We start from the raw sequence: 126,096 nt of genomic DNA on the forward strand, positions 1-126,096 counted from the left end.
TCCCTGCTTTCATGTGTAAGTGCAAGATCCAACATTTTCCCCTTAGTTTCCCCGCAACCATTAATCACCCCACCCCACCCACACACACCAAACAACCCTCTCCCCCAACCAAAGAGCTGGTGCCACAAACCCCTCTCTGTAAGTGGACATAGTGGAGAGAGAGAATCTGCAATTTGCTATCTGCTTCCATTTGCTTGCAATGACCTAAGATGCACTGTGGTAAAAATATATGGATAGAAAGGTTATTAAAAGTAGGTGGCTTTAAATAACAAATGTAATTTTTTAAAAGCACTCATGTTTGAAAACTTGACTTCAGGGGCTGGCTGGTTGAGGGCATTTATAAGTGGTATGGAGTCTTTCACATATAGGTCAACACTATGAGTCAAACCCTAGCTGGTAGAAACTAAAAACTATTTCCATCTGCTGGTTCTTATAGTGACTTTGATCCAGTTCTCAAGGGATAGATGTCTACATTAGGAGATAAAAACAGCATCTCCGTTTACATTAATAATATTGTTGGCATTCACAGCAGAAAGGCTTTACTCTTACTGATGAAGTTACTTATAGTAGTAGTGCCATTAGCTTCAGTGTGATTATCACGTGGGTGACTGCTCACCAGTATGAATAAGGTCTCCACAATCTGGGACCAAGTTTTTAGTGGGTTGTGGAAACTGATTTTCACTGGCACTCTAAAACTGGTCTCTCCAGCACAGGGTTGAGAGCAGGGACACTAACGTTGCTGTTGTCAGTGTTGTAAATATTCTTTGGATAAATAGAGGGCTTCAGTCTGTCAATGTAGAACATTTCATCAGCACTGAAGGCATAAACAAACATGAAAAACAAACAAAAAACCCATTATGTTTTCATTAGTCCTTAGAACATGAGACTTAGTGTTTGGATGGAAAACATGTTATTTTTAATATTTTATTTATTTATTTTAATCCTTAAATAACAGGTGCACCTTAGAATCATAATAAGCAACACAGTAATAATCCAGAGTTATGAAAATTATGTAATAAAAGTAAATAGCCCTTTGCTTTCTAGAATGGTGTCAGGGGAGGAAATCTTTATCAAGGATGTTTTCTTTTTAAAAAAAAGCCCATTTGGAGGAAACAGTTTTTCTTTTGCTTGGGGAAGTACAGTATAATATTGTCCTGACATCAAGTAAGCTTGCCATAAATACCCAAAGAAGCATTTCATAATATTATCCCATACTGTAAGGCCTACGCCATCTTATGTAGGCCAAAATCAAATCAAACAGAAGGATATGTCTGAATTTTGTTTATAGTTGGACAACCATTCCAGTTACCAGATCTATAATGTGTGGTATGAGCAGCATCTGGAAGCAGCAAGAAATCTGTTCAAATTGTATATTGAAATTGATAATCATATAGCCTTACATGAGACTTGCTTGTACAAAGAGAGTTACTAGAGAGCTGCACTATCCATGGTATTCTTATATTATGTCTCTATGCAGTTAGGTTGGGATACCTTTTCCATTGCCAGAAGTCCTGTGGGGATCAGGACAGTGAAAACATCAGGGGACATCACTTGCCTTATGCTTTTGAGTAATCTCTAGTGAAATTAGATAAGGATACTTTTTTTTAAAGGACATTACATATGTTGGTGGTAGGGCTCGCTGAATGAGCCCAGGGAAAATCGAACTCAGCTGCACTGTTGTCTGCTGAACCTGGACTTCATGAGGTAAGGCTCAGTGGTACCAGGAAGCTGAAGGCAGTCAGAGTGGAAGGAAGACCCTGAAATAATGTAATGGAAGCACTGCCCAAGTTAGCACAGCAAGTATAGAAACAAACAACGTTCATTCTAATACTGGGAGTGAGGGGAGAGAGGTGAATTGAGTACAGGTCAGTGAGCCTGAGTTCTAATCCCAGCTCTGACACAATCGGTCTGTGGAACTGGACTAACTTGTGGCCAGAATTTCAAATCAGCTGAGCACCTCCAGTGAAGTCAGTTACTCAGCTTTCAGTTGCACTGAAGGCAGCTGGGGTTGCCCATCACCTCTAAAACTAAAACCATGAATCTCTCCTTTAGTTTTTCTGTTGGTAAAATGGTGATTAAAATACTCACCTACCTCTCAAGAGTCTTCTGTGGATTAATTAGTTAATAGTTGTAAAACAGCATGTGGGCCTGATCCAACTCCTATTAATGTTAATAGGAAGCCTTCCACAGACTTTAATGGGAGTTGAATCAGGCTTTATAACAATATTAAAAGCCGACCAACACATAAAATACTGCAATACAAAACAAAAAATAGACATGGAAATTAGTGTTTTACTGTCCCTCTGGCATCAGTAGTGTTTCCAGCATCAAAATATTGCCCTTTGTATAGAATATCATTTCTGTCCCTAGAGGTAGTCCAGGCTAAAATGACTGTCATATTTTCATTGTTACTGAAAATTCAACCTAGGTATTCAATGTAGGTATTTCTGGCTCCTGACATGTTATTTAGTGCCTGTTTATCAACATTTCTTTATTCTTTTAAAATAAATTAAGTATAAATCTTTATCATGACTGAAGATTTTTTTCCCGTCTCCCAGAATTAAGACTTTAAAAAAGCTCTCTGTCCCTAAATATTTCTGCCTTGAACTGTTTTTTTTTTTTTTTTTTTTTAAAGAAAACTACTCTTAAGATGGTTTAATTTCAAACTTCCCATGTATTGCTGAATTGTAACTATTATTTCTTTTTCCTGCAACAATTTATAAATTGATTCCTTGAATTTGTACTTTATATTCACACTTTCAGCCTCTCTTCCCAAGATAAAAAATACTTTCAGTTGGATCATTTATTTACATATAAATTAGCTGTTGCTGGTGTATTTAACATTTTCCTTTTCAATTCCAACAATACCATCTGACTCCCACCCAGTTCCGTACTTTAGACCCAAGACTGTTCTTCCCCATCAAATACCCTAACAAAATTGTGCACAGGATCCAATGTCTATGGTTCATCTAATGCACTATAGTACTACTTTCTTTTATGCAGTTCTTCATATACGAACTATATCCCAAAATGCTTTCTAGATTTAAATAAAAAATCATGGTGGAAAAGCCAGATTAAGAGGCAAGAAAAAAAGAGAGAGACCTTTCTAATTTGGAACTCTGCAAACAGATGGTGAATGGGTGAGGTGGATAGATATATTAAAGCTTTTCCAGATGGCAAGAGCTTCAGAGGCTCTGTCTCAACCATGGCAAGATTATAAAATTCACAGCCGTGAAAAACGTGTCACAGACTGTGAAATCTGGTGTCTCCCGTGAAATCTGGTTTTTTGTTTACTTTTACCCTATACTAGACAGATTTCAGAGGAGACCAGCGTTTCTCAAGCTGGGGGTCCTGACCCAAAAGGGAGAGTTGCACGGTTATTGTAGTATTGCCACCCTTAATTCTGCACTTTCTTCAGAACTGGGTGGCCAGAGAACAGCAGCTGCTGGCCAGGTGCCCAGCTCTGAAGGCAGCGCCTTGTCAGCAGAAGCACAGAGGTGGTTCTGTGCATAGGTGCCCATCCGAGCTGGATGGTGAGAGAGTGTCAGTTGCTGGCCGAGGGTCCAGCTCTGAAGGCAGCAGCGCAGAAGTAAGGGTAGCAATACCATACTTACTTCTGTGCTGCTGCTGGCGGTGGCGCTGTTTCCAGAGCTGGGCTCCCAGTCAGCAGCCACCACTGTCCGGCTGCCCAGCTCTGAAGGCAGCGCCGCTGCCAGCAGCAGTGCAGAAGTAAGGGGGGCAATACTGCGACCTCCCTACAATAATCTTGCGACCGCCCCCCCCAAACTCCCTTTTAGGTCAGGACCCCTAAAGTTACAACACCATAAAATTTCAGATTTAAATATCTGAAATAATGACATTTACAATGTTTAAAATCCCGAAATTGACCAAAATGGACCGTGAATTTGGTAGGGCCCTAATTATAAAGAGGGTCAGAGAGGTGGCTAGTGCTTTTGTGATGCAGTCTTCACTATGTGAAATCAGAAGGTATCACAATACACCTTCTACACAACTTGAAAAAGGAGAAATTGAGGCTGGGTTGGAAGAGAAACTGATTTCAGAGCTACTCAATAGATTCAGACCCCCATTTTTTTCTTTAGACTGGCCAGTGATGAATGTGCCTAACACAAAACACCTGGAACCTGATTTTCAGGAGCTGTGGATGCTCAGTGCTTTTTGAAAATGAGGCCCGGGGGGGCCAGCTCCTCAAAGGTATTTAGTTGCCTAACTCCCACTGATTTCAATGGGAGTTAAGTGTCTAATATCTTTGAGGAACTGGTCCAGGCAGTTCAAGTGGGGCTCCCAAAAACAGGCCCCGCAAATCAATGACCATTTTATTTTTGACACATTGGCTGTTAATGCTTATGACTGAAAACAGGTGCGAAGGAAAAGAGATCATCTCCTTAAGGGAGAAAGTTGAAAGGCAGGAAGATGATTTGGTTTAGACCATCAGTTGTTCTTTTGACAAGAAAGCAATGGTGAGTATACTTAAAGTAATCCCCAGTCGTGTAATAAGTAAATCAGAAGATCCTTTCACAGAGAGAAAAGTGAATGAAAAGCACCATTTTAAGGGAGATGCTAAGAAGGAGGCTGTTTTTTCCCCACTTTATCATTTACTCTGTTAAGACATCAGGGTTACAGATAGGACAGGGCAATTGGTTCCAGTATAGGTTTTTGTTGATGTATATAGTTCCCATGTTGCTGTCATTGACAATAAGGGTTTAGTAAGGGTTTTGTCAGCATGTCGATGCCCATAGCAGCTTACAGTCTCCCCCAGTAGTCTTATATAAGTTGTGCAAAAGAGGTGACACCAGTGAGCTCTGCATGACTTTATGGGTGGGGACCCTCTGGTTGAAGAGGAGCTGCCCATCACAATTCTTGAGGGTCTGAGTGGAAAGGCATGTTAGCACAACTCCCTCTACACCTGCTAGATGCCAGAGATGAAGCAATGGCACCTCATAACAGTATTGAAGGCCACTAGTATAGCTACCAATAGGTCAAATCTTGAGACGAGCTGAAAATAGCTATGTTTGTACAGCATCTGGCTTCTAGGTGCTACTGTAATGCAAATAATAAAAATAAATAATAGTCATAGGGCGTGAGGGTGCTTAGTGCTATGGCCAGGAGCATTGTCTACGATCAGCAACACTTTAAAGTCAAGTCCTTTCTCTTCGAGGTACCGCTTGACCTCCAGAATGAAACACTTGTGGAACCAATCCAGAAATAATACTGCCATCACCCAAGCCTTTCTATTTGATTGCCAGAATACAGGCAGGAGATTTTAGTTCTTGCCTTTTAGGGCACGGGGATTTGCAGCCCTGTAGAGCAAGCCCAGCTTTATTAAATGCCCAGCCGCATTGCCACAAAACAACACAGTCACACGGTCTTTAGCTGCTTTGAAGCCAGAGGCTTGTCTTTCTGATTTTGAAACGTAAGTGCAGTTGGGCATTTTTTTCCAGAAGAGTCCAGTCTCGCCAGCATTAAAAACTTGTTCGAGAAGATAGCCCTTTTCTTCTATGATTTTCTTTAATTGTTCGGGGTAGGCTTTTGCTGCCTCTTCATTGGCAGAAGCAGCTTCACCAGCAGTCTGCACGTTTTTGAGGTTGAAGCGGTTCCTAAAACTGTTAAGCCAACCTCGGCTGGCTTTGAATTCCTTCTCATCAGAAGGCTGTCTCTCTTTGGTGGGAGGTTTGAACAGCGCGTAGAGGCTAAGAGCCTTTTCTCGCAACGTGTTGCCATCGATAGGCACATGTTTACGGTTCATGTCTTCCAGCCATAAGTTTAATGCCTTTTCAGTCTTCACTAAAGTCTTATCACGCACCTGGCTCGTCACCTTAGCAGTTATTGGAGCACTTGATGCCACGGCTTGATGAATTTCTCTCTTTCGAATCTTGATGGCACAGATGCTAGATTCGTTGCGGCCATATTTACATGCCACGTTGGAGACCGACATACCGTCTCTCAATAAATCCAACACAGCCAGTTTTTCCTCCAGTTTTGGAACAGATCGCTGTTTCTTCGGTTGAGCATGAGATGAAGTAGTTGGCTTGTGTTTAGGGGCCATGTTGTATGAAAAATGCATATCTTTGTACACTAGAATCACACTCAGCATGGCGAGATGCTCACACTATGAGAGGCACGCAGGAACTGAGACCAACTGAGGGAACAGCAGATTCACGTCTCCCATCTCACGCTCGCTCCGGGGCATACGCTCATTGCGTGCGTATAATTGAATTCGCGTAAGTTAAATGCGCGTATGATGCGACTCTACTGTATGTGGAATTTTTACACCCACTTTGGGTTGGTGTAAGTGACCACACAAAGTGCAGGGCAATGGTGAATCTCATCACTCGGTCCCATCCATCGCTCTGTTCAGCCAAGACAAAATGTTTCTTCGTCGCAAGAAGACATCTCCAGGTGCCCTAGCCTTTCCATTTGAAGATGGCCTGCAAAGGAAAAACACAGGCTATTGCCCCTTTTGCTTCTTTATGATGTATAAAGACCTGACGTTATTTAAAAAGAATCAGCTTGTTTTTACTTTAGCACAGGGGTCGGCAACCTTTCAGAAGTGGTGTGCCGAGTCTTCATTTATTCACTCTAATTTAAGGTTTCGCGTGCCAGTAATACATTTTAACGTTTTTAGAAGGTCTCTTTCTATAAGTCTATAATATATAACTAAACTATTCTTGTATGTAAAATAAATAAGGTTTTTAAAATGTTTAAGAAGCTTCATTTAAGCTTAAAAATTTAAAATTTAAAATTAAATTAAAATGCAGAAGCCCCCGGACCAGTGGCCAGGACCCGGATAGTGTGAGTGCCACTGAAAATCAGCTCGCGTGTCGCCTTTGGCACACGTGCCATAGGTTGCCTACCCCTGCTTTAGCAGGTTCTGTTTAAGATGAAAGACTCTGATGATTGAGGAGTTAGTAATGGTGATGTCACAAGAGATTACAAAGTGAAAGTTGAGCTAAGAGGGGAATGGATTTTTATCAGACTGTTTAAAACTCCTTCATTTGTTGATAAAACCTATTTAGGTGACTAATATTTTCAGTAGAGAATGCCTTTTTTAAAGATCCTTACACACTTCTTCAAATAAAGTGATGAGTGCTCATAATTAGAGCTGGGAAAATAGATTTTTTTTTTTTTGTTCATGTGCAATTCTGAAAAATAAAAAAAATTCATTGGTGTCAAACTGAAACCATTTTTAAAAAATTTTCAGTAAAAAGTTGAAGAAAATGTGGGTCAAATAAAGCATTTCATTTTGATTCTGTGCACTTAACTTTAAAAAAAAATAAATGTAGAGGAAATTTCAAAACAAAAAATAATTTTGAACGAATAATTGAAACATTTCATCTTAAAAATGTCGAAACAAAACATTTAGATTTTGGGGGTTTTTCCAACCAGAAAAAAAAATCGCTATATGTTCTGGTGTCACCAAATTTGCATTTTTCTCCAAAAGAAGTTGGAGTTGAAAAGTTTCCCATAGCCCAACTGACACTAACTTATAATGATTTCCCTTTGAACCCTTATGACTCAGCAACCCAGGGAAGACTAGACTGGACATTCTTGATTAGGGCAAGTGCCTTTGTTGGCTGGAAATAAGGGAAAACCACATGAAAAAATGAGAGAATGCTTTATTTTAAGTGACATTTTAAGGAAACACCATTTCCATTAGAATATCATGTATTTGTCTCTCAAGCGTACATTTCTACTGCCCTCAATAGGGTGACCAGACAGCAAGTGTGAAAAATCGGGACAGGTGTGGGGGGTAATAGGAGCCCATATAAAAAAAAAGCCCCAAATATCAGGACTGTCCCTATAAAATTGGGACATCTGGTCACCCTAGCCCTCAAGTACACAACGTAATTATCAGAAGCTTCAATTTTAGGTTTTATATGGTCAAGGGATGTCCCTTAAAATAAGGGGCAGGTGGATCACTAGCTTGGCTAATTTTGGTTGGATGTATTCCTGGAGATTTCAATACATGACCATCTTTAATGAAAGCTTAAATTTTAATTCTTAGAGACGCCATGCCAATCCTGGAGGGCTGGCAACCCGAGGGTCACCCGGAAGGGACCAATCAATGAAATGAAGGACAGTCCCTTAAAATAAGGCCCAGGTGCTCACCCTATTCCTGATGGGGCGGTGGTTACCAGAGGCCAAAAGCCCCATCCCAAGCCTCCTTATAGGGTTACCGCAGAGAGCCAGCAGCAGCCTGGCAGTGCCGCACCCTTGGCGGTGGGTGACCACACATCCCGATATCAGGGGCTTTGTCTTATATGGGCAACTCCCCGCCCCCGGAAAAGTCCCGGTGTTTCACTGCTGCCAGCTGGTCACTCCAGGGCAGGGTCCCGCGCCAGGCGGGCGCTGCCCCAGCTGGCAGGGCTGGGCTGGGGGACGGCCCACGTGCTAGAGACGCCCCGCGCCAGGGCCCAGCCAGGCCGGGCAAGTCAAGGCCCGGCCTGGGGCCTCCCTTCCGGGGCCGATGCCGGATTGTACCGCCGGCCCGGGCTCCCATCGGCGCGGGGCTGAGGGCGCTCCGGGAGCAGCCGAGCGGGCCCGAGGGCGCTCGGGGCGGGCTCCGAAGGGTGCCGAGCGCGCTCTGGGCGGGCAGGCAGCGCGGCGGCGGCGGGACAGCGCCCCCTGGCGGCCGCGTGGCGGGGGTGGCGCGGCGGCGGGCGGGGCCGCGGCTGCTGGCGAGCTGGTGCCCGTTGTCTGCTGGCGGAAGGAGCGCGGCTCTCGGAGCGCAGGTACCTGGGACCCTCCCGCACGCCGCGGCCTCGGCCCGCCGCCCCCGGGGGGGCCCCTCTCCCCGGCGGCGGCTCTGCTTCCCTCGCATGAACCAGGAAGCGGCGGCGGCTCCCCCCTTTGTGTGGGCAGAGTCTGCCCCTCCCCCCGGCACCGGCTCGCGCCCCCCCACTCGGCCGGCCCGGGCCTCGCTGCTGCTTTGGGCAGCGGGGAGCAGCCAGAGCCGCCCCCCCGCCCCGGGCGGAAAGCGCCCCAGCCCCCCCCCCCCCAGCTTCCACCTACCCCAGCCCCCCACAGATCCCCCCCACCGCTCTTACCCGACCCCCGCGCCCGCCTAGATCCCACCCCCCAGCCTCACATGTCCCCCAGCCCCCCACCGATCCCCCCCCACCGCTCTTACCCGACCCCCGCGCCCGCCTAGATCCCACCCCCCAGCCTCACATGTCCCCCAGCCCCCCACAGATCCCCCCCACCGCTCTTACCCGACCCCCGCGCCCGCCTAGATCCCACCCCCCAGCCTCACATGTCCCCCAGTCCCCCACAGATCCCCCCCACCGCTCTTACCCAGCCCCCCACGTGCCTGCCCCTGCCCCCCACAGATCCCCCCGCACCGCTCTTACCCAGCCCCCCACGTCTGCCTCGATCTCCCTTCCCCCAGAGATCCCCCCTCACCGCTCTTACCCGCCCCCCGCCTCACATGTCCCCCCTGCCCCTCACAGATCCTCCTTCACCGCTCTTCCCAACCCCCCACGTGCCTGCCCTAACCCCCCACAGATCCCCCTCACTGCTCTTACCCACTCCCTGCGCCCGCCTAATCCCACCCCCCTGCCTCTTACAGATCCCCCTACCCCAGCCTCACATGTCTCCCAGCCCCCCACAGATTCCCCTTCACCACTCTCACCCGGCCCCCCACACCTGCCTAGATCCCTCCCCCCAGCCTCACATGTCCCCCAGGTCCCCACAGATCCCACCTCACCGCTCTTAACAATCTCCCACGTGCCTGCCCCAGCCCCCCAGATATCCCCCTTCACCGCTCTGACCTGGCCCCCCACATGCCTACCCCAGCCCCCCACAGATCCCCCTCACTGCTCTTCCCAACCTCCCACGTGCCTGTCCCAGCCCCCTACAGATCCCCCTCACCACTCTTCCCAACCTCCCACATGCCTGCCCCAGCCCCCCACAGATCCCCCTCACTGCTCTTACCCGGACCCCCATGCCCACCTCGATCCCATCCCCCCCAGCCTCACATGTCCCTCTGCCCCCCCGATCCTCCCCCACCGCTCTTCCCAACCCCCCATGTGCCTGCCCCAGCCCCCCCAGATCCCCCCTCACCGCTCTTACCTGGCCCCCCACTCCTGCCTAGATCCCACCCCCCCCTCACATGTCCCCCAGCACCCCACAGATCCCACTTAATTGCTCTTCCCAACCCCCCCCATGCCTGCCTCAACCCCCCACAGATCCTCCCTCACCCCTCTTACCCAGCCCCCCACACCTGCCTAGATCCCGCACCCCTGCCCCCTCAGACATCCCTCCTCACCCAGCCTCACACATCCCCCTGCATCCCACAGATCCCAGCCCCCCCACGCTTCCCTAGATCCCACCCCCGAGCCCCTCACAGATCCCACCTCATTGCTCTTACCCAGCTCCCCATGCCCTGCCTAGATCCCACCTCCCTGCCCTCCCCCAGTCTCCAGCCCCCCAGGCCCCATCTAGATCCCACCTCCCTGTCCTCCCTCTTCCCCCACTTAAAGCCCATCTGTCTGCCCTCTCCCATACCCTACCTTACTGTTCTTACCCAGCCTCACATGCCCCACCCCCAGCCCTCCACCTAGAACCCACCGCACCATTCCTATCAGTGCTCTGTGTCCCACCTAAATCCCACCTCACGCCCCTACCCAGCCCCTCAATATCCCCCCGTATGCCATTGTGTCCCCAGCTGCCCCTATATACTTCCTACCCAGCCCCCCAATAGCTCACCTCACTGTCCCTTCCCTGTCCAGCCCCATACATACCCCATGTCTAGTCCCTACTACCCAAACTTCCAGCCTCCAATACTCTCCTCACAATATTTCGCCTGGCTCCCAATATCTGGCCTCCAGCCTCACAGCCTTATATAAACACCCCATGTACAGCTACCTCAGTTACCAGCTCCCCCACATACTCCGTATACCTGTGATATCCAGCCTCCAATATCTAACCCCCAACCCTCTTACTTAAGGCTTAATATTGAAGTCAGAAATTGGGTTGCGTATTGGAACAGTGATTGTGGGGAATACATCCTCATATTGCCCCACTATCGAAGCCACAATCCCCTTGAATCATAGCAGCTCTCCTGTATCCACCCCTATACTTAGTCCGACAATATGGCACCCACAGTTCCCCAAGCTCAGCCTTCTAGTCTTCTGTAATTAAAGTGCACACACTTCCCCTTTGAAAAGTGACAACAGTGCAGCTCTCCTTATATGCTCTGCCTTATCTCCCCTCTACAGTTCCTGTATAAATACAAATCCCCCTTAATCCTCAACTAGTTAACACTATACACAGCATTCCCACCCTTCTTGCTATAAGGAACAAAAGTTCAACCCCCTGTTTAATCTTCTAGTTAATATTCACGGAGGTGTGTCTTCCCACCTCCCCTGCTAAAGCAGTTGTCTCCCTAATCTGCTAGTTTGAGGTGTCTTTTTATTTCCCCATGTTGCTTCCAGGCACAACAATCCCCACCCCATCCCATGCAGCTGCTCCCACCCCTTCATCTGCCACCATTACCATGCATTGTTGTCCTCGCCCTTTTCATGCTGCTGCCTGCAACCTCCGCACTCCCTCTTTGCTCACACACCTGCAGTACCCTAACATCTGAGAGTTTTACTACTTATCTCCTTCTGTGTCCTGTCCTCTCATGCTGCCACTCCTGGAAGGCACAACAATGCAATCAAACATGCACGCTCCTGCATGTGGAAGTCTAGCAAGCTGCTCCCCTACTAATCATCTGCTCCTTAACCTTGAAGTCTTTCCTTGCCTCCATGATACTTGCATCACCTGCATTTTAAGAATATTTTATATTATAAAGACTTATTGGCAAGGCATTGTTAATATTTCTTGATGGGACTATTGAAAAGGGGTTTTCAGTTAATACATAGTCTAATCCCCCATGTTTGTTTCCTACTGGGTTCCCCCCCCACTCCTCTTTCAAAATGGTTGTGTTGCAGCCCTTGGTTCTTCCCCAGGGCTGATTCTTGTTGCAGTAGCTATCTAGACAGACAAACCACAGTGTATTTGATTCTTTCTGTTTGTATTGCTTAAATTGCACTCTGAGCAGGCAGGAGGCAACTGAACCTTTCGCTCCATTGACATGTAGAGATTTTTATTTAAAACATAAGTGTTTGAATTCCCACAATTAAGAGGCTGAGGTTGTTGGCAGAGTGCTCAGAGTATACCCATTTTTAAGGGATAGTATCTTTTGTGTTATTTTGAAATTGCTTGACACCATAAAAGGAAATAATTGATATTTAATTAGTATTGTTTTTAAACCAAAAAGTTCCTATTTCTTTTTGCAATAAAAACAAGATGTCATAATGATAGTCCTGATAATGCTACAATATTACTTGCAAGCCAACTAATTTTTGGAAAGCCAAGTTATATTTAGTAGCTTTGAAGTAAAGTTGTTTGATATCTACATTTTCTTCTCCAAAGAAGTAGCATTCTAAAGTTACAGTACTTATTTTTGTGCTAATTCTTTTGAAAAAGAAATTACTATGTAATTGTCTGCAAAGTGACCTACAGTGAAGAAGGAACATGAAATTTGCTTAACATTGGGTCAGTAATTATCAATATTTTATAGTGATAAACAGTCAATCACCTCCCATTTTAAGTAGTTTGATGTTTGTAATTAATATCTAATATTTTATCTAAAATAAACCCACTTCTAAAATGACATTCTCTCTATGTAAAGGGACCTGACAGGGTAAAAATTGACATTACATTTGTTTCCTTGCCAACTGTGTTTTTAATTTATAAAATCATTTAAAATACCTTCTTTCCTTTTCACTGTACTAATGGTTTTGCATTGTACTGAAATATTGTATTGGGAGATGAAAATAGACCTGTTGATTTCACTTTCTGGCTCTCCTTCATTAGCATAATGCTGCAGTATCTGGGTTGCAAACATTGTAGCGTAGCCTTGCAAATTTCTGCTCACAAGGGGCAAGTAAGTTTTTTGTTTTTTGATTTTTTGGACAGGGAGTAAAATATCCATATCTTTTTCATTAGAATCAGTCACTGTGGTAAAGAGCACATGCATAATTTTGTTAGCTGGGCTTGTAATTAACTCAGGACAATTTTGCATGGTTGCTTATATTTACATGTGAAACATTTATAAAAAAAAAAAAAACTAATTTCTTTTTTTTTTTTAACTTTAGCTTTGCAGAGCCTAAATCTTGATTATGTTGATCTGACATTGACCTTAAGTTAATGGTGTCTCCAGCTAACACTTTGTTGGTTATTACTCAGTTGAGTCTCTCATTTTATTGAACACAGACCTTTGGATATACAGTATTTACAGCTATGGAGAACAAGTAGCAGAAATCATTAAACTTACAAGCAATACAGTATATGGACCGTTTATCAGTGGGAATCAGACTTTGTCTACACTGCTAAACCTATACTGGTATATAGCTATGAGTAGCCCTCTAGTGTAGTGGCAGCATACTCTGACAGAGTTTTTCTGTCACTGTAGGAACACCACCTCCCCAGATGACGTTAGCTGTGCCTACACTGGGGTTTTGTCAACATAGGTATGTTGGTCGGGGTGTGGTTTTTTTCACACCCTTGACTGACATAGCTATGCTGGTATAAATTTTAAGTGTAGACAATGCTTCAGAAATAAGACTTAGTTTGGACGGGGGGAAAACAAAAAATTCTGAATGTGAGGATTCTGTACTGCAGCTGAAAATGTTATAAATTCTGTAAACTAACATGGTTCTTTTTACTTTTCTTTCTGAAGGAATGGAGGGAAAAAAACTGATTTCTGCAACAGACACCCAGTACTCTGGTATGCTACTCCAGTCTTTGAATGAACAACGTGACCATGGACTTTTTTGTGACGTTACTGTCATCGTGGAGGACCGGAAATTTCGAGCCCACAGAAATGTTCTTTCTGCTTCTAGCACATATTTTCACCAGCTTTTCTCAGTTGCTGGGCAAGTGGTGGAACTGAGCTTTATAAGAGCAGAGATTTTTGCAGAAATACTCAACTATATATATAGCTCAAAAATAATCCGAGTTCGATCAGACTTACTTGATGAGTTGATTAAATCAGGGCAATTACTAGGAGTTAAATTTATAGCAGAACTGGGTGTACCTCTGTCACAAGTAAAAAGCCTATCTGGTGGCATCCAGGATGGTACTTCAGAAACTTTACCTTCTAGCTCAGATCAAGAGAGTCTTGAAACACAAATATCCCCAACAAAACATGTGAGTCAACATGTAATTGGTGGGATGCCTGTTATAACAGAATCATTTTCCTTACATGGTGAAGAATATGAAACTACAAAAATTACAGTGAGTGATTCAGACGATGATGATGATGTGATCTTTTGCTCTGAAATTGTGCCTGCGAAAGAGCGTTCTCCAGAGACCGGTGCAGTGGCACAGAGCCAGCCTTGCCCAAATCCTGCTGCGGTTTCTGACCAAACGTCCTGTAGCACTGGTGGATCTCTCCCTCTAACTAGTATTGCAGCAACTCAAAAACTCACTTCCTCTGCCAACCAACCAAGTCCAAACCAAACACAAACTAGTGCTGAATCACTTGACTCTTCAACTCCAAAGCATTTGACTCCCAACATCATTTTGCTAAATCAGTCTCAACTTAATTCATCACTAAGTGTCAGTTCCTCACATCAACAACACGTGTCTCCTACCGTTAATTTGCTTGGGGAGAACCAACAGCCATCTAATAATGAGTCTTTAGCTGAAATGGAAACAAATGCTGTTGATGAGGAAGAAGAAGAGGAGGAGGATGTGGAAGATGATGATATCATTAGCTCATCTAGTCCAGGTTCAGTCAGTAGCAGCTCTTTGGTTCAGCAATCTTCTCCCCCCAAAGTAGCGGCGTTTGAAGGATCAGGTGTACAGAAAAAACAGGTTGTTACTTTTCCACAGGAACCATCTTCCAAACCTGGGGAGTTTAAAATAAAAATCTCAGATGTTCTTACTGGAAGCAACAAGGATCCTTCTGCGGGTGTAGCATCAAAACATGTGATGGAAGGTCAAAAGATCATAACTTTAGATACAGCTACTGAAATAGAAGGCTTGTCAACAGGTTGTAAGGTTTATGCAAATATTGGTGAAGATACATATGACATAGTAATTCCTGTAAAAGATGATCCAGATGAAGGAGAAGTCAAACTTGACGAGATGCCTAGAACATCTGGTGATGATCCTGCAAACAGAAAACGCATGAAGCTAAAACATGATGATCACTATGAGCTCATAGTGGATGGAAGGGTCTACTACATTTGTATTGTATGCAAGAGATCCTATGTATGTCTGACAAGTTTGCGGAGACACTTTAACGTTCATTCCTGGGAGAAGAAGTATCCATGTCGATACTGTGAAAAAGTTTTCCCTCTTGCAGAATACCGTACAAAACATGAAATTCACCACACTGGTGAGCGAAGGTACCAATGCTTGACATGTGGGAAATCTTTCATCAATTATCAGGTTATGGCTTCACATATAAGATCAGTTCATAGTCAAGACCCTTCTGGAGATACCAAGCTTTATCGTTTGCATCCTTGCAGGTCTTTACAGATCAGACAATATGCATATATTACTGATCGTTCAAGCAGTATACCTGTAATAAATGAGGATGGACTTGTTTATCGTGTTGGTGCAGGAAAAGATGATGCTGAAGGAACAACTTCTAATCCTCCAACCAAGCCAATGACCTGGGATGATATTTTCATTCAGCAGGGAAGTGAATCAATTTTTAAACAAAATCTATCAGAGGGTAGTACTGAATTTGAGTTTGTAATACCAGAGTCTTACTGAAATGCTTTAAGTGCTGAAAAAGCTTCAGTATAGAAAAGCTGCAACTGTTTCAAATGAACTGCTAAAAATATTGTAAAACAAATTGTTAACGTGAAAACAAGTTTACTTGTTCTACCAAGTCATCAAAGGGTAGCATTTAGATGGATTATTTGTAGCTGCAAGTCATTTGTAGTAGCAATTCATCTGAAAGTTTACTTGAATACAGAATAAGATATTTCCAAGGAGCTGTCAGTGTTTTTTCTAGTTCATTAATTTTCATTTAAAAAAAAAAAAAAAAGGAAAGTTATAGCTTGACAAGGTACAGTTTCTTTAAATAATTTGAAACATTGTTTTTCTTCTAAAATTGGGGTATTTCCCCTACCTTGAAACATTTATTACATAAACTTTTTCTTTCATGTTAGCACTTTAATGCTGAATTCTCTTTAGATGTTAACACCAAGACCACAATAAGATGTTCAGCATAGCCTCTTGGATATGGCATAATTTTAAAAAATCCCACTGCTCATACATTAACTCTGAATAGTGTATAACTGCAAGGGTCCAAACTAACTGATCCATTAGTTTGGAGCAGTGTATTTTTGAACCAGCATCTTAGTTTTGTTTTTCTGGTCAAAATGAACCAATTCTTTGTGAAAATGTTCATACTGATAAGAAAAATTCAGTTTGGGTTAAACTGAACAAGATTTATTTATATGTGTCAATATGGTAAGCAGAGTATTCAGTGGCTGGACCATTATATTTTATTCTTTTTTGCAATGGGGAAAAATATCAAACTACGATATTGACGAAAAAGAACATTGAAGAGAAAGATCAAGTTTTGCAGCATGTTTTTAAAATCCTGAGGAATAAAGTCAGACCTTCTTATTATTAAAGAGTATGCTGATTATTTAGAATGAGTTGCTGCTTTCCTGTTTTGTTCATTATGGCAAAAGGCTTCGATCAGATATTTAAAACATTTTTATAATACTTTTCCTAGCAGAAGACTGCAGAATATGCTTCCTGAAACCGAGAAGTAATGTAAATGATGCCTCAGCTCTGTAGCTGAGACTACTACAGATTTTACAGGCCTGTTTAGCTAGATTTTTAATGAAGTACTGAAAACTTTTCCCAATGGGAAGGGTTGCTGTCAGGAGGACTAAATCAATAATCAAGTTTTTTTTTTTTAAAATGTGTTTATATAGGTTCCATGGCATAGGCATATCAATATTCATTTTCAGTTTTAATAATATCCCTCCTTTCCCATGCAATTGGCACATATTTAGGCACTTGGAAAATAGTTTAGTAAAAGTTCAACTAGAACAAGAAATGCTAGTTTACTTTCAGTACTATCAGCACAGTCACATAGTCTAGCATTTCTGATTTAGTAACTTGTTGAATTTTTGTAAATGGTAAGATGAAAATTAAACAGAGGTTTATAGATGACTGAAAAGAATTGTTGTGCATAGTGTTAGTTATCAGTAACCTTTCATTAAATCTCTTACCTAAATCACAGTTTAGGATTTTTCTTCTCATATTCATGTTTTAAGAAAAAACATTTATTTCATGTTCAGACCAACATTTCTTCACCTTATGACCGTCAATCTTAAATTTCCAGAAAGATAAGTTCTATTTCAAGGTAAATGGTTCAAATATAATTAAAGCTATAATTAACGGGTACCAGAAATCAGTATTTGTAATAATGGGAAGAGGAAAAGAGAATTTGTTTAGCTACTAGGTATAGTATGCAGCACTTCTGTTTTCTAGGCTAAGAACACAATATGTCTAAATGTTTTTATATTGTAAATTTACCCTTTTAAAATTAGGAACTAGGATTTAATTCAAAACTATGTGCATTGTCAAAATCATAAAATAGGTTGATTTTGTGTAGATGTTTATAAAAATTGCTCTTTGGGCATCAGGGGAATATTTTAAAATGTGATAGGTTGAATGTTGTTTGAGTTTCATTGATGGCATTTCAGCAGTTACACACAATCCTTTCAAAGAAATAAATATTGATTGCCTATAATAGCACAGGTTGTACTGACTTACCTAACTGTGTACTAGATAAAAATTTCATATCATGAAAAACATTGAGGGTATATTCTAAATTAACCTAGTGTGACACATCTGGAATTAAGCTTGCGTTGCAAAATATATATCCAATAAGAATGGCTATCAATATTTGCTGCTGATAAGGTTTAAACCTTAAGTTAAACTGTGCCTACTAAGGTGTCTCTTTAGAAAAAAAAACTGGAAAATTAGTGGTTCAAAAGGTGTCGTTTTGCCAGAAGACTCGGGCCTGCATGCGTCTGTCTTCTATTTTCCTTGGAAGTGAGCGTCGATATCCAGAGGTCATGTAAAATAAACTTTTTTTTAAACTTCACTTCCAGTATTTATTGGATTGGAAACATGTTAGACCCCTTCTTTTAAACTCTTTATGGGGCAATAGTTTTTTATATTTAGATTTCTGGCTATTATACTTAGGGTGGGTTTTGTTTTTGTTTTGTTTTTTTTTAAAATCTTTATCATTACCTTCCGGTTTGACTTAATCCAAAACATTTTGTAAATATTAAGCAATTGGCTCTGGAAAATAAATTGGATTTACACTAATTGAATCTGAACATGCATTTATATAAATATTATTATAACATTCAGCAGAGATCCCGTAGCAAACCTACACATCATTTTACAAATATAAAAGTTAACTTTGATCTGCTACAAAATGTAAGAATGATGGCTAAGAGTCCTCACTGTGTGGCTCCTATGGGAATTCATACCACAGCATTCCAATATATAAATAAAACAAATACGGAGATAACAAAATTGATAGGTTGCTTATTTATTTTGTACTGTTAAGGCATGCAGCTTATACAAAGATGCAAAAGCTGACAACTGTATACATTGAACATTGGGTTCTACAGCTGTTACCTATCAACTGTTCTGTGTGAAACATTGTTCATTTTTACCAATACTGTAATGTATATACTTGTACAGTCTTTTCCTTAACATAGTTTTTAAAGTTGTGTTCTACTTTTCATTAACCGATAATTGATACTAGTTCTTAGAGCTTTCTATGGCAAAAATAAAAAGTTTTAATTCTAGAGATGTGCAGAATGTTTCTTTTCAAGGGCAATCCACTTTTCTGAGACACTTGGTGTTTCTCGGCGACCGGTTTGTGGACCAGCGCCCACCCCTGAGGTCTCCCAGACAATTTAGGAAGGCAGCAAACCAATTCCTGGGATCAAGAAGGATGACAAACACAGCTTTAGATGAGTGAATGTTGATAATTGTCTCCTGCAGGACTTTTTAAGGTAGCAGTGAATTCTCAAAAAAATTTATGCAATTTAGAGGTTTCTTTTATTAAGCGAATTAGCTGAACAACGGTGCATATTGTAAACTGCACCATCTAAAAGTATTTTGAGCCAGTTTGTGTTCTGCTTGACTTCTAATTGGATTGCACTGGTCTAGAAACGTATACTTCTTGTTGTCTTATTCAGCTGATGTATTTCAGTTAACTCCTGGTGCAGCGACTTCATATTTAATGAAGCTGCAAATAAATTAATCTCTAATTGGTTATGGTTTGGGATTTTTCCATCTGCAGTTCTTGAGATAATTGATACTTTGGTTGACAAATTAGTATTGAAATGGGGTCTAATTCTGCAACCCTTAATAAGTCATACTTACTTACTGGAGTAGACCCAATAAACTCAATGGGACTATTTGCATGAGTAAGTGCTAATCAGCACAGTAAAACTGATGTGGGGAAAGGATTTGACAAGAAAAACATAGCTACTCAGAAACTTGTCAAAAACAGTTTGGGGAGAAAATATCAGGAACATTAGTAAAACATCTCATTCATGTAGGGATTGGACTTGCTCCTGCTGGGGTCAACAGCAAAACTCCCACTGACATGAGTGGTGCAGGATCAAGCCCAGCATAATTATTGAATTTAATATAAAAATAAGTGAATGGGATACTGTACTGATTACATTATTCACATCTGTTTTAAATAAAGTCTTCCATTTTAATGTTCTTCAGCAGAATTTCTCTGTGTGTAGCAGACTACAAAGGATACAGAGCCTTGCGCATACTGGGTAGCACTTATAAGTGTAACCCCCCTGAAATCAATGGAACTACTCAGGTGAATAAGGATTGCAGAACTGTAGTTACCACAACTATAAAATGCGTAGGATACATTTTGTTCTTTCAACACACAATTTACAAAACCAGGGCTCAGTGACTTCACTGGGACTACCAAGGGTAGTAAGCACCATGCCCAGTAAGGTTGGCAGTTCTGGGCCCTAAAATAGCAAATGCGGTCTTGGCTTTTTCTGTAATTCCTGGTTACATACAAGGAATTTCAGTGTAATGGTTGCAACACTAATACTCAGAAAAGCTGCTAAAATGTAAACTGCAACTTTGTAAACATTTTAAAAAAGTCACAGAGTTTTATTTTACTTTTGTGAAGTAATAAAAGATACATGTGTAGTAATTTTTACATTCTCATAAGACATTATGGATACAGTGCATAACATTGCATTTATGTTCAGTGTTTATACTGTTGTTGAAGCAGAAGGAAAACAGGTAGTTGAACAGAAAATCCCAATGATGCTTTTAATGTTAATGTTGAGTTGTCCTTTTATAATGAATTTAAAGCAGCAATGCAGCTTTTGCTTAAATATACCAGCATATAACAATTAATAAAAAGCTCAAAGGTTTGGAAAAAAGAGCGTTGACAATTTCTTAGGTTTTCTGCTTCTGTCAGGCCAAAGGTACTAACAATACACTTGCTTCCAAAGATCCTTTTTCTGGCACTGCGTTATTTTTCTCCCCTCATGACTGTGCAATGCGCCTTAGTTCTGACCTGCAAAACCCCTATGCCTTGTAGCCCTATTTAATAGAGATAGGCACAAATGGTATACTATTGTCCAGGTGAGGTTAGGACTGTAACTTTTATTTCAAAGCTCTAGAAGTAAAATACTATTTTTTTTAAAACATTTATGCAATATATTTCTCACAGGGAGTTGTACCATGGGTGCTGTCACTTTTTTTTTTTATATGCATGCAAAGTCTCTTTTAAAGATGTGATTGAGTTGAACAGCTGTGAGGTTAATTTAGAACAGAAGGGGTATTAGTGTGCTAATTTATTTCTGGTGCCCAAACTTACGGGAGCTGTATTTTAAACCATATATAATGGGGGGTTGGAGGGGGGGGTCTACTGGAACATGTTCTGCATACACTACTGCTTAAAATCCAGTGAGTATCTTGCATGTATTTCTCCTCCTCCCACCATTTTCTAAGAAGAAATATTTCGTTGTCAGAGAGAAGTTCTACATTTGCTTCTGGTTGAACAATTTATTCTCTTTAGTTTGAGACTAGACGGACTTGTATCTGACAGGGAAAGGATGAGTCTAAAAAACTGCCTAAATGCTTTGCAAATGTACAGGGTTAAAAGCAGCACATTAAAGTGTGGTTGTACTCTGGAAATGACATCGTGGGTCCCACGTATCTTCCTTTCTGACCCCATCTCACATTTGCTTAGGTTGCAAGTAGAAAGATGCTGCAATCTGAAGTCCAACTGTATTCGTTGTGGCTCACATAACAGCATAAAACTCTACAAGCTGAATTTTGCTCTCCGTTACATTTTGTCTGGATTGAGGTGACACAGCTGTAAATGGGTGCAGCCTTACAGTTTACACTTCTTTAGGTGCAGGAGCTGAAATAGAATCCAGCCTTTTCGGTATAACAAGCAAAAAGCAGATACCTTATTTTTATCCCCAAAGTAAACAGATGGAATGCTCAGAGTGAGTGGTTCTGAACTGAAAGTTGCCAAATATCCACACTTTAAAGGAGCATTGTGCCACTTAATAAGGATCTTTTTTGTTATGCAAGATGCATGCAAAACTTGCATGAAATCTAGATCAGCACAATTATCATTTGAAGATTAAAAGAAAGTCACAACAATAACAGCAAATTCTTATCAGCTTTGTCCTAGGCTATCATTTACGTGGTGTTGAATTTTATCCACAAGAGACTTACATCTTGAGAACAAATAGTGGAAATTCATTACATGCAGCTTGTAATACAGCCACTAAAAAGTTCTTATACAGGGTGCTGACTCAAAACAATCTATAAAAATTTCCCAACCAAAAGAAGGAAAACCCATGGTTTTGCTGAAATGACTTGTGGACAGTGTCGGATGCTTTTGCTTAGCAGAACACGGAAAACTGCATCTTTCTATTTAGGAGATATCTGCAATCCAATTGCTGATACACAACCACCCAAACGGTGTGACTTTTATATTATTTATACATACCAGAACTAACAATACTCTGTTCAATATTACACCTCCTACCTGATGATGCATCCTGAACCAAGCCAGCCTGGCTAGTGCAGTTCTCTCTTTCAGCAGGCGCTATTCCAGTTGTTGGACTATTACAGAACATCATATCCTATAGAATTATTTTTCCATCAGTTTGTATTATGTTTTAAGAAACTCATGCTCTTCTTTGGATTTTCCTTTGATAAGGATGTAGACTGTAAGCAATGAAAGATGTGAACTACATTCCACAGCCCAGCAATGTCCATCTAGTAGGAAGCGAAAGGCCAAACAAAATTAACATCAGAGCTGATTTGCAAGCACCCGCACCTTTAGAGCAAAAGAGTAGGCTGGGGCAACTCCTGGTTTTGGCTAACCCCACTCCATATTTATCCAGGTGACTGCTCAGCTCAAGATGAAGCATGGCAGACTGCGATCAATAGTCTGACCAGGTAGCACCTCTTAAAAATCAAGGACTACTGTGAATCATATTGTAAAACAGAGGCCTGAATTTAGGTCACCCGCTAGTCACTGACACTAGTAAGCATCAATGAAATAATCCTTGCTCTATACACAGTTGTTAAACCCCTACATAAGTCTTGCAAGAATGAACAGAATCCAGTATTTTATATTGTCTTCTGTAATGTTCTCTCCCACCCCAATAAAATATAAATACAAAATGTTCACAATTATTTCAACAGCACATTTTTTTCTTTATGGCGTATAAGGTGGTGGCTTTTCAAAAGGAGGAAAATATGGTGGAGAATAGCGAGGAGGAGCATTGGAGGACCACATGTAGCTTGGAGATGGTGACATTGACTGGGGGTCATCTGAAAGGCCAGAAGGCGTGGAGGTTGGAAACACACTGGAATGCTGCACAGAAGAGAGACAAATACTTTGGTCAATAGCAAGCTTGAAAAGAATACAAGGTAAATAAGCATTTCTTAATCTCCTACACTGAAAGGGAGAGTGGCCAGTTAAAAAAAAACCAAAACGTTTTTATCAAGCAGTATGATGTTCCTAATATTTTACACCTTGATCCTGCAAACACTTGTTATACACATGCTTAACTTTATTCAAATTAATAGCCCCACTGAAGTCAAGTTAAGCAGCTGAGTAACCATTTGCAAGATAAGAGCTTAAGATTGTTAAAACTTAGAATTAAATTTGATTTCCCTTTCATCATTTCTGCTCTTTACTTAATGCACTTAACTAAGCTTACACAATTAACACAGACTAGTCAATTTCATCCTTTGTTTTTCAAACATTAGACCACTGCTGTAATGTTTAGGTTGCAAACGAGAATCAAATCTTTCTGTATGTGTGTTTGGCTTTTACATGAATTAAGGGGGAGGGGAAACACGACTTCAATTTTGTAAAACCAAATTTGTCTCACAAAACTTACATATTTCTCCTAGGCTACTCAGTAGTGTCCCTTTAAATTGATGAAGGCAGCATGGCTTATTCCTATTTTAGTAAGCATTTTATTTGGAAAAACAAAACGGGCACATGGCCAAAATAAGTTCTACTCCTAAAACTGTCTTCATATAAATAGCAAACAATGGTTTTAAAGCATTCCACCATAAAATACTGACACTGTTAGAAAATTGTTAACATGTCATCTGTCTAGAAACAGGTCAAACAAACCAGTTAGGAAGAGGGGATGAGACACAATGAAGCAAGCCTCAACACTTCAGTCATTCATTTCTCCCACAAGATTCCCTACGCTTTCATCCATGAGCACCATTTCCTGGGCTGCTCTGGGTGCTCCCCTCTTTGCAGTCGGAGCCATTCCAAAGACCCACTTCTACTGCGATATCTGTAAGAAACTGGTCATGGCCGGTCGATAATGGCGAGGTTGTGAAGGATTGGGGATAATCTAGACGTTTTAGCATTTAACGAACAGAGCACCATACAATTGTATTATATGCCAAGATATAACAAATTACCACTTGGACCTCTCCCCTTTTTTTGGTTTGTCTTTTATACCGTGAATGTTTTGGGGCAGCCTGGAAAGCACCTCGTATACTGATGAAGTTACTTGGTACCTTGCAATAATCTGAGAGCCAAGAGTGACTTATGGTGAGGACAAAATCTTTGCATTGTGCTGCAAAGGCAGATACTATGAGCGCATGTGTCCTGATTGTGTGTCAGAGAAGAGCATTTATAGCTTTGTGGGACTCAAGTGTAAGCAGCAATAGGGTGTGAAGATAGGGGTTAGCCTTTTGGGGCAGATTGTCTGTGTGAAAATTGCTTTAATTAAAAAAAAATTATATTGGAGGTCATATATATATACACACATATACACACAGACTATCTCACTTCCCTATTACAGATCTGTTACAGCTTATTGTGTAAATATTGTGCCATGAATTAAAGGCAGGCTTGGAGCCCTGTGGTCCAGATTGTGGGAGTCCACAAAAAAGTCTCTGAAACCAAAGGCTTCTGTTTTTGATTACACTTTTAGATGGCAAAACGGCTTTCCCTCACCTCTTGATTAGGGCCAAGCCCCTCCTCCCTGCCAAGTTTCAGCCGTTTGAATCCCCCAAAACTCCGAGGTTTGAAAGATGGGGTGACTTAGCCGCGGCGGGTGCTGCTGTGGTATTGGCTAGAGAACACAACCTTGGGTTTTAAACATTACAAAGCACCCATGTGTTGCTGCCTAGCAACAGCCAGGAGCCTTTGAGGAGAGCCGGCTTTGTTGCAGCTGTAGAGTAGGCCTGGCTTATTTTGGCTCCAGCCAGCCGTGGGATTTTATTAATGAAGCAGGCCACTGACAGGGCTGCACTTTTGATTCCTCCCTGTCTAAAAGGAACAAAAGGCGGAATGGGCCGCTGCTGAGATGAAACAACCTCCTCGTTTGCATTTTCTTTTCAGCACCAAACGTGGCATGCTACCTGCAGAAGTCAAAGCGCTGTAGGAATGAGCCTTTCCCAGCTGATCGTTCCCTGCCCCCCACCCTTCCCAACATACAAGGTGAATGACTAGCATGGTGCTGTTTTCATGCGGAGGCTGACAGTTTCCTGCCTGCTACATTTGTGCTAGGACTGTTACAATGGGATGAGAGGCAACGGTCTGCTGCCACTGCCATTGCAAATGGCTCGTTTCAAGTGATTGGACTGTCATGGAGCACAAGAAGCCTGTCTAGGCTCACACCTGGCATGAAACAATCTCAACCCAACCCCTAGAAGTTTGTGTGCCTAAAAACTAACAAAGACTCAGCTCAGCCACGCTGATGAGTTGGAGAGAGTTTGCCAGTGGTTAGGGAAGGAGACGGAGTCAGGAGACCTGGGTTCTGTTCCAGGCTCTATTAGAAACGTTGGCTTCTTTGTTTTCTGGTCAAAGTGATAGAGTGACTGTGCAGAAGAGTTAATTGGCTAGCTCCTTGTAGCAGAAGACATGCAGTCCTTCGGGAGGGATTTAACGAGGAGCGGGGAGTGGCCGCACACTCCACGCAGAGGGAGCAGTGTGGAAGAAGGTGCAGAGACATTTCATGGAACATGCAGACAAATGGGGCACTGAGGCTGCCACCAGGGGAGAAGGGGACTGAGAGACAGAGATGGGTAAGTAGGGAGAGGCAAAGTTATGGAGGGTCTAGAAAGAGATAAGAAACTGGAACAGTCTGAGGGAACAATTTCCAAGGCCCTTAGTGACTTAGGAGCTCAAGTCTCATTGAAAATCAGTGGGACCGAGTCTCCTCGGTGTCCAAGTCACTTCTGAAAATGGGACTCCAGTGTTTGTGAAAACGTTCCCTTTGGTCTGCACACAGGTTTTGTACCCATTAAACTCTCCCAGTTTAGGAATAGCACATTCATCAGTACAGCGCCTTAGAAAGGTTCTTGTCAGTATAGTTTAGTTTGGTAAATGTATAGAAATAAGCTAGCCTGAGGTAGCCCTTTCATAGCAGTGTAAATCCACAGTCCGGGGGGTGGCACTGATCTAGTGAAATTGGTACAGAACATGCGTGTGACAAGCCTTAAAAATCCTGAGCCTAGGAATACTCAACACTTTAAAATCTTCCTGATGTTACCTGATAGCATCAGAGGGGCTACAGAACCTGGAGGGCTATTGCTAAATAGAGAAGACTGAGGACAAGGGAAGGTTTGAAACATACATTGCAGCTTCTTTCTTAAATTATCAAAAAAGCCACCAAAATACTAATCATAAATAAGGATCCACTTGTTAAACCCAACAGCACAAATGTTCCGAGTCCTGGCACAGCTCCAGAGGATACTCCGGCCATAGGGAAGGGACATAGAGGACCATGCAGGATCATATTATGAAGTTCTAATACAACCTATTCTGAGGGACCTCTCGGCTTGGCCCTTAACAGCACGTGGCACGTGTGACACTTCCCAGGGGTACCCAGCATTGGGAGGCACCTCACTACCACCTGGCCTTAGCATGAGGAAGTCTTCTCTGTGCCTGCTGCGGACCAGCTCTCTGAAACCACCAGTCTCGGGCAGCAATAGCCTTGCCTTCCAGGTCCCCCCAGGCCTCACTCTCTCTGTACAACTTAGCAATAGGCACACTCCAACCCCTGAATCCTCTGAGCATCCCTCTGGCGTGCTTCATCCCTGGTCTAATCGCAGAACTCTCAGGCTCACTACTCCCAAAGGAACAGTTCACGCCACCTTGCAAGAGCCAGCTCAGGATCACCGCTCCTCTTAACACACAGAAAGTAGATAGATAGGTAGTGAAAACAAGAATAAGTTTATCATCAAAGAACAGAGATTCAAGTGATGGCAAATAAGAATATTAGAAACAAATGGTTCCACATAAAACAAACTCAAAGGCTAGAGCCTAAACTTCACTTACTAGACATTTCCCTATCTCCTACAAAATAGTTTACCCCCAAGTCCTTTTCCAAGTGTTTTAAACTACTTTAGCTGAGATCCCTTCTCATATGATCAAGCCTGCTGGTGGCTTTTCCATACAGCCTGAAGGAATCACTAGAGATTCATCTGCCTCCACATACTAATGATTAGCCTGTTGCTCAGTCAATGGTCGCCCACTGCGAACTGTGCAATACTCAATTTAAACATGACCAGCCATGACACTGAGATAAGTGACTCTTCCCCCTTGCCTGACAGGAGTACATAGACCACTTCTGGTGACCCGCCTTAACTCACAGACGTAAAGAACATAATTTTTAGTATATATACACAAAAGTCTTCACATATTTTCCGTACATACATCTTGCAATGATTATGATTACTTGCATGGCAGGCTTTCACTAGAGACCTTCTTTGGCAGACTAGAGTGTAGATACCAGACCCAGGGGATCTCTGTACCTCGGGGTGCTCCTGTGCCCTCTGCCCATGGGCATCAAGAGGTCCTTGAGTCACAGTAGGGTTGAAAGAGGCACAATTTGTTACCTTTCCCTGCAGGCAGAGGCTCGGCTATACTGCCTGAAGGTACGGCTATACTGAAATCACTGGGTGTGGTGGCAGCTCACACAGACATACTGGAGCTAGCTTTAATCTAGTGAAGCTGTGGCAGCGTGCACTTGAGCATGGGCTGTACAAGCCCCCCTGGAACTCTGGGTAATTACTTGTGGAGCCAGATGAAAGCTAGCTTGGGTACGTCTACTCCACTCTGCGACTGCAGTCTGGACATGCCCTTAGTGAAACTTAAATACAGGGCTCAAGAACAAGGTTTAGGTTTGCTGGGAAGTTCTAGCACCCTCTGTAGCTAGCCTTCTGGGGAAGAGAGACCTTCATGGTTCCAAGGCTAGGGTATTCTTATCTATTTAATGCTACTGTCTGTTGTGCCGTACCTGGAAGTCATACGCTGAGTATGGTGGCAGATGAGGAGTGCTGTGGTAGTAAGTGTTGTAAGAAGTCACCTGTGGCCTTGAGTAATAGGACACTGAGGGATGTGCGTTTTCAACTGTACAGTTCAGTGTAGGAAGGGAGGGAGTCTGTTGAGACAAAGACACACACAGTCTGACACAAAGGTTAACCTGCACCTGCCCCACACTCACAGATAACTGACACCTGCATGCCTGCAGAAGTGATTTAAAGGAACAGTGACTGATTTCAGAGCCAAGTTCTGGTGAATTAACAACTTGCAATTCAGTCTGATTGCTCTGAAGTCAATTCATTCTTTAGCTATTCAGTGTGTTCCTTTAAGAATGAACAGAACAAACTGGCCAAAGCCTATCCCACACTAGTACTCAAATGAAGTGGATTTTCGGAATGGGGCTTCACAAATGGGAGAAGGAAACTGTTTTAAAAACTGGTTAGTCTAGTAGGCTGATCTCTTGTTTGCACCAGTGCATTAAAATGCATTGGACATTACAACTCTTCCTTCCAGCAAAATTCAGAGATGATTCTGTATTTCTCTCTTTGCATACTTTATAGTCCATATGGTTTGGACTGAGCTTAGGAAACAATACTACTTAGCTATGGATGACCAGGAGGCAAATCTTTACCAGTGACCTAAGCATGTCCCTCATATTTTGACAATATTTGTTCATATTTTGGTTGGGAAGATTTTCATGGATTTTGAAGAGAGGGTAGAACAATCTATTCTTCTGAAATCAGGCACATTGGATAAAGAGCATGTTATAAATTCTGCAAGAGGAATACATCATCTGGAGGAGCAAACTCTGTCCCATCCCTTTCACTTAGTATTATGCCAAATGAGCCACAGAGGACAGAAAAGACATGAATTTGCTTCTGCGACTTTTCAACTCTCCTTCTATTTAATGGAAATGGTGGTGGTTGTTCAAAGAGTAACCAGGCAGCATTGACTTAAGACCCTGTGTATGCCATAGCACAGTGGTTTTCAAACTTTTTTTCTGGCGACCCAGTTGAAGAAAATTGTTGATGCCTGTGACCCAATGGAGCTGGGGATGAGGGGTTTGGGGTGTGGGAGGGGCTCCGGGCTGGAGCAGAGGCTCTGGGTTGGGGCCGGGGATGAGGGGTTTGGAGTGCAGGAAGGGGCTGTTGGTTTGGGGGGGCTCAGGGCTGGGATGGGATTGGGGCACAGGGTTGGGGCATGGGCTTATCTCGGGTGGCTCCCAGTCAGCGGCACAGTGGGGGTGCTAAGGCAGGCTTCCTGCCTGTCCTGGCACCGTGGACCACACTGCACCCCGCAAGCGGCCAGCAGCAGGTCTGGCTCCTAGGCAGAGGCGGCAAGCGGCTCCGTGCGGCTCTCGGCCGCAGGCACAATCCCCCCACACACACACCCCAGCTTCCATTGGCTGGGAACCGGCCAATGGGAGTGTGGAGCTGGTGCTCGGAGCGGGAGCAGCGCGCCGAGCCCCGTGGCCCCCCATCTAGGAGCCGGACCTGCTGCTGGCCGCTTCCGGGGCGCAGCGCGGTGTCGGAACAGGTAGGGACTTGCCTGCCTTAGCTGGGCAGCACTGCTGATGGGACTTTTAACGGCCCGGGTCGGCGGTGCTGACCAGAGCCACTGCAACCCAGTGCCTCACATTCCACGACCCAGTACTGGGTTGCAACCCACAGTTTGAAAACCACTGCCATAGCACATGCCCTATTCAAGCCTGCTGAAGTCCCACTTATTGTCAGACCAGTATTTCCATCTTCTTCCAAGGCACAAATTATCTTACCTGGTTTCCCTCCAAAACCAGCTTCAGCTGTTTTACACAGTGAAGAAATCAGGTGGATATCCAAAACTGTTCAGCTGTTTGAGAGCAAGGTTAGAGTAAAATATAATTTTGTCCTTAGTTAAAAATTCTGGTGACCTTTACTTTGCTTTGGGGGCAACAACTGAAATTTGATAGAAGGGAAGCCTTTGGATGAACTGAACGGTAAGTATCCTGTAAAATTAATATAATGGTGATGGTAAAAATTCTGAAACAATTCATAAACCTAAGAGCCACCTAAACATGTTTCTTCTTAAAAGGGACATCAGGCAAAATATTCATTTAAAAAGGGAATTCCTCCATGGTGGAAGCGGAGATTGTTACTGCTGACTTAATCTTACATTTCTTCATGTGCTTATTCGTTAATCGTTTGCAATTCCCTATGCTTAGACAGTGTTGTCAGATCCGCCAATGTAGTCAGTTTCACTTTCTACTTATAGTTATTGCAGTTCCTTCTTCTCAGCACAAGCACAGTGGTGCATGATCTGGATTCAAACATAGTAAAGGATATTTAAACAACCACCACCTGTATGTACTGTAATATCACTGCCAGTGAGGTTTTTAAGGCTATTTTAAAAGAACACCCTCCATTTGAAGGTCTAAACTTGTCTGATCATATCCCTTTCATTTCTCTGGAAGTCTGCATCATCTTACCATGTCTTTAAAGCCTCCAAGGATTGCAGCTGTGACGATCCCTAGAAACAATCCAACTATGTTCAAAATTGTCGCTGACCAGAGCAAGTGGTAAAGGTGAATGATATCCTGGCAGCTGCTGACATCAATATATTCATAGTACCCACCAGAAATTTCCACTCTGCTGGATTAGAAAAGAATTAAACAACAGTATAATAAAATCCCCAAAAGCCCACCTGGACCACAGAATGCATTCCTGCAATGGACCAGGGGTCCCAACATCAGTGGGATGTTTCCACAGGTAAGGCCTGCTGGAGTAGGCTCATCATGTTGTGACCTGAATTTTGACATCTCCCCACATGATCATGGCAGTGAAGAATACTCAGCTTGAATACACCGTGACGCAAACATATCCCGCAAGCCCCCCTGAATGTCACTGAAGTCAGTGAGTTATGGGTGGGTGAAGCTGCAATCTCGGAGTTGCCTCTTACATTTCTACCACATGTCCTCCGGTTAGCACTGGGCTGCTTATTGCTAGAATAATAGATAATTAACCAAATGCTCTGTCCTAATACAGCACCACTGATCTCAAAGCACTGTCCACACTTTAAATTTCTCACCCCTCCCTGAGAGGTCGGTCAGCATTACCACAGCCATCTGATAGAGGGACAATTTATAGACAAAGAGGACACATAGCTTGACCAAGTCTACACAGTAGCCGAGTTGGGAATTGAACCCTGGAGTCACTTAAGTGAAGTTTGGTAAAAGGCTGATATTCTATATGTATGTCATCAGATGTTTACACAGAGCCTTTCAATCCAACCGTTCCCCAGTGCATTACAGACTGATAACCTCTGCACACGAGCCAGCCCATTCCCCTGCTGAAATGCGGCACAGCAGCTGCCATCGATGAAGTACCGACAGGGGGGAGGGATAGCTCAGTGGTTTGAGCATTGGCCTGCTAAACCCAGGGTTGTGAGCTCAATCCTTGAGGGGGCCACTTGGGGATCTGGGGCAAAATCAGTACTTGGTCCTGCTAGTGAAGGCAGGGGGCTGGACTCGATGACCTTTCAAGGTCCCTTCCAGTTCTAGGAGATGGGATATCTCCATTAATTTCAATTTCAATTTCTCTCTTACAGCACCCAGCAACGTTACATAACGATTACGCGGGACGTAAAGACCGTAAGCCCTCGGGACCCTGCGTTTAGATTTCATCTAAGACATCTCATCTTGCACATTAAGCTCCCCCTCCCCGTAAAATATCAAATAAAAAAAATCTGCATGATTTGGATATGGCAGGAGGAGGGCCATTGCCAACACAATGGCCCTGAATCCATAATCACTCCTCTCTGATTGCCACGCCAGGAAGTAAACCAGATGAATCTATAGTGGAGCCTAATGAATCCTGTTTAGGGCACTGTAAGCATCTGGAACATGCAGGTCTCAGTACTCACAAACTACTTGATTCTTATGGTCACACACAAATTCAAATAATGGGGCAAAGTCCAAACCCTGCAGGAGTTTGGGGGAATTGGTACATTTTTCTGCCAAATCAATTTTTTCACCTATATATATATATATATATATATATATATTTTGGTGCTCTGAAATTATTTGTGAATTCAGGTCAAATGTGGCCAAGATTTTTTTTTTTTTTTAAGTCAACATTCAGTTCCAAACTGAAATTTGGCCAATTTAAAAAAACAAACAAACCCAAAACAGCCACATTGAAACAACAATAATAAATTACCCAAAATCTTTTGATTGATTTGAAACAAACTCTTTTTGAGGTTTTTGATTTGATGAAAAAAAAAATTAAAAAAAGAGAATACATTTTGTTTTGGTTCTAATCTAAATGGATTTTTTTTGGTTCAGTCTCAAACCCCCAAAAATCCATTATTCACTCAGCTCTGAAATTGGTGAAAAAAATGTTGTAATAAAAGCTTAGATCTCCAATCTCCCAGTCCTGAGTTCTATGCCCAGATCTGCTGCAGACTCCCTTTATCATCTGAGGCAACTCAGTGTGGCCAACATTTGCAAAACTCTCTAATGTTAGGAGCCCAATTTGAGACACCTTGGGAGATTGATTTTTAGAGGCCCTAAGCAACCACAACTCCATCTTAGATCCATGGGGCCTGCAGGCGCTCAGCACTTCTGAAAATCAGCCCCCTAAGGTTGTCTTAAGTTGTGGGATCCAAAGCTAGAAACACCTAAAGCCAGAGACCACTGCTGAAAATTTTGGCTTTATAGGGACACAGTCAACTTACACATTGCAATTCTGTCTGAAAAATATTCCTTGACTATTTTTATTTGCGCCTAAGATTACGGTAGCTGGAAGAGATTAGAGACAAAACTGTTCTCTCTTTTCACTGCTGACTTTGTGCATTTGACAGCACTTTGAATTGAGTCAGTTTCACATTTCCTGCACCTCTCTCCCACTTCATAATCAGTTTGTGCTGGTTATGTGTTTCTGCTGTTTCATACAGCACCGGGGAGAGAACACATATTTTAAAAAACAGGTCAAGTCACAACATGTGGCAGGGCATATGGGTGTCAGGTGTAATACCTGAAATGATTTTTAAACTTGTAAACTATTCAGTTGGGGTTTTTAAGTTGACCACGTCCCTTAAACCTCTAAGCCTCAGTTTTCCCATTTGGTAAAGTGGGGATAATACTTGCCATCCTCATAGCGAAGGTGCCCAGCTCAACCCATTCACATTTATGTAGCACGTTGAGATCATCAGATAAAAGGTACCACAGGGGAGCAGATTGGTAATTAACCTTTTGAACATACTGAAAGACTAGACTGTCTTATAGCAGCATTACATGATCTAACTTCCATTATAATATGGTAGGATTGCTACCTGAAGTAATAATGCAATATCTATGTCTATAATAGCTATAATTAACCAGTACTATACATAGCTCCTACCATATCCTGTAGGAGTCCCTAACCTCTTTAAACGCTAGCAAACCAATGCATCCCATATTTGCTCTTAGCATGGATGTTGAATGCTATTTTTAGTTTACTCACTTTCCACAGTTGTATAGGTCACAGCAGAAGCAGGTGTTGGTTTTTATTTTAGGTGTGCAAGGTCCCCGGCGCTGTGGATTGCAGATCCCCTGCGTGAACACAAAGAGAAGGGGGATACAAGGAACCAAGGAAGAGATGAGCAATGGCCTTCGGTCCTGTTTCTCTGAGGCTTGGTCTATGCACAGATTTTGTACCAGTAAAACTATGTTGGTTGGGGGGGTGACTTTTTACTGATATATAGTTCTACTGGTACAATCCCCAGTGTGGACAAAGTATAAAGGTGCCTTATACTAGTGTAGGTTATTCCCCTTTCTGTACAGGAATAGTTCTGCTAGTATAAGCACATTCAAACTGGGATAGGTCCATCCACACTAGGGGGGTTCCATATAACTACAGTTGTGCAACTTGTGTGTGTAGATCAGCTCTGACAGAAGGAGCTATTCCCCTCCCCACCTCCTCCCAGTTAGTGACCTATGGGCATGGACTTGTCAAGGGAACAATGCAAACTGAGAAAAAGATTCCTGGGCCAAGACCATGACACGGTGGGAAATGCTGGATGGTTACTGGCAAGTAAAGACATACAGGTGTGTGTGTCCATCCGATCCCGGTTATTGCCAGGCTTCCTCTAGAGACGTGACCTCCCTGGGGCCAGCGAGATTCGATCTTCTCCCTGTCACTGCTCCAGGACTGCCCACTGCCCATCCTACACCCCAGACAAGTGCTGGGGGGACATTCCAGTTGAGGAGGGGAAGTCAGGGAAGAAAAACGGATTTTGCTGGCAGGCTGATTGTTTTTATCTGGCAGCTCCTGAAAGCGGCTCAGCTATTTGGAAGGAAAGTCCCAGAGGATGCAGAGGAGTGCACAGGGGAGGCAATCAAAGGTGTCCAATACACATGATTTATCACACGGGTTTCACCCACTCCATGTGATTGTAGATGTTCCCCCCTTTTCAGGGAATGCATTTCTCTGTCAGAAGGTGTCCCAGTTTGGGAGGGGGAGCTGCTTATCTTACAGCTGGCCAGAGCTGTCCTTCACTTTTCCCCGGTCAGTGTTCGCCATGGAAACACTGGCACAGTTGCCTCTGCCTCAAATGTTGACCTGCTGAGGGCTGAAAAGGCTACACAAATGGACACGTGTGTCCTTCACCTCCTCTCTGCTGGTCTCCTCTGTCAGGCTGGCAGTCCCAGACAGGGCTCCAGGCTCGTTCGCTCTGGTCTGCACTCCTATTTCCAGCATGCCCCACTCCCAAATGCCCTCTCTAGTCCGCACCCCTAGTGTTCCAGCATACCCTTCTCCTCTGCTGTGCTCCCCCCCTCCATCACTGGAGCCTCACGCTCCTCCCTCCTCAAGACCCCAATGCTGAGCCCCTCCCGAAGTCCTGCTTTCCTGTGCATGCAGGGAACTATTGAATCCATCCTAGGGGGGCTCTGTCCCCGACTGGTCTGCAGTGCATACACCTCCACACCACTGCCAGCCCTGTTAGAAAGCGATGCCACCAAATCCGCGCTCACCTCGGGTGGAGTCGTACTTTTGGAATAATACTGACATCGGCCTGCGTACAGTGGCCTAAGATCCTGCAGAAGAAAACAAGGGGTTTAGCATATCATTCAAAGCCAAGCCGAGGTTCAAAACTAGCACATTGTCACATATCTAAGCAGGGAGGAAGGGCCAGACTGGGCTGGATTTTCAAAAGGGCAGCGTGCCCACACAGACACCGGAGTGAAGGGGCCAGGTTTGCAGAAGCACTCAGCACCCAGCAGCTCCCTCGGAAAACTGTTTGAAAATCTGGCCACGCAGGCGGGTATGTCTTCACTGCAGAGTTAACCCAAGTGAGCAGCACACAGGCCTAGGCCCCCAGGTTAGCCTAGCCCAGGTGTGAGCAGCCACCCCGGAAAGCCATACCTGAGTTACTGTGTCCTCACTCGGGACGGCACTCAGCCCTGTGCATCATGTGACATCATACTGACACCCACACGGATCATCGGCAGGGTTAGAACCTTTAAATCCCACTGCACGCACTTCTGCCTCTTGAGCTAAGGGAGTCGACAGCAGCAGTAGGTTCTTCGAGCGATTGCTCATATCGATTCCAAGTAGGTGTGTGCGTGCCGCGTGCACAGTCGTCGGAAAGTTTTTCCCCTAGCAGCTCCCGTCGGGTCGGCTGTGGAACCCCCTGGAGTGGCGCCTTCATGGCGCTCAATGTATGACCCTGCCGACCCGGTGCCTCCACAGTTCCTTCTTACCGCCAGTGACGGTCATTGGAACAGCAGTGACTTGCTTAGCAAGCTCTCCTAGTTTTCCCTAGCTTTCAGTTTAGTTTAGTTCACAGTTATTCCTAGCCTCGTTCAGTTTAGCTTTAGTGGTTTTGGTTGTTACAGCAGATAGCTGTTGGGAGTGGGGGGTTTTCCCCTTCACCCCGACCGCGTTCCCCGTGGTGACTTGGGGTATGCCTAAGTCCCAAAGGTTCAAACCCTGCAAGTCCTGCAACAAGCCCATGCCAAAGGGCGACCCCCACGACGCTTGCTTAAAGTGTCTGGGGGAAGCACATCAAGCGGACAAGTGCAGGATTTGTAAAGAGTTTCGCCCCAGAACGAAAAAGGAGCCTCAAACAGCTCCTTATGGAGGTGGCACTTAGACCGCAACCTACATCAGTGCGGCAAGACTCGGCACCGAGCTGATTGGTGGTAGAAATGCCACCGCAGAAGGACTTTGGAGAGACCCGCGGGCATCACCACTCCCCAGCGCCGAAACCGGCGTGATCGACCCAGCACTGCTCCCATTCCCTGATGCAGAAGCGGCACCAGAAGCAGGGGAGGAGTGGATCTCCGACTCTGAGACCTACCCCTTTGAAGTTGGCCAACAGGGCGCGTCCCAGAGAGGAGCACCCAGGGCCAAAGACTTTGGAGCCAGCACCATCCACTTTGGCCCCGCAAGGGGGACCATCGAGTCTGGTGCCGTTGGACTCCCCGAGCCAGGTCATTGCGGAGGTGGAACTGCCATCCACCCCGGGCACCTTTGAGGCCGCAGGGGATCTCATCGCCATGACGGCACCACGATCCCTGGTCCTTCGAGCCAAGCCTCTGGTACCACAACGTGCAGCAACGTCTTGAGGCAAACCAACGATGCTTCGTCCGTCAGCACTGCCAGTGGAATCACGGCACTGCTCGGAGTCCCAGCACCGCTCGCAATCGCGGCACCGGTCAGACTCACGGCACCGGTCCAGGTCGTGCCAGCACTCCTGATCGCGACACCGAGCCTCATGCCGATCCCCATCGTGGAGCAGGTCTCGCTCCCAACACTGGTCATCTCGGCACTGGTCAGCATCTCCGCACAGACCCCGATCTCGGTACAGCTCCAGATTGCAGCACCACTCCCCAGTCCAGCTCTGCTTGGCACCGCCCTGGCCATCGCGGTCCCGGTCCCCATCTTCGGACGTGGAGACGGGGTCTAGATACTCAGAGCGGGGCCGGCACCGGTCAGGGCGTGGAAGGCCTGAGGTGGGGGCAGGGCCATGGCCTGCGCAGTGGCAGCAGTGGCCATTTTGGACCCTGTGGGCATACCACCAGGCCCAGGGCACCCAATCCAAAGATTCCTGTTCAGCGACCTCTGAACCGCGGGTGCCGGAGGCATCAGCCAGTCGCCCCACCCCTAGGGGTGCCAAGGAGGTACTGGTCACATTACCTCCCCTGGAACCATCCCCAGTTCCTGAGCCTGATCCAGCTGTGATTGGCCCTGACAGAGAGGTGGGACAGGAGGCCCGTGGAGACCAAGAGGGTCAGGAGGACCCTGTTCCCCCATTAGCCTCCTCATCATCCTCCATCTCTGGACCACCCCCATAGACAGCCGTGCCCACCAGGACCTCCTTCATAGGGTGGCGCGAACAATGGGCCTGCAGGCTGAGGAAGTGGTAGAGTTGGAGGACCCAATGGTCAACATCCTGGCCCCAGAAGACCCGTCGAGGGTGGCTCTATCCCTCATCAAGACTATACAGGTCAATGCTAAGACCATTTGGCAGACCCAGGCCTCCATCCCTCCCACCGCGAAGGGTGTGGAGAGGAAGTATTTCGTCCCATCTAAGGGGTACAAATACCTCTTCACATACCTGTAGCCTTGCTCACTGGTGGTGGCTGCAGTAAATGAAAAGGAGAGGCAGGGACAACAAGCCCCAGCGCCTAAGTCCAAGGACACCAAGCACCTAGATTTATTTGGACCCAAAGTGTACTCTACGGGGGGGTGGCAACTCGGGATTGCCAACCAGCAGGCAATTCTGAGTAGATACAGCTTTAACTTCTGAAACTCGATGCTCAAGTTTAAGGAGCAGGTGCCAACAGAGTCCAGGGAGCAGTTTGGAGCAATAGTGGAGGAGAGGAAGGCGGTGGCATGGACCTCTTTATAGGCCTCACCGGATGCTGTGGACTCAGCGGCGTGCACCTTGTCCTCAGGTATCGCCGTGAGGCGTGGCTCATACCCGCAGGCCTTGGGCCTCCTGCCCGAGGATCAACAGACCATGCAGGACCTGCCTTTTGATGGGGCAGGTCTGTTTGCGGAGCAGACTGACTCTAGGCTGCATAGCCTAAAAGACTCCAGGGCTACCAGGAAATCCTTGGGTATGCACACCCCAGCAACCCAACGCAAACATTTCAAGCCTCAGCAGCAGCAGCAGCGCTTCTATCCTCCTCGGCCGAGGCAGGACTTTTATGGGACAAGGGGCAGGAATGGCAGACACAAGCCTTCCCACCCCCCGCCCGGGCAGAGCCAGGGCCCGACTAAACCATTGTCGGGTTCAAAGCAGGCCTTTTGAAGGTTCGCCTGAAGACAGCGCACTAGCCACAATTCCGGATCCTTCCCCATCTTTCTTGAATCGTCTGTCCCACGTCTACCCTGCTTGGTCCCAAATAACTGCAGACCGCTGGGTTCTCCGTATGGTAGAAGTGGGATATTTTCTCCAATTCTGCTCCTACTCTCCCTCCCACCCCCCTTCCCTGTCTCTCTTCAGGGACCCTTCTCACGAGCAACTCCTTATCCAGGAGGTGCGGGCGCTCCTCACCATAGGAGCAATGGAGGAGGTTCCTCAGGAGCTCAGGGGCAAGGGGTTCTATTCCTGATACTTCCTAATCCCCAAAGCCAAGGGGGGTCTCAGACCCATTCTAGATCTGCAAGAACTCAACAATTTCATGGTAAAGTTGAAGTTCTGCATGGTCTCCCTGAGTACAATTATCCCTTCTCTGGATCTGGGAGACTAGTACGCTGCCCTCGACATGAAAGACGCGTACTTTCACATAGCCATTCGGCCTGCACACAGATGATTCCTACTGTTCGTGGTCGACCACAAACATTATCCTTTTACAGTCCTTCCATTCGGCCTTTCTACAGCCCCCCGAGTGTTTACCAAGTGCATGTTGGTCGTGGCCGCTTTCCTCCATCAGAGGCAGGTACAGGTATACCCCTCTCTCGACAACTGGCTGCTCAGGGGCTGCGCCAGGGGGCAGGTGGAGTCTCAAGTCTGATTGGTCGGATCCACAGTTGAGAGACTGGGTCTCCTCCTCAACATGAACAAGTCAACTTTGGCACCGACCCAAAGAACAGAATTCATCGGAGCGGTGTTGGACTTGGTTCAGGCAAGAGCACTTTTGCCAGAGTCCCGTTTCCAGGCCATGACGGACGTCATTCAAGGCCTCCGGCAATTCCCGAACACTACAGCAAGGGGGTGCCTGAGTCTTCTTGGTCACATGGCAGCCTGCACTTACGTGACCCGGCATGCCAGACTGAGGCTCCGGCCTCTACAGGTGTGGCTCGCTTCAGCCTGTCTCCCGGGACGCACCAGCTTGAATTCAGTGGTCAGGGTGCCGGGTCAGGTGCTCGAGTCCTTTCATTGGTGGCTCGACCCTCAGTCAGTATGCAAAGGAGTCCCCTTCAACAGCCCTCAGCCCTCCTTGTCCCTAGTAACCGACGTGTCAGCTCTGGGACGGAGTGTGCATCTCGGAGACCTCCAAACGTAGGGCCTGTGGTCGCAGGACGAGCTGGCCCTCCACATCAATATCAAGGAGCTGAGGGGAGTGCGACTAGCATGCCAGACCTTTCAGGCCTGACTACAAGGTCAGTGCGTAGCGGTTCTGATGGACAACACCACTGCCATGTTTTACATCAACAAGCAGAGTGGAGCTGGGTCCTCTCTCCTATGTCGGGAAGCCTCCGGCTGCATATCCCACTCCATTCACCTGGAAGCATCCTATCTACCAGGAGTTCAGGATGCACTGGCGGACCACCTCAGCAGGTCCTTCCGCAATCACGAGTGGTCCATCCGGCTGGATGTCATACACCTCATCTTCCAAAGGTGGGGGTTTTCCCAGGTCGATCTGTTCACCACCCAGAGCAAAAGAAAGTGCCCAATATTCTGCTCCTTCCAGAGACACAGCCCAGGCTCAATCATGGACGCATTCCTGTTACCTTGGGGAGGCCGCCTGCTATACGCCTTTCCCCTGTTTCCTCTCGTGCACAAGGTCCTACTCACGGTCTGCAGGGATGGGGCAGAGATAATTCTGATAGCTCCAGCGTGGCCTCGACAACACTGGTACACCACACTCCTGGAACTGTCAGTGGATACTCCTGGAACTTTCAGTGGACACCCCGGTCACGTTGCTTCTCCTCACCGACCTGATCACTCAGGACCTGCGGTCCCTCCACCTCATGGCTTGGAAGCTTCCTGGCTGAACCCCATGGAGCGTCTATGCTCAGAACAGGTAAGGGAGGTCCTCTTCAGCAGCAGGAAGCCCTCCACTAGAGCCATGTACCTGGCAAAGTGGAAAAGATGTACTTGTTGTTGCGACCAGCGTCATACACCTCCTCTCCAGGCACCTGTAGCTCTCATCCTAGAGTACCTTCTGCACCTGAAACAGCAAGGCCTGGCAGCATCCTCCATAAGGGTACACCTTGCTGCTATATCGGCTTTCCACCCGGGAGCGTCTGGACACTCCGTCTTCGCCAACCCTATGGTTGGTTGGTTCCTCAAGGGTCTGGAATGGCTACATCCCCAGTTCAGACAGCCTGTCCCCGCGTGGGACCTTAACCTGGTCCTTTCCAGGCTAATGGGGCCCCCATTCGAACCACTGGCAACTTGCTCCCTTCTCTACCTGTCATGGAAGGTAGCCTTTCTGGTCACCAATACATCAGCAAGGAGGGTGTCTGAGCTAAAGACCCTTATCTCAGACCCACCTTATACAGTTTTCCACAGGGATAAGGTGCAACTCAGACCTCACCCGGCCTTTCTTCCCAGGGTTGTGTCACACTTCCACACACTGTTTTTTATCCTAAGCCTCATGCCAGTAGCCGTGAGCAGAGCCTGCACTCCCTGGATGTTCGGCGGGCGCTAGCCTTCTACATCGAGCGCACTAAGCCATTCAGGAAGTCGAACCAGTTTTTCATAGCGGTGGCAGACCGGATGAAAGGACTCCCGGTCTCATCTCAAAGAATATTCTCCTGGATCACGTCCTGCATCCGCACATGCTACGAACTGGCCAAGGTCCCAGCCCTGGCTCTTACAGCACACTCCACGAGGGCTCAGGCCTCATCATCAGCATTCCTGGCCCAGGTCCCGATACAAGAAATCTGCAGGGCAGCAACTTGGTCCTCGGTGCATACGTTCACCTCTCATTACACCATCACCCGGCATGCCAGAGATGATGCAGCTTTCGAAAGAGCGGTGCTCCAGTCAGCAATTCCATAACTCCAATCCCACCGCCTAGGTAAGGCTTGGGAGTCACCTAATTGGAATCGATATGAGCAGTCACTCGAAGAAGAAAGAACGGTTATTCACCTTCTTGTAAGTGTTGTTCTTCGAGATGTGCTGCTTATGTCCATTCCAATACCCACCCTCCTTCCCCTCTGTCAGAGTAACCAGCAAGGAGGAACTGTGGAGGCACCGGGTCGGCAGGGTATATATTGAGTGCCATGAAGGCGCCACTCCAGGGGGCTCCACAGCCGACCCAATGGATGCTGCTAGGGGAAAAACTTTCCGACGACTGTGCACCCCAGATGACCCATCTTGTCTGGGCCGAAAGCACCACTGCACTGACTCACATCATTGTGCAGCAGGTAAAACCAGCAGATCCCTAAACAGCAGTGCTGAGATCAGGTACAGAGCACCCCACATGGCCAGGATCAGCCAGGAATTAAAAACAGCTTGATATTTTTACTTGATATTTTTATGTTGCACAGAAACATGGAAGTCAGAGATGGAAAAGAAACCTACTCATCAGAGCCAGACAGACAAGCAGAGAAATGCCAGGCAACATTTATATTGTTGAGGATTGGACTGCTTTGTTGTGGTCTGAGGCATTCTAGGGGTTCACTCTCTAAAATATGGCCCAGGAGCAACTAAGGGTGTATGGCCTTAACCTAATATACGCCAATATAGCTAATAAATCCAAGATCTCAGCTGGTGCGCTGAGCCCACTGCCTACCGTACAGACCAATACTGCCACACTGTTTCCTGATGCTCCCCCATCTGTCTGTCTGTATCCATTTGTTGTCTCTTGTCTTATACTTAAATTGTAAGCTCCTTGGGGCAGGAACAGGGAAATCACCAGCATCTATTTGATGGTATGTCTCCTTACACAAATTTCCAGGTCACTAAACTCTTCCCACTATATCTCACTGCTACCCATCCAGCTGCGACACCAGAACAGTAACACGTATACAGAGCCTTTCACACTGATGTGCTTTACCAGCGAAACCTATCACTTCATCCACCACTGAAATGCAACTACTGCTCAAGTTAGGTGGCTGTGAAACTCTGCAGAGAAAATGAAGATCACACATTGGATGGTAACTGAAGAGGAATATTGTATCTGAGACCATGGCCAGAGAAACACAGTACAGAGAAGACAGAAAAGCTTTGCTGAGTTGTCTTTTAGAAGGTATTTTCCCTTCAGTTCAGACATGGGATTGATGCACTACGGTGTGGAATGCAGAGAGTGTAGGTATAGCAGCATGCACATTCCTTTGGAAATACTTACTATGTGTCTGGCAGCAAAGACACCATCAACTATGGCACAGCAGAACGCAGCAATGACTCCAAAACTGATGAAGACAATGGATGCGACTAGCTGTGGAAGGAAAACAAAGCAAAGTATCATCTGCGTCTACAAAACGTTTACTACTTCACACTTACATAAGGAGATTTATAAAACCTATCTGTCCCAATCAATAAACGGCCAGATAATCAATGGTCCAAACACTGCCCTAGGCTGCACACACGCAGTTCTCACTCAAATCAATCAATCGGATGCACATCAAAGGCAAGAGTTTGTCACCAAAGAAAGTGTTTATGAATGCATCACAACCCATGTGACAACTATACAGCAAAACAGCACATGATTCTCTGCTGGAGAAGTGTATTGGGGATTTTCTGTTGTAACGTAAGGGTAATCAAGACTTACAAGTGCTACACTAAGTGTTGTAGCAATTGATTTGCTGAACTAGTCAGATGTGTTGCTATTTTTAAATTTGCTGTCACACAGTAACACATATTCCAGTTGTTAAATGAACAAAAATACTTGGGCTGTTTCCAAAGAGTTTGTTATTGACTGAACATGCTCATCAGCAAATGACAGATTTATCACTCTTCTTGATTTCTAGATCAAGGTCATCATGTGCTGAGATTATATAATTTTTATGGGAATCCCTACAATGGGCTAGATATTCAAGAAAGGATGCTTCATATATAAAACCCTGAAACCAGAAGACACATGCCTAGCCTAGGCCGTCTGTATTACAAGACCATGTCACGTCTCTCTTTGACCCATCTGTATATGGTCTAACAGAGCCTGACCCTGGAAGTTCTCTGCATGCAGGGTTCCGTTTGTCTCCAGTGGCAGTTCCGGGTATGGAGGATTTGCAGGAATGGATCTTTATGCTGTAAAGTCATCAGGGAAGGGACCATGTGCCTGATTCTCCTCGCAAACCAGCTCTACACCCGTGTGACTCCATTGCCTTCAGTAGAGGTCTCACTTAGGTCCGATCCTGCCACCAATTCCACATAAAGATCCTTACAACCATGGCGAGTCCCTCTGAAGTCAGCAGAGCTCTACGCAGGCACAAGTCTGCCTGCAAAGATCCAATTGCAAGATCAGTGCCTTGCTCCTGACTGCGAGTATAAGACAAGAACGAGGCACGTTGAGAAACAACTAATTGTTTTACTGCCTGATATTCAGTAGAGCTGAGTGAAGGACTAACGACAGGACTCCAGGCCACCCAGCTTTAGACTTTGCTACACCACAAGCCAGACTCAGTGAAAGATTCATTGAGAGTCGCCAATCTTTTGAGCAAGCTCAGAGCTGATTTCTGGGCAAGTGCTGAATCCCAGACAAATTCTTGGTTTCCCTTGATTTTGAGCTGAAACTCTGAATTTCACTTTGATTTTCTGGTTGCATTTGGAGCCCAAATATCACAGTTAAACTCAGGAGGTCTGGATCCACAGAGCTGGATCTCCATGAAGCCAGACCACGGTGTTTTGCAAGGCTCCAACTTTCAGGAACAAGAAAACAGGGAGATGTGCAGTCAGTGCGAGTCCCTCTCTAGACAGGATCTGGCCAACTGTAGTATTGCACCCTGCCCACATGGGGACGAAGCCCGGAGGCCACAGGGTTGATACTTCATCCCAGTGGCCATCCAGGTTGGATGGCAGAACCGTAGCACTGGGTGTCACCACTACAACCTGTCCATGTATCAGGAGATTGATTCACTGAGCTGCATCATCAAGTACTGATGCACTTTAGGACTGAACATCTCCCTCCGCTTGAGAGAGAAGGGCTCAGGTTACGTAGGCCTCCCGTCCAACTTGCTGTGGGGAGGAGTTTCTTGCCTCCCTCTTCTGGCAGCTGTTCTTTCGCCCACTCTCTTTCTTCCTCCATTGGGGTGTGAGGGAGCTAATCTCACTTGCGGCTTGCGGCTTTTCTTCCCCACATTCCAATTGATTTCAACATCAGGCAAATAATCCCATCTCCAATGTGGAGAAGAACTGCACCGTGGCAGATGCAGCTGTCCACACACACAAAGTGGGAGAACTGGCTGGCTACCATCCCAGTCCCAGCAAGAGCTGCGGTGCCTCAAGGTTGGTCCCCTGGCCCCCTGAAAGCAGTGACTCGGCTGCAGCAGCTCAGCATGAGACTTCTAAATTATATTATGTAACGATGACAAACACAAAAATTCCAGGAAATTCGCTGTCGAAAGTGATCGGCCAGGGAAAAAAATAATGGGTTTGTGCCCTTTTTTTGCACTTCTTCCCAATGTCTAAATAAAAGACCTTGTTCTGCCTGTCTTCTCCATGAGAAACTCAGGGCTCCTCTACCATGTTTCTCCTGGAAGACTCCATGGCCAACTGGAGAATGGGTGGAATTATGACACCGCTAGTGACAGTGAAAGCGGAGCCCAGCAGAAAGGATATTCAGTCAGGCTGTGTTTTTTTCCTTTTTGCTACCACCCATTTCACTCAAACACCTGACAAACTTTTAGAAGAAAAGCTCTCCTGGCTAACGAGTCATCCCCCCTCCACACTTTCAATGAGGGGCTGAGGAGCACATTCCAGCTCTCTGGTCCTCCATGGAAACCTGCACCCCTAAAGAGGGCGGTCAAGACTGGCTAATCTGCATATTGCGAAGGGTTTATTTATTAAATAGCCAAATTTAAAATGTTAAAAATACAACAAAGGAATGGGGAGAGGCAGAGCAGACACCCAATCTACCCTGCTTTAAAGATCATCTTTAAGGGTATGCCTTCTCTGGGGAAAAAAGCAAGGTTAACTCACATTAGCAAACTCAGGTTAAAAGAGCAGCAAAGACACAGCAACTCAGCTCAAGTTCAACCCCACGCTCTCCTACAGGCTTCAACCAGTGCTGCTCGCCCAAGTTAAAAGCCAAGCTGCTGTGTCTTACTTACTGCTATTTTAACCAGGTTAGCTAACCTGAATTAAGAACACTCCTCCCCCCCAGCGAAGACATGCCCTAAGGAAGGGTTGGCCTTCTGTTGAACGTGCTAGGAACAAATGCCGAGCCTGCCCTTCCTAATGAACTGTCTTGGTTGGATATTGCGGCCCGAACCTGCCTGCCAAAGTGCCTATAGAAAACAACTGTTTGATCATCCCCTTGCCAAAAATCCACTTGACTTGGTAAATAAGCATGGGGAGGGGAGAGAGCTCCTTGCTATAATATGAATCCCTCCAAGCCTTCTCTGACCTCGTTTCCACTTGGTTTCACTTTCCTGCATTCCAGGAGAATGAGACGTCCCTTTGGAAAGGTTGCTGTTGTATTCCACACACATCTGCCACAGGCTTGAAATACTGTGATTTTCTTTCTCTCTAAATTATCCTTGTCTCTTCAGAAGCCAGTTCAGTGTGTGTTGAGGGATGGGGAGGGGAGGCATGTATATATGTGAAGGACTAAAAGTTGTTCATTTTGTCAAGGTTTTGTTTTCACCCTTAAGAAAAGGCAGCCCTATAGCCGGATTGATGGGCTACTTCACAAGACACCGCTTGGAGGGAACTGGCATATTTCCCCTGCAGAACAGAGAAATGCTCTAACGGTTGTTTCCTATGCTTTTTCCACTCTCTGATGTTGAGGAAATCGGTCATTCGTTTACTGGCAGGAATGGAAAGTTGCTGTTGCCTGTATGAATGGGCTGCTTTGGTAGAAGGTAGTATAGGGGTTGCATGGCATTGCCAACACTTGCAAATTTACTGCAAGTCTTTTGGTATTGGGTGTTTGTCTTGAAGTCCCAGCTGCTGGAGTCATGTGACTACTTAAGACTCTCAAAATGTAAGTTTCTAACCTGCCTCGTTATGGAGGGAAGCTTAAAAATGTGAACCCTGGTCCTCAAAAACCAGAAGCCAAACACAATCCCAAATTATCATCTTTAAAATCTCATGATTTTTAAACCAGCCTCACTATTTTCAGCCAGAAATCCCTCCCCTGTGAGAGAAAAAGTCATTTTACAGAGCTGGGATCATGTATCCACCTCATTACTGACTATAATATTCAGTTTGCTGCTAGGGAGTAACTGAGGGGCTTAGCAGGAAGCTTAAGGAAGTCCTGAGCTCAGGTTACTGCCTGCCAAAGTTACCTGGAAAGGGCTGGCTTATTTCTTTATTTGAAACACTTTCTGCTGTGTCTGTCACAGCTCCACAAAACCACCTTAGCCACTGAGGTGCCTCTCGGGGAGAGCAGAAAAATGCTAAGGCCCCGACACAAGAGACACATCACCGGAGGGGGTGTTTTTTAGCCTTCTGTGATCAAGAGACAAATCAGCATCAGCCCCTGAGGTCTCCTGACCACGTGAGGCAGGGATCAGCACAGAGAGCAGGAAAATCCAGGTTGGGGACTGGATGTGTTTGAGCCTGTCAGAGTGAATGAGGACAAAGAACCTAAAATTTGCCCTGTCTTGATCAAGCCACAGAATAGCACTTGTCAGTGAGGGTATTCACTGGGATCCAGTTACTTTAAATAACTTAAAAAGAAGAGGGCAAATGCAACTGGCTCCTGGAAGCAAGCAAAACAATCACCTCTACTGCCAGGCTAGTGATGCAAGTACACAAATGTTCTGCTAAGCAGGCTGCATTATCAAAGTGATGATGGGAGGCTGGACAAATAAATATACACATTCACATGGAGGATGTTTACAAGCAAGGAGTGGCACACAGCCCATCTGCTTGCAGGGACACAAGTTCTCCAGACTAAGGGGAAATTGACTGGGATAGCTATAGTGGAGTAATTACTACAGAATAAAGTCACTTTTATTCCAGAATAGATTGTCTACACAGGGGAGTTGTACCAGCATAGCTATAGCAGAATAATTATTCTGCCATAGCTATGTTGGTCAATATGCAATTGAGGCAGCTTAATGCAAGCCTGAAATCTCCATTAGAGGAACATTAGCAGGGCTTGGAGCTGCTACTGGCTCAGGCTGTTAACTCACATTGAAATGACACAAGCACATCTGAAAGGAAAGTGGTAAGAGAAGGCAGGAGATGAGGAGCGTAATGGGGAGTAGAGACAGTGTGGGATGGAAAAGACAGGAAGGAGAGGAAAAAAGGAAGAGGAGAATGAGAGAGAATAGAAAGGGAGTGAGGGGAAGAAGTGGAGGGAGAGGAGAAGAGAGGCTGGGGCTGGAAGAGGGAATGACATTGAGACAACATACGCTTACGTTTCTTCTACAGGGAGCGTGTCAGAGAGACGCTCTCCCCAGGAAATGCTCTCCACACTTTCCCAGTGAAAGCCAGAAGGTGAATTCTCTCACAGTGACTCTCGGGATGAATCATGGCTAGGTCCTCAGTGACAGGCCCCGAAGTGCCACGCAAGTCATCTCACTGTGCACACACTACACTGGTGTGCTGCAATCTGCACTGGCTGCGCAGTTGGAGTCTGAGATGTAGCTGTTGGCCTACACAAAGCCATGTGTAGCTGCAGGTTGACTTTAGCAATTATCCAGGACAGTGAGATACTGCAGAGCCTCTCAGCAGATTTAGGGCAGCGGAAGGGAGAGAGGGAAGATGGCACCTGCACAATTAGGTCAGTCAATTGTTTATGTTCTCCCTTCTTTAAAAGAACTTTCTAAATGGAGGATAATGCCTGAGACTTTCTCTTGTCCCACAGCTAATAAACATTTCTGTTGGCTGCGTGCTAGCAGCATACTGTGGTGTTACTCTGAATAAACCACTGTGATTACTGAAGGGTTCCTTCTGCAAACATGTACTGAGTGTCTCTCTGACTTCCTGTGTAATAGATGTTTGCAGGATCAGGTCCTAAGTTAGTAAACCGTTGTATTTTATTAGCCTCTCATGTAAACATTACAGAGTTTCATCTCTTCTGGTAGGAATTCCACGTCCACTGCACAATCACAGTTAAAATAGGTATCCGGATCCAAATACCATTTTTTATTTGGCAAGCATAACTGACTATAGTTCCTCTGTATCTTCATGGCAATTTAATTTCTATTCTGCTACTGGAGAGGCTGCCCAGGACATGATTATGGAAGCATCATTAGCAACTCTACAATGAAGGTTGTGCTGAGTTCTAGTCTATGCAGGGAAGAAAGCCCTTCTGTTTGCTGTGACAAATATGTACTCTACACTGTAATATGTGGAACCAAGGGTAAGAGAGGCAATGGGTCAAATGCTTTTCCTCAGTGCTGAACAATTCTGCTGGAGGCTTTTACCAAGCTAATGCACCGAAGCAGTTCATGGAGAAAACAGTATTTTTAAAGCTTCACCCAGGCCCTAAACAATTCAGTGAATATTATGTAAACATGCAACATACAAACCATCCTTGTAAAACCAGGAGTGTCTGACAGGAATAAAGGGCCAACAGCGGACACTCTCAAAACACAGACAGGAACAGCGTTCCAAGCACTAGCTGCTGCCACAGCAAAGGTGCAATCACCAGCCAATGTAAGGTCATGGTGTGGTCCTTGCTGGGGTCACAGATACCTTTTTTGACAGGGCCCAAGGGTGATGTCCTGATCAGGTAACAAACCAGGCCTGGTCTACAGGTGAACATGAGATTGACCTCGCTACATTGCTTAGGGTTGTGAAAAATGTTGCACCTATCTTGCCATAGTTAGGTCAAACTAACCCCCAGCGTAGATGTGACCAGGTCGATGGAAGGATTCTTTTCCTCCGTCAACATAGCTACCGCCACTCGGAGAGATGGATTGACTACATCGACGGGAAAAGCCCCTTCCATCGATGTAGGAAGCGTCGAGGCTGCTGCTGTAGCATAGACGTGCCCTGAGTCTAGGCTGCTCAGGGCTTTGAAAAAAGGCAACAGACCAACTTCAAGTCACTCTGTTATTTTATAGGCAGCCCCATAAAGAATGCAGGGCAGAGGGCAGGTGTAATATGATCGTGGTTACTCAGCCAGCGCCTGGCTATGCTGGTGCTGCAGCACCGTGAGCCTGCTGCAAGCAGCAGCCAACCCTGCTGGAAACCCTGCTGGGGGAACGACCACATCACAAGGGAACGTGTTGCTGTTGCAACAAATGTGGGTTGCAACAAACATGGGTGGGGCTAAGTGAAACAAACACCTTCATACCACATCAGACACATGGGATCGGATTCTCTGCTATAAGCTAGCTCTGCAACATTTGTCATGCACCTCCTGCAGCAAGACATCTTGTTAAGGTGTGTGAGTCACTTTCATGTATGGGACTATACATGTACTCCACAGTGAACAGAGCACTCATGAAATGGAGGGCTGGACAGCACTGGCTAGCACTAGGATCAGCAAGGGCAGGTGCTTCTCCAGCTTTGCCAACTCACTTTGGCCCTGGCCAGCAGCAACCCCTATTCCTGGACTTCTCCTGCAGGGGCGGCCAACCGTGCCAAACTGTATTACTGGTTGTGATGAATGTGGAGGCGCTCGACAATGAACATTCATCTGTACCCCCAAAATGTGCAGGATTTCTGAGTGTAGGATGGTCACTCATGCATTCCTGGAATATGAGACATTCCGGTACTTCCAGGAATGCCGTGACCCCCACCCCGCCGGTGTGACCTCACATAGTGCGTGCAAGATCACGCCAACGGGGATGGAGCGGCGCGCTCTTCAAAATGGTATCCAATCCTGGACAAAACCATGTTTGGTTTTGTCTCAGTACTGGACGGGGGACAAATCACCCGAAGAGAGGGCTGTCTGGTTTAAAACTGGATGAGTGGCCTCCGGTTTGTTGGAATGTCAGAGAGAGCAGACAGTTTCATCGCACAGACGTAAGACCTGTGATTGCAAGCCATTACGGCTGAAGGCGTCTAGCTGCCAAACAATGGAGCAACCATCACTGGAGCAGTATCTTAGGCCTGGTCTACACTGCAGGGTTAGGCTGACGTCAGCTGCCTGGCATCGGCCTCGCTGTGGAAGTGTCTTCACTTAAATTTGGCTCCTGTCGACGTAAGTGCCTCCCTCTGCCAATACAGTAACACCACCTCCTCATGCGGCGTAGAGTCACAGTTGATGTAATTAGGTCAATGTGGTGTCAGTTTAGACACTGCATCGACTGTTACTGGCTTTCAGGAGCCACCTCACTATGCTCCATGCTGACAACACAATCAATACAAGCCCTTGTGGTTAGGACGCGCACTGTCAACACAAGGAGCCAAGTGTGCGCACACGCAAGCGATATAATAACGGCGGTGGTTGTATGCCGGTGTAAGTTAGATCGACATAATTTTGTTGTGTAGACATGGCCTTAGACGCTCTGGCTGGGCCACTGGGAAAACCAGTCTGAGGCTAAGGGAAGTCTTCACATCTGGGCCCTGTAACAAAAGCCATTGAGCAATATAATAATTGGATTCACCCACAGCCAGGGCAGGTGGGGCTTTGAGAAAAGGGTGTTCCTTGAGGGGGGAAACCGTAGTCAAGGAGACAGTGGAACACACTGACACTCTGGAATCAAAACAGAGACCTGTCTGGAGCCCACAGCTCCTGGGCTTCCTAAAATAATGAGAGTTACAGGATCAGAGCAAGCCCAATTTAAGAAGGAACCATCTAACGTAGCTAGTAGTGAAGTGTAAGACTGGGTGAGTAAACAATCATGCAGCAGTTTGCTGTTTTGAAATCCTTTTCTCTAATGCTTTGTTCCATTCTCTAATAAAGCTGCTTGTTTTATGAAGGCTGTCAATCACATGTTTCCCAAGGGAAGAAATGCAGGTGCCTAGTCAGGCCTGCATGGTAATAAGTGGGTGGCACCAGCAGGGTGTTGTATCCAGATCCCAGTCTAACAGTAGGAAATTCTCCTCCCCGAGACAGATAAGTGCATGAGGCCAAACACCTGGGTACACTCAGAGAGCCCAGCAAGGGGAGCAGCAGCCCCGTAACTCTGACACAAATTTTGCAGCACAGACAGAGAGATCCACATTATCGTTCTGACTAAACCAGTCTCTACAAGCCCCATTCAGGAGTGGCGGCAGTAACTTCCTATATACTCTTGAGTGGGGAAATGGGCCAAACCATCCAGCATCCTTTGGAGAGGGCCACCTCCTAGAGGCTGGGCTCAGCTTTGCATTTAGTTTGAAAGAAGACTTCTAAGCAAGGAGTGGGATTCACAAACCCCTATAGTTCCCTGTAGCGGGGTGGCTACCCCGCTCCTGCCTGAGGGGTTTAAAACAGCCCTGGCAGAGGGCTGGGGCAAAGGGAAAAGCTACTGGGCTGATTGGGGAAGTAGCCACAGCTGGGCCATGCCCCAATCAGGCTACAGCTGGCCTGTATAAAAAGGCTGGGAGCCAAGAGCTCAGCAGTCTCTCTCTGAGTGCAGAGAGAGAAGGACCTGGCTGCAGGGAAGTAGAGCAGAGTACCTGGGTGGAGCAGGGCTGAGGAGCTGGGGAGCTCCAGCCTGGAAACCCCCAGGCTGTGGCCTAGTGTTAGGCCAGGAGGTACTAGGGGTTGCAGAGGGTAGCCCAGGGCTAGGCCAAGGCAGCAGGTCCAAACCCTCCTTGCTAGTGATGAGTGGCCTATACTGCAGTCTGCCCCAGGGAGCGGGGGCTAGTTGGTGACTGGCAGTGGCCTTATTCTGAGGTGAGGTAGGGATAGTGGGTGGGGGTTCCCCAGGGAGGGGAAACCCTAGTACTGAGGGGTGTACTGCCAGTGGGCAGCACCCCAGATACAAGGGCACCGGGGTCTGGGAGGGACATGGGGCCAGAGGACAGGTGGATCACCAGCCTGCAGGGGGTGCTCCAGGATGCTGGAAGAGCTAATTCCCGAGATGACCAGCAGGAGGCGCCGCAGGGGTGAGTCCAGACCGTCTACATTCCTACAGAGCAGTGGCTTCCAAATTGCTCTAAGGACCAATTTTTGGTGGTCTGCAAAGAGCTGACTGTTCCCACAAAGCTAACCCTCTCTGTTTCCCCCACTCAATCACGTTAAAAAGAGAGCACAGGATACTTTAAGTGCTTTCCCCCACGTTAGTTTTCAGTGTAAGCAATTATTGTAATTGCCACAGGGCTGCGGCACAATTGTGGATGGAAGAGGAGTTGTGCATGAGACAGTCCTCCTGTTCAGAGATGGTCTACAGTACGCTACGAAAAAGTTTGAGAACCTGCTAGCCAGCCCCAGCAGGATGACAGCATCCTGGGAAAGGCTTAAAGTAAATGTTCTACAAGGTCCATGTTAGCCAAGGCACCAACATCTATATCACAGCTGGGATCCTGAAGCAATAGTTTCTCTTCTCATTTTAGCTGATATTAGGGCAGTGATTCCCAAACTTGTTCCGCCGCTTGTGCAGGGAAAGCCCCTGGCAGGCTGGGCCGGTTTGTTTAACTGCCGCGTCCGCAGGTTCGGCAGATCGCGGCTCCCAGTGGCCGTGGTTCGCTGCTCCAGGCCAATGGGAGCTGCTGGAAGCGGCGTGGGCCGAGGGACGTACTGGCCGCTGTTTCCAGCAGCTCCCATTGGCCTGGAGCAGCGAACCACGGCCACTGGGAGCCGCGATCTGCCGAACCTGCGGACGCGGCAGGTAAACAAACCGGCCCGGCCTGCCAGGGGCTTTCCCTGCACAAGCTGCGGAACAAGTTTGGGAACCACTGTATTAGGGGAATGTTGATGAATCTTGTTTCCCTGTTATTTACGGCTTCTCATATCTATGGTTTGGATCCTTTTGTTACTGGATGAAAAATAAATCTCTTGTTTTATGCTACCCCGTTGGAGAGGTGCTTGAAAATAAAGCCATAAGGAATAAAGAGGGTGATCGACCCCCCCCCCCACCACCCTCAGATACACTGCATTAAAATACTTTTGCGTATGAAGCCTGAGAAGTTGATCATGTTTCAGTTACAATCTGCCGCCCCACTTCCATCACCTAGATTACTCAGTGACACTGCTCTATAAATACCTGATGGACATTTCACCTATTTTTTTTTTCTTTCTAAAACACACGATTGTTTCCAGAAGGTTTTTTGGTTTTAATCACTCTTGGGCTGTCTGTGGGATTGGCACCTCCGCTAGCCCTCCATATAAATCATGCCACATCATTTGGCTTTAAAATAAATATTGGATCTGATTTTAGATTGATTGCTTAAATGCAGGAAGGCCAAAACCAAATTGTGCATCACCCCTCAGAAAAGTGACTTATTCAAAATTATTTCAAATACAGTATGATAGGAGCACAGGGAAGACACGGGGCTTGATCGTATAGCGTGCTGAGTACCCTGGCCCAGTCCAGCTAAGTACTCAAGCACACACTTAACTTTAAGCACTTGAGTAGTTCCACTGAGTTTAAGGGACAATGCACATGCTTAAAGTTAATCTGGTGCTTAAATATTTTCCTGGATTGGGCTAGAGTGCTCCCATGTGCTAATTTTTGCTTCTTAAAGACAGCCCAAAAGGGTTGTTTAAATTTTTCTTGCTTGTTTTTTTTAACCTTAAAAATATCCGGGCTGACAGCACTGGTTTCCCTTGGTTTTGCTGGAGGACTTGCTGGGGTTCTCCAAGGATGTACATTGTTATCTCTCAAACCTCAGCTGACGGGATGGGAGAGGGAAGATGTTCATTCTTTAACAAAGGCTTCCTTTCTCCAAAGAATTAGTCAGGCATTGGAGTTAAATGGATATAAGCAAAAGGGAAACATAATTTTGAAAAGCCTGACTAAAAATCCCTTCCCTGCCCAACTTTTCCCTCTCATTGCTCTTGATACCATTTCACTATCTCCAAATACCACAGCCTTGCAGGCTACATAGGACCTGAATTTACAAGCAAGAAGTAACTTTTTGTGAAAATAATTTGTTCAGGCCTTTCCTACATGACAAACAAGAAGGAAGAGAGAAAAAAGTGGGGCACAAGCCCATTTTCCTGCCTTTTTGCAGGTGTCACCTGAGGTGCATAAAGTGCTTTGAGATGCTGGTATGTGAGGGGCTACAGGGAAATCTTATGGCCATTACCCTGGTACCCTGCTTTCCTGAACATTAAGGGGTGAGGAGGAGGAAGACGGCAGGGAATTAATGTGTAGGTTTTCTGTTGTGAATAGGTACAGTTGTGGGTTCAGGTAGTTCCCACATAAATACAGTTCTGTTCCAAGTTCCATCCTGACCTTCCACTCCGACACCTTTTCAGTTGCTCAAAACTTAAACTTTCTCAAAATAACTCCTGTGGGGCTCATGTTTTCCATGCTTCATCTCAGCTTATTTATTTATTTATTTTTTAAATTTCAAGAAGTTCAGTACTGCAGATTGGAGTTATTCAGTGAAAGGAGTAGTCATTTCCCATACATTCCTCAGATAAGCTGCATTCACACTGCTAACAACAGACGAAACAACAGTGTTTCAAGCTATGAGCATTTCGAATTGCAAGTGTGGAACATTCATGGCAAATTTCTCTAAATTTTCTCATGCATAGTCACTTCTCATGCAAATCTAAATGGCTAAGGCACAAAATGAGTTACAGCTAGACATAAAAGGGAATAAGACGACATTCTATAAATACATTAAGATAAAAAGGAAGACAAGGAAAGTGTAGGTCCTCTAATTAGCAAGGAAAGAGAGCTAATAACTGATGACATCACAGACGCTGAGGTGTTTAATGCTTATTTTGCTTCAGTCTTCACTACAAAGGTAAATTGTGACCAAATGCATAACACAATTAATATTAACAGAGGGGAAGAATACAAGCCAAAATAGGGAAAGAACAGGTAAAAAATATTTAGATAAGTTAGATGTATTCAAGTTGGCAGGGCCTGATGGAATTGACCCTTGGGTACATAAGGAACTAGCTGAAGCAATCTCCAAACCATTAGTGAGTATCTTTGAGAACTCATGGAGGATGGGTGAGGGCCCAGAGAAGGGCAAGCCATACCTATCTTTAAAAAGGGGAACAAACAGGACACAGGAAATCACAGACCAGTCAACCTGGAAAGATACTGGAACAAATGATTACAAAAACAATGTGTAAGCACCTAGAGGATAATAGGGTTATTAGTAATAACCAACATGGATTTGTCAAGAACTAATCATTACAAACCAACCTAATTTTCTTCTTTGACTGGGTTACTGGCCTAGTGGATAGGGGGATAACTGCAGACATCATATAGCTTGATTTTACTAAGGCTTTTGACAGTTCCACTTGACATTCTCATAGGCAAACTAGGGAAATGGGTACCAGACGAAGTTACTATAAGGTGGGTGCACAAGCGTTTGAAAGATCATACTCAAAGAGTAGTTATCAATGGTTTACTGTCAAACTGGGAGGGTGTATCAAGTGTAGGGTGACCAGATGTCTCTATTTTATAGGGACGGTCCTGATATTTGGGGCTTTTTCTTATATAGGCGCCTATTACCCCCCACCCCCGTCCCGATTTTTCACACTTGCTTTCTGTGGGCTCCAGCAGCAGTCAAGTCCTGGGTCTGGTACTAGTCAATATTTTCATTAATGACTTGGGTAATGGAGTGGAGAGTACACTTATAAAATCTGCAGATGATACCAAGCTGGGAGGGGTTGCAATCACTTTGGAGACCAGGATGAGAATTCAAAATGACCTTGACAAATTAAAGAATTGATCTGAAATCAACAAGATGAAATTCAATAAGGTCAAGTGTGAAGTATTCCATTTGGGAAGGAAAAACAAACAAACGTACAACCACAAAATGGGGAATAACTGGCTAGGCAGTAATAGTGCTGAAAAGGATTGGTGGGGCGGGTTATAGTGGATCACAAATTGAATACGAGTCAACAATGTGATGCAGTTGGAAAAAAAGGCTAATATTCTGGCATCCTATAACAGGGTTGGCTGCCTCCTGAGCTGCCCCTTGTGGCCAGAGGTCACTCTGCAGGGCCGTGCCCTGCCCTTTCTTCAGTCCCCAGGTAATTCAAAGAATCCCCTCAAGGGGTCCCATTTATTTAGTCTCTAGGTGCACACTGGCCCTCCAGCCCACCCCTAGTTCAGTCTCTTTCTCCCGGTTGTCCAAAATAACACAAAGCCTTTGAAAACAGAACTCAAACTCTCACAGGCTTCATCCCAGTTCCAGCTGGGCACAGCCCTTCCTCCCTGAGGGTCTGTCTGTCTGCTTCCCAGTGTCATGGAAAGAATCACCCACGCACTGATTTTAGTTCACAGACTCCGAGCCTGAGGCCTTTATTGCAATACGTACCAAACGCGTTTGGGGTGCAGTTCGAAAACTGACATCCCGAGGGCCGCTCGCAGGTGAGTTTTTATTTCATTAAACCGCAAGCAAAGTACAAACAATACATCATGAGTTAAGAAACTGGGGTTGGGGTCAGTCGTCCCCCCCCCCGGTACCTTCCTCATTATTTTCCGAGAAGTGGGTGTTTATTTGGGTAGAGGGGCGCTTGGCGGTTTTCCCCAGGGGTGGTACTTGGCACCAGTTTGGGTACATTTCTCGGCAAGGCACATCATAGAATATCAGGGTTGGAAGGGACCTCAGGAGGTCATCTAGTCCAACCCCCTGCTCAAAGCAGGGCCAATCCCCAGACAGATTTTTACCCCAGTTCTCTAAATGGCCCCCTCAAGGATTGAACTCACAACCCTGGGTTTAGCAGGCCAATGCTCAAACCATTGAGCTATCCCTCCCCCCCGGGGTTTTTCTGGGGTTTTTCGGTTAAGGGGGGGGTTATCATGGGACGCTAAAAGAAGATCTATGATTGGTTAATTTGCAGATAGCTGTAACTGCAAGAATGATTAGCTCTTTGCAAAAACAATTTCTTAATGTAAGCGGATATTCTATTTTTCGAGCGGTTTCATAAACTTGCGGTTATTATGTTGCTAAAGCAGTTTCTTGTTGTAGCCTTTAGCATTGTTCTGTGTTTTTCTCCCCCCCCCCCTTCCTCTGGTCATTACCCTTGACCGAGTTTGGCAGAGAACCGTGTTGTTCAGTCTTGCTCAGGCTTAGGCCTGTACTACTCTGTGTAAGGGCAGTCAGCATAACAGATCTCTGTTGGAGGGTTTATTTCGGGGCCTTCAGATTCAAAGCTCTGGCTATTAAAAAGAAGGCCCCCCTGTTCTATTTCCCCACACCAGTACCTCCTGCCTGGAGTTTGTCCTTCTCCACAGGCTTTCGCAGCTGATATCTTCCACTTGGTGACTCTGGGCCCTGCAGGAGCCTTCTACTACTCCCTGAAGTGTCTAAAGGCATAACTGCAGTTTCCTAAGCTTGTCCCCCTTCGCTGCAACTTCCTGCTCCTTTTACACTTGAATCATCTGATTCCTCTCACCTGGATCATTCTGTAAAGACTTAGGTCCATGAACAAGCCACCCTGTTAATACCTGTAACAGGCATAGGCGCCGACTCCATGGGTGCTCCGGGGCTGGAGCACCCATGGGGAAAAATTGGTGGGTGCTCTACACCCACCGGCAGCTCCCCGCCCCACCTCACCTCCGCCTCCTCCCCTGACCGTGCCACGTGCCCGCTTTTTTCCCCCCTAGCTCCCAGCGCTTGCGCCGCAAAACAGCTGTTTCGCGTGGCTGGAAGGGACGGGGGAGGAGAGGGAACGCGGCATGCTTGGGGAAGAGGCGGAGGCGAGCTGGGCGGTGGGGATTTGGGGAAGGGGTCCAATGGGGCAGGGAGGGGGTGGAGTTGGGGTGGGGACTTTGGGGAAGGGGTTGGAATGGGGGCAGGGTGGGGAAAGGGTGGAGTTGGGGCGGGGCCGAGAGTGGCGCAAGCACCCATCAGTGCCAGGGAAAGTTGGCGCCTATGGTAACAGGAGCGTCATATGTAAGGCACCAGCAAAGCAGAAGTTTTACCTAAGGAAGGACTGCGGGTTCCAGTCTTAAAGAGTATTTTCGGTTTATCAGTAATGCTATTGTGCTGGCTCTCTTTATACTGGGTTTTTGGGCCAGATCCTCAGCTGGTAACGTCAGGGCAACTCTACTGACCTCAATGGAGCTACAGTGAATTACAGCAGCTGAATAACTGGCCCTTTAAACTTAACTACAAATGAGACAAAGACATGGAAGTTCATTCATTACTGTTCAGCAAGTCTACAAAAATGTAAGGCTGACAAACGCGCTACTCTAGTGCTAGGCAAACACATTCTAGCACTTTAAAAACAAGGTATATTACTATTCTTTAGGTAATTTTTTAAATAAATTAGCTACACACAGATACTGAACTTACCATTTGTCTTTTGTTTTCTATCAAGTTTGATCCAATTATTCCAAGAAATGACCCAAAACCAAGCTGAAAAGCAACATATTGCAAATGTTTATATAGGGAAGATACCCAACATAGTTAGCATACACACAGAGTAGGGTTAGACCCAGAAGCAACAAAAAAATGCATTTCAAACACATTCCTCTTTGTACAAGAGGCCCAAACTTAAAATCTCATGCAGCTGAAGAAAATAAATGCAGGAATCACGTTAGTGGTGTAATGCTTCTAATTCTTCCTACCTGAAATTGCTGAGTACACAATTTACATGGCAATAAAAATTACTTCAAGCATATAAAAATGTGTGTGTGTATCCCTATAGATAACATTTAGAAATGGGAAAATGGATGCAAGATGAGGATTTGTATTGCTGGTCTTCTTGGAAAAAGGTTGGCGCACTCAGGCCCCCTCCAGCAAACATTTATGCACACAAGTAACTTTCCGTATGTGGAGTAGACCCCATGGAAATCAATGGGACAACGCAATAAATGTTTGCAAGTTCTGGGTCTAAGTGACTGTACCAATGAGACTGTTAGTCATTAGAAGTAAATTTTTGTATATATTAGCACTCATTTAACTTCTTCCATTCCTGCCTCATTTAAAGGGGTGTCACAAGATGCTTTTGAGGACAATTAACAATAATCCTAAAGCAAACTATTAGAAAATAATTTCACTGCACTTTGTCAGCATAATATCTCAGTACAACAGATCCTACTGTGCCTGTTTTATATAGTCTGTTTATTAACCTACTGCTTGAATGCTATTGATCCTCTTATTAAATCTGAAAACCCAACTGATCAGCTGTTGTAGGTTTTGAGGATTTTGGTCTAGATGCTGGTAGCAGCTACCCAAGAAATAAAACAGGGAAGAGTGTCCCTGAATGACCACGTTAGAATGATTCAAGGAACAGAGTCAAGTAGCTTGTGATCAACATTTAGGTTCTGGAAAAGGAAAATTTGTTTTATACAATCTATATTAATAGAAATGTCCATGAAATTTAGCCAACACAAAGTGAATGAAAACAGATGTTTGCATTTAAATCCTTCCCTGCTTTGTTTGCAACCCAAATACTTCAGTATTATTGTGTAATGCAAAAGAACCAGAAAATGAAACTGACTGGTCTATTTTCATTATCCAAACTGAGCAAAAAGGACTCAAACAGCAAAACTCACAAAAATCAAATTACAGTTTTAAAATTATTTCAACACAGGAATCTATGGCATGATTAGCAACAAAGCTGTAGATATCACTTTTCACCTGACAGCATTTAAGCAGCAGGGCAAGGTGGTTTGGTAGGTATCTAGAGCAGATATTTAAGGAAACTCTTGAATGTGTCTGTACAAAACTGACATGACCTACATTTAAAGAGAAATGTGCACTTGGCTGTAGAGAATAGCCACAAACCAAAAGGTGAAATGCAATAATAATTAAACCTGAAACGTATGAATGAAATCTGCAGGTGGAGCCAGGGCCGGCTCCAGGGTTTTTGCCGCCCCAAACAGCAAAAAAAAAAAAAAAAGCCGCGATCGCGATCTGCGGCAGCTCTACCACCACCGCTTCAGTCTTCAGTGGCAATTCGGCGGCTGGTCCTTCGCTCCCAGAGGGAGTGAGGGACCTGCCGCCGAAGAGCCGGAGGTGCCGCCCCTCTCCGTTGGCCACCCCAAGCACCTGCTTACTGGGCTGGTGCCTGGAGCCAGCCCTGGGTGGAGAAGTAACAGTGTTCATGGGTCTGTCCACCCGTATAGCAGGGGTGGACAGAAGAATACTTTACTGGCATTTACTACACTTCATTCATCACCAAAGGGAAAGACAACTCAGTGAACCTGAGTTATACATTGGTGGCTACATTCAGTGAGGGAAAGAACAAAACAACCAAAGCTGTGTTAGCACTGTAAGAAAGAGACGGCATTTAGGGTGGCATTGGAATCTGCTTTCACATCAAAAGAGTACATAGCTTCCCTGAATGGCCTTTTACGCATACATTTGGATGTAATATGAAGACATCTCAGTAAGCATTTTTCTATGTGTGGCCTCCACAAAAACAGTAACATTTCCAAACCGAGCTGTCCTATAGATCAAGTCTCATGATATTTGGTGGTGCTTTTTCTTTTTAAACTCCCAGCTCCTGGACTCATGTGATCACACGATAATTTCAGCTTTCCTTAAACCAAACAAAAAGGTTTCTAGCCCTCAGTTGTGGAGAAAAGCTTGAAATTATGAAATCTGAAGTCTCTAAAACCCAAAGACAAATAGAAAGAACTCAAATTTATAACTTTAAAAAAAAATCATGGTTTTTAAGCCAAGCTTGTAATTTTTTGGGCCTGGCTCATGATTTTTGAATACATGGGGATGGCAATCTTGACTACACCCACCAAATACTCCCTTAAATATCTTTCACTCCAATTCTCTGCTCACACGTTAACTTGAATTTAAGGTACAAGAGGAAAAACACACCAACAAAAAGTCTTATCCCCAAAACATCATCATAAGAATCTGCTATCCAGAGCAATGTCATGCACAAAGCACACTGGCAAAAATAGGCAGGGTCCCTAGGAGACATAATGTAAAAAGGCAAGAACTTAGCTAGTTTTGCTAAACACTAAAATTAACCCCAGATATCTTGATGTTGATTTATGCATTTTATGAATGCATAACTACTAGCAAGAAAAGAGTAAAGTGTCAAGTAATAATTTCTGTGATTACCCATTTTGATGGTGTTCTTCTGGAGTGGGGGTATCTGAAATGTAACCACCTGAACAGTGGGAGGATGGTTTTGAAAGGGAGATACGGAAGCCTGTTCACTAAAATGCATTACAGGAAGGATAGTCCAGGACTTAAGGCACTCGCCTGGGACATAGGAGATCTGGATTCCATTCCTTGCTCCGCCACAGACTTCCCATGTGACCTTGGGCATGTCACTTAGCCTCTCTGTGCCTCAGTTCTCCATCTGTAAAACAGTTCCCTGCCTCAGAGGGGTGTTGTGAGGATAAATACATTAAAAGATTGTAAGGTGCTCAGACACTGTAGTGATGGGGGTCAGATAAGGTGCTATAGTAGTAATAATGAGTGTGATAGATAAGAGATTTGCTCTCAGTTTGTGCTCTTATCTTATTCCCCTGTCATGATTTCTCTTCTCTTAGCACAAATAATTAATATTTTATTAGAGTAGCAAGAAACAACTGCACGCACCAGGTTTTTTTTTTATTGTTTGTTTTTGTTTTTCAGAACTGGTCATGCAACTTTTTACAGACATGCAAATTTTTTGGGGGGGTGGTGCAGGGGTGTGAGGGCTCCAGCTGGGGGTGCAGACTCTGGGGTGGGTCCAGGGATGAGGGGCTCAGGGCTGGGGCAGAGGATTGGGGTGCAGGGTGTGAGGGTTCTGGGGTGGGGCTGGGGATGAGGGGTTTGGGATGCAGGAGGGTGCTCAGGGGCTATGGCGGGGAGAGAGGACTCCCCCCAGCTCTCTCCCCACCACGGCAGCTCTGGGGTTGGGGCTGCAGGATAGGTGCCCCTCCCCCAGCCCAGGCCGTGCCGCCCCGGCTGCAGCTGGGGCCGTGCCACTCCGGCCATGCCTGGGGCCACACTGCCCCAGCAGGTCTGGATGACCCATCCATGGCTGGGTCTGGGCCACCTCGGCCGTGCTTGGGGCCAGCCCGGGCCGCACCGCAGCAGAGTTGGGGCCAGGGGAGGGGCGCCCCACGCTCCAGCAGGTTGGGGGCCAGGCTAGGTAGGGGCCAGGGGGAGCGGCACCCCTCCCCTGTCTGTGGCAGGTCCCTGGGTGGGTTCCTTGAGCTCCTGCGCAGTGCTAAATAGACTACTGTGTGGCCACGCAGCTTACAGGGTGACTGCAGTTAGTTTTAAATATGACAGAAGGAATCTGTCTTAAAAGGAGCCAATATGGACCTTCTTGCTACACATGCCAATGTTATCTCAAAAATTCGGGCCTACATGAACCCAGAAGCAATGGAAGAACTGTTGGTCAGCAAGACGCAATCTGGAGAAAAGGCCTCGGGGAAAAGGAGGTTGTGAATTGTATCTAGATTAAGGCTGAACATAAGGGTGAACTGTCTCAAAGTGTTTTTTTTAGCTGAAGTCACTAATTGGCCATGACATCATATGCTTGTTAAAGGGTGCAAAAAGAGTTAAGAATTTGAAGGTTCTTTGTCAGACCCTACCTGAACATGCTGGAGCACGCCAGAATGAGACAGGTTTTCCCTAGGTGTGGCCAATTTGTAAGCAGACTGATCACATGCTTATGAATACTTTGTTACTGTGTTGGGTGTAGAGCAATTGTATAAAATAACCATTTGGCCTTTGGACTTAAGAAAGGAATTTATGACTAAATTAGTGTCTGGCAATCTCCCATATTAATATTTCCATTATTAAAAATTCCAACAAAGGGTCCCCCCTCCAGACCCTTGGAACACCTGACCATGATAAGGAGAAGAAAGAAGAGGACACGGGAGGATATGTTCAGTGAGAGCCTGCAAGCCAGTGCTGCATCAGACTGTGAGCAGAGGGCCTGGAGGATGAATATTGCAGACACTATGGACAGGGAAAGAGCAGACAGGAGAAAGCCCCAGGAGAGACAGAGGGAGATGCACCAGGACATAATGGGGCTTCTCCGGAAGCAAACACAGATGCTGCAGAGTCTTGATGACCTACAGGTCCAACAATCACAGGCTTGCCTCCCTTTGCAGTCATTGGAGAACTCCATTTGAGCATCTCCCTATCCATCCAGCCCCCAACATTCCACATGGCATCATGGGCTGCAACCCTACCCTTACTCCTCCACACTGCGGGCCAGTAAGGACAACCACTGCTTCACATACACTGACCTGTAAGAGCCACGGTTGCTGTATGTGTAGCCAATATGAACTGAACTGGACAGAAGTGTTCTTTCCTCTTGTTAAGTTCTGTTAATTTATTGCACAAGTTTTTATTGTATTTGTTTTTTAATTGCACGTTGGAATTTTGCACTGGTTTTGCAAAAAGAACAGGAGTACTTGTGGCACCTTAGAGACTAACAAGTTGTTAGAGACTAACAACTTGTTAGTCTCTAAGGTGCCACAAGTACTCCTGTTCTTTTTGCGGATACAGACTAACACGGCTGCTACTCTGGGCACTGGTTTTGATATGCAATAAAATCTATTTTTTGGTAAATAATTAATCTTTATTACTTCACAGCATATGCTGCAAAATGCCAAGCGCTACTGAAAGCGCCCACAACTTGTTATTGTATAGGGTGCCAGAACTCTCAGAATCAGTGACAAACACAGAGTAATAATTATGAATATACAACAAGCACTGCAAAATTAATAAGTGCATTACCAGACAGATTATATTCATAAATGTACACCAAGCACCACACAATTCCTAACAGCCCCCAGAACTGCAGGGCTAGGCAGAGCACAGTTCACCACACCACATTACTGCAGCTGACTGTCAAAAAGCTCTTTCAAGATCTCCTCAGCTGCATAGCTCCATGTTGAGCTCGTCTAATAGCCCTGGTGTCTGGCTGTGCAAACTCAGCAGGTAGCTGCTCCACCTCAGCCCTCCACCCTGGCAGTAACTTTTACCCCTTTGCCTCACAGATACTGAGCAGGATACAACATGAAGCTATAACCATTTGGATATTTTTCTCACTGAGATCCAGTCTGGTGAGTAAACAACACCAGCGTCCCTTCAATCTACCAAACACACATTCAACTGTCATTCTGCACCTGCTGAGCTGGTAGGCGAATCTTTCCTTGGTGCTGTTGAGGTGGCTGGTGTACGGCTTCATGTGCCAGGGGAGCAAGGGGTAGGCAGGGCTCCTCAGGATCACTATTGGCATTTCAACATCCCCAATGGTAATCTGCTGGTCGGGAAAGAATGTCCCTGCTCACAGCTTTCTGAACAGTCCTGTGCTCTTAAAGATGTGAGTGTCTTCCCTGACCAGCCCACACTGATGTTGGTGAAGCATCCCCGATGACTAAGGCTAAGATTTTGTCATGGATATTTTTAGTAAAAGTCACAGACAGGTCACAGGCAAAAAAGAAAAATTCACGGAAGCCGTGACCTGTCTGTGACTTTTACTAAAAATATACCTGACAAAATGGGGATCTGCGGGTCCCCACACCACCTGAAGCGGGGCAGCTGGGCAGGGGCTAGGAGCCGCTTGCAGCTGCTGGGGTACCACTGCTACCGGGAACTGCAGGGGTTCCCCCCGCTGCCCGGGGCGGCTGGAATCTGCGGCGGTTCCCCCCGCCACGGTCAGGAGCTGCAGTGTTCCTCTGCCGCCTGGGTGCTCAGGGGTTCCGTGACTTCCGCAACCTCCGTGACTAAATCGTAGCCTTACCGATGACCCACCAACCCTTGCATAACCACAGAAAAGTAGCCCTTCCTGTTGATGTATTCTGTGGCAAGGTGGGCTGGTGCCAAAACAGATGACAGACATATCCCTATTGCCTCGCCGCAGTTCGGGAACCCCGTTGCTGCAAATCCATCCACTATGTCCTGCACTTTAATGGCCCCCCACACTTGCATGGCAACAGCCCCCATTGTGGATTTCCCACTGACTAGTAGCAATCCAGCACTGCCAGCTTTCGCCGAGTTACCATCACTCTTCTTAACTGTCAGTGCAGCTGTCATTCTGGTGTCCCTGCGCTGGAGGGCTGGGGTGAGCTCGGCACACAGATCCAGGAATGTGGCCTTTCGCATCTGAAAGTTTTGCAGCCACAGCTTGTCATCCCAAACTTGCCTTACAATGCGATCCCACAAGTCAGTGCTTGTTTCTTGGACCCAGATGCAATGCTCAACTGTCTGCAACTTCTCCGTGAATGCCACCAATAACCTTGAATTGGTTTTCACTGTGTCCCACAGCAAACTGTCCTCCACTGCTCTGCTTCTTCTTGTGGCTCTGCAAATACCAGGGGATCATTCGTTCTGTGTTTGCAACGTGGCTGACAGTAGTGCAGAGCTGTGCAGGCTCCATGCGTCTGTCAGGATGGCAGACAGTGAGAAGTGCCACACAAAAATGATGGGATAGAGATGGCATTAGGGTGACCAGATGAGAGGAAGAAAATATCAGGACACATGGGGGGGGCGGTGTCCGCCGGTGGAGCAAAAAAAAAAAAAAAAGCCGGCAGAGCGAAATATCGGGACAAATTGCGTCCCGACCAAAGATCAATCGGGATGCGGGACAAATACCTAAATATCGGGACAAATTGCGTCCTGACCAAAGATCAGTCGGGATGCAGGACAAACACCTAAATATCGGGACAAATTGCGTCCTGACCAAAGATCAGTCGGGATGCGGGACAAATACTTAAATATCGGGACAGTCCCGATTTTATCGGGACGTCTGGTCACCCTAGAAGGCATTATGGGATGGAGAAGTTGCATGATGGGAACGTGACCTCTTGTTCCCAGTCTCCTCTGTGTGAGTTGTTTCTGTCCCACAATGCATTGCCAACATTTCCCAAAACACAGTGCCCTGGATCATAGCAAGTTGCACACTGGGATGCCTACCCACGGTGCACTGCACTGTGCATTGACACAAGCACTCCTGGTGAGCATGCGCAGTGTCCACTCAAGGAGCCAAGTGTGCGCATGCATGAGCGATATCCTTACTGCAGCAATCAGAGTTTGTAGTGTAGACATGGCCTCAGATTCTCTTCCCAAATTCGAATCCATTTTCAATCACTAACTGGTATGTAACGTAACGGTGCAGACCCACCGCCACGGTGCCTCCTGCTGGTCGTGCTGGGAATTAGCTCTCTTGGACCAGCAGGGTGCCTTTTACTAGCGGTGTCTCACCCGCCGTTACCTCCACTTTCTCCACCGTCTCCACCATCTGGACCCACATGTTCCCGGACCGCGGTGTCCTCTTCGGGACACGCTCCTCTGGCTGTGCCCCAGCCCACTGTCTTCCCCGCTTTCGGGAGACAGGCAGTCCTCAGTCCCTCTACTTGCCTCAGTGGCCAACTGCAGTCTCTAGTCTAGCCCTTGGCTTCCGGAACAAACTGCAGTCTGGATTTAGGCCACTCTCCTCACTGGCAAGTGGGTGGGGAGGAGACCCAGGCCTGCCCACTACTCTGGGTCCCAGCCCAGGGACCCTATAGCTGGCAGACACTTACTGCCCCTCCTCCTATTCCCGCTTCCCACTTTCCCTGGGCCACTTCCCCCGTAGCCCTAGCACGTTCCCTGTCCTTGCTTCAGGGCCTCAGTCTGGCCATGGTCAGCCAAGAGCTTCCCTATTTCTCCGCTACCCTACCCAGCACTGCAGTATCTCCAGTGCTCCTTGGCAGACAGTTCTTCCCCCTTGCCCTCCAGGGAGACACTGCCTTTGCTCTGCTGAGCAGCTCTTTATATATTGGCTGCTCCAGCAAGCCTTCTCTTGATTGGCTCTCCCAATGAGCCCTTTCCTGACAGGCTGGGTTCTCCAAGGCTGCCTTAACCCTTCTCCTGCCTGTGTGGGGCAGCCATCCCACCAGAGTAATCTATCATTTAAATCAGCTTCTGTACCAGATGACTGGAGGATAGCTAATGTGACGCCAATTTTTTACAAAGGTTCCAGAGGCAGTCCCAGCAATTACAGGCCAGTAAGCCTAACTTCAGTGCCCGGGAAAATTGGTTGAAACTATAGTAAAGAACAGAATTATCAGACACAGAGATGAACATGATTTGTTGGGAAAGAGTCAATATGGTTTTTGTAAAGGGAAATCATGCCTCACCAATTCACTAGAATTCTTTGGGAGGGTCAACTAGCATGTGGACAAGGGGGATCCAGTGGATATTGTGTACTTAGATTTTCAGAGAGCCTTTGATAAGGTCCCTCACCAAAGGCTCTTAAGCAAAGTAAGATGTCATGGAATAAGAGGGGAGGTTCTCTCATGGATCAGTAACTAGTTAAAATATAGGAAACAAAGAATAGGAATAAATGGTCATTTTTCAGAGTGGAGAGAAGCAAATAGTGGCATCCCCCAGGGGTCTGTACTGGGACCAGTGCTGTTCAACATATTCATAAATGATCTGGAAAAAGGGGTAAACAGTGAGGTGGCAAAATTTGCAAATAATATAAAACTACTCAGGATAATTAAGTCCAAAGCAGACTGCAAAGAGTTACAAAGGGATCTCACAAAACTGGGTGACTGGATAACGAAATGGCAGCTAAAATTCAATGTTGATAAATGCAAAGTAATGCACATTGGAAACCATAATCCCAACTATACATATAAAATGATGGGGTCTAAATTAGCTTTTACCACTCAAGAAAGAGATCTTGGAATCACTGTGAATAGTTCTCTGAAAACATCCACTCAATGTGCAGCGGCAATCAAAAAAGCTAACAGAATGTTAGGAATCATTAGGAAAGGGATAGATAATAAAACAGAAAATATCATATTGCCTCTATATAAATCTATGGTATGCCCTCATCTTGAATATTGTGTACAGATCTAGTTGCCCCATTTCAAAAAAGATATATTGGAATTGGAGAAGGTACAAAAAAGGGCAACAAAAATTATTAAGGGTATGGAACAGCTTCCATATAAGGAGAGATTAAGAAGACTGGGACTTTTCAGCTTGGAAAAGAGATGACTAAGGGGAGATATGATAGAGGTCTATAAAATCATGACTGGTGTGGAGAAGGTAAATAAGGAAGTGTTATTTACTCCTTCTCATAACACAATAAGTAGGGGGTCACCAAATGAAATTAATAAGCAGCAGGTTTAAAACAAACAAAAGGAAGTATTTCTTCCCACAATGCACAGTCAGTCTGTGGAACTCTTTGCCAGCGGATGTTGTGAAGACCAAGACTATAACAGCATTCAAAAAAGAACAAGATATAATTCATGGAGGATAGGTCCATCCGTGGCTTAGCCAGGATGGGCAGGGATGCAAAACCATGCTCTGAAGTATCCCTAGCCTCTGTTTGCCAGAAGCTGGGACTGACAACAGGGGATGGATCACTTGATGATTACCTATTCTGTTCATTCTCTCTGAAGCACCTGGCATTGGCCACTGTCGGAAGACAGGATACTGGGCTAGATGGACCATTAGTCTGACCCAGTATGGCCATTCTTATGTTCTTAATTTCAGACACATACTGAAGTCTCACTGAAGTCAATGAGGCTTAAGCACATGCATAAATGCTGTGTTGAACCAGGGCCTATAAACATAAAAGCAATTATAATGGGTGGCTGTGCTTTATTTTTCATATCTGAAGTTATGTCAATAATAACACTTTTACCAGTAGATCTCCAAGTGCTGTACAAAGGAATAGCATTATCCTCATGTTACACAAGGGGAAACTGAGGCACAGAGAGCAGGAGTGTCTTGCCCAAGGTCACCAAGCAGGCCAGTGGCAGAACTGGGAACAGAACCCAGGTTTGCTGAGTCCCAGTCCAGTGCTCTATCCAATAGGCCACACTGCCTCCTGTGAATGCACAAATTAGGCATTCCCAGCAAATAACCCACACAGCCCTCAGTGTCACAAAGGTTAGGCATCCCGCACTACAGCATGACTGTGTGTTGCATTACCTATATCTCCAAGGCCGGATCCTCAGCTTGCGTCAACGGGCAGGGAAGTCAGTGGAGCTATGCAGATTTACGCCGGCTGAGGATCTGGCCCCAGTTCCTTCTGTTTCCCACGTTAACAGTAAAAAGCAACACAGGGTACATTTTTATTAAAATTCCCACTAAAAGAACAAAATCCCAAGAAAGTAATAATTTGATTCAGAAAAACATCAATTTACACAGTTCTTCATCAGCCACCTTGGTAAACTCTGTTTGCACAGAACAGACAAAATAAAGGAAAGAAAGAAACGAGTACTAAGCAAATCAGTCACTAGAAATACTGTCGACACTGTAGAATAGTGTAAAATCGATTATTACTAACTTCAAACAAAATGTAGGACTCCACACAAATTAAAGTAGGTGAGAGATGGCATATAAAGAGCAGTTTTCTTTTAAACAAGACATTGCATTCAGGACACCTGGGTTCCATCTCAGAACTGTTACAGTTCTGCTGCATGACCTAAGACAAATCACTTAACCTCTTTATGCTTCAGTTGCTAATCTATAAAATGGGTATTACTTACTCATAGTCTATAGAGCACTTTGAGATTATTGGATTAAAAGTGCTAAATATTATTAATATGTCTCTGTTTAACAACGACTTCCAACAGAAACAATTCTACCTTTGATCTTTGCACAGATCTCCCAGGGACATCAATGGGACTAAGAGTAGAATGTGACCGAATGAGTCCCTTATGGAAAAAAAGCCCAGACAGAGCCAAAAACTCGCCTGTTTTCAGAAAAAAACTAATTGTTAACTCAATGGTTTGGGGTTTTCCTCTTCTGCCATGACAGGGGCATTGAATGATCTGCACTTCTGCATGTTCTATTGTAATTCAAATGTGTGAACAAGACTTTCCCAGGCTGCTACAATCAGAATGAAGCCATTCCTCTGGAACTAGAGAAGCTAGCTTCTTCGGGAAGTCTCATAGCATGTGCATTCCTTCCAGCAGTCTCTTTGAAGGAGTCAAGAGAAACTCCAGAGTGTTGTGAAACCCTGGCTATTTTAAGTATGTACTGGATAACCCAGCAACAGATTACAATGTTCTCATGTGCAGAAAGGTACGTGAGGTCACTGCACATTTCCATCCAGCTGATTAACAAACTAACAGGCAGGGATGCAATCTGAAACGTCAGGTGGCCCTGCCTGCTATGCTGAGTATGTTAATTAAATCAGTGCCCTCAAGAATCTGAGTGCCAATGGGAACAGTGAAGGGTTTTTTTTGCTGATGGAGACATTTTTTCATTGGAGGTACAAACTCTGTTGAGATTAACAACACTCCTCGTATAGGCCAGACAGCTGTAAAAAGGTAACAACTTTCAATCGCTAGCAATCAGGTCTGGTTTCCAACCAGTGAACTTCAAGGTGTTTAGGTGCCAAAATCATATTCCCATCACTAAATAAATGTTTACACTCTATGAATGACTTTCAAGAGGTTAAACATCCCTCTGTGATGGAATCTTATTTTCCCATTTTCATTTTAAAATAGAAATTGGCACGCTAACTGTTTTGACATGGATCAATCCCTTGTCAGCTTGTAAAATAAGGAAATCTAGCACTAATTTCTTTCCTTTCTTCAGCTGTTCCAAGTTTTTTCCAGTCTGGGGCTGTGATCCTGTAAACTACTTTGAATGTAACTTTATGCACGATTAGTCCCACTGAGCTCATGTGTGTAATGTTTTGGGCCTTGATTTCCCAACTGTTTTTGGCATCTCTCTCTTATCCCACACTGGATGAATCAGACTTATGCAAACTAAAAATGTTTTACAACAAACCATATGTCAGCCAAAAATCACATTTATCTAGAGAATTTGGAGCTGTATCATTATTGCCCAAGTCTAATTGGAGAAGACCGCAACTTGACTGGATGGGATTTTCACATGGACATGAGGTGGCATATGCAAAATAATAATACATAATAAATGGCAATAAAGTAGCTGAGCAGATGTTAGTATTTAGGAGAGGGTCACCCTTTTATAACATTTGCAGCATTACAAACGACTTTGTAGGCAATAAGTTTTCTAGACCTACCTACGAGTTCTATACTTACAATAACCCCAGGGTAATAACCTCCAACAGTCACATTTTGGGTTCTTGTTGTAGCAGCTAGGCCCACCGTAAGAATTAATACTGACACAATGAGGAGAGTCACAGTTACGTAGAGGGAATTTCTTTTTCTTCTATTGAATGACCCTAAAAACACACATACACAATAGAATTCGCTAATTCCATCTGGGGACAGCAACCATTTCCCAAAGTCCCCCTCCCACCACCACATGCTGCCAAAGCTTGATTTTCTCTCTGACAATGTAATATTCAGCTCTTTTTTATTTCGGTCAGCCATTTCTTGCTTTAGCTGAATATATAAATCACTGTCTGGAATTAAGTTATATCTATCACTGTTTGGATATATAGGGACGGATCTCAGCTGGTGGAAATCTGCATAGCTCATTTGCCTTCAGTGGATTTATGCTGATTTACACCAGATCTAGCCCTTAATGTCTGTGACAATTCAACTAACAAGGAATATTACTTTATTACTAGTACATGTATTAAATACATTCTTATTTAGTCTATTTGCTTTTGTCAAATTAAACAGCCACCATCCACTTTAAAAGGTGATCTCATCACATGATAATAAATACAGGCATCCACAATCTTTTATGTAAATGGGCATTAGTAACAACCATTTTTCCTCATCCCATGGCATGAATATTAAACTATAACTAAGTTGCAGGTATTTTTAGATGCTGTTTGTAAAATGAATTTGTGGATTATTAAAATGTCTATAAACTGCCTATAAATACTTAAGATTATGGACTAGATTTTTAAAAAATAAGTTTAAATATGTATAGGTTGCCTGAAAGAGTGTAAATATAAAGTAATGATTCCATTAGCCAGCGGGAAAACCAGTTGTGATGTTCAAACACTATTTTAACCCTGTTTATTCAATGTATATTTTGCAAAGTTTAAATCACTTTGCTGATCAATCCTTCTAATTGCATTTTATAAATTATGTAAACATAGCTGAGTACAAGTCAAGTCCTGCTGGCAGGATAATATATTTCCAAAGGCTCCCTTGCCTGGCTTTCTGGATCACGAGTGCTCTTGGGAGCTATCGGGGTGATTCTAAATCCGAGTTATGCGAAGTCTATGGTTCTTAGATTCACCCAAACAGCAACTTCTAAACATTCTAAGGCCTTCCCCAATAGTCTCCATCTGGTATTATAAAGAACCAGCCCAGAGGAACTGCTAAGTCTGCAGGGAGAAAAAAGGACCAGCCTAACAGAGGAGAATCCCACACTCAAAGCTCGCTAGACAGAGACAAAGGAGAGAAGTGCTGGTCCAAATTCCCCCCCACCTTAAATACAGTGAAACCTATACAGCAATCAGCCTTATGAGACAGCCTTCTGTTCTGAGGCCATATTCCCCAGGCACACCAGCTGTAATCCCAATTCGCCTTTCTTTCTGGTTTACACACAGATTTTGTATCGATATAACTATGTAGGTTAGGGGTATGATTTGTTAGCTAGTTATATTGGTACAACCCTGACTGTGGATGCAGTTTTATCAATATAAAGGTGCCTTTTAACAGTACAGCTTATTCCCCTTCCCATACAGGAATACCAGTAAAAAACTCCTTTATACTAGGAAAACTGCATGCACACAAGAGGGATTGTACTGCTTGAACTCTACCAATACAGTGAAAGTGGAACACCTTGTGTTTGTAGACAAGCCCTTAAGAAGGCCACCTCCATTAAGCAACCAGTTTTCTGTAGGTCTCTTGAATGGTCACTGACCAGTACATTGCATTTCACTGTGTATTAAGAAACTCTTTAAGGTGTATTATAGAAACTCTCCCTCCCTACACACACTGACATCAGGGCAGCCTGATCAACGTCCCATTGCATCAGATGACATCGCTGTACCACACACTTCAACCTCTTGTTGAACAGCCACTGGGATCACAATCTTGTAACCTCTACTTGTGCAAGTATTTCTGACTCCCATTGATTTCGTTGGGACTGCATATGTAAATAAGGTTTACTCATGTGAGGAAGAGTTGTAGGAGCAAGGAATAATACCAGCAATATTCCGGTTCCAGGCTGATTGAATTAATTTTAGCTGCAGACGTCATGGTCAGTTATCATGAGGAGCGACAGCCAGCCAGCTACAAATATTTGGCCCTTAGCTCTGCATACCCCTCGCCAGTTACTTTTCCTGTAGTTTCACCATTCCTCCCGCTGACATCGCCCGCCCCATCCTGAGCCATCAACTTCAGCAAACTCCTTTAACTTTTTTAAAGCACAGTCTGAAAGTGCAGCCCACTAGGGAAAAGTTCCATTTCAGAACTAACACAATTTGTTACTGTGGTAGAGGGACGAATTCCGCTCCAGGATGGATGCTCAATCTTCCTTTGTTAATGTTATTGATTTGTTTTCTATTTCTGATACCCTGTGAAAAAATGCCTTGAAAGCTTGGCAAAAACTCAGGGAAATAATGCCTCATGAGATAACAGCATGAGACTGGGGAGACCATCTCTAGTACACGTGCTTACCCAGGCTAACGCTAACTAACAAAGAACAGGTACAAAACTGCTTATAAAAGAAAAAAAAAAAAGATTTCAAACAGCTTCCCCTAAAGCCACTTCCTTCAAAGATTGTCAAAGTGGCTCCTAATATCCAGGCCAGATCTTATCACCAGGCCCTGGCTTTTACTGGCTACAGGATGAAATTAGTGTGCGTGTGTATAGATGGCTAAGTATTTTTCTGTTTTGTATTTTGCTAAATGTGCCAAATAAGTTAACAATGCAAAAAATGCCCTCCTAAAGCATTTAAAATCTGTTGACTCTTAAGGAGAACATTTTCTTTGTATTTACTGCCTGACAAATACTAAAATGTAGCTTTCCCTAATGCTCCATTGTTTGTATTTTATTTATTAAATCCCAATTTAATTATTTTTATAAATTTACATTCCAGATGGATACCTTAATTCTCAAAGACTTACAGGTTTAACTTAGCCAAATGGGCAGAGCTTGTGGAAAGAAAAGTAAAAAAAAATGTCATCAACTCTTTTATAAAGAATAACGTAAATTAGTCCTGCATTTTGTCTCATACAGAGTTGCTGTATTAACCAACTTTAATCAATGGTTAATATGCAAGCTAGTTTGAATGTACACTTGAAGTGGTTTATCTATAAATAGCATACAAGTGGGGTTTGAATGCATGCTTAATTGTTTTGGGAAGGAGAACGGAGGAGTTAGAGATCAGTGCTGTTTGTGTTTGTGTTGTATGTTTTGCTAACATATTTAAAATGTGTCTGTCCTTCAAAAAGATCATCCATTTTAAACCTTAGGAGCGTCCTGTTATTCACAACTCTTTAGTATATAACACATATCCCCACTGGAAGAAACAAGCCAACACCAGTTTCTTAGGTTACTTTTAAAAGTTTAGGGTAGTTTATCTTTATTTGTATTGTCATGTGTATATCCTTAGACCATTGACTAAAAAATAAAATGATTATCAGAAGCAGAGAAGATGGCACACAATGAGCACATATTTAACACTGATTCCTTGGTCATTAAGCCTTTTTACCATTCATTTCCTGTATTTAGAATTGTACTAGTGGTTTTGTGCAATTATTTAATTGAACGTACTTGGATTTGTAATCACCGCATTAAAGCATATCTTCCTCTAAAACAAGGAAGAGGCATGAAATATGTATTTATTTGTCATGATTCTCGTAAGGATAAATTCAATACATTGAAAAAATATCTTTCAAAATAGCCAAACGGCCCCATGAATGCATATGGCCAAAAGTGATACCTAGGGGAGGCGGGACGTCTAGTGTGGGCCAGCTTATTGGACGAAAAGGGGACGGAAAAAGATAAGAGTTGTTATCTGGCTGAGGTTCACAATATCTCTAGCGCAAGCTACTTTTACCGCCGTAAGACACTGTCGACTACCTTGTATCCTGAGCTGTGACTCTGGCACAAACACCCTTTCAAACAAACCTCACACAAAACAGTGTTGATACATTCAGTGGCTCCCAAGAACAAGTCTACAGCATTCCCCAACACTGCAGCACCTGACCCAGAATTAGTGCTTTATTAAAGCATAAAGCAAGAGCAGGTAGTTCATGATACATAAAAAGGCTGAAAAACACATTAGCTTCGTGCTCCCCCACCGAATTAGGGAGATAAGGGGGAAAGTTCTTGGAGAGAGGCTATGAATTCTGCAACATTTCCTGAAATGCTGCTCCAATTGCAAACGGGAAGCTACTTAATCATACAGTGTTTGTTGTAAACCTGCATTGTCGTGTGTTAGACACCATATTTAGCTGAAAATGGATTTCAGAGTCATGCTTGAGACTCAAATGATTAAACTTGCTCTTACAAAAGAGCAGATTTAAAAACAATCCTATGTAGGCGCTACCAATGGGCAGGAGGGATGGAAGGTAAGCACCAGCGTAAACAGAAGCCATTGCTTGCAAAAGCTTTGCAAAATGTGGCCCGGAACAAGAAGTTTAGAGGCATCACCGAGGCAGGCCAGCCTTTTCACTGCCTGCTCGTGCTGTCACTTGTGTGTCTGTGCAAGGGGCAGGAGGCTTGGGCCCCGCTGCATGGGTGTGTGCACAGAAGTGTCAATGAAATGCCAGCCACAAACGGAACGGCCCCCATCCGGATCGCACCGCAAGGCGAGGTAACTCCGCTGACGGCCAGCGATTTGCACCGCGGAGCAGGAGCAGCAGGCCCCGCGCCTCTCTCTCGGCATCAATTCAAGCCGATTCCCTTGCAGGAGCGGGGCCTTGCAGGTGGAAACGGGGGGCCGCTGCGGGGAGCTGAGCGAGCCGCCTTTCCCCCGGCTGCCATCAGACCTGCCAGCTTCCCCCAAGGCGCCCGGGGAGGGGGCAGAGCAAGAGGGCGCCGCCTGCCTGGCCAGGGGACCCGCCAGCCGGCCCTGGGGCAGGGGGAGCGGGGCTGGACGTGCCCGCCCCGGGACAGGCAGCTGCCTGCAATCCCGCCTCACCCGAGCCGCCCGGCACTGCCCGCGGCAGCCCCGGCCCCGGCCCGGCTGCACTTACCCGCGGAGTCAGGCAGGGGGACGGCGCTGGAGCGCTGCTGAGTCAGGGACTGGCGCATGGTGCCGGCTGCCAGCCGGGCCCCGGGGGCGAGCAAGCGCCTAGAAAGCAGGAGCGCGGCGGCGCCTCCTCCCCGGCCGTCTGCGCCCAGCAGCGGCCGCGTCCCCCAGCGCAGCCCGCCTGGCCATGCCCGGGGCAGCTGCTAGAGGCGGCCGCCGGCGCCTGCGCAAGGCTTCCCCTGCCCAGCTCGGCGGGGATCCCGCTCCCCACCACAGGAAGAGGCCCGGGGGGTGCCAGCCCCGCGGGCAGCCAGTGTCTCCCCCCCCTGGGCCAGCAGCAGCCGCGGGCTTCAGACCGGGTGGGCGAGTGCAGGAGAAGGGGGCAGCCGGAGAACCATTAACAAGCCCAATAACAGCAGTGGCTAGTTCACGCTAATTCAGTGCAGTGCCACCTTGCAGCGATGCCCAGTGGCCTCTGCACGGACTCGGAGCCCGGCTGTCGGTCCGTCACGGATCCCATCCCGTTAGCTGGGACAGGTTGTTTCCAAAGAGTTCTTCTATTTGCAGGTCATCCCTGCACGGTTCAGTCCTGCTGATCCCCAAAGCTCTGGGGTGTTCAGTGCTGGGTCCAGCCAGCGCTGCAGATGGGCCAGTGGCAAAGTTAGCCTCCAGGGCTGGGTTCCGATGCTGCAGCTCACACCCATGTGGTTTAGGGGTATTGCAGAGAGCTGAGGGTTTTTTTAACTAATTGCAGAGATGAGCAAAAAATTGTGGCATTCAACTCCCACTACTTTCTTCCCCAAAGTTCAGGGTACTTGCCCTGTTTCCAACTGTTAGTGTTTTTCTAGATGTCTGAGCTCCTGGAGTCATGTGGTTAGGTGAGACGCTGAGATTTTATTAAAAAATTAATTGAGTTTCTAACCCCCAAGGCTGCAGAGAAAAGCTTGAAAGTGGGGGCCCCAAAGGCTCAAAATCCAGAAGGCAAATAAAGAGAACTTTAACTTTATTGTTAAAAATCTTGGGGGGGAGGAGCTGACTCATGATTTTTGCATCCTTGGGGTTGGTAACACTGTTTGGATCCAGAGTTTTTCATTTGGATCCCATCCTGAACCTCTAGAATTTAAACTGGACTAGGACAGCTTTAAAGAGAAGAGGAAACATTCAGATTTAGCATATTAAACTGGTTCTATGTAAAACTTGGCTGTTTCCTTTAGCGAGGGCTGGTGCAAAGTCTACCCAGGTTCCATCCATTTGTGATTACACCCACCAAATTCCACTCTGAGTTTCATTTTCAAACAAATCCCAAATCTCAAAGCAAATCTTTCTCTAAATCCAAGGCTTCTGCTGGTTTTGTGTCAAAACCACGCAAGGAATCACTGGTGTCAATGTAAAACCATACATTGTCCCAGTCTGGCTTGAAAGGTTTGGGAGCTTCAGCAAAGCTGCTAGCAAACCTGGTCTGAGCTTCATATTCATACGTAAGACACAAAACCAATCATGTTTTATGGGATTTGTGTTTTATCCTGATCGTTTCTCACAGCTGTGTAGTAAAATAATGATATCTGAACTGCTGAGTGTTCGCTAGGTTTCTCAGTTGTCCCCCCTATCAATTTATTTCACACCAATGGCCCATATGCCCACCTTGCAAATGTTATCTTCATTTTTTTTCTGCTGGTTGTAGAGGCCAATCCTGTAAATCCTCTCACTAATGCATGCTTACAGGATCGGGCCCTTAGGTCCTAACCCTGTAAATGAACTATATGCAGGCAGACTCCATTGAAAGTCAAAGCAAACACTCTCTTTGAGTCCAATGGGATAGATCAGGCCTGGAGACACAAGGAATAATATCCCTACGTCTCTGAGAACTTGCCCCTGTAGATTGGGCAGTTGGGGACGTGGCTCATTATCTGCTAAAATACAAAGTTTATTTACTTTTAAAAAAAAACATGGATTGCACCTTTGTTTGACTAGCTGTCTAAAATGGCAGATTATTATTGATATTATAGTAGCATCTAAAGGTCAGGATCTCAGTGTGCTAGGCACTGTGCAAACATATAACAAAGACAGTACCTTCCCCAAGAGCTTACAAACTAAGTGGGAGACCATAGACAATGCAGGGATACAACAAACGGAGCATGAGGAGACAACGGAACACTGGTCAGCTGGAAAAACAGTGCTAAGCAAACCAGCTGCCTACCCATTGTCCAGCTTTTTGTAGGCATCAAGGCAGAAAGGAGTTTAAGGACTTGAAAGAGGACAATGTGGCTATGAGGATATTTAGGGGGAGCTCCTCCCCTGCATAAGGAGCGGCAGGAGAGAAGGGTGAAGATGTTTGTTGGAAAATTTAATAATTGGGCAATCAAGACTTTGCAGAACAAAGGTGGGAGGCCAATGACTCAATGGTGTAGCAAAGGGGCCAAGTCTGATTGAGTTGTATGTGTGTAAGGTAGGCTGGCTCATGGATCTGGTGTGGGAAAATCCTGATATTCAGACAAAATACATTGCCCCTTTTAACAAACATTCTTCCCAACTACTCACAGCAAAGACCCATACATGCTGAACTTCATACCTCAGACGGCTTGTCTAGTCCATGAGGCCCTGCCCCTGCCCCACCTCTTCCCACTCCTTCCTCGCACCCATTCCAACCCCTTCCCCAAAATCCCTGCCCCAGCTCCGCCCCCTCTCTGCCCCTATTCCAACCCCTTCCCCAAATCCCGGCCCCGCCTCTTCTCCGTCTCCTCCCCTGAGTGCGCCGTGTCCCCGCTCCTCCCCCCTCCCTCCTGGAAAGTCCTAAGCGCTGCCAAACAGCTGTTTGGCAGGGGGGAGCGCTGGGAGGTAGGCGGAGGAGCAGGGATGCGGCGCGCTCGGGGGGAGACGGGGAGGGGAGCTTAGCTGCCAGTGGAGGCGGCGCCTATGGTGGGCCCTAGCAAATAACTTGGCCCGTGGGCCTCGTGTTTGAGACCCCTGCATTAGACCATCCTCCCATAGATTTAGCACAGGAGAAAGCTGCACTTAGCCTCCAAAGCATCATTTCTTGTTTTATCCTTTTTCAGTCAGCCATATCCAAACAGTGATTGTCTTGTCATGGTTCCAAAGCCTCATGAAATGGGAGACCTGTTTAAAGTTTTGGCTGCACAAACAGCATGCTGTTAGGATGTAGCTAAAAGTTCAGCTGAATGAGCCTGTGCTGTTTTTTGGTGGCTGCTATTCTGTGCTACAAATTCTGAGCAAATCAAGTACCTCACCCTCATGATAGCAAAGAAAATTGGCAAGAAGCAAACCAAGCAGGGATATCTGCCTGAGTTTGCTACCAGCCTGAAACAGTAGCTCTTGGACGTGTGAACAGCCCCATTCAAATCAATGGGGTGTTGACTCTGACGCTTGATGGTAATTTTAATGGCAACATCTATGTTACTGCTGATCAAAACATACAAGAAAGGAGAGAGAGAATGATCAGCTAGTGACACTCAGAGCTGCAAGGAAGGAGATGGATGCTCATCATATGAAGATCTGTACAATCTACCATGAGTGGCATCTCAGTTGGGTGGGGCTTGGTTTGTGGGCGGGGCTTGGAAGAGACCCACTGCTTTTCCCCCCAGTTCTGCCCCTGCCAGTCTGCATGTATGAATTAGGGATTTGAATGTGCTGATGCACCCAGTTTTCACATACAAGCATGGAGCTGTTAGCTATGGACGGATGGGATCTGTGCATGCAGTGGAGTTGTATGCACTTTGACCTGAAAGGGCCACCTTTTAGAGTGCGCGAGCTGGTCAGTCTGCATGCCAATTCCATCCCAGCCTTCTCTGCTTAGACAGCCAACAAAGGGGCAATTGGGCTAATGGTTTCTGATCCAGGCGTCTGCCCCGTAACACCTGAACTGAGTTTCTTAAAATAATTTTCAGAGGGTAACAACTTTCAGTCATTACTGACCTGGGCTGGGCTCAAACCATTAACTTTAAGGCTCTGATCCTGACTGTACTGAGAACTGCATGCTCCTGAGCCTAAGTGGATTCTCATTTGCTGCAGTAAGACTCCACGGAGGCACAGGGGTCTGCTCACACAGTGCTCCATGCAGGATCGGGGCCGTTGCCTTAAAGACGAATGGCTCACTCCCATTGCCAGTTCACACACAGAGGACAAGCAAAGCTTTGTGCATCCAGTCTCACTTGTGAAGCTCTAAAATGGCTTTCCTTGCCAAACTGTGCTGTAAGTTCACTTCTAAAGCCCGTGGAGCTTTGTGCGAGCACAGACAGGGCTGTTCTCTTGGCTGGCGAGGGAGCTGGAAGACTGCATCTCGAACAGCGGAATTCCTAGGATTGGACATTGTGGGTACATCAGGGATTGTTTAGAGAAGTAATAAAAACAAACATCTCAACAAAAGGCAATCAGAATGTGAGGAACCTGCCAAAACACCCCTAGCCATACTGCTGAGATCTTGGCTAAACTTCTAACATGTACCCCCAAGCCTAAAAAATCTGATTTACATCACCCTACCACCTCCCTTGTGGCAATGTGGCAAGCAATCTCATTGAAATTGACAAATTTGCTAACCCCACTCAGTTCCTTCCCTCTCCCCCCCATGTTTCTAATGAGCTGCAGCACCCATAAAAACCTCTGTCATGATCTGTGATTCTAGTCTGTGATGAGGATTGCTAGTGTGAGATGTAACATGCTGGGTAAATCACATCCGGCCTGGGATGATTTTGAAATCTTGTCTTGTTTGGTTCCGTGCCAATTGTTACTTGGGGCAAACTTCATGTTTCATCTTTTAGGATTCCAGTTTCACGTCTCTTTAAACTCTTCTGCAGGTTTATGGGTTTGCCTGAGCCTAGGGCATGCAGGGCAAAGGAAGAGGAGGAGAGAGGCTGAGAATTTGGGAGGGGGTGTTTGGGGAGAGGAGAGACACAGGAGACTTGGAGGGAGGAAAGAGAGAAGGGAGGCATTTGGGGAAGGAAAGCTGAAGATTTGGAGGAAGGAAGACGAGGGTGTGGTGAGAAGTGGGTGACAGTGCAGCAGTATGGGGCGGGAGAAAGGAGAGATGGAGGGATTGGGCAGAAAAAAACAGGAGAAGGAGGAGGAGGTTTGGGAGACAAGGAGGAGAGCTTGCAAGAGAAAGAGGAGAGTGAAGGAATTGTGGTGAGCTCAGGGTGAGGGAAGGAAGTGATCTGGGAGAAAAGAAAGAGGGGGCTTTGGAGAGGGAGTGGGAGGGGCTTTGGGGGCAGGAGAGAGGGGTATGGGTGGGAAGGGAGGAGAAGGAATGATAGGGGATAGGCTGGGGGATGAATAGGGAGAGGGGTGAGTGCCAGGGCTGGAGGATGGGTAGGGCAGATGGGGAAGAAGGGCAGTGAGAGGATTTGGGGAGAAAGGGAAAGTGAGCAGATTTTTGGGGTGAGGAAGAGGACAGAATGAGGGGAACAATGGAGGGGTTTGTGGGGAAGGAGGAAAGAGAGCCTTGGAGACTAAAAGGACCTGCCAAATCTGCTTCTAGCAAAGCCTAGGGGTGCACAGGAGTGGATCTGCTTACAGACTTCCCTGGAGCCTGGAGGAGACCACAGTAAGGGTGTGATCTAAAGCCCACTGGAGTTAGTAGGAGTCTTTCCTTGGGCCTCAGCGGGTTTTGGATTAGGTCCTAAGTGTGTGTTGGATGAGAAGGGACCGATACTGCTGGGAGCCTGATGGGGGTGGGGCCCCATGGTACTGGGAGAGATATTTATTCCTCCCCAAACTTTGTGGGCAAAATTACTCCACTGGTTGCAGGCCTGACAGTACCACTTTCAGTTGCTACCACTGAAGGTTATTTGATGTGAACTGGAGGATCTGATTAACTGGATTTTAATCAGGAGGGAATTTATGTAAGAATTGCCTATTCTTCTCTAGATGATAAACAATGCAAAGGCAGAAACCCCTCCGTCACTGCAGTGTGGGGAATGCACAGGAGAAAAATAGAATTGCAAAAAAGTGATGGTTGTTTTGTGTGACTCTATTACAAATGTCAGGCAAATAATTGCAGAGTGCAGTGTAATATTCTTCTGCAAATCCCACCGGAGATGGAGCCTATTCAAGTAAAATACCATCTATCACATGTGCATCGTCTAGTTCTTTGCAATTAGATTTCTTGACCCTGGGAAGGTTTTTAATGGATCTACAAAGTGTACTTTAGCACACTGAGCTGCAAGCCCTACCCTGTTAGAGCTGCAATCCACTGCACTGCATTTTGAATTGCACTGTGGTTAGAATCATAGGATATCAGGGTTGGAAGGGACCTCAGGAGGTCATCTAGTCCAACCCCCTGCTCAAAGCAGGACCAATTCCCAACTAAATCATCCCAGCCAGGGCTTTGTCAAGCCTGACCTTAAAAACCTCGAAGGAAGGAGATTCCACCACCTCCCTAGGTAACCCATTCCAGTGCTTCACCACCCTCCCAGTGAAATTTTTTTTCCTAATATCCAACCTAAACTTCCCCCACTGCAACTTGAGACCATTACTCCTTGTTCTGTCATCTGGTACCACTGAGAACAGTCTAGATCCATCCTCTTTGGAACCCCCTTTCAGGTAGTTGAAAGCAGTTATCAAATCCCCCCTCATTCTTCTCTTCTGCAGACTAAACAATCCCAGTTCCCTCAGCCTCTTCTCATAAGTCATGTGCTCCAGCCCCCTAATCATTTTTGTTGCCCTCCGCTGGACTCTTTCCAATTTTTCCACATCCTTCTTGTAGTGTGGGGCCCAAAACTGGACACAGTACTCCAGATGAGGCCTCACCAATGTCGAATAGAGGGGAATGATCACGTCCCTCGATCTGCTGGCAATGCCCCTACTTATACAGCCCAAAATGCCATTAACCTTCTTGGCAACAAGGGCACATTGTCGACTCATATCCAGCTTCTCGTCCACTGTAACCCCTAGGTCCTTTTCTGCAGAACTGCTGCCTAGCCATTTGGTCCCTAGTCTGTAGCAGTGCATGGGATTCTTCCGTCCTAAGTGCAGGACTCTGCACTTGTCCTTGTTGAACCTCATCAGATTTCTTTTGGCCCAATCCTCTAATTTGTCTAGGTCCCTCTGTATGCTATCCCTACCCTCCAGCCTATCTACCACTCCTCCCAGTTTAGAGTCATCTGCAAAGTTGCTGAGGGTGCAGTCCACGCCATCCTCCAAAACCGGCCCCAGGACCGATCCTTGGGGCACTTCGCTTGATACTGGCTGCCAACTAGACATGGAGCCATTGATCACTACCCGTTGAGCCTGACAATCTAGCCAGCTTTCTATCCACCTTATAGTCCATTCATCCAGCCCATACTTCTTTAACTTGCTGGCAAGAATACTGTGGGAGACTGTATCAAAAGCTTTGCTAAAGTCAAGGAATAACATATCCACTGCTTTCCCCTCATCTACAGAGCCAGTTATCTCCTCATAGAAGGCAATTAGGTTAGTCAGGCATGACTTGCCCTTGGTGAATCCATGCTGACTGTTCCTGATCATTCCTCTCCTCTAAGTGCTTCAGAATTGATTCCTTGAGGACCTGCTCTATGATTTTTCCAGGGACTGAGGTGAGGCTGACTGGCCTGTAGTTCTCCGGATCCTCCTTCTTCCCTTTTTAAAAGATGGGCACTACATTAGCCTTTTTCCAGTCAGGGCCGGCTCCAGGCACCAGCCGACCAAGCACATGCTTGGGCGGCACCTTGGGGCGGGGTGGCACTCAGGTGTTTTTTGTTTTTTTTTGGTTCGGCGGGGCAGCGCTAGAGGGTTTTTTTTGTTTGTTTTTGTTTCCGCCGGGTAGCGCTCGGAGGGGGGGCTTGGGCAGCGCGGCGCTCAGGGGGGCAGGGGCTTGGGCGGCACGGCGCTCGGAGGGGGCGGGGGCTTCGGGCGGCGCAGTGCTCACGGGGGGGGTGTTACGGTGGGGCGGCGTTCTTTTTTTTTGCTTGGGGCGGCAAAAAAGTTAGAGCCGGCCCTGTTTCCAGTCATCCGGGACCTCCCCGGATCGCCATGAGTTTTCAAAGATAATGGCCAATGGCTCTGCAATCACATCCACCAACTCCTTTAGCACCCTTGGATGCAGCACATCCAGCCCCATAAACTTAAAGTACAGTGCACGGGATGACATTATTGAATAGTATTCATCTTACTCTCATATTAGGGATGTCTTACCTACACATCCCACAATTAGCTGTGTGAGTGTTTGGCTTTAGAAGTCAGGATGGACAGAGCATTGGTTTCCTGCGAGGTAACCTTGATCCAGCCAGGTGCAGAGTGCCCTCAACTCCCATTAAAGTCCATGTGAATCAAGGATGTTCAGCACCTGGCAGGATTGGGCCGTAACAACTTTGGCAGGCAGTGAGGTGCAATTTTTAAACATTCTACAGGAGTGTGCTGTGTTTTAAAACATGTGTTTTCCCCTTTAAATGAAACATTGAGGCACTCGCATTACTAGGTTACATTATGGGCTGGTCTACACTGGAAACTCTCAGCCGCATCAAATCCACACCCCTGAGAGACGTAGCTATGCCAACCTAACACCCAGCAGCGCTAGGTCAACAGAAGAATTCTTCCATCATCCTAGCTGCCGCCTCTCAGGGAGGTGGATTAACTACAGTCATGATAGAACCCCTCCCATCGCTGTAGTGAGTATCTACACTGACGTATCTATGCTGCTGTCGCATTTTAAATGTAGACATAGCCTATAAAATTGCTTATGAAAACACAGTATATTCTTGGACTACTCTAAAGATACATTGATTTTTAAAACTTTTTTATAAGCAACCTGTACAATTCCTAATACACTACATGTAGGCTGAACCTATTTTGATGTGTTTATCAGGCATTGACTAAAATAAAACAAGTATAGCATTCCACAGTGCGATAAAAAGTTCTCAATACCCAGCTAAGCCCTGTACTTGTTGACTTAGATCATACACATGCATGAGAATGTCATAAAATAAGGAAGCAGCTGGTTCATCCCACCTTTGCCCCCTGCCATGTCATTTTCATAATCAAAGCATGATCCTGCAAAAATTTACTCATGAACTGAAATTTACGCACTGTGCAGAACCGCAGCGAAATAAATGGACTTCTCCCAGGTGGTGCTCAGCTGGTGGGAATCATCATAGTTCTATGCACATCAATGGATCTCTGACAATTTACATTAGCTCTGTCCCCTACCCCCGGAGTGTAAAGGGCGCTCAGGGGAGGGGGTGGAGAAGAGGCGGGGCTGGGGCGGGGATTTGGGGAAGGGGTTGGAAGAGGGGCAGGGAGGGGGCAGAGTTGGGGCGGGGACTTTGGGGAAGGAGTTGGAATGGGGGCGGGGAAGGAGTGGGAAGAGGCGGGGCAGGGGCGGGGCCTCATGGACTAGACGAGCAGTCTGAGGTATGAAGTTCAGCATGTATGGTTCTTTGCTGTGAGTAGTTGGGAAGAATGTTTGTTAAAAGTGGCAACGTATTTTGTATGAATAGTTACTTTAAAAAGTTCCTGCCATTACAGCTATGTTGATAGACTGTTAGTGTAGAGCATCATCAGTGTTACTGACTACATAAGGAATAGTTACAGGTGTTTATATTTTATTAAAACCCCTCTTCGCATTACAGTTTTTAAAAAGTGAATACATTGACTTAATAGCATACTATATTACTCTTAATTTTTGACTATACTTTTGTATCGTTGTATGAAAAGGTTTCAGTGATGCAGCCCTTGGGCCAATGTACTACTCCTCATGTGGCCCTCGTGGTGATTTGAGTTTGAGATCCCTGGTCTAATGGCTAAGTCAGGAGATCCATTCATATATGTTAAGGCCAGAAAGGAGCACTATGATGCTCTAATCTGGCCTCCTGCATAACACTAGACACAGAACCTCACCCAGTAATTGCTGCATCAAGTCTGTATCTTCTGGTTGAGGTAGACTAGGGGTAAAGTTTTCAAAAGTCCTTAGGGTACATTGCAGAAAAAGACCCATGGCTGTGAGTCCAAGAGCCTGGGTCAACTAATTTGGGCTCACACTACAAGGCTAAAAAGAGCAGTGCAGACATTCCCACTCAGGCTGGAGCGTGGGCTCTGAAACCTGGGGGTGGGTCTCGGAGCCTGTGCTTCAGACCAAGCCCGAATGGCTACACTGCTAGTCCAGAAGTGTGAGCCCCGCGAGCCCTATTCAGTTGACCCAGGCTCTGAGACTTGCTGTCACAGGTCATTTTTTAACAAGTAGACATACCCTTTGTGACTTCAGAGCCTAAGGGCTAGTCTACATTACAGAGGCTTTGCAGGTAGAGCTATACTGGTAGAGCTATACACCTGTTCAGGTATAGTGGCAAAGACCCTAGTGGAGACGCAGCTTATACTGGCAAAAGGAGTATAGTTCAACCACCTCCCTGATACAAGCCACGTCTACTGGGGAGGTGTTGCCAGCATAGCTGTGTCCGCTGGGGGTGATTTTTCCACAGTCCTAACCGACATAGCTACAGCAGCAAAACTTTGTAGTGTAAACCTGGCCAAGACCCATTTTCAAAAGCTATTTAAGCCCTTAGGAGCCTAAGGCCAGGTCTACACTACAGACTTCTGCCAGCCGAGCTATGTTGGTTGGGGTCTGAGGAGGTGTGATGCCTGACTGAGGCTAGGTCTACACTACCCGCCTGAATTGGCGGGTAGAAATCGATCTCTTGGGGATCGACTTATCGCGTCTCGTCAGGACGCGATAATCGATCCCCGAATCGACGCGCTTACTCCACCAGCTGAGGTGGGAGTAAGCGCCGTCGACTGGGAGCCGCGGCAGTCGATTTTGCCGCCGTCCTCACAACAGGGTAAGTCGGATCTGATACGTCGAATTCAGCTACGCTATTCGCGTAGCTGAATTTGCGTATCTTAAATTGACCCCCCCCCTGTAGTGTAGATGTAGCCTAACACAGCTGCTCTGGCAGAGACCCCTAGTGTCAATGCAGTTCTATCGGCAAAACTGTGCTTTGGCGCAGGGCGCCTGGAAGATGCTGGCAAAAGCAGTTTTGCCAGCATAAACTGCACCCACACGAGGAGCGCTTTGGCAGTACAGTATTTGGTCTACCTACACTGGGAAAGCACTCCTAGTGTAGACCTGACCAACGTCCCCTTGACTTTCAATAAGACATAGGCTCCTAAGTGACTTGAAAATATTATTTGGGCTCCTAAGTCACTTAGTCACTTTTGGAACTTTTATCCCCTAATTGCTCGAAAGAGATCCAGCCTTGATTTAAAAACTGCAAGTAACGGACCATGCACCACATCCCTATTTGAGTTGTGCCAATGGCTTATTACACTCACTATTAAAAAGCTTATTTCTAATGGATCTTGTTCTATCTCTGCTAGATTATAAAGAACCCCGTACTAGCAAAAATCTTCTCTCCAGGTAGGAACTGTGAACAAGTCCCCTCTTTCCCCTCTCCTGGATAAGCTAATTAAATTCAATTTAAGTATCTCATTCTGAATTTTACCACTGACTCATTGTGCCATCAAGTCCTTTAACCACTCTGTATCTCAGATGGCATCTGTAAAACAGGGATAACAACGCCTCCCCAAGAGGTTTAATAATTGCTTGTAAAACACTTTGACATCTCAGATGAAAGTGCAAAGCATGTACTTATTTTGGAGACAAAGTGTATTTCAGCCAGTGAAAAGAAATAAATCCCATTGCTGTTTCGGAAAACACATTAACTGGGTCTGTTCCTAACGCTCAGCTTCTCCTGAGTGAAGAGAGAAAGCTGGTGCTCGAAAAGTTACGAAATGGAAAGGTCAGAGTCTTCCAATGAACATTAACACATGCCAACCTTCTGGTGAGGGGAACCGGACCGCGGGGAGAATGGCTCGGCCCCACCTACACGGATACTAGCGAAAGGCCAGGCTGGGTGTAACAGAATGACACACGGGGACAACAGGGAGTGCAGGGTCAGCAATGGGTAAAATAAGGGCCCCTTGTGCCTCGAACATGGTGAGTTTTTGTGCTTCTCCCGAACAGCCAATGTAAGAGCAGGGCTGGCCCCAGGGGTTGTGGGTCCCAGGGCAAAGTAACACATGGGAGGGAGGCCCCATCCTGCCCCTCATCCTGGCCCTTTCTCCCGCTGACTTCTCCGACACTGCCCCCCCAGCTCCATTACCCGCCCCCTCCCACACACACACATTTAGACTGGGAAGCCAGGAGGGGGAGCCAAAGGGCAACTTTCCAAGCACAGAATGGAGGAGACAGTTGGGAAATTCACTCTCTGTCGGGCAGCTGGGGCCAGAGATGGAGGATTGGGGAGGGTGCTTTAGTAGGCAGGCTGGATGTCCTGGGAAGTAGAAGGACACATAGGGCTACAGCCACCACCTGGGGCCTGATTCAGCAATATTCACTGGGGCAAATCCCTCCCTGAGGGCCATTGGAGTTCAGACTCTCGGCTCCTGGCGGCTAGCAGAAGCCTTGCTTGGGTTGGGCACAGCAGAGGGGAACTCAGCATTTCAGAAGCACTGAGGATTTTGCAGGACCCTTCCCAAGGGTCACTGAATTCACTGAGAATGCACACTGAACCGGAAAGCCTTGCACTGCAGTGCTCGGCTCTTGGGACCCGTTTCCAGAGGTGCTGAGCACCCCCAGCTGCTATTGACTTCACTGGGCGCTCACTGCCGCTGGAAACCGGCCCCCGGGAGCTTGAGCCGCAGGTTGCTCAGCAATCGCCGGTGTTATCTATAACTTTATTTCTTGCCCGAGAAGGATGCCCAGAAAGTATTTAAGGGAAGCCAGAGGCACTTGTTCAAGTGGAGGGCCTGGACCTGCCACTGCCATAGTGTTTTGGCCCTGAAAGACCCTGCCTTCCTTTCTCAGAACAGCCACTCGTCTCCTGCAGCCCCAGAAGGATGTTGCGTCCCTCCTCGCTGTCTGTCTGCACCCAGGAGATGTTTATTTAACCCTGAGCTGGGCTCTCTTCTCTCAGATGCGTTGAAAATATGTAATGCTTCAGCTGCGAGTATCGGGCTGGGTTTTGTTGAAACAGCAACCCAGGAATGGAAAATGAACAGGAGCAACTGTCATGGGAAAATCACCCAGCGTCACCAGGGAGGGGCTGTGTGTGTCTCTGTGCGGAGATCAGACAAAATATTCTCTTCCTCTTTCTTCTTCTGTCCATCCCGCAGTGGAGCGGGATTATTCAATGCACAATGATAAAGGAAAGTATCCAGATGCATGCGCACATGTCATTGGCAAAACACCTCCCCAGAGACAATTACAGAAGCAGATCAGAACAAAAGGATTTGTCACATCGGATTATCAGAGCTTTGAAACAATACTCTGCTTCCCGGCCTCTGATGGGGTCAGAACCTGAGACCTCAGAGCATCCCTCCTCTCCTACATACCACCCAGACATTTATGCAGGCCAGTATAATGGCCTGCAGGGGATCGGTTGGTGCCCCAAGAATGAGATAAAATTATTATTATTTATACTATGATAGCAGCTGGAAACCCCAATCATGGACCATGGCTCCATTGTACAAACACAGAACAGACAGTCCCAGCCCCAGAAAGCTTCCACTCTAAGTAGTGACCCTTATCTGAGCTTGCACAGCTACAGGCCAGAACGATACACCTCTACCCCGATATAACGCTGTCCTTGGGAGACAAAAAATCTTACCGCGTTATAGGTGAAACCGCATTATATCGAACTTGCTTTGATCCGCTGGAGCACGCAGCCCCGCCCCCCCGGAGCACTGCTTTACCGCGTTATATCCGAATTCGTGTTATATCGGGTCGCGTTATATGGGGTAGAGGTGTAATTACATTTTTCAGACACAAGGTTTGCTTCTTCTCCCACTTACACCAGTGTAAGTCTGGATCAACTCCACTGATGGCAAAGGGCCAGATCCTCAACTGGTGTCAATCAAGGTGGCACCACTGAAGTCAGTGTAGCCACAGCCCTTGACACCAGCTGTGGCCCTGGGCCACCCCAGGGTACAACAAGCATGAGAGATTGTGAGCCAGGCCCCCAGACATGTTGAAAATTCAGCCACAGCCAGAGCAGGCCATATTCAGCTGCATGTAAGCAAATGCAACTCTCTCGAAGTCGATGATTACACCAGGGCAGAACATGGCCCAGAGGCTTCCTGTGGCAGCGAGCTTCAGAGGCTATCAGCTGGGCAACATCATTTTCCCCTTCAGCAATTCTTATATGTACCAGCCCCTTGTTCTCAGATCAAGGGATGGGCTGTTAAGAGCAGACTGATAGGTGTTTGCTGCGCCTGTCGAACGGCTGAAAACCAAGCCATGCAAAGCCTGACTCTGAAGCACAGAGAAGCCCCATCGCTGCCTGTGAGGAGTCAGGCTGGGCTGGAGAGCGCTGGAGGTTCCAGCTGCGATGAAAAGCCAAAGAATGTATCCAGAAGAGGGGAAAGTGTCTCATTAATAAGAGATGGAGATGAACTGGTCCCCCACATGCCCACACCCCCAAATTCCTGTGTGTCCAAAACCCCCACGCTGGATATGAATTCTGTAGATGGCCTCTCCTTATCTAAGGGACCGAACCAAAACCCCAGATCCAAACAGCTCCAACCACTTGAGCATTCTAAAGCCAGGTCCCCTTCCAAACACTGTGCTGTGAGCCCATGTGCTCCGCTAGCAGGTGGAGCCTGGCGTCCGTGTTCCTTCACCGCTGGAGGCTCATTGCCAAGGCCTTGGGCAATACTTGTGGTTTCTTCATGCCCACAGAAAGTGCTAGAAATAAGTCAGAATGTTTTCCCCTTCCGCAGTGTCCCGGGATCCCATTGGCTCGAGTGGGGCTGCGTGGCCCATAAAGTCTAGACACAGATAACATTCTAGAGAGCAGTGACAGGCTGGATCGGTCAGTGGATTTGCCTCAAAGGCTTCACCTAAAGCCCTGGGTAAGAAATAGTTCCCCCGACATGAAACGAGTTGGGGCTTTCTCCCCCAGAGACATGCACCGGCACAGGAAGAAACCTGCCAATATTGCTAAAAGTAGACCTGGATAGAGATCGTCGAGAATGCACAGGCCTGGCTCAGCTGCTCAGGGTCAGCACACAACAGCAGTCCTGGGGCCCATTTGCTCTGGGGGCCGATCACTGTCCCAAACCCTGGGAAATGAGGAAGCGTGGCCATGGCTCTCCTCATCTACACCAGCCTGCGGAGCAGGGCCAGCACACTGCAGGGAGCATTAGACACCAACTTTATGGGTGGTGCAAAATGGGCAGCCCGGTGCATAGGAAGCCTGTTGGGGCAAAATCTTCCCAGTGCTGCCCCTTTAGGGCAAATTTTGATCTCTTATACCAGTGTAAACCCACCTGACAATGGAGTCACTCCACTTTTACATCAGTGTGTACCCAAGAGCGGAATCCGTCCCCAAGTGTGCCAGTTCACACACCCACAGAACACCAAATAGTGCAAATCACAATCCTCTACCACTGACACACACTCCCACCCCATTTTCCATCTCATGTATCACCAGGGATAATATACAGCACTGAAAGTAACATGCTCATCTATCTAGCCTAGTGGGATCACATGACATAATTAGAAACCCAGTAGGGCTGCCTGGCATTCTTGGCTGTTTCTTCCGATTTTCTCTAGCTGGTCAGGACTGACTCTTGGAGTTATATATGTCCAGGAAACTGACACTGCAGAGTCCTAGCTGCAGTCCCTCTTGATTCAAAGTGATAAATATAGAACCCCCAGCCACAGAAGAGACTTTGCAAGCATTCACCCAGGGCTCACCATGACTGACAAGCACACATTGACATATATGTTCAGCCTCTAAGTCACAGCCTGCTAATTTGTTAATCAAGCGATTCCTAGTCTCTAAAGACCAAGGGGACGGCAACTTGCTTCCTAAGTGGTTATCTTATTGGGGATTCTCGTGCGGTTGACTGTATTGTAAGTGCAAATGACCCTAGGTGGAAGAGAACCTTAAGTGTTGTCCAGGATCCTGTTGCATGAGCTCAGCCTTCTGATGAAAGAGAGTTATTTTTTGATCCCCTCTCGAACATCCAACTCTTCCTTGCGAGGTCAAAAAAGCCGCAGGTGCCACGGAGAATAAGCAGAGGTCTCTCATCGTTTGCATTTAATTTAAGGGCTGAGCCAGCTTTCTGTGCGCCTTCTCTTTGTTGGTTAGTTGGAATAAGTGATGGGAGCGCGCTCACTGTACTGGGGCGGCACGTACTGTACGGAGAGCAGTTTGTACCGTTAACCCCAGACGTGGCTTTTGCCGATACTAATTGTTCCATTTCTCTGCATTTTACACAAAGCCATGGAAATGAATGCCACCTCCGGAGGTGCGGAAGGCCAGCGTGAGATCTACCACCAGAAGCCGGTGAGTCTTTTGGGGGCTGCAAATGGCCACTTATAGAAATGAGGAAGGGGGGGGTTACAGAAGGGGGATCCCATTTCACGTCTGAGGGTGATAAATATAGTGATCGCTCTCACTCCTGTGCCCTGGTGCAGAGTGCGGGCACTCACCATTGATCTATAGTGACCTCCTGCTGGAAGGGGAGTCGGGGAGGCGAGCCACATGGGCAAACAGGACTGCAAAATGCAAACAAGCCAAGCTTTTCCTGCTGCAACCAGGATGGGGTTAGCCCTTTTCAATGGAGAACCAATGGGCCGGGGTGGGGAGGAGAGAGAACAGACCAGGGAAACAAGTCAAGTGCTCCCAGGGTTTGGGGCACAAGACATTCTCAGCCTGAGTGAGCCAAAGTGATTTCATTTAGGACAATGAGCTTGGGTCCACTTCTGTTTGACCATCACTTCTTCCAGCGCTGCTTAAAAAATGGGGTTTCAAGGAGACACAGAAAGGCAGATTCTGAGCTGAGCTGACCAGAGTCAATCCGGAGTAAGGGCCACTGAAATGAATGGGAAAACTCTTCTTAATGTCGATAGGACCAGAATATCGCTGCAGCTCCACTGCGGTCCAGATGTACATTGGTGTCACTGAGATGAGAATCTAACCCTGAATGTCCCAGTTTTAATGCACCACAGATGTTTGTCTTCTACAATTGCTCCCTGGCAGGAGCAATTAACAGGGAGAGGGGAGACCAAATGCCCCAGCAGCTGGGAGTTGGATACATAAATGGGGACACCTGGGCTGAGCCCCATAAGCCATATTCCATGCTGAGTCTCTGTGGGGTCACACAGCAAAGTACTGGTCTAAACAGGATGGACTCATCTGAGATTCTCTTACATAAGGTAACCCAGACACACATGATACATCAAAGTACAAACTGTCCTAAGAGAGACCAAAGGGATGATGTAAGTGACTGGCAGCCTTTCCCAGGGCAACACGGTTCGGATGGATCAGTTGTCCCGGCAGAGCTCCCAGGGCAAGTCTCTCTCTCTCTGCTGGGGTGTGCGGGGTGCTGTCAATTTAACCTACGCACGTGCCTAGTTCTCTGAGGAAATGCGTTATGCCACTTCCGAGGGAAAACAGGCCTGCAGCACTGCGGTGAGATGGGAACCTGCATTCTGGGCTTCGGCCAAGTGGATCCTATCATAGCATGCAGGAAGAGAGCATGATGTCTTCTGGCCACCATTCACCTCCAGGTTCTGGGGATGCCATGGGCAAGTTTGGCCCCCAGCATACATGAAAGCAGCCCCAGGGAATGCCCTACTATCTGCTCTGGATGAAACAACCCCTAAAGGATCCACTGGCCTCCCAGAATATCCAGAGCACCTTCCTCCCTAGCCCAACACAGCCCTGGCATGCCCCTGCACCATATACTATCCCAGGGGCATGCCCTATGCTACTCCACACGCTTGAGGTGTTTCCTGGTGGGAAGATCTGGCCGGTTTACAGCCCTTATATGCTGTCAGTGGGGTGAAAGGGGCCAGGACACAGCCCAGAATTAGGGCATTTGTGCTTAGACCATTAATACACTTGATTGTTCTAATTCTCTGCTGCTCCGAGCAAAGCGGGTGGGCGTTCTGATCCCTTGGCTTTCTAGTTGGAACTGTGCCAGGCCTGGCTCTGGGGGAATTTAGAGCAGCCTGGGGACTGTTCTAAACTCCACCAACTGGTAATCATCCCCAAGGGACCATCTGCCAGCTGGGGCTTGGCAGCATGCAGTATGCTTTGGCCAGTTCCTCTCCCTGCCCTGATACAGCACTGTCCTGGGGCTGGCTGCCCAGTGACAGGCCTAGGAGCTGGCTATGCGGGGTCCATGTCCACTGGGGACTCCTCTAGATCAGGACAGCCCACGGTGGCAAGCTGTGACTGCTTTTCACTCCCTTTGCCTCGCCTGCATAGCACAAATTGTGAACCAGATACTGTAAAAATGGTGGCCTGGCTCCCCTAGCTTCCTGGCAGAGGATGTTGATTTCATTCCCATCATTTCCCATGCTGGGTTTCAGGATCTGGAGGGTGTCAATACATGATTTATGGGGACTGGAGAGCCAGGGGCAGCGTGGATCCAAACGGGATTCATTCTGATAGAGCCTTGGAGGGGTGAGATTCTGCCATGACAAAACCATCCATCCGTGAAGAGGGTTGTCTTGTGAGCAGATGGGCTTAACATCAGGTCATCCATGAGATCAGGGCGCAGTTGTGCGAAGCACACACATAGTAAGAGACAATCCCACCCTGAACAGCTTCCAGTATAAACCGAGAAGACAAACAACTGGGAGGAAGGGAAACTGAGGTACAGAGAACTGAGGTGACTCATCCTAGGTCATACAGTGGGTTAGGGGCTGAATTGAGAACAGAACCCAGCTGTCCCGAATCCCAGTCCAGGGCCCAAGCCACTAGTCTGTGCTACCTTTCAAATTACTGTCCAGATGGATAGATTTGCTGCCCTTGTGCCAGAAAAAAAAGCATGAGTAACCCAGTGTCTGAGCCTCACAATAGCCTGTCACTACCCCATCAATGCTCCAGAGCCTACCCTCTAGCCCTGGTCGTTCTAAGCAGAGATGGGCCCACTCCACCACGTTTGAATCCAGATCTGAGCTTCCCCAAAGTTCAGGGGAGCTGGCGGGAGCAGGGACAGTTTCACATTCATGGTTTTGAGCTGAGCCCATCTATGGTCCTGAGTTCCCAAGGGGATTGCAGAGGGGGCTCCCAATCCACTGGACCAGAAGTCAGAAGACCTGGGTTCTATTTCTGGTTCTACCACTGACCCGCTGTCCCTTCCCCTCTCTGCTTCTCCTCCTCCCATCCTCTCTCTGGCTTCTTTACTGCAAGTTCTTCAGGGCCTGGACTGTCTCTCACTACATGTATGTACAGCCCCTAGCACAGTGGGCCTCTAATTTTATTTGGGGCATCTAGGTGTTACTGTACTACTACTGATAAATAAATAACAAACTGCTTGTAGTTTGTATACATATCAATAGCACACTATTTTACTGATCTTAAAGGTTTTACATAGGACTTTTAAAGCTCTCCCTGGCTCAGTGGGTAGGGTGACCAGACATCCCGATAAAATCAGGACTGTCCTGATTTTTAGGCATTTGTCCCGCGTCCCAACCGATGTTTGGTCGGGACGCAATTTGTCCCGATATTTCGCACTCCTGTTTTTGTTTTGTTCCGCCGGCGGGACTCCGCTTTTTTTTTTTGCTCCGCCGGCGGGACCCCCTCCCCCCCCATGTGTCCCGATATTTTCTTCATCCCATCTGGTCACCCTATCAGTGGGCCCTGCTTTTGTTGCTTCCGGCCTCACTCCTCTATTCCCCTTTGGAACACTACTTTCTTTTTAATTAAGAATTTTTGCCAGTTCCTTAGTTCAAATGCATTCATTCGTCTGGCCCCACCGCCATGGTCACTTACGCACCCTGCTCCAGAATCTGCCTCGTTTACCCCAGTGAGGCCCGGGGAGTCACCCTAGCTAAGTGAGAGCAGGATCAGCCCCCCAGGCTGTGAACGTTGTTTTGTTTGATTTTAGAGACACGGGGGAGTTTTAAATACTTCCCCAATCTGGCTGCACTCTCCGCCTCTGCCTCATTCAGATACCAGCAGTGATGAGGGCGATAGAAGATGGTTGATTTAAAGCCTGTTTTATTGCCACCTCACCTGCATCAGATACCATACCATCAAACACCAACAGGTTCCCAGTCCTCTGGCTTCCCTGGACACAACCTCCTTACAGTTTCCTAGGAACGTGCACACCAGGCTGCCAGGTCAAGAACTTCCACAGGCAACTCTCAGCCCTCTCCTACTGGTCAGGCAGTTTATACAGCAGCCGCCCAAGAGGGGTGTGCTCAGGCCAGCTCCAGCCTCCCAGCACTTGCAATTCTTTCTTCTTTGGGAGGATGCAGTAAGGGCAGCTGAGCGCTCACTCTTAAAGGAGCAGTATACCTCCCCCCCCCCCACGAGCATTACATTCTGCATGAGTCTGGGTCACATTTGGATTGTGTCTCTCTCTTTTGGCTCTGAGGATGGGGCTTGACCCTGCAGGTTGCTGGGTCAACTCCCACTGCAGTCAATGGGAGCTGAGGGTGCTGAGCACCCGGGGAATGCTGGATGAAGCCCCTGGCGAGGGGAAGCTGCGGTGATCAAACACTACGTCCCTGTTCATTTGTCTCCCCACTTGCCAAACCACAAAACCCTTTAATGCATCAGAGGCCAAATTCTCCACTGGTGTAAATGGATCAAGCTCCACTGCAGTCAACAGAGCCAGGCCCTGCTACACCTTGTGTGGATCTGACTCCACACCTGAACAGAGTGACGGCATAAACCCCATAAATGGAGAGCAGTGGGATACAAGGGTCACAAATGCATGTGAGAGCCCTATAGCACCCCATGGCTGGTGGGACACTGTGTCCTGTCCCGAACATGTAAAGAGCTCTTAGATAATTGCTCTGTGTGTGATTTGTCCTGTGCATTCACTACCTGATGGGTCTGTAACAGCAAGAAACAAGGAAATCCGGGAGCAGGAGCAGACTGTGAAGGTTTAATCTGGGCTCAAATCCAGGTTAAAATGGAACGGCTTTGCCAATGCAGTACTAATGGACTCTTTCTCTACTGTATCCATTGCATTTACAGGTGGACTCCGAAATGTTTCCAAAATCTGTGATAGCACTTTTTTGGGGTGGGTGGAGATGAGGGGAAGGAGAATCTTCTTATCTTTTGCATTCCTCCTCCCTCAGTGGGATCTCAATACACGGCTATTATCACATCTCACACAGTCAGATATTGCTCCTTGCTGGCTGTAAAATCTCCTGATTTTACTCCTGAGCCAAAGAAATAAACTTTCTGATGCACAATCATTGCTTGCAGGGTTAAAGAGAGCCTATGAATTCAGGACTGGGAACTGTTAGGGGTCTGAGTGTTAGGGATTCGACAGTGTTTCATACCAGATGTATAATGGGACCCCATGTCCTTTAGCATACAATGCTATATGTACAGCAACAATTAGATGCACACACATCTTCAAGAGATACTGGGCCAAACCCTCAGCTAGTGTAAATCAGCAAAGTCAATGGAGCTACTCTGATTTACACCAGCTGAGGATCTGGCCCAGGATACCCAGTACCAAAACACTGGGTGTTTGATTCAGGCCCATCTCTAAGTAAAATATTTAGATTTCACCCAGAGGCCTCAGTTTTGTCACAATACAAGATTGCCAGCCCTTGTGTTGGGAGATCACCTGAGATGCTAGTAGAAGTGTGAAATAAAACAAAAGAACAAATATGCCTCTCTAGATCTAGTTCAAAGATTGCTTTAATTTTCCCACCCTTCTAATGGGACTTCTTAAAAATAATGGATGACATTTGGAATGTGCAAAGACAGTTCCCAGAACAATGGGATCAGCAGCAGGTTATGCACCTGAGCTGAGTTTTAGTCCCCTTGATTCAGAGGAATTTTTTAATAAGAGCTTATGAAAAGTCTGTGACTTCTGCTAAGTGCAAATCTCTTAGCCACTGCCAGGGCGGCTCTATGTTTTTTGCTGCCCGAAGCACGGCAGTCAGGCGGCCTTCAGCAGCACGCCTGCGGGAGGCCGTTGGTCACGCAGATTCGGCAGCGTTTCTGCGGGTGATCTGCCGGTACCCGCCGCCGAATTGCCGCCGAAGCTGCGGGACCGGCGGACCTCCCGCAGGTATGCCACCGAAGGCTGCCTGACTGCCGCCCTCACGGCGACCGGCGTGCTGTCCCCTGCGGCTTGCCACCCCAGGCACGCGCTTGCTGCGCTGATGCCTGGAGCCGCCCCGGTCACTGCTGGGAATACTCTGTGGCATTCCTGAAGCCGCTGCGCACATATCATTTGTGATATCAAACTCCAACAGGTGCAGATCTACAGGTTGTTACTCCGAGCCATCAGCACTAGGAAAAAAGATTTCCTTGGCTTTGCTGATGCAAAGAAAAAACAGATGATATAGTCTCACCATGTGATGATAACTCTCTTTCCATTCCACTAGTATCTCTGGAGGATGTTAAACAGAAGCTACTGAAGTTAGACATTTTTATATCAGATGATTCAAATAACTTGCATCCAAGAGTTTTAAAAGAGCTGGCTGAGAAGCTTGCTGGCCCATCAGTGTTGGTTTTTAATATGTCTTGGAGTACTAGGGAAGTTCCAAAAGACTGGAAGAAATCTAATGTTCTGCCAATTTTTAAAAAGGGTAAACAGGTAATTATAGGTCCGTCAGCCTGACATCGATTCTGCACAAGCTAATGGAGTGGCAGATATGGGACTTGCTTAATAAAGAATTAAAGGAGGGTAATATAATTAGTGCAAATCAACATGGGTTTATGGAAAGTAGATCCTGTCAAATTAATTTGATTTTTTTATGGATATTACGAGTTTGGATGATAAAGGTAATAGTGTGGATGCAATATTTAAACTTTTATACGGCATTTGACTTGGTACCACACAACATTATGATTAAAAAACTAGAATAATATTAAATTAACATGGCACACAATAAATGTATTAAAAACTGGCTAACTGATAGGTCTCAAAATGTAATTGTGAAGGGGCAATAGTCATCAAGTGGGTGTGTTTCCCATGGGGTCCCACAGGGATGAGTCCTTGGCCTACGCTAATTGACATTTTTATCAACAACCAGGAAGAAAACATAAGATGATCACTGATAAAGTTCGCAGGTAACACAAAAATTAGGGGAATGGTAAACAATGAAGAGGACACGTCACTAGATGATCATGATGGTTCTTTCTGTCTTTCAAGTCTATGAGACACTGATTCAGAGCCATCTGGATTACTTGGTAAATTGGGCGCAAACAAAGAGTATGCATTTTAATATGGCTAAATATAAATGTTGGGACCAAGACATAGGTGGCAAGGTCTAGTGGTTGGAACAGCAGTCGGAGCTGGGAGTCAAGCCAAGAGTCAGAACCAGAGTCAGAGTCCAGCCAAGGGTCGGAGCCAGAGTCAGAGGCCAGGTTCAGGAAAGTGGGGTTCAGGAGTCAAGTGAGGAGGCAGGGTCCAATGTAGCAGCCAGGTAGAGCCCTGTTGTGCTGACAACTTCCTGTGCCTCTCTTTGGGTTTACATAGGAAGCCCTGACCAATCAGAATTCACAGTGCTCCTCCAATCAGGCCCAGGGAAGCCCTTTTTGATGTAACTTCAGGTTTCATGGTCTGTCCTGCTCAGTTGATTAGTAGTGAGCTGTTCAGGGCCGCCCGGGGGGGGGGCAAGTGGGGCAATTTGCCCCAGGCCCCGCAGGGGCCCCGCAACCCCTGGCCCGGGGGCGGTCCGGGTCTGCGGCGGCATTTCGGCAGCGGCGGGTCCTCCAGTGCTGCTGAAGACGCGGAGCGACTGAAGGGCCCCCCGCCGCCGAAATGCTGCCGAAGACCCGGACCGCCGCCGGGTGAGTACAAGTGCCGCAGCTCCCCCGCTTTGCCCCAGGCCCCCTGAATCCTCTGGGCGGCCCTGGAGCTGTTGGGTTGGACCAAGGTTGCACTAGTCAACTGAGAACTCTATAGACGCAGGGTCATGATAAATGTATACATCAAGGAACCAAGAATGTAGGCCATAATTACAGGATGGGGGACTGTCTCATGGGAAGCAGGGCCTCTGAAAAAGATGTGATGGATAATCAGCTGAACATGAGCTCCCCATGTGACAGCAGCCAAAAGAGCTAATGTGATCCTGGGTTACATAAACAGGGGCTCTCAAGTAGGAGCAGAGATGTTATTTTACCTCCGTATTTGGTGCGACTGCTGCTGGAATCCTGTGTCCAGTTCTAACCTGGTGCCCCCAATTCAAGATGGATGTTGATAAATTTGGACAGGGTTCAGACAAGAGCCAAAAGAACAATTAAAGGATTAGAAAAACATGCCTTCTAGGGTAGGTCTACACTGCAGTAAAAGGCCAATAGCTGACCCCGGCTGTGCAGTGTAGACATTTGGGCTTGGACTGGAACCTGGGCTCTGAATCCCCATGATGGGGAGGGTCTCAGAGCCCAACTCCAGCCCAAGCCCAAACATGTACCCTGCAATTTTTAGCCTTAGAGTCTGAGACCTACGAGCTCGAGTCAATTGACCCGGGCTCTGAGACTTGGTGCCGCAGGGTTTTTATTGCAATGTAGATGTACACAAAGTGATAGACTCATAGATCTCAATTTAGCTTAACAAAAAGAAGATTATGGGGTGACTTGATTACAGTCTGTAAATAGCTACATGAGGAACAAATGTTGAATAATGGGCTCTTTAATCTAGTGTAAGTGGGGGAAGGGCCCCACTATTGTGAGGAACTTTCCTGGCTTATACAGTACCCCAGTGGAATTGGCTAGCGAAAGAATCCAACTCCTTTTACCCAGAGACCTGCCTGACCTTCCCTTCCTCTCTCCTGTATAACCTCGACAAGGCTGGGCCCAGGATTCCAGGGGGGCTCGACCCCCCATTCTGTCGTGGTCACTTAGGACAGGGGCTAGGGTGTCCCCACTCCGGGGTGCTCTCTCCACTCTGGATGCTTCCCTGATCCACTGATCGTTACATACAGTTCAAGGCAAATATAATTTATTAAAGAGCAACCAATTAAAAAAACAAGGAAAAAATGGGAAAGGTTAAAGGAACACACATAACCCCACCCGGGGAAACAGCCGTCTCCAGAATGTCAGGGCAGTTCACAGCCTGTTCCTCACACGTCCCAGGCCACCTTCCCAGGCCCTGGCTGTGCTGCAGGGATGCTGCGGGTTGGACACTTGCTCTGGCGGTGGCCACACGCCTTCAGGCTCTAGGTGGCAGGACCCTTCTTCCCAGCATCAGCCCCTCCGTCAGAGTTATGAGCCCCCCACCAAGTCTGGCCCGCAAGGCCTCTTGCCTGGTTGCATCTCCCTGCACTAGCCCTGCTGCCCAGGGTCCCCCCTCGCTCTCCCCAGCTGCTCACCGCACCCGGCTCTGGACTGCTCCAGACCCAGCTCCACTTTGCCTCAGCGCTGCTGCTGCTCTGCCTCCAGCTCCCTGGGCGGCCCCTCTGGCCCCGGCCGGCGCAGCCCTGCTCCCCAGATCTCCTTAGCTCTGGCCCAGGCAGCTGCCACATGGAGGACAGGACCCCCGGCCTCCTGACTCCCTCATTAATCTGCCTTCCCTGTCAATCAGGCTGACCTGGAGCGTTGGCCTCTACTCATTGCCCCTGAGGACTGTCAATCTCAGGCTCCTGATTTCTCATTGACCCTTTCCCTTTCTTTTGATACTGGGAGATGGCCAACCAAAAAAACCCCCCTAAGTTTCAAAAAAGAAGCATGCTAAGAAAAAAAAGTTGGAAGACTTTGTTTAAAAGCACCACCTCATGATGCGTATCACAACACGGGAAAGGCTGTACTCACCTCAGAGGTGCATATGAGAGGTGTAGGAATAGTGTTTCTTTTCATCGTGTTCCCCTGGGTTAGAAATGAAGACTCACTGTGAACAACGGGGAGAATCAGGATGAGAGGCTCGTGTCCAGTCTGACTGCAGAGCCATATTTGTCCTGGGAAAATGAATACTGGGATCTAAATGATTATAAACCACTACAGCCAAAAAAGGGACTCTCCATAACACAGGCGGGATGCTGGGGATAGGAAATGGAAATTTGAAACATCTCCAGATATTAAGTAGTCTTGCGTTTATTTTTGGCCAATGAGATACTCATATTTGGGGGGGGGGGTTGCATTCTGTAACTATTCCAGGAAAATAAGGATGAAGAGAAAGCACAGCACTCTGAAGACGAGCAGGAAAAGCGCAAGGAAAAGATGGGGAAGAAAACTTTGGCAGATGTAATTCAAGAAATGAAAACTTTCCTGTGGAATTCAGAGAAGAAAGAATGTATGGGAAGAACAGCTCAGAGCTGGGGTAGGTTAAATGGCTGAATTTCTTTCTCTCGGTCTTTCTTTTTTTCTTCACTTGCCTGTGAATGCCCCTGCTATGGCCCGGCAGAGCACATGTCATCTAAATCCTAGACCTTTTAAAGGACCCATACTCATATATCTAACAGGTAGCTCAGTAAAGAACTATAAAATGCTAGCAGTGAATGTGCCCATAGAACATACAGCCATGGGGAAGCTACCCCTGTTTTTTCTCCTGTGCCAGAAATATTATGCTGACATTATGGCTGCACGTTTGCTATGGTGGTAAAAATATCATAGATACTGTGATTTTTCTGTTGGTTCCGTGACTTTTCTTTGTGTCTGGGGTTTTAATAAAGCAGAGTTTCTCAAACGGTGGGGCGTGACCCACCAGTGGGTGGCAGGACGGTTCTAGGTGGATTGCAGGCCTGGTGCAGAGGGGAGACCTCCAGTGGCAGGGGAGTTGGAGAGCAGACCCACCCATCCCTCAATGGCGGCTCCTATCCCATGGGGCTGCTCTCCACTGGGTGTTGCAGCCTGGTGCCTGGGGTTGCAGTGCCACTTGGGTTTGGCCTGGGTGCCCTTTGTCACCATGGGTGCAGGGTGGCCGGGCAAAATGTGATTGAGATGCACTCACCGGGCTGGGATTTTTGCAGTGGCGGAACAGAGGGTGCTGCTACAGATGGTCGGGGGCCCCCTGGCAGGGCAAGGAGGAGGAGGCAGTGGAAGAAGGATTTCTGTATATTATTATTAAAGAGGGATAGCTGAATTTTCATACCCAGGACTTACACACCAATTCCCCCTAACTCAGCACTTTTAGTAAATTTCCCATGACTGTTCCATGATTTTTGATAAAAAATCCTGTGACAAATCTGCAGGCTTGGTGACCGTACAGTGGGGCTAAGGTAAATCTAGGACTCATAACAGAGAGCACGTACTGCAGGAGATGTCCGAGGCTGAGTGATTTTACTTAGAGTGAACCAAAGATCTGCTCCGCAATATCCGTGCATCCCTGTGGACGTCAATGGGTCTCCTTCTGAGCGTACACTCGTGTAAGTCAAGTGTAACGCCAGTTAATGGAGTTACACTGGTGTAAAAGACAGAGTAAATGAGATCCTAATCAGGTGCGGATGAGTTGCACTGGTGTAACTGAAGCAGGATTTGGCCCTGCACATGCCCCATACTCCCTTCCTTTCATCTGGCAAATTGAGACCAACACAATCAGCTTGGTGCAGCTTTAAGGCCAATCGCTGCGGTCAGTTAAACGGATCCTGGACACCAGAGTTTGACCTTTGTGTTTTAATAGCAATTTCCCACACTAGCATTAAAACCACAAAGAATTAGACAATAAATAAATCTCCAGTGGCATCGGCGAGGGGATGGGAATGAATTTTTAATCCATTATTCATAATGGATTCCCTGGTAACTGGGAGAGCCATTGCACTGTATTAGGCAACCATGCCTTTAAACCGGAGCTCCATTCTCTCTGGAGCTAGCCTCTCCAGATCAGGGCTGATGGGGGCAGGGATGTGCTCCAGGAGGCCAACCCAGCATCTCTCATAAGCACTGAAGTCACCAAGGGAAAACATTTAAACCAGGCTGCATTTTGGTGATGTTTGTCACACTTCCATGTAGCTTCATTCTGGTTTAAGAACACTGCCCCTTCCCCCCCTTCCCTCTGGGGGGGCTGCACACTTAGATGGCATGCACCCTAATCGTGGTTGAGCACTACTTGGGTTTGTAAGTGCACCACTGGCCAGTGATGGGTCTAACTGGCCATTTTCAAATTCTGTTCACAGTGACAGAGCACGCCATTTAGGTGAAATAAGGAGACGCATAGGGCTTTTCTGATGAGCGTGTCATTCCCACGAACGACTGGATCAACTCCGTGTGCGTCTTTGTGGCTTAGCATGTAAAATGGTGCCCAAATGTCCCAGGGAAGGGTGACCCTGGATTAGATTAGATCAATATGCAGACTGTGGAGTCCTTTGGTAGGTGTATTGCCATTGAGAGACCAGACCCAATTCGCCTCAGATTTACAGGAGCATAAAAGAAGAGCAGCTCCTTTGGCTTTGGTGGCATTTCCCCGATGTTTAACTGATGGAAGCCAGAGGAGACTCCCGAAGTCTCTACTCTCCCAAAGCCGCTTCCTGCCCTGGGCTCAAACCCAACCAGAGTGAATCAGAATTACACACCGAGGGTCAGATACTAGCAGCGAAGCCAGTCAGATGCAAAGTCAAGACCTGATCAACACTCTTCTGCCCATCCCTTTGCGTTTAGTGCTTTGGAGGAGTGGAGGCCGTAGCTAAATAAATCAGTGACATCCCTCACATGGGTGTGGGAAGCAGGGTCTGTCTCAAAAGCTAGGATTTTGTTTTGAGAGCCTTTTCCATGGCCTTTAAAACTTATACTCTGGGCAAACCATGTGCAACTGGCTATAAACAGGCACTGGAGGGTAATAGGCTGAGAACGCCTGCCACTCCTCCAGTCCCATAAGTACTGCTGCTGCAGCTGCGTTCCTATGTTCAATCATTACAGCACTCGGATTGCGAGGGACGTTTGTGGTGCCGTTTTCCTAGACTTAAACAACTCATTCACGAGCATGAAAATGGTTGTGCCTGAATCTCAAGTTATGAGCACTTATGCACTGGAGTAATCACTTTTGCACTGCAGGTAACTCTGGCTTTATGCCAGCAGAATACGGACAATCATGTTCTTAGTCAATTTCCAAAGTAGTAAAACGAGCCCAGACAATGTGATGCCCGGCATCGCATTCAAACAAGCAAAGGACAGACATTTTGGCGGCACTGAGCATTTGGCAATGGTAATGAGCTGACAAGTCTTGCAACTTGTTTGCTTCTGCCAAGTTTTCAGCGTCTCCTGCAAAGTCCACAGTGAGTGGCTTCATATAAGCCAAGAGACCTGTTGTGGGAAATCAGCTGAAGCAAGAGAAAACAGAGAGTGATTTACAGAAGCTGCAAACGCTATCCAGCCAATGCGCGGAGTGCCAAAGAGTCTGTGGTTAGTCAAGTATCACAGGGGTAGCTATGTTAGTCTGTATCCACAAAAACAACAAGGAGTCTAGTGGCACCTTAAAGACTAACAGATTTATTTGGGCATAAATCTGTTAGTCTTTAAGGTGCCACCAGACTCTTCGTTGCTTTTGTGGTTAGTCAATGATCGTCACTATAGTGTTTCTGTGGCCCTGTCAGTCCCAGGATATTAGAGAGACAAGGTGGATAAGGTAATATCTTTTATGGGCCCACTTCTGTTGGTGAGAGAGACAAGCTTTCAAGTTTACACAGAGCTCTGGGAGGTGTCACAGCTAAATACAATGTGGAACAGATTGTTTAGCATATGTAGTTAACACATATTTCAAGGGACCAATCAAGGTGAAGGGGCCCGTTAACACCTCTTTAGTCATGGGGGCACAGGCGCCAACTTCTCATGGCACCGGTGGGTGCTCGCGCCCTCCCGGCCCCGCCCTGACTCCACCCCTGTCCTGCCCCTGTCCCGCCCCCATTCCAACCCCTTCCCCAAAGTCGCCGCCCCAACTCCGCCCCCTCTCTGCCCCTATTGGACCCCTCCCCAAATCCCCACCCCGGCCCTGCCTCTTCCCCTGAGCGCGCTGCGCTCTCCCTCCTCCCACCTCCCTCCCAGGCTTGCCGCGCGAAACAGCTGTTTTGCGGCCAGCAAGCGCTGGGAGCCAGGGAGGAAAAGCGGCCACATGTCACGCTCAGGGGAGGAGATGGAGGCGGAGAGGAGGCGGGTGTTGATTATTGTAACAGTGGAGATATGTCTGCAGATTTTGCATCTGTTGTTCGGGCAGGGTCTGGTGCTGCTTTGAGTTGGTGTGTCCTGGTCTGTGGGGAACTTGCATCTGATGATGAGCTTGGAGAGGCTGTGGGGTTGTTTGAAGGCCAAAAGAGGGGGTTCAGGAAATATTTCTTTCAGGATGTGGTCTCCATCGAGTATGGGTGGTGGTTGTTTAATGATACCTCATATGGGTTCTAGTGTGGTGTAGTAGGTGATCGCTAGGGGTGTGCGTTTGGAGGGAGTTTTATTTCTGTATTGAAGCAGGTTCTCTCAGGGTATTTGGGTGGCATTACAGTGTTGTCACATAATACATGTGTTGTCCTGGCCATGCATGGAGCCTGGTTTTGTTGTTCCTGTGGCAGATATAAAATCAAGCAAAAATCTCTTCTGTGTTCCACATCCAGACTGTGGACTAACTGAAGTACAGGAAAGACAGTCTTCAAAGCATCTAGAGATGATTTTACCCAGGTCCCATGTGTGCTGGGCCAGGGCTTATGGGTGGGTTGAGTCATTCTGTGTAGACACCCAGTCAGGACGGATGCATTGACTGAAGCTGCAAGTTCTTACTGTGTCTCAGTGTGAATTAACTCAAAGCTCCAGTGAGTCTTGAAGCATCAAACACTCACTTTCTGAAAATTTTCAAAGCAGTGGTGCTGGCTCCTCCAGTCAAAACCTTTATTTAATAATGCTGGATCGCCTCCTCTTCCCATCATGAATGCACTCGAGGGGTTGAATATGTAATAAATTATCCAAACATCTTAAAAACAATGGTTCTAGAACCCAACCATGCTTAAACTATTCTTGACATTCACCTATTTCTTTTCTAGACCAATACATTTATTTGGTCCTTAGCATCCCGGTGCTGTACAACCTTTCTGCTCACACGAGCAGGCTGAATAGGTTTTTCCGGAGCAGGGCATTTGAACACCTAACAAGGCATCACACTTTTAAAATGAAGGTGCCTCATAATGAAGGCTAAACAAGGAATCGGCCTAAGCTTTCATATCGTGCATAACTACCAGCTGAAAGGAAGGGAGTATTCCAGGTCCAGCACGGCTTCCCAGTGGGTACATGATGATGAAGGCAGATGAGCCGATCTTCAAAGAGTCCTTTTTTTTTTTATAAGCATTCCTCGTTCCTGAACGGCAGGTAGCACTGGATGCTTTGCTGGCTGTTGTGCGTTACGGCGAGGATTTGCAAGAGTCCAGGCTAGTTCTGTGATACTATTCTGCACAGCATTTCCCAAAGCAAAACTGGATAATAATAATCATAAAAATAATAAAAACCTAGCAGTGTTATGATCCAAATGGGCAGAGTCGGCGTGGGAATTGCAGTGGCTGCATGATCAGACGCACCAGGCAGGGTTAGGACAGCAAGATAAACTGGGAGTGTAGGCCTAAAACCATCCCCTCATCCCCTCACGTGGAAGAGCCTGTGGGGGGTGGGGTGTCAGTCACTTGGCTTCAGCTCTGACGCACTCCACTGATGTCAGTGCAGTCGCCTGGGTGTGCAGCCAGGTAAATGGGAGGAGAATCAGGCTCACAGGAATCCACCATTGACGGTGGTGACCAGATGTCCTCATAAAATCGGGACTGTCCCGATATTTAACCCTTTGTCCCGCATCCCGATCAATGTACGATCGGGACGCCATTTGTCCTGATATTCAGGTAAGGAGGCGAGCGGGAGGGAGGCGCTGACTCCGTGGGTGCTCCAGGGTTGGAGCACCCACGGGGAAAAATTGCAGCCAAGCTCCTCCCTCTTCGCCTCCTTCTCCTCCCCTCCCCACAGCGCGCCGTGTCCCCGCTCCCCCCCCCCCAGCACTTCCCGCCGCCTAACAGCTGTTTGGCAGCGCTTAGCGCTTTCCAGGAGGGAGGAGGGAGGAGCGGGGACGCGGCGTGCTCAGGGGAGGAGGTGGAGAAGAGTCAGGGCAGGGGCGGGGACTTGGGGGGAGGGGATGGAATGGGGGCGGAGTGAGGGCGGATGCTTGGGCGGGAAGAGGCGGGGGTGGGTGAGCACCCACCTGGCAGAGGGGAAGTCAGCACCATAGGGGTTAGTGGCGGGTGGGGAGGGTGAAGAGGCGAGCGAGGGGCGGATGGGGGGTGAGGAGGGATGCAGCAAGCCAGCAGGGGGCTGGGGGATGAGGAAGGGCACGGTGGGGGGGCCGAGCGGGGAGGGGGCGGGACCTGGGGCAGAGTGGGGCGGAGCCTGGGAGGAGCAGGGATGGACTGTGGATGGGGCTGGCGGCACATTGAGTGTGTCTCAATATTTTAGTGTTGTGATCTGGTCACCCTAATGGAGTGACTGGATTCACCCCGTGTAACCAAGAGCAGAATCTGGCCTGTGGTGTTCCTGGGTCACTGCCCCCTTCGGAGAGGAGGCCGTGAGAAGGCACCATGGCTCCCTACCAGCGTGGCTGTGCTGAGAGCTTGTGGGGGACATCTTGAGGTAACTGGTTACTCACTGGGCCCCCTCCTGCCTGATGACGCAGATCCCATCAGCCCCTCTCTCAGCAGCCACGCAGTAGGGTGGAAGCTACCACACAGACATCTGTCCCTCCCGCCCCCACCCCCCTGCAGCTTCCTGGCCCACCCACCCAGGATTTCTGTGATTTTACTCCTCTCCGGCTCAGAGGACCTTCTACGGTGGCTGTTGAATGGCTCTGTCCTCTCCAGGGGGTTAGTTCTTTGTCTCTGCTGTACTCCCAGAAAGAAAGCCAGGAATTCTGTGCAGGTCTCCCCCATGGCTGGAGCCTGCTCTCTGTTCCAGAACCCAGAGCTTAAGCATAGCTTCCTCCAGGAGGGCCCTGGATTCCACAGGTCCAGAGATTCCCCCAATCTCAGCTCCCCTGTAGCCCCGCTACTGAGCTCCCCGTAGCCCCCCAACCTCAGCTCCCCTGTGGCCCCCCTGCACTGTAGCCCCCCTGCTGAGCCCCTGTTCAGTCCTCCGTTGAATTTTCCTTTCCATTTAGTTCCCATCACTAACAATTCCACCAAACATAAACACCTAGAGAATGCGGAGGTGAAAGTGCACATCTGTGTTCTCACGGCTTGTTCTACAAGCAGAATCACGGCTCCCCTGGGAAATGGTTGTGTTATGGTTTCACTTTATTTTCTAAACTACTGGTTTTTATTCATAGGCTTTATTTTCCCAAGACAACCCCAACCGTCAGTCTGGTCCTGGAAAAAAACCCAATAACAACTGTTCTCTGGACACTGGGCTTGTGAAATAGCCAAATGTAAAGTGTATTTCAGAGCAGCTGCATTTCTAGTCTATGTTATTTGTGTTGTTCCCTGGCCATTTGGTTCCTGATGTCGAACAGCTGATGGTGGGATTTGTGGGGATGGATAGGGAGGCAATTTTCCTATCTGTGGAGTTTTCCTAAGGAATTCAAAATGTGTTAGAGGCTGGCTATTCATTGCCTCTTGTCTAGGACGTCAGTGTTGTAATTCAGAGAGGGGCTTAAGCTGCTGTGGGTGGGATCTGGGTTCAGTTTGATCCAGTTTAGGCATGTGGATACTTAGATCCTGTTTAGACCCATCTCTGACTGTCATGGGCCAGGCCATGAATTGTGGCTAGAGCTCAGAATCCGAACTTTCCCTGCACCCAGAAGGATTCAGATCTGTGGTTTGTGTGGGCCAGTTGCAGATAGTGGCTGGCTGGGAAGTACAGGCTGATCCAAACTTTCCCAAAGTTTGAGGGTGTTTGGATTGGGGAAAGTCGCTTCACTAATTAAAGACGCCCGTCAGAGTTAGCAAATTCCATATGCAAAGAAGGGTGATTGGGCCTGTCCTTTGTGAGGGTGGAAGTGCTCGTAACTGTGCTAACAGCAACATGTCCTCTGTGTCTTGCAGGCTTGATCTTATTCTTTTACCTCATTTTGTACATGTTTCTGGCTGGGATGTTCTCCTTTTGTATGTATGGGTTGCTGCTCACTCTGAGCCCCTACACGCCTACGTACAGGGACAGAGTCTTGCCGCCAGGTAAGCACTGCAACTCAGCCATTCCCTGACTGCCCTCCGAGCCCCATGCTGACCTAAGACTGTACGAACAGGCTCGGTAGCCACCTACACGGAAGTTCTGTCTTTGCGGCTCCTGGAAGTGCATTAGTTAGGTAGCTGCCGTTCCATTTCCTCGACAGAGAAATCTAATGTGAGATTCCGTAGAGCAGATTAAAACTGCCCATTTCTTGTCATGCCTGGAGCAGTCTTTTCAAAGGTAAGGAGCATCAAGAAGAGCCTTACATCTTTTTTGGTGAAATGGAAGCACTGTTTAAATCATTTTTTTAAATATATTTTTCCTGCTTGTCTGTTTCCATTTGAAACACCAGGTGTCCTTGCTTTCATAGAATATCAGGGTTGGAAGGGACCTCAGGAAGTCATCTAGTCCAACCTCCTGCTCAAAACAGGACCAATCCCCAAACAGATTTTTACCCCAGTTCCCTAAATGGCCCCCCTCAAGGATTGAACTCACAACCCTGGGTTTAGGAGGCCAATGCTCAAACCACTGAGCTATCCCTCCCCTTGCTTGGCTAAGATCTTTGGGGACCATGAACAGACATGTCCCCAAAAGGCTTGATTCTTCTCACTTTTGCTGTGGTAAATCAGAAGGCACCTCCTTGAAGTCAATGGAGTTACTCTGGTGTAAAACAAATGAGAGGAAAATCAGCCTCTCAGTCTTAAACCCTCCCCATGAAATCAGGTGGTAGCTTAAATTAATTTGCTAACTCACAAGGCAGCACTGTAATTTTTTATGTACTTCTACAGCACCTAACACAACAGGACAGAACCTGATTGTGGCCCTGTGACGGGGTTCACTGACCACTGCAGCGCCTCCTGCTGGCTGTCCCGGGGATTAGCTCTTCTAGCCAGTGCGCCCTGTTCTGGTGGTATCTCACTGACATCACTTCTGCTCCAGGGCCCATGTCACTCCCAGGACCGCAGCATCCTCTTCATGACACAGCCCTCCAGCCGTGTCACGCTCTGTTCTCCCCCTTCTGGGGGAACTGCAGTCCACTGTCCAGCCACTTCCCTCAATGGCAACTGCAGCCAATTGTCTGGCCATTTCCTCAGTGGCAAGGGGTGGGAGGGGACCTGGGCTTGCCCACTACACCAGGTCCCAGCCAGGGACTCAGTAGATGGCCTCCACTTGCTGTGTCCCCACCGACTCCTTAATTCATTTCCCTGGGCCACTTCCCTGCAGCTCCCAGCACCCTCTTCACCCTCAGTGAAGGTCCCGCCGCTGAAGACCCAGAGCGCCGCCCCGTCAGTAAAAGCACCACAATGGGTGGCGCCTTTTTATTTTCTGCTCCCCCTGTTCCCGCACCTGGCTACGCCCCTGACCCTTACCCCAGGCCCTCAGCCTCCGAATCCCTGCAGCTGACCAGGAGCCGTCTTTAGCTCCCCCTGGATGCTGCTAGCAGCACTTCTCTGTCCAGTGTGCTCGTTTTCTTCTGCAAGGCAGCCAGTTTTCCCTCCTCGAGCTCTAGGGAGCAACTGGAACTGCTCTGCCCTGCAGCCCTTCTTATATGGGCCTGCCCGGCCCTGATTGGCTGCTCTTTGCAGCCTCCCTAGGGCCCTCTCTAATTGGCTGCCTCCTGCGCAGCCTACCTAGGGCTCTATTAACCCCTTATGGGCCAGTATTGGGCAGATGCCCCATCACAGGCCCTTAGGTGCTACCGCAATATAAATGCTAAATAAATATGGCTCCATGTTTCTCACAGATTCTGTGACTTTCCGTGACCTCTGTGACTTCTGCAGTAGCTGGTGCACCTGGCCCGGGGGCCACTGAGCAGCTCGGGCAGCCCCTGGGCCAGGCGCACTGCCTGCTGTTGGGGCAGTCTCGGGCTCCCCCACCTCCCAGAAGCAGGAGTTTGGGTGTGGGGGGGCACAGGGCTGGAGGTTGGGGTGTGGGGCGGTGCTTACCTGGAGGGGGCTCCCCGGAAGGGCGACAGCAGCTCCCCTCCCTCAGCTCTTAGCTCCATGTGCTGCCTCCGCCCGCAGGCACCGCCCCCGCAGCTCCCATTGGCCACAGTTCCCAGCTAATGGGAGCTGGAGAACTGGGGCTTGGGGCGGAGTGGAGCTAGCACGTGGAGCTGGGGTCGCTACTTCCCAGGAGCCGGGTAGGACAGGGAGCCTGCCCCAGCCCCCCCAACCCCCTGTGGCACCCCCAGGCCACGTCTCCCCCCCCAAGCACCGGGGGTGACCCCCCTGGGCCGCACCCCCCAGGACCTGTGGCACCGCCCCCAGGCCGTCCCCCCCAGCACCTGTGGCGCCCCCAGGGCCGCCCTCCCGAGCCCCCCACCTCCCAAGTTTTAGTCCGGGGTATATAGTAAAAGTCATGGACAGGTCACGGGCCGTGAATTTTTGTTTACTGCCCGTGACCTGTCTGTGACTTTCACTAAAAATACCCGTGACTAAAACGTAGCCTTATAAATAAATAATGAAATAATGCAATGTTAAATAATAAATATTGATCTGCATTACCCAAATTAACCCCTTGGACATACATACCTGAGCCAACAGAATCTCCATGACTGGTTAATACAACAAGGGCCTTTTTTATTTACCAGGAGTAATGATTAGACCATACTTACATGGATTTACCATTGCCTTCAATGTCTCCGAACCCAGCACATGGACACCTTATGTGAACAGCATGCATCACTTCCTACAAGGTAACTGGTTGGAGCTTTATAAAAAGCACAGTCTGTATATAACTTTGTTCTAGTAGCTTTTATGTTACCTTCTCTAAACAGTAAAAAGCCCTCCAGACACTGGGCAACATGAACGAGGTGGTGCCCACCCCTACATCATGTAAGCTAAACTGGTGTCGATAGCTCAGTGACATTTGCAAAAGAGCTGATGTTATAGAGGCTCTAGGAGATGACAATGAGCATGTCCAAGTCTGGGCAGGGCTGAATAGGAAATGGGGTGGGGAGGGCACGCCCCTCTCTAATGATTTCTCCTGCAACATCCTGCAATTTACTTTGGCAGCTTCCTCAGAGTGAAATGAACCTGGGCGTTCACTCCTCTTACGCCCAGGTTTTTCTTTCACTTCCAAGTTTTCAGTGCTGCTTTTTGCTCCTGCCATGGCATCCTGCTGACAACGCACAGGCCTTGTCTCCCTGCAGATGGCCCCCCATTGACAAAACAAACTGCACGGAAACAAACCATGTGGGACCCCCAGAAGGATGGGAGAATAGGCCAGGGAAAGGCTTGCCAGCATCACAAGCCCACAGTTAGGAAGGGCTTGACTCTGCTCCTTAGTAGACTGCAGAGCAGCAAGTCCAACCCCTTTGCTTTCAGTTGCCATTGCAATAAATAGGAATGTAGTCTGAAGAAAAGGTGAAGCACAAACTAAGCCATAAAAACCCATGTTCCTACTTCCACAGCCATTCATCCATTTTTCAGGCTGAAGAAGCGAAGGGCTGTTTCCGCAGGTGCTCCTTGTACAAAACTCCCATTGGGAGGGGCTGGAATGTAAACGGGAGAGGAGTGAATGTCTAGGCTCTATTTCCAGCCCTGCCATTGACTAAGGTCCCAATCCTATGAAGATTTCTGCATGTACTTAGCTTTAGGTGCCATGAGTAGAGGTCCCACTGAAGTGAACAGGACTGAAGTTAAGCACATGCATAAGTCTTTACAGATCAAGTCCGAAATGTATAATCTTGACACGAGAGCTCATCACTTGGTGCCTCAGTTTCCCCACCATTAAAGCAAGGGTTGTGCTCTGCTGAACCGAGTATTAAATCTTGTCTTTTGGGAAGGGATTTTCCAACTCCTTCTGGTGCCTTTGACAACTGCAGCCTTGATGTTTGGATAGATTGTGATAGTGCGAAAAGCATTAACCAGCAGCTCTTGGTTCACCTTAGCTTATGATGACAACGTTCAAGAGGAAAAGAACATTGAGTGCCCAGCAGGCCAATACTTTGTTCAAGATGGCGCGGAAAGCGAAGAGAAGAAAGCCTGCCAGTTCAAGCGATCACAACTGCAGAACTGTTCTGGGATTGAGGATCCCACGTTTGGCTACTCTACAGGCCAGCCATGCATCTTGCTGAAGATGAACCGGGTACTAAAAAAGCCAGTAATTTTAATTCCCTCCTTGGGCAGTAGTATAAATTAATTATTATGCTGGGTTTGAAACTAGGCTAATTCTCTGAGCCAGTAAAATCAGTTCCCCATATCAGGTGGAAAACAGCAGCTCCATTCCCAGGCGGAGACAATCCATCAAAGAAAATTTGCAAAGCCCCCTGTAACTTGATTTGGTCAAGAAATAGGCAACAGGAAATTAATTCTTTGCTGGGATTTCTTTCCAGGTATTAAGTTATTTTCTGAGGTCATGTCCCATATGCTGCTCTCTTTATAATTGTGCATTTTTAAAGAACAATGCATAATCTGAAATCTTCAAATATCATAGAATCAAAGGGTATGTTGCTGGCAAAATAAATGTAGAGATAATTCATCAGCTGCTTGGAAAAGCTCTTGAAGAACTAGGGGTTGGCCTTTTGATTGTGATCAGTGTAGTAATTTTCAGTACGTATGCTTCTATTTGTCTATCAAGCAGGGGTCAAGCAGCCATTTGAGGAAACAGCAAAAATTGGTTGCCTAGTAGACCTGGCTCTTTTTTTAAAGGGTGATCATCATACTGGAAAACTTTCAGAAAAGTTTACAGTGATGTCTTTTGGGGGTGGGGGCCCTACATGCAGATTTCATTGCATAGCCTCAACTTGAAGGGGCAGAGAGTCTATTGGCCTTCTCCATTCCTGAGTTCTGGGGACTCACAAGTGGGCATGTGCACCCCCTTTGAAGTGAATGACATAATTTGCTGATGGCAGAAAATGCCTCCAAGATAACTTGCATTCATATGCAATATGATCAGATAAATGAGCTTAAGATGGAGAGAGAGAAACCTCTGGAGTGGGCAGGTGATACTGGATGGGTATCACAGGCCAGGCTTCGCATCTCATAGAAGCATGAATGGCTTTTCTTTTCGTAGATCATAGGCTATCGACCTGGCTATGGGACACCTGTGAGCGTGAACTGTGCCGTTCAGGTAATTCTTTCACGTATCTCCAGTGTTATTTGCAGAAAGGGCCTTACCCCCTCCCCCCAGTCCCCGTTGGTGATGAATTGCAATGGAGTTACACCTGGGATGACTTTGGCCCAAAATGTTTCACCAGCCCTGGCGTTGAGAACATTGTAGGGACCACTGACTGAGTGAGGGCTGCAGGTTTGTAAAGCTTTGGGGCCTGATCCTGTGTGAGCTGCCAAACACCTCTTGGGGAATGCTGAGCCCTTCCAGTGTCCAGCGACGCCAGTAGCAGAGGGTGCTCGGCTCCGCCCCTCCTAGGAGCAGGTCCGTAGACAGAGAGGAACTGAGACTGCCCCCGCTCTGTCCATGCCCCAGCACTCAGGGCCTGGGCAAGACTATCACTGGCTTCAGAGGGAGTTAGACCAGGCCCTTAGCTAGTAATGAGGAGGCAGTGAAGCCTGGAGACTGATTTATAGGAGGCAAACATGACCTTTGTCCTGCTGGTTATGGCGCACTTGTTCTCTGACGTATTCCAGCAGCAGCTGGTTCTATTAGTAAACGTGCTCTGTATAAATAGGTAACAAAATACCTAGTCCCTTTGGGCTGGGGCTCTCCAGAGGTGCCCGCCACAGCCCCATTGTGTTGTGGATCTGAGGGGAGCTGTACTGTACTGCCCGACTACACATCTGCCTATTTTTAATCACAGAAAGGCAATGAAAGTGCTCTTCAATCAGTGGACTTCTATCCAGGCAACGGAACATTTGATCTCATGTACTATCCCTACTATGGCAAACTCACTCACGTAAGTAGAAACTCGGCGGCTAATGCTCTATTGGCTTCCCTTTGATCCCTCCTCGGAGAAAGAGAGGGACGGGGTAGTTGTTTGCAAAGTGCGCCTGTTTGGAAAGCACAACCCAGCAGGGAGGCACTGTGAACTAGTAGTCAGTGGGGGCTGGCAGTTAGGACTCCTGTGTTGTATTTCTGGCTCTGACACTGACTCGCTGTGTGAGCGCCTTGTGTGCCTCAGTTTCCCCATCTGTAAAATGGGCATGATATATTTATCAGGGGCTCAGTCATGTTCAGTGTGCTGACAGCAGTAGTGCCATAGGCTGACATTTTCCAAGGTGGCCACTGATTTGGGGTGGCTTGGCTTTAGGACGCCCAACTTGGAATGTATAGGGCCTGTTTCTTAGTGGGGACCAACATGCTCAAGTTGGGCAGACAAAAATTGAGCTACCCCAAATCAGTGACCACTTTTGAAAAGGTCGACCCTAGTTTGTAATGGGCCTATTTACATCTGGAGTACTGTGTCCCGTTCTGGGCACCACATTTCAGGAAAGATATGAACAAATTGGAGAAAGTCCAGAGCAACTAAAATGATTAAAGGTCTAGAAAACATGACCTATGAGGAAAGATTGAAAAAACTGGGTTTGTTTAGTCTGGAGAAGAGAAGACTGAGAGGGGACATGATAACAATTTTCAAGTACATAAAAGGTGGTTACAAGGAGGGGAGTGAAAAAAATGTTCTCCTTAACCTCTGAGGATAGGAAAAGAAGCAATGGGCTTAAATTGCAGCAAGGGAGGTTTAGGTTGGACATTAGGAAAAACTTCCTGTCAGTTAAGCACTGGAACAAATTGCCAAGAGAGGTTGTGGAATCTCTGTCATTGGAGGTTTTTAAGAATAGGTTAGACAAAGCTCTGATAGAAATGGGCTAGTTATTACTTAGTCCTGCCTTGAGTGCAGGGGACTGGATTAGATGACCTAGTGAGGTCCCTTCCAGTCCTACACGTCTATGATTCTATTTGCAGGATTGGGCACAGGATGGTTTAGGTGAGCAGAACACATTCAAAATAAGAGTTCAGACTGAGAGATGTGGGGGCAACAAAATTCCCATTGTGAAAACAGATGTAATGTATGTGAGGGCAAATAACAGCTCCCTTGTGAAATGTGAGCTGAATGCCCCGACCTTGGTTTCTCAGGAGCACGTACATTGAGCACACCGATCGCAAGGAGCAGGACTATTTTTCTTTATTATTATTGCAGACAAAGGAGCAACAGTTTAAAGCGGCAGAAAATATTTTATAACCTCGTTAGCCTCCCCTACTTATCACGGCTTCAATAGTAACAAATCAACCCGCGAGGAATATATTAGAGAACTCAAATGTGTCCCCATCATTTTCAAACATACTGGGTCAGATCCTCAGTCTGGTGCAAATCAGCTTAGCTTCCCTGGTCCTTGTGGAGTCCATAGGGCTAAGCCAATTGACACCACCGCAGGATCAGGCCCATTTTTCTGAACACTATTCCACTGGCTGTGGCACAGAGTATTTGATGTTTTTCCTACCCTCTCAACTGTTGTGCTTATCCAGTGTCTCTCCTTTTCAGGTCAACTACACCTCCCCACTGGTGGCTCTGCACTTCACAGATGTGAAGAAGAATGATTTTGTCCCCATTCAGTGCAGGCTGAATGGGGAAGGAATTGTGAATGATGTGACTAATGATCGTTTCCTGGGCCGAATCACCTTCACACTCAGCATCAGAATGTAGCCCATGCAAACATTCACCAAGCACTTTTTTTAACTCTTTATGGCAATCAGGTGCTTTTTCCACTTCACCGTCTAAACATAACATCAGAATATAGCACCTCTTCTGTTAGGGAAACAGACGAATTGTTTCCGATGCAACTGAGACATGTCTTTATTGGATTTTTTATATATATAGCTAGAAACAACCGCCATGTAATATAGACTGAGGAGCTACATTTTTAAAATGTAAATGCCTAACAAATCTTATTGGCAGTATAGAGCCAGTCTTGTAACTACAGGTAGAGGGCCCTGGTCAAACATTTCAATATTGATTTTAAATACTTACAGGACATTTTAATACTATTTTCATAGGGTCACTTCAAAAGGAATATTCCTGACCTTATATTTTACTTTTTATCGTATTTTTAAGTACATTTCCCAGGTAGAAACTACATGAATCAGTAGTGTAGGGCACTCCCACAATCTTTTGGGTTACATGTGTAAAACCAATAAAAATCAAGTAAAATGGCCCATCTCAGCATCCCTTGAGCCCAGGAGCCCTGGCACTGTGGCTGGGGACATCAGCCCAATTCAGCACAGCAGCATTTGCAGTGGTAGCTTCAACCATGTCTTGATACATGTAAGATACTGGCTACAATTGGAAAGAGGAAGCCATAATAAGGAATAATTGTCATTTATGAATCTTTAGGACTGTTCCCTCCACCTTTGAGCTGGGAGGATAAACACATTCCCCCCGCCCCCGCTTTAATACACTCCTTCCCCTCTCTCCGCACGGCTCTTTGAGTCCACCAGACAGAAAGGAGCTTCTCTCTCCTAGACCCCCAGCATGTCACACTGGCAGGAAGAGATTGCTAGGAAACAAGGGTCTCCTTCCACCCAGAGCTGGGAACTGAAGCTCTTTGTATGGCCATGCAGAGTGCAGCTCACTGCCCCCAAACTTTTCAAATCCTTCATCCCTCAGTGCCCAAAAGATCACAGTGATAATGTCCTTAAAAGCCAGAGAGTTGTGGGAGAACATGTAGCCATTTCTCTTTATGGGTGAAATTAACAGTGTGATCTCATCCTTAATGTACTGTGTGGGATTTTTGTCCCTTCTGGTGACTGGCCCGTTGGTTAACCAGGCACTATCACTTCAGCATTCAGAATTCTCACAATAATTCGTTTCACCCACAGCTGTTTAGATCAACCTCACTGAAGCTGAAACTGAAATGTTTCTTTTGTGTGCTTGCACCCCCTGATTTATCATTGCAAGAGTGCTGGGCTCGGCAGCTTGTTTATGTGGGGTTGCTTGGGAGTACAAGACTGTCAATGTTGCTTTGTTACTTTAGGATTGATCAAGAGCGCTGGGCTACGACCTTTGGTTTGTTAGTGCAGGGCTTATCATGAATGCTGCGCCCCGCTACTGGTATTTTTAAAAGAAAGTTCTGCCCTAGACAGTTACTGTAACAATGATGTGGGGTGGGGAGGGGGGGGAGAGGGATTCCAATTCATTCACTGATTTCTGTTTGCAAGATAAAAATGGGTATTTTTGTCTGACACTCCTGCAAATTCACATTGAACTCTGACCATTCAGCTGAGTCTTTCCATTTTGCACACCTGTGTAACCCTTCAGATCATGCTCATAATGACACCTGTGCAACCCTGTTAACCTTAAGTGGGCTAACAGCCTTCCTCCCTTAGTTCTCACCCTGTTTTACTAATTGGGGCTCTCTCTTCTGGTAAAGCTGTGGCATACATGACAGAGGAATTTACCATTGGGATTCTCTCCCCCTCAGTATTCCTAGGATATATACAGATGTATTACAGAGTGACATACAGATCTGGCTCCTCTCCTCCTTCTGTTTCAGCATGATGAGAAAGAGATTTTGGCTCAGGTAATATGGGACTGCACAGGCAGCAATGCACGTTTCCCTCTATGCCTGTGATGCTCTAGAAATGGAGTCCAAGTTTGTTAGAGCTCTTGCAGAAGCTGGGTACATTCTTAGCTCAGAGTTTCCAAGTTTGAGAAATGTGGTCACTTTGTTTTTGAGACAGAGAGTCTTAAAAGAACCTTTGTGACATTACACCCGGCCCAGAGGATCCCATCACTTACCCCCCGATGTCCTCACAGGAAGATTTCACATGGATTTGAAGCCTTCACTGCAGGTGAAGAGGGCTGAATGGGTTCTTCCTGGGCTGCATGAGTGCTGCTCCTGGAGACTAGCTGGGAATCATTTTGCAAGCCAGCACAACTGCTCCTACAGGCTACATGGAAGTCAATGGGTTCCTAGATTGGCCAGAAGAATCACTGCAATATGGGGTTAAGTACTTCCTCTTCTCCATCTCCTGCACAGAAGCCTAAGGACTGGATGTCTGGGCTTCTTACTTGGCTACCACCAGGTTGGGTATGCTCTTTGCAAGTGAGGAAATATTTCTTTGCTCATTCCGATCTCCTTCTCACACCAGCAATTGGAGCTTGATTATTGCCAGCATCTGTTGCTGTGATAATTTACCCATCCCTCCTTTTTCAACCATTAGTCTTAATTTAATACACTTTAAAGCCATCCACCTGTCAGTGTGGTTGGAGTACCCACCCTGGGAACAGGGCACGGCCTTCACTACAGCCACCTGTGGAGTACAGGCCACCCTTGTTACAGCAATACAACATATTATTGAGAGTGAGTTTGCACTGTCTCCATTTCACTGGCCCCCATTTAGGAATGATTTTTTAAAAAAAATTTGTAGAGTCTATGGTATGTGTGATGAATGGAATCACTCAGCCCATTTTCTTAGGTCCAGACTTTACAGGCTTGAGGCAGTACCTGGAGCAGGCTTGTTGGGGGGCTTATTTTTTTTACCCTTTTACTGCCCTGGTTCTTTTTGCATGAACAGAGAGCAACAATACCTGAAGTTTGACGGTGCAAACAATTTGATGTTTATTGGGGTGAACTTTTAGCAAGCATGATTTGAGGTTTTTTTCTTAGTGTTTCCCTTTTCAGCTTTGATACCATAGAGCCTTGCCTGGGTCCCTGTTTTTATTTCCTATTTCCATTCCCCCCACCCCCAGCGAAACATAATTTTAATTTCCCCACCCCCATTTCCTGTCCCCCCCCCCCAAAATCTTCCCTTTCTCTGGAGGTGATAGGAATATCAGAACAGGATTGTATTCCTAACAGCCCAATAGCACCTTATTTCAATGTGACTAGTTTGGAATGTGAGGATGTGACCGTTCACTTCTCAGCTTATGGCTGGCCTCTGCCGCTTAGCCAAAGGCTTAGCCTAAGAACAGGGCCTCAAACTGTCACAGTAAAAAAAGGCCCTTACACCAACAAACAGTAATTTTAATTCTCTCTTTTATACCTTTATAACTAGCTAAGTAATAAAAATACACCTAAATTCTTAAAGTATAGGCCTTTGCAAACAGGCCTAAATATCTATATCCTAAACAAGGCTAGTTGACTCCAGTTACTGAGTTTTGAGCTTTATAACTGGGCTCTCACCCCTATTTTTTTTTTTTAAACGCAATAAATCTCTTGTGGGCAGGGAGTGGGATTTAATCATAATGGGACAAAATCACCCCAGGTGTAATTTCATTAGTTTTCCAGGCAGAAGACAGACCATCGTGTGATACTAACTTTGACCAAAGTTTTCAAACCTGGGTGTTTAAACACTTAAATCCACATTCAGACATCTAAATATGCGCACCCACAACTCCGAAGACATCAACTGGAGTTATGGGTGCTCAGCACCTCTAAAAATCAAGGAACTTGCATGTCTAAATATTTATCCATATAGATACCTAGCTTTAGTACTTACATGTGAAAATGGTGGCCTCTCTGCCATCCTCTAAATATGCAGAATTACTTCAATCACTTACATTTAGTGAGGCATCTGTCAATAACACCCACATCAATTTAGGGTAGTTGACAGGTCAGAACAAGACTTTTCAAGGCAAGAATATTAGAAACTTCCCCCAGTATCTGAAGATCAAGCTGTGTTCTCTATACATCCCAGGCTTCCATGAGTAATAAAGATTCAGCCATCAGAATTTTATTGGCAATTGTGTTGACATGTGAACACATTTTATAATTGCTGCACATTTTGCTGGTAAGCTAAAAAGACTGGACTCAGATGATATATAGGGCTCACTCCTGCCAAGTACAGAGCCCTGCTGATTAACTTCAATAGGAATTGAAGGGCTCAGAAGTTTGAAGTGCCAGGGCCATAGAGAGCACATACACAGAAGTCTCTTTTCATCCATAATCACATGCTAAAGTCCTTTTCTTCTTTATATTAAAAATATAACAGCATGCTGTCTATAACCTCTAGTGTTTGCCATTATGAAAAAAGCATTTACAGGTTGTTACCATCCCTCCTGCTCAGAGTTTTAATAACTCTCACTCCTCTTAAATTTGGTTATCCACAGACTGTGGAACATGCAACCAATGGCAGCACAAATGCCGCCCACCTGGTCTCTGCCTCAGTCCTTGCCTGAAAGGAGCATGGGGTGAAGGAGAGCAAGAAGTGATTGAGTTTTCACCGCCACTGAAACTCAAGCCACACCAGCCCCTTAGATAAAGCTCTTAAAAGTCGCATTCATCTCTATCAAGAGTATTAACACGGAGCAAAACTAGACAAACATCATAGTTAACTTTGTTTAATATAGATACTCTGTCTTCATCAGCACATTTGTACAGTCTTTTGCAAATTCAGAGAACCATGTTTATATCACTCTTCATTCTACAATAACTTTAAAGTGCTTGCTTGATTTTGACTTCTCATGAAGTCCAAAATAGCACTTAAAAAAATAAAAATTAGGAAATTGCTGCACTTTCTTATTAAAGTCACCCAGCTGGATTAAAAGGATGCTGTGTGTGAAGCTCAGATCTGGAGCCTGAAGAATAGCATAGCAGGAATAGAACCCACCTCACGTCATTGTGGAGGCGACACACTTTGAGGGGCATGTGTGTTAGGCCCAGGAGTAGCCCATTTAGCACTTCCCCACTCGGGGAAAGCAAGAGTAAAAAATGGGAGACAAAAACCCAACCCACTGGCCTTAAATTAAGTCCCCAGCATGAAAGGATCACATCGGTGTAGGATCCTATTTTTGTCCCATTAGAAGATGCAGTTACAGCTTAGGTTTGATCCTGTAGTCAGAATAGGGCCAACACAATTTTTGTGACAGGAGTCTAAACAGTGTTTCTTTAAAATGAAAGGCAGTAGTGTACAATCTTCCATGCCCAACGTCACTCAAAGGAAAGTGTATTTGAACACCTCTTGTAGATAATCCCCATGTGTGCTTTTACTAAACCTTTTGTTTTTTAAAGGCAACTATGCTTCTAAAGAACGCCACTCTGAGTGTGAATTGTTACATGCTCTACTTTACATTCAGCACCGCACGTGCCATATCCTCCTATCTCGTATTGACTGAACACCACAGCTTACTTCATGGGTTCTCTCTTTATATGACACTAGGCTCATCCAATGACTGAACGCACATTTTGTGAGCCAGTAAACTGAAAAATGAAAGACCGCTTCTCATCTGATTTGACTTAATGAGCCCAGTTACCCTCATCCATCTCCGAGACCCAAACAATCTGTAAAACGAAGGCCCAAGTCATGATCTCGCTCCCATCTGTAAATGAGGTGCAGGTGCTCTGCAGCAGTCTGCCCCTGCAGTGGCTCAGGAACATCCTAAACACATGCTGCAGAAGAGTGCTGAACACATTCCCACACCGCCTACTGCCGGCTACGAACAGCCATGCAAAGATGATGCCAGCACCTCAGCTAGTCACATGGCCTAGCATAAAAGAGAGCACAATAATAGTAGGACTAGCTTCTGCAGGTCTGCATCAAAGGGGGCCAAGGAGGAAGATGCTCCTGTCCCAGTGTACCCGTTCAAGGATGGCAGAATTTAATCCAAAATAACTAGCTTCCATCCTGCTAAGGCCCAAACGTGGAACATAGGCCTTCAAAGTGTATGACAATATTAATGATAGGGGAGGAGTTTGACTGGATCCAACATACCATCCCATTCTTTGGTGGGGTCACTTTCTTTTAATGTGGTTTTCTATAACCTCATCCTTTTGCATACTGACTACTTTGGAAAATAGAGTAAGAGCACACCTCTGTGGAGGTGTAAAGTTAGGCCAGTTCCTTCAATTGAAATACAAGATGAGAAGTCTAGATTATCCTTCCCTTGCACAGACAGAATGAAAACTTGGACCCAGTGAACTCAAAGTTTTCCCATTCGCCCAAACATAGGCTCAATTAAAGTCAGAGAGCAGAAGAACCTTTTGGTTAGCAAACAGAAGATGCTTAACACTGTCCTCTTTGGACAAAAGCAGCACAGGATACCTAAGGCTTCCTTAAAAGCTTTGTCTGTTCTCTAAGGTCAGGTTCTTCCATTCTTGGGTAAGTTATGCTAGGTCTCACCCACTCCCCTCTTACCCTTAAAAAAAGATAATCCTTTCCACACTGATATTAAATACACTAGTTACTAAGAGAAGGAACTTCTGGGTGACGTATTGTAGGATCAAAAACCAACTTTGGATGCAACAGGAAAAGCAGCTTTAAGCTAACCCCAGAGAACAAGCAGCTACATGAAAAACAGAAACAAGGCAGCAGTGGTACATTTGCTTCTAATTGAATGCTAGGAAGGATTTTGCATTTCTTTCCAACAGCATATACAATCCTTCGCTACACAGCATTCAAACCTCTAGCAGTGTTTTTTTAACTTCAGCATCATCTGAAATAAACTGGAGTAGCTGCATATAAAATAAAAACTCACTCGCCAGCTGGGATATTATGCAAAAGAATAGAGATTAAAAATGCTGCGAGTAAGATGCATCCTTATCTTAGGCCTTTTCAGTCAAATAATCACATTGCCCAGGGGACAAATATTGGTCATCATCTTAAGTGTTTCCTGGAGCAGTTTTACTTTACTCCAAAGCCTTACAGTAGCTTCAGGTGAGTCTAAATTTGTTCTCACAATCATATACACAAATACATTATCCTTTGTTTTTTAATATCTCTAGTCAAAGAAAACCATAAACTAATAACTTCTGTTAAGGGAAAAAAGCAGCAGAGGCAGCATGAAAAGATTATACAGATTGATAGCCAGTACGACTTTTCCTTCTTCCAATGACATAAGAGATAAAGACAAGAATGATAAGGAAGCCAAGCGCCACACCCACTGCGATGGGGATAAGAAAGTTCAGGTCAGAATCTGCAAAGCATTCTTCAGCTGTAGAAGAGAAAAAAAGTGAGGGAGAGGAAATTAGTAGGGAAACCATGCATTAGAAACCAATCAAGCAGGGAGGAAACAGACACTTGCAATTTTTTTTTTTTTTTAAACCCCATGCTTTTTTTTTTTTTTTTTTTTTAAATAAAAACCTGACCCCTCTCTCTAAATCTGATCCTGATAAGTTCTGGGTCTTCTGTACCTATTTCTTCAATAGGAACTGCAAGTGCTTAGCATCTCTCTGGATCAGGACCTTAGTTACAGTCTAAACACTTATTCATCCACCCCCCTGTACAGGTAGGCATAATTCAGTTGCTCTTTGTTTCTCTTCTAGACAATTTAGCTAATAGTCACTGGGTTGCCTATAGCCAGAAGGTGCATTTGAAGTGCTTATGAAGAAATTATCACATTTGGCTACATCTAGGGCTCTCATAGGGTAAAGATCTCTTTTCAGATCTTCACATTAGCATACACTTTGGATGTTCTGCTCTCTGCACACCTGTGGCTCTCCCACTGATGTCACCCATAACCCAGGACAAAGTATTAACTTTGAAATGACATACTAGCTGATCACCACCATATGGATTTGAGAGTATTTACCTAGATTAGAGCACCAGAATGACAAAATGTATTACACCCCCCCCCCCCAAAACTGATCTCATCCCCTCCAACACCACTGTGCATTTTCAGAAATGGATGGGAAAGAAGGAGAGCATAAATAGAGAATATGGAAAGCAGCACTGTATAGAAGGCTGTAAAAGACAACCAAAAATATATCAGGGTAGCCGAAAACACTGAAAGACACACCTTTGGTGCATATAGCTTTATTTTTTGATCCATTCAGTACAAAGAGGTCATGGAGGTATCGCTTTCAGAGAAGAATTGTGTAGTTATTAAAATCAACACCGCATTGTAAAAAACATTCACTGTAATGCCACAAAGTGGGTTTGCACAGTTTTGAAGTATACTGTATTTAATTCTTCTCTGGCACAAATGCTAAATTCAGAGTCAGTATGGGCTTTTTCAGAGCATGGGACTCCGACGCCAATTATAAGCCTCAGGCAAGTTATGTAACAGCTCTGCTTCACTTTCCACGGGTGTAAAGTAGGGAGAAATACTTACCCTACTGGACTACTGCAAGGAAAAAGTGGTTT

General features: G+C 46.6%; 3 protein-coding genes across 5 annotated transcripts; 2 read left to right on the top strand and 1 right to left on the bottom strand.

Moving 5' to 3' along the window:
- The first annotated feature begins 8,698 nt into the window (after nucleotides 1-8,698).
- ZBTB33 (zinc finger and BTB domain containing 33) lies at nucleotides 8,699-15,962 on the top strand. The gene is made up of 2 exons (XM_065410782.1): nucleotides 8,699-8,750; nucleotides 13,748-15,962. Exon 2 carries the CDS (start codon nucleotides 13,750-13,752, stop codon nucleotides 15,793-15,795), a length of 2,046 nt encoding a protein of 681 aa, XP_065266854.1. The 5' UTR covers nucleotides 8,699-8,750; nucleotides 13,748-13,749; the 3' UTR covers nucleotides 15,796-15,962.
- Nucleotides 15,963-22,807: 6,845 nt separating this feature from the next.
- TMEM255A (transmembrane protein 255A) lies at nucleotides 22,808-76,200 on the bottom strand. 3 transcript variants are annotated; one of them, XM_065410783.1, is made up of 9 exons: nucleotides 76,143-76,200; nucleotides 71,110-71,252; nucleotides 58,466-58,528; nucleotides 42,387-42,476; nucleotides 34,904-34,949; nucleotides 33,376-33,544; nucleotides 30,363-30,525; nucleotides 27,873-28,016; nucleotides 22,808-22,966 (listed from the first exon to the last, which is right to left on the bottom strand). In XM_065410783.1, the coding sequence occupies exons 1-9, from the start codon at nucleotides 76,198-76,200 to the stop codon at nucleotides 22,808-22,810; spliced, it is 1,035 nt and encodes a 344-aa protein (XP_065266855.1). The 3 variants fall into 3 exon arrangements, with proteins under 3 accessions (XP_065266855.1, XP_065266856.1, XP_065266857.1); XM_065410784.1 differs by having other exon boundaries at nucleotides 33,376-33,464; nucleotides 34,887-34,949; XM_065410785.1 differs by lacking the exons at nucleotides 30,363-30,525; nucleotides 33,376-33,544 and having other exon boundaries at nucleotides 34,872-34,949.
- Nucleotides 76,201-92,367: 16,167 nt separating this feature from the next.
- On the top strand, nucleotides 92,368-117,721 carry ATP1B4 (ATPase Na+/K+ transporting family member beta 4). The gene is made up of 8 exons (XM_065411221.1): nucleotides 92,368-92,430; nucleotides 102,172-102,334; nucleotides 109,995-110,123; nucleotides 112,712-112,816; nucleotides 114,014-114,210; nucleotides 115,138-115,194; nucleotides 115,880-115,975; nucleotides 117,560-117,721. The coding sequence occupies exons 1-8, from the start codon at nucleotides 92,368-92,370 to the stop codon at nucleotides 117,719-117,721; spliced, it is 972 nt and encodes a 323-aa protein (XP_065267293.1).
- Nucleotides 117,722-126,096: the final 8,375 nt, after the last annotated feature.

Source organism: Emys orbicularis, chromosome 9 (genome assembly GCF_028017835.1).
Source record: "Emys orbicularis isolate rEmyOrb1 chromosome 9, rEmyOrb1.hap1, whole genome shotgun sequence".
Classification (NCBI taxonomy): Eukaryota; Metazoa; Chordata; order Testudines; family Emydidae; genus Emys; species Emys orbicularis.

What these genes read in the sequence shown, in the direction of transcription:
- ZBTB33 (XM_065410782.1), top strand. Translation starts at nt 13,750, where the DNA reads ATGGAGGGAAAAAAACTGATTTCTGCAACAGACACCCAGTACTCTGGT.
- TMEM255A (XM_065410783.1), bottom strand. Translation starts at nt 76,200, where the DNA reads ATGCGCCAGTCCCTGACTCAGCAGCGCTCCAGCGCCGTCCCCCTGCCT. An exon ending in TCTTTGCTGCCAGACACATA is followed by an intron (nt 34,950 to 42,386) that starts GTAAGTATTTCC and finishes TTTCTTCTGCAG; the next exon opens with GATCTTAGGCCACTGTACGC. An exon ending in ATGTCAGTATTATTCCAAAA is followed by an intron (nt 33,545 to 34,903) that starts GTACGACTCCAC and finishes GCATAGACCAAG; the next exon opens with CCTCAGAGAAACAGGACCGA.
- ATP1B4 (XM_065411221.1), top strand. Translation starts at nt 92,368, where the DNA reads ATGGAAATGAATGCCACCTCCGGAGGTGCGGAAGGCCAGCGTGAGATC. An exon ending in AAGAACAGCTCAGAGCTGGG is followed by an intron (nt 102,335 to 109,994) that starts GTAGGTTAAATG and finishes TGTGTCTTGCAG; the next exon opens with GCTTGATCTTATTCTTTTAC. An exon ending in GGACAGAGTCTTGCCGCCAG is followed by an intron (nt 110,124 to 112,711) that starts GTAAGCACTGCA and finishes TTTATTTACCAG; the next exon opens with GAGTAATGATTAGACCATAC.